The 134,373-nt window shown below is 46.2% G+C and overlaps 4 protein-coding genes and 1 long non-coding RNA gene across 7 annotated transcripts in view; 3 read left to right on the forward strand and 2 right to left on the reverse strand.

Annotated features, from left to right (window-relative positions):
- Positions 1-1,554: 1,554 nt before the first annotated feature.
- TCF15 (transcription factor 15) lies at positions 1,555-17,392 on the forward strand (the record flags this gene model as incomplete). Its single annotated transcript, XM_081323851.1, has 2 exons — positions 1,555-2,073; positions 16,448-17,392. The coding sequence occupies 2 exons, from the start codon at positions 1,555-1,557 to the stop codon at positions 16,523-16,525; spliced, it is 597 nt and encodes a 198-aa protein (XP_081179977.1). The 3' UTR covers positions 16,526-17,392.
- A 34,328-nt stretch (positions 17,393-51,720) lies between these two features.
- On the forward strand, positions 51,721-97,072 carry CSNK2A1 (casein kinase 2 alpha 1). 3 transcript variants are annotated; one of them, XM_081323805.1, is made up of 13 exons: positions 51,721-51,825; positions 68,556-68,783; positions 72,277-72,388; positions 75,358-75,459; positions 76,876-76,926; positions 79,231-79,290; positions 80,746-80,829; positions 82,169-82,279; positions 84,939-85,040; positions 88,533-88,633; positions 90,330-90,478; positions 92,928-93,014; positions 93,946-97,072. In XM_081323805.1, the coding sequence occupies exons 2-13, from the start codon at positions 68,683-68,685 to the stop codon at positions 94,059-94,061; spliced, it is 1,176 nt and encodes a 391-aa protein (XP_081179931.1). In that variant the 5' UTR covers positions 51,721-51,825; positions 68,556-68,682; the 3' UTR covers positions 94,062-97,072. The 3 variants fall into 3 exon arrangements, with proteins under 3 accessions (XP_081179931.1, XP_081179933.1, XP_081179932.1); XM_081323807.1 differs by having other exon boundaries at positions 92,928-92,975; XM_081323806.1 differs by having other exon boundaries at positions 51,781-51,825; positions 68,531-68,783.
- Positions 97,073-99,235: 2,163 nt separating this feature from the next.
- On the forward strand, positions 99,236-108,929 carry LOC308665723. Its single transcript, XR_014025935.1, has 4 exons — positions 99,236-99,977; positions 100,988-101,088; positions 103,290-103,362; positions 106,743-108,929. It is a non-coding gene; the product is annotated as an uncharacterized lncRNA (long non-coding RNA).
- On the reverse strand, positions 106,890-120,858 carry LOC308665688 (immunoglobulin kappa light chain-like). Its single transcript, XM_081323828.1, has 5 exons — positions 120,294-120,858; positions 118,378-118,725; positions 116,117-116,434; positions 109,098-109,169; positions 106,890-106,937 (listed from the first exon to the last, which is right to left on the reverse strand). Exons 1-5 carry the CDS (start codon positions 120,391-120,393, stop codon positions 106,924-106,926), a joined length of 852 nt encoding a protein of 283 aa, XP_081179954.1. The 5' UTR covers positions 120,394-120,858; the 3' UTR covers positions 106,890-106,923.
- Positions 120,859-129,158: 8,300 nt separating this feature from the next.
- LOC308665494 (signal-regulatory protein beta-1-like) overlaps positions 129,159-134,373 on the reverse strand; it is a gene marked incomplete at its 3' end in the record, with an annotated part of 20,189 nt that continues 14,974 nt past the window's right edge. Inside the window, exons 6-7 of the mRNA XM_081323555.1 lie at positions 130,399-130,657; positions 129,159-129,202 (exon numbers count right to left, since the gene is read on the reverse strand). Of these exons, the coding sequence (XP_081179681.1) occupies positions 129,159-129,202; positions 130,399-130,657 (303 nt within the window). The remainder of the gene's footprint in view (positions 129,203-130,398; positions 130,658-134,373) is intronic.

The raw sequence follows: 134,373 nt of genomic DNA on the forward strand, positions 1-134,373 counted from the left end.
ATGGAATGAAATAGAATAGAATAGAATAGAATAGAATAGAATAGAATAGAATAGAATAGAATAGAATAGAATAGAATAGAATAGAATAGAATAGAATAGAATAGAAAATATGGAATGAAATAGAATAGAATAGAATAGAATAGAATAGAATAGAATAGAATAGAATAGAATAGAATAGAATAGAATAGAATAGAATAGAATAGAATAGAATAGAATAGAATAGAATAGAATTAAGAATAGAACAGAATAGAACAGAAAGAGTTGGAAGGAATCTTGGGGGTCTTCTGGTCCAGTCCCCCACTCAAGCAGGAGAACCTATTCTATTCTGTAGTCTATTCTATTCTGTTCGATTCTCTATTATATTCTGCATTTTATAATCTTGTATTCTGTATTCTATTCTGTATTTTGTATTCCATTCCATTCTATCTACAATCTGTTAATTCTATTCTGTTCCATTCCACTCTACTCCACTGCACTGCACTCAATTCCATTCCATTCTATCCCATATTTTCTATTCTATTCTATTATGTTCTGTTCCGTTCTGTTCTACAATCTGTCTATTCCATTCCATTCTATTCCGTCTTCTGTATTCTGTTCTGTTCTGTCCTGTCCCGTCCCGTCCCGTCCCTCCCTACGAGGGCGTCTCGCCCGGGCCGCCTGTCAAAAGCGGCCCCGCCACGTGCGCCGCCCGAGCCACCCGGCGGCGCTTCGGCTGCCCCCCCCCCTCCCCACCGCAGCCAAGCTTTTCAATTTCGGAGACCCGAGCAGCCTGGCCGCTTGATTGGCCATCCGGGAGGATGCCGGAGCTGCCCATTGGCGGGCGAAGATGCCCGGCCCGTGGGCTCGGCTCCGCCCAGCGCCTTAAATAGCCGGCGGGCTCGGCGGGCTCCCGCACAGCTGGCTCCCCGCGCGAGCCGGCGGGGCTGCGGGTGGGTGCGTGGGGGAAGCAGCGGCAGCAACAGCAGCAGCAGCAGCAGCAGCAGCTGCAGCTGCAGCAGCGGCTGGCGGCGCTCCGTCCACCCACCCACCCACCCCCTTTTTTTTGGCGTGGTAGGGGGGGTTCAGCAGCAGCAGCAGCGGCTAGCGACGCTCCGTCAACTCACCCACCCACCCTTTTTTGGCGTGGGGGGTCAGCACCAGCAGTAGCAGCAGCAGCAGCAGCGGCCGGCGGCGCTCCGTCCACCCACCCACCTCCTTTTTTTTGGCGTGGTGGGGGGGGGGGTCAGCAGCAGCAGCAGCGGCTGGCGGCGCTCCGTCCACCCACCCACCCACCCCCTTTTTTTGGCGTGGTGGGGGGGGGGGTCAGCAGCAGCAGCAGCGGCCGGCGGCGCTCCGTCCACCCACCCACCCACCCCCTTTTTTTGGCGTGGTGGGGGGGTCAGCAGCAGCAGCAGCGGCTGGCGGCGCTCCGTCCACGCACCCACCCCCGTGTTTTTTTTTGGCGTGGGGGGGGTCAGCAGCAGCAGCAGCAGCAGCAGCGGCTGGCGGCGCTCCGTCCACCCACCCACCCCCTTTTTTCTTTTTTTTTGGCGTGGTGGGGGGGGGTCGTCAGCCATGGCCTTCACCGTCCTGGGCCCCGTGGCCGCCCAGGTGCTGTACCCGGAGCTGAGCCTGCTGTCGGAGGAAGAGGAGGAGGAGGAGGAGGAGGAGGAGGAAGGCCGGAGCGAGAGCGACGCCTCGGAGCGCTCCTACGGCTGCTGCCAGGGCGGGAGCAGCCGCCGCCGCCGCCGCCGCTGCCTCCGAGGCGGTCCGGGCCCGGTGGTGGTGGTGAAGCAGCAGCGGCAAGCGGCCAACGCCCGCGAGCGGGACCGGACGCAGAGCGTCAACACGGCCTTCAGCGCCCTGCGCACCCTGATCCCCACCGAGCCGGTGGATCGCAAGCTCTCCAAGATCGAGACGCTCCGCCTGGCTTCCAGCTACATCTCCCACCTGGCTAACGTCCTGCTCCTGGGCGAGGGATGCCCGGACGGCCAACCCTGCTTCCGCGCCCTCTGCGGGGCCAAGGGCGAAGGAGGGACGGCCGGACCGCCTCGCACCATCTGCACCTTCTGCCTCAGCAACCAGCGCAAAGGGGTGAGTTTTTTCGGGGGGGTGGGGAAGGGGGCCCGCTCTGCCCCGGGCCCGACGGGGCAGGTTCGCCTGGTCGCCCTGGCAGCTGGAAAAAGGCGGGAGGGGGATCCGAAGGGTTCCTAAAAACGACAGCCCTGCGAGGGAGGGAGGGGGGAAAGTGGCTGGAAGAGGAATTTGGCTCCGAGCTCCCCCTCCCCTAGCGCAAGGAGCTTTGGGTGGCTTGGTAGGATTTGCACCTGGAGCTGCGGAATTCGAGTCCTGCACCTGGTCCTTAGAATAAGTCCACCCCCCACCCCCACCCCCACACAGGAGTTGCCTATAGGCTGGGCATTTGGTCCTTCCTTCCTCCCTTCCTCCCTTCTTTCTTTCTTTCTTTCTTTCCCCTTCCTTCCTTCCTTTCTTCCTTCCTTCCTTCTTGCCTTCCTTCCTTCCTTCCTTCCTTCCATCTTTCTTTCTTTCTTTCTTTCTTTCTTTCTTTCTTTCTTTCTTTCTTTCTTTCTTTCTTTCTTTCTTTCTTTCTTTCTTTCTTTTTCTTTCCTCCCTCCCTCCCTCCTGCCTGTCTGCATTTCTCTTTCTTTCTTTCTTTCTTTCTTTCTTTCTTTCTTTCTTTCTTTCTTTCTTTCTTTCTTTCTTTCTTTCTTTCTTTCTTCCTTCTTTCCTTCCTTCCTTCCTTCCTTCCTTCCTTTCCTTTCTTTCCTTCCTTCCTTGCTTCCTTCTTTCTTTCCTTCCTTCCTTCCCTCTTTCCTTCCTTCTTTCCTTCCTTCTTTCCTTCTTTCTTTCTTTCTTTCTTTCTTTCTTTCTTTCTTTCTTTCTTTCTTTCTTTCTTTCTTCCTTCTTTCTTTCTCTTTCTTTCTTTCTTTCTTTTTCTTTTTTTCTTTCTCTCTCCCTCCCTCCCTCCTCTTTTCTCTCTCCACCTTTACTTTGTTTGTATTTCCCCTTCCCTCTTTTTCCCTGCCTCTCATTCTCTTTCTCTCGTTTATCTTTCTTTTCTCTGTTTTCTCTGTCTCTATTTCCCCTCCACTCATTCCCATTCTCTCTCTCTCTCTCTCTCTCTCTCTCTCTCTCTCTCTCTCTCTCTTAGATTTCTCCTCTTTCTCTTTTTTGTCTCACTTTTTCTTTCTTTTTTTCCTCTCCCTTTTTTCTCTGTCACTATTTCACCTCCCTCCCCTTCTTTCCTTCCTTCCTTCCTTCCTTCCTTCCTTCCTTCCTTCCTTCCTTCCTTCCTTCCTTCCTTCCTTCCTTCCTAACAAGCTATAGGGTGCTGGGACTAAAAGGAATATAAATAAATTTGCAAGGTGGAGAGAAGCAAAAATTAATAACATCTGACTGACTGTGCAACTAACCACAATAATAAGCAAGCTAAGTCCTTATTTTGCCTCTGCTTCTTTGGCCTTCTGACCCTCTCTTTACTGGCTTGGAGTCATCCTAAAATGGACTAGTAGAAATGAAAATTAATAGACAGGGAAGGAGGATTCTGGACCACGTACCGAAGGTCTGTCTCCTGTTATTCAGCCATGGCTACAAAAACACATTTATTTATCTATTTGACTTTACTGGCCACCTAACTCCAATTGACATTGGGCAGCCTGCGAAACTGCAGAATCCATAAAAGCAGATAAAAGATCAAACCAAATGGACAGCTCTGATTAAAATAACCTTATTCCCTGCCGCCACCGAGATCACACAAAACGGGCCCCAAACAACAAACCCAGACCTTCATCTATTACGCTGAGATTCGGAGTGGCTAGCAGCGTTCACACAGCCTGCTTAGCTAGGTTGCAGATCTAGCATGCACAACATCCTGATTGGCATCATCCTTGGTGTTAGAATTCAATATTTAAATCACGCTCGTGTGTGCCATGTTCAAAGGCGGGGTTCTTTTGCCAATGAGAAATCAAACCTTGTTTGTTCAGGGCAATCCTGGCCTTCCTGTAAAAGCCGGGTTTCTCAATCTTGGCTACTTTTAAGATGGGTGGACTTCAACTCCCAGAATTCCCCGAGCCAGACACTAGTCTTCAACTCAGCCCCTCTGACTGATGTTGACAAAACAGGGAATTAAAAAGGGGACGAAACTCAATTTTCTGTTAACGAGCAAATAGTGAACAAACAATATTGATGGTCTTTAAGGAGTCCTATAACTTGGCATACAGCCTAGAGTGGCATGGGACGACTTCTAGACACACAATCTTGAATTATGGGTTATGTCCCAAATCTCTGAAAGATAAGTTAGAAGTGGCTGCTGAAATAATTCACGCTCGATTTTCTTTTTGGTAGATAGATGCGCATGGAGCTGGACCTTTGATTAACTCCCCGTTAATTATCTGTTTTGGGTTTTTTTTGATGCAACCTCGCCTGCCAAATATTTTAGTCTATACAGCCCTGACCGAAATTTTGATGAAAATTCCATTCCCACATGCCAAACATAGGAAGGGTTGGGTGGATCTGATGTGGGTGTAAAAAGAGGAAGATTGGATATGCCAGAAAGAACAAAAAAATAAATAATAAAAAAATCTTGTTCTGATGTTTGGGAAGAAAGAAAAAGGCGTGAAGGAAATTTTCGTTTAGGTTTTGCAATTTACCACGGCTGGTGGGCATCTTGGTGTGCCCGCAACTCCACTTTTGCCAAAAAAGGAGGAAAAAAACAGGATAAACATTTGGGCTTACGCATAGCAGTTAACGAAAAAACAGGCATTCCCCCCCAAAGGCTTGAGGACAACTGAAAAAAGTGTGATTTCACTTTAATTACTTCAGCCATCAATTGAAACTAGTTTAACACCCCCAAAAAAGGCAGGCTAGAATTTGCGGAGAAGGTCCGATAGTGGAAAATAATGACATTCTTGATAGTTTCTATCTGGAACACAGGTGAGTGCCTAGACTGGTTTATTTATTTGTATCCTGTATCAAGATGGTGAATATATCCAACTCTCCTTCCTCCTCTTCTTCTGCCCACAACAATCCTGTGAGGTAGGTTGGGCTGAGAGAAAGGAACTGGCTGAAAGTCACCCAGTCCGCTTTCATGGCTAAGGCAGGACTAGAACTCACCATCTCCTGGCGATTGGCCCAAAGTCAACCAGCCCGTTTTCATGGCTTTTTTTGTTAGCTGCAAAGTTGTGTCCAACCCATCACGACCCCACGGACAACGTTCCTCCAGGCCTTCCTGTCCTCTACCATCTTCTGGAGTCCATTTAAGCTCACGCCTACTGCTTCAGTGACTCCATCCAGCCACCTCATTCTCTGTCGTCCCCTTCTTCTCTTGCCCTCCACCTTTCCCAGCATTTGGCTCTTCTCCAGCGAGTCCTTCCTTCTCATTAGGTGGCCAAAGTATTTGAGCTTCAACTTCAGGATCTGGCCTTCTAAAGAGCAGTCAGGGTTGATCTCCTCTAGGACTGACCGGTTTGATCGCCTTGCAGTCCAAGGGACTCGCAGGAATCTTCTCCAGCATTTCATGGCCAAGGCAGGACTAGAACTCACCGTCTCCTGGCGATTGGCCCAAAGTCACCCAGTCTGCTTTCATGGCTAAGGCAGGACTAGAACTCATCGTCTCCTGGCGATTGGCCCAAAGTCAACCAGCCCGTTTTCATGGCTAAAGCAGGACTAGAACTTACCGTCTCCTGGTGACTAGCCCAAAGTCACCCAGTCTGCTTTCATGTCTAAGGCAGGACTAGAACTCACCGTCTCCTGCCTTCTAGCTTGGTGCCTTAACCATTAGATCAAACTGGCCTAGGTTACTAGCATAAACCGTGGTTTGCTGTCCTAGTTGAACCAGGATTAAAAATAGCAGAAGGGAAATCTTCACTCACAGTTTGAGGGGGTCTCCTCTTAATCAAGGGACTAATATCATGCAACTTGCAAAGGATAATTTTTGAAAATGCCAGAGCTTGGATGAGCGGGAATGTCAGATATATATATATATATATATGATCTGCAATTTTATTGCCAAGAACTCCTCCATCACTGAGGATGTTCAAAGTAAGTTAGAAGTAAAAGGATTGGATTTTAGCTTCTCAGTAACCCGTGTGAAGCTCATGAGGAAGGACGATTACTAAGCTGTTGTCTTAATGTGTTCTTTTTCCCTGGGAGAGTGGAAAGAATATAGAAGCTGGAAGGGACCCTGGAGGTCTTCTAGTCCAGCCCCCTGCTCAAGCAGGAGAACCTAGACCATCTTAGACAAGTGATTGTCTAGTCTCTTCTTAAAAACCTCCAGTGATGGAGCGCCCATGATTTCTGGTGTCCAGCTGTTCCACTGGTTGATTGTCCTCACTGTCAGGAAGTTTCTCCTTAATTCCAGGTTGCTTCTCTCTTTGGTCGGTTTCCAACTGTTGTTTCTCGTCCTTCCCTCTGGTGCTTTGGTGAACAACCTGCCCCCCTCTGCCTTGTGGCAGCCCCCCAAATACCGGACACTGCTATCCTGTCTCCCCTATTTCTTCTTTTCTTTAGACTAGCCAAACCCAAGTCCCGCAGCCGTTCTTCGTATGTTTTAGCCTCCGGGCCTTGGATCACCTTAGTTGCTCTTCTCTGAATTTTTTCCCCCAAACTCTCAACATCTTTTTTGCGATAGGGTGACCAAAATTGGCTGCAGCGTTCCAGGGAAAACTTGCTAAAAACAATCCTTGGCAAAAAAAGAAAAAAAAAAAGGAACGGGTCACCCTCTATAATGACCTTTCTGTGCAAATGAACCGTCGGGTTATTCGCCCGTATTTAGGGCAAGCGAGGAAATATCAGTCAAATCGATGGGGAAAAATAAAAATTAAAAATCAAGAGATCTCTGCCCCTTTTCAAGAGGGCAATGCTAGAATCCAGAATCACGAAGAATCACTGTCCGAAACCAAATTTCTCAAGTTGGTTTGGGACAGACCAAAGAGGATGTTTCTTTGCACGGCGGGTAAACACTTTTTACAGGGCTCCTTCCCACTAGATACGAGCTGGCAGTGACCAATGACTGCCCAAACTAACCATGGTTTAAGGTAGCGCCCGAGGCTACTGTCACAACCTGGGCTCGCCTTGATATTCTTCCTTCATAGTGGCCACCAACTAATTTAAGGAAAAATACACCGTACAAAATACCCATTGCTCACGGATAACACAGGTCAAAGTGAAAAATCGCCCATGCGGGTTGAAATAACCACCGATAGGGGAGAATATTTGTCGCTCAGGGTTGAAGTCTGAGGTCCTTGAAACACAAAAGTCACACATTTTTTACAAACCGGGATGAACTGAGCGTTCTCTGCCAGACACCGGAGCACGATAAAGCTTGGTTCACATCGACTGGCTTTTTAAGGATTCAAGGCCTGAACGGTTAAGGAAACTGGGTGTGTCTTGTCTGATGAAGAGAAGGTTTAGCGCAGGGGTAGGCAACCTCGGCTCTTTTATGACTCGTGGACTTCAACTCCCAGAATTCCTGAGCCAGCATGGGGGAACTATGGCCCCCTCATGACTCGTGGACTTCAACTCCCAGAATTCCTGAGCCAGCATGGGGGAACTATTGCCCCTTCATGACTCGTGGACTTCAACTCCCAGAATTCCTGAGCCAGCATGGGGGAACTATGGCCCCTTCATGACTCGTGGACTTCAACTCCCAGAATTCCTCAGCCAGCATGGGGGAACTATGGCCCCTTCATGACTCGTGGACTTCAACTCCCAGAATTCCTCAGCCAGCATGGGGGAACTATGGCCCCCTCATGACTCGTGGACTTCAACTCCCAGAATTCCTCAGCCAGCATGGGGGATCTATGGCCCCCTCATGACTCATGGACTTCAACTCCCAGAATTCCTCAGCCAGCATGGGGGAACTATGGCCACTTCATGACTCGTGGACTTCAACTCCCAGAATTCCTGAGCCACCATGGGGGAACTATGGCCCCTTCATAACTCGTGGACTTCAACTTCCAGAATTCCTGAGCCAGCATGGGGGAACTATGGCCCCCTCCTGACTCGTGGACTTCAACTCCCAGAATTCCTGAGCCAGCATGGGGGAACTATGGCCCCCTCCTGACTCGTGGACTTCAACTCCCAGAATTCCTGAGCCAGCATGGGGGAACTACCGCCCCCTCATGACTCGTGGACTTCAACTCCCAGAATTCCTGAGCCAGCATGGGGGAACTATGCCCCCCTCATGGCTTGTGGACTTCAACTCCCAGAATTCCTCAGCCAGCATGGCTCAGTTTGGAAACCTCCCTTTCCCCTCAGCTTGGCTGTCTCAGGAATTCTGGGAGTTGAAGTCCATGAGCCATAAAAGAGCCGAGGTTGCCTACCCCTGGTTTAGCGTGACATGAGTACTTGAGGGGATGTCCCAGAGAAGAAGAGGTCAACTTATTCTCCAAAGCACCCCAGGTCAAGACAAGAAGCAATGGGTGGAAGCTGGTCAGAAGGAAATCCAGCCTGGAAATAGGGGAGACGCAAAGGTGCTTTTTTTCAAGAGTCAGCTGGACTTTCTTGTTTTTAACAGAAGAACAGAGATGGGAGGGACCTCGGAGGCCTTCTAGTCCAACCCCCTGCCCAGGCAGGAGAACCATTTCAGACAAACGGTTGTCCAGTCTCTTCCAGTGACGGAGCACCCACAGCTTCTGGAGGCAAGCTGTTATACCGGTTAATTGTTTTCACCCGTAGGAAATTCCTCCTTAGTTCTAGGTTGCTTCTCTCCTTGATTATTTTCCATCCTTTGCTTCTTGTCTTGTCTTCCGGTGGAGGATGGCGACAGTCCCCATTCACCAGATTAGATTGAAGACGTTTCGCTTCTCGTCCCAGAAGCTTCTTCTGGTTCTGACTGGATGGTGGGGAATGGAAGGACTTATACTCCTTGCAGAGAGCTGGTCCTTTGCCTTCTTTGAGAGGGTCGTTGAGGCCACCTGGACTTTTACCTGTGTCCTCAGGGTCACCTGAATGGTGCAAATGAGTGTGGAGCTTTCTTGGTTGTGGGTGCTCCAACACTGGAAGTTTTTAAGAAGAGACTGGACAGCCATTTGTCTGAAATGGTATAGGACAGGGTTGTCAAACTGCCAGCCCAAAACCGCGCCCACCGCATTGCCGATACATTGCGCGACGTCACGAGATGTCACGAGTTTGACATGTCTGGTATAGGGTTTCCTGCCTGATCAGGGGGTTGGACTAGAAGACCTCCAAGGTCCCTTCCAACTTTTTACTACTACTACTACTACTACTACTACTACTACTACTATTATTATTATTATTATTATTATTATTATTATTATTATTATTATTATTATTATTATTATTATTATTATTATTATTATTCCAAGCCCATATATCTGAATGAACTCATATAGGTTCAGCTTTTTGTTGTTAAGTCGTGTCTGACTCTTGCAACTGCATGGACCATGGAAAGCCAGGCCCGTAGTCCTCCACCATCTCCTGGAGTTTGCCCAGGTTCAGGTTCATTGCATCGGTTATCTAACCATCTCTTCCTCTGCCGTCCCTTTCGCCTTTCATCTTCCCCAACATCAGGGCCTTTTCCAAGGAGTCCTGCCTTCTCATTTGATGGCCCAAGTGTTTGAACTTCAGCTTCGGCGTCTGTTCTTCCAAAGAACGGTCAGGGCGGACCTCTTTTAAGGATTGACTGCTTAGATCTCCTTCAGGTCCAAGGGACTCTGAAGAGTCTGTTCTGTTCCAGCCTACGACCGGCCCTGTTTGCGTGTCAGGGACAACCCCTTTTTCCTTTTAACGATCCATAGGCTGGAAAAAAAAACCCAACCCAAATTTATTTACAGTTCCAAATAATAAAGTCTTTCAAACAAAAAAGCAGCAGCATATTTTCTTCAACCAAAAATACATGATTGAAAACATCCAACAAGAGCCAAACAAGAGTCAAACAGATTAGCAAGAACAGACCAGGATTCTCTTTGCATGTCTCCGAACGGTTGCCTTCAGCAACCAGCCCTGCCCACACCTTCCCCTTTTATTATCAGTCCCAAGGCGTGGCTTCTCACTGCCTTCTCCTCCTCTCACTGAGTTGCCTCATTGATTTGCTCTGCTCGGCTCTGCTGGATTGCCTTCTGCTTCTAGCGTCTCTGAACAGATTCAGCTGTGACTCCTCTGAGTCCGACACCACCTCCTCACACAGCTGAGCCTCATGAGGAACATGACTGGAGGGGCCAGGCTGAGAGTCCTGCAGTGCATCAGAGCCTCCCTCCGACACCAAAGGCTCTCCAAACCCCTCCTCCTCCTCCTCCTCCTCCTCAGATTCCTCCGACTCAGCTGCTGGGAGCACAGGCTGACACTGAATCACAACAGAGTCTTCTCCAGCCCCCCAATTCAAAAGCATGAATTCTTCGTGCTCAGCCACCCTTATGGTCCAATTCTTGCAGCCGCACAGGGCTGTTGTTCAGTTACTAAGCCATGTCCGACTCGAGGCAACCCCATGGACCTTAGTTGGAGATGCAGACGACACAGACTCATCCCCATCATCCTGCGCCCGTCTTCAACCATGAAGGGACCCAGGGCAGAAAAACATCCTGCAGCCAAGAAGGCTCCCCACCCATTTGCACCACTCAGGTGACTCTGAGGACGCAGGTCAGCCTCCAGGTGGCCTCAGCGACCTTCTATTCTATTCTATTCTATTCTATTCTATTCTATTCTATTCTATTCTATTCTATTCTATTCTATTCTATTCTATTCTATTCTATTCTATTCTATTCCATATTTCCTATCCTATCCTATCCTATCCTATCCTATCCTATCCTATCCTATCCTATCCTATCCTATCCTATACTATATTATACTATACTATACTATACTATACTATCCCATACTATCCCATACTATCCCATACTATCCCATACTATCCCTATTGTACCTAAAAGTAAATTAAATAGGGAAGTGATGAACCAGTCCAAATATTCTTTTAAATTGTTCAAGAACTCCTTAACTCTCAAGAGCACAGATATGCTGGCTGGGGAATTCTGGGAGTTGAGGGTCCACACCTCCTAAAGTGGCCAAAGTTGAGAAACATTGTGTTAGAGAGTTTTTTCTAAGTTAGAGCAATCACAATCTCACTGCTTTGTTTTGCTCTCTTTACTGTCTTGCCTAATATTCCAAGGTAAACTGCCCCTGCAAACGGAGGATCTGGTAAAGCTTGCAGTCACTTATTTTTTTCCTTTTCCAGCTCTGAGATTCTGACAAACAAATACTTGGGGGCAGTTTAAAAATAGTCCTTTCTAGAAATGGAACGGGATTTCATACAACTTGGGCTTAGATAACAGGATAACCCTGGAGGTCTTCTAGTCCGACCCCCTGCTCAAACAAGAGGCTGTCCAGACTCTTCTTAAAAGCCTCCAGTGATGGAGCACCTACAACTTCTGGAGGCAAGCAGTTCCACTGATTAACCGTTCTCACTGTCAGGAAATTTCAACTTAGTTCTAGGTTGCTTCTCTCCTTGATTAGGAAGATGAGAAGAGGGAGGTGGGAAGGATAGATAGGAAGGAAGGAAGGAAGGAAGGAAGGAAGGAAGGAAGGAAGGAAGGAAGGAAGGAAGGAAGGAAGGAAGGAAGGATAATTAGGGAGGGAGGAAGTTTGATGGGAAGGAAGGATAGTTAGGGAGGGAGGAAGTTTAATAGGAAGGAAGGAAGGAAGGAAGGAAGGAAGGAAGGAAGGAAAGAAAGGAAAGGAAGGAAGGAAGGAAGGATAATTAGGGAGGGAGGAAGTTTGATGGGAAGGAAGGAAGGATAGTTAGGGAGGGAGGAAGTTTAATAGGAAGGAAGGAAGGAAGGATAATTAGGGAGGGAGGAAGTTTGATGGGAAGGAAGGAAGGATAATTAGGGAGGGAGGAAGTTTGATAGGAAGGAAGGAAGGATAGTTAGGGAGGGAGGAAGTTTAATAGGAAGGAAGGAAGGAAGGATAATTAGGGAGGGAGGAAGTTTGATTGGAAGGAAGGAAGGAAAGATAATTAGGGAGGGAGGAAGTTTGGGAAGGAAGGAGAGGGAGGGAGGGAGGAAGTTAGGAAGGAGGGAAGGAAGGAAGGATAATTAGGGAGGAAATTTGATGGGAGGGAAGGAAGGAAGGAAAGATAATTAGGGAGAGAGGGAGGAAGTTTAATGGGAAGGAAGGAAGTTCCAACCTTGTTTTCAACAGGTATAAACAAGCTCATTATCCCTACTTCCTTTTTGGTATTACAGAAATCCCTTCAGCCCTTTATTTCATCCCATTTCATCAAATCCATGCTGGCTGGGGAATTCTGGGAGTTGAAGTCCACCCGTCTTTCTTAAAAGTCGCCAAGGTTGGGAAGTAACTGCTCTAAAGGCTATTTTTGTACAGGCCTGGAACCCCCGGGCCAAAGGCAGAATTCCACATGACCCCAGGGGTATTTGCGGTGCTGTTTTTCCAGCTGTGCTTGGTCGAAAACCTTGTGGGACAAGGGGCGTGGCTTTGCAAATAAGCTCCCTCTCTTCCCTTCACACACACACACACACACACACACACCCCGTGGAAAGCCATTGGACCTTAGCATGGGAAGCAGCTGGGATTCCAGGCTGTTCTGGATTCCGATGACATCTCAACCTCTGCTAGGGCAACTTTCGCTGAGATCATCGGCTGGATTCCAGGAAAGGCCGAACACCGATTTTCCAGGTCCCCTTTAGCCTCAAGCCCTTCTCAAGAGCTCAGAGCCAGGAAGAGGCAAGAATGTGCATTCACACGTAGGTGTCGATGGAGATTCTCAGGCATCCAGGTCATGGCTGTCCCAAAGGTGCTTTCCCCCCCCCCCCCGCTTTTCTTCGAAAAGGCAACTAAGCTTATTCTCCAAAGTGCCTGAAGGTAGAACAAAAAGCAACGGATGGAAACTAACCAAGGAGAGAAGAAGCAACCTAGAACTAAGGAGAAATTTCCTGACAGTGAGAACAATTAACCAGTGGAACAACCTGCCTCCAGAAGCAGTGAATGCTCCAGCACTGGAGGTTTTTAAGAGACTGGACAACCATTTGTCTGAAGTGGTATATAGGGTTTCCTGTCTGAGCAGGGGGTTCGACTAGATGACCTCCAAGGCCCCTTCTAACTCTGTTATTATATGTTCTGTTCTGTTCTGTCCTACTACCCTATCTGTAGTTCTGTACTATCCTATCGTATCCTAGCCTATCCTACAATCTGTTCTATTCTATTCTATTCTATTCTATTCTATTCTATTCTATTCTATTCTATTCTATTCTATTTTATATTGTATTTTATTAATTTTATTAATTAATTAATTAATTTAATTTCTATACCACCCTTCCATCCCATCCCATCCCATCCCATCCCATCCCATCCCATCCCATCCCATCCCATCCCATCCCATCCCATTCTATTCTATTCTATTCTATTCTATTCTATTCTATTCTATTCTATTCTATTCTATTCTATTCTATTCTATTCTATTCTATTCTATTCTATTCTATTCTATTCTATTCCATGATTCTATTCTATTCCATGATTCTATTCTATTCCATGATTCTATTCTATTCTATTCTATTCTATTCTATTCTATTCTATTCTATTCTATTCTATTCTATTCTATTCTATTCTATTCTATTCTATTCTATTCTATTCTATTCTATTCTATTCTATTCCATTCCATTCCATTCCATTCCATTCCATTCCATTCCATTCCATATTTTCTATTCTTCTATTCTATTCTATTCTATTCTATTCTATTCTATTCTATTCTATTCTATTCTATTCTATTCTATTCTATTCTATTCTATTCTATTCTATTCTATTCCATTCCATTCCATTCCATTCCATTCCATTCCATTCCATATTTTCTATTCTATTCTATTCCATTCCATTCCATTCCATTCCATTCCATTCCATTCCATTCCATATATTCTATTCCATTCCATTCCATTCCATTCCATTCTATTCTATTCTATTCTATTCTAATTTCATTCCATATTTTCTATTCTATTCTATTCTATTCTATTCTATTCTATTCTATTCTATTCTATTCTATTCTATTCTATTCTATTCTATTCTATTCTATTCCATTCCATTCCATTCCATTCCATTCCATTCCATTCCATTCCATTCCATTCTAATTCTAATTCTAATTCTAATTCTAATTCTAATTCTATATTGTATTTCTATTCCATTCCATTCCATTCTAATCCTTTCTTTGTTTTTCCTTGAAGGCGTTTCACTTCTCGTCACTTCTGAAGAAGCTTCTTGGATGAGAAGCGAAATGTCTTCAAGGCAAAAGCAAAGAAAGTCCAGTTGCCCTTTGGGGGGAAAAAAAGCACCTTTGGGACATTCACACATTCTACTCTGCACCGTTGCTGAAGCCAGAGGTGCAATTGCTTGTGGGGATCCAGCCTCTCCTTGGCAGGAAGACTTTCAGTCTCCTCTCTAGTGTTGGCTAATTGGGAAAGAGCCCTGAGTAACACAGTCGGAAGGGACCTTGGAGGTCATCTAGTCCAACCCCCTGCTCAGGCAGGAATCCCTATACCATTTCGGACAAATGGCTTTTCCAGTCTCTTCTTAAAAACTTCCAGTGTTGGAGCATTCACAGCTTCTGGAGGCAGGTTGTTAATAATAAAGCCGGAAGGGACCTTGGAGGTCCTCTAGTCCAACCCCCTGCTCCAGCAGAAGACCCTAGGCCAGAGGTAGGCAACCTTGGCTCTTTTATGACTTGTGGACTTCAACTCCCAGAATTCCTGAGTCAGGTGTGCTGGCTCAGGAATTCTGGGAGTTGACGTCCACGAGTCATAAAAGAGCCAAGGTTGCCTATCCCTGCCCTAGGCCATCCCGGAAAAATGGCTGCCCAGTCTCTTCTTGAAAACCTCCAGTGCTGATCATTGGATCCAGCGATGATTCAGTGGAAGCTGGTCAGAGGGCGATCCAACCTGGAAATCTGGAGGAATTTCCTGACAGGGAGCATAATTAAACAATGGAAGAGCTTGTGGGTGCTACAGTACTGGACGTTTTCAGGTCGGGGTGCAACTTAACAACTGCTTTGCTTAACAGCGGAAATTGTGGTCCCAACTGCCATCATAAATTGAGGAGTAGCTGTAATTGCTGCATTCTCTTAACAACCACTGCAAAAACAACAAAAACAAAAAAATGTGGTCCAATCGGATGGTGACAGTTTACCACCATCACGACTTACAGCAGCAGTCTTCAAACTTGGCCATTTTGTAACTGGTGGTCTTCAACTGCTGGCTGAGGAATTCTGGGAGTTGAAGTCCACAGGTCACCAAAGGGCCATGTTTGAAGACCCCCCCCCCGACTTACAGGCTTTGCTTCTAAGCACTGGGGAATTCTGGGAGTTGAAGTCCACACCGCTTAAGGTTGCTAGGCTTGGCAAACCCTGCCATCATTGTTGGTTAGTTGTAGGACAATAGGATGAGCAGATTGAAGATAGAAAGAGGGAATAATTGATAAGCTGCAATGCCTAGACAGAACTGGAAAGCTGGATGCTTTCTTTAGATTCAGACATGTTGTGCTTGAACTGTGATTTTTTGTAAGCCACTGTGACTTGGATTCACACGTTACATTATTCAGCATGAAACACACTGGTATAAATGGGCAAAGCACACTTGGATTTAGGACGATGTAGGAACTCAATACCTCTGCACTTCGGATTTGTGAAATTTTCCTTCTCCAAGAGGCACCTGGATAATCACATATTCTGTCTGTCTGTCTGTCTGTCTGTCTGTCTGTCTGTCTGTCTGTCTATCTATCTATCTATCTATCTATCTATCTATCTATCTATCTATCTATCTATCTATCTATCTATCTATCTATCTGCCTACATCTATCTGTCTGTCTAATCACATATTCTATCTTGTCTGTCTGTCTGTCTGTCTGTCTGTCTGTCTGTCTGTCTGTCTGTCTGTCTATCTATCTATCTATCTATCTATCTATCTATCTATCTATCTATCTATCTATCTATCTATCTATCTATCTATCTCTGCTCTCTCTCTCTCCCTTTGGCTCTATCTCAGAGGTCCCCAACCTTTTGGGCCCCAGGGACCGGTTCCGTGGAGAGAGGTTTTTCCACGGACTGGAGAGTGCGTGGCTTTGTGTGCTGCCTGCATCCCGTGGATGGAGCTTTGCTTGTTTGCGAGGACCAGATGCTGGCATGCTGCAGCCCGGCACTGGTCCACAAACCGGGGGTTGGGGACCCCTGTTCTATCTATCTGCGTCTCTATTTCTGTCTGTCTATTCTACCCCACTTATAGAGAAGTTTATTTTATTCTTTTATTTATTGGAAAAAAAAACCACACGTTTAAAATGAACCAAACTACTGTTGAGATTCATAGAAAGTTGGATTCTCTCCCTTGCGCCCCATCCCCACCCCACCCTCCCGAGCTGGAGCCCAGAGGACAGTGTAGGAAGGCCTGGCGGGCTGACTCTATGGAAGAGGCAACTCAACCGTTTCTCCTCTTCCGTCTAGGGCAGCCGGAGGGAACTCGCTGGCGGCAGCTGTCTAAAAGCCAGAGGCGGGAATCAGGTGAAGATGCTGCGGCGGTGAGCCCTGGACACTCGTCTGTCGGAGAAGGCCAGCCAAAGGGAGATCCGTGCCTTGGACGACCGGATTTTGTCTTCCTGACTGGGACAGTTGGGGGCCACGGAACCTGATGGTGCTGACGGGTACCAAGAGGGGCTTCGTGGTCGGGACTCGGAGGAGACCGTGCAGGAGGAAAGATCCTGTCGATTGCAGCCAGGGATCGGGTCTGCAATGGAGGGACCACGCAGCCCAGCCACGGACTCCGGTCGGACCTCAGGGTGACTCTCACCTATTTCAGGGACCACGGCTGGAGCTGGGAGAGCAAGGACGGGAAGAGGGCCAGCCCTGCTGGATTGGGGGCGGGGGTCTCTTTGAAAGGACAGTCTCGAAACTCGGCTCCAGATGTTACTTCCGCAACGTTCTCCGACCTCGTTTCCCGACTCTTCCAGCTGCTGGCCCTGCTGCTTACTGACTGAGGGATTTTTGGAAGTGGGATGTTTTTGGGGGTTTTTTTTGCTTTTTTTGCAGGGCGAGTTGAGTGGATCCGGGATGGCGGGTAGCCAGGAGTTTGGTTGCAGTCGATCCGAGATGAACAACGCGTCTTTGCTCAAAAGCAGAAGCTTTTCTTTGTTTGTGTGTGTGTGTGTGTGTGTGTGTTTCTCACGAAAGCTCCTGCTTTGGAAAGAAGACGTGTTTGTCGTCGGGGAAAAAACCACGCGGACAGATTCCCTCTGGATCTGGCGTTGGAAGAGCTGGGGGGGAAGAAAAAAAAATAAGACGAGAGGGAACGGTTGGAAGACGACTTGACCTCGCTTGCTGAAATATGAGGTCACCGTTGTAAAGTTGTTTCCTTATTCCGACCGGCTTAAAAATAAAGAAAATATGTGGTTTTCCCCCCCTCCCCACCCTCTTATCCCTGTGCAATTCTTCATCACTTCCCCTTGTTTGTTCCTGGTGTTTCCCCCGCGAAATAACACAAGCCCACATCCTTACATGGAGAAACAGCCCAGAGAGATAAGAGACTGGGTCAGCTTTGGTTATTTCTAGAGAAAAGGGACAAACAGATGGGTCATTTTTTTTATGTCCTTGACTTAAACCACAACTGAGGGTAACATTTCTGTGGCTAAATGAGACTTTTACGTCAGGTTTCCGACATGTATGGCCATAGTTCCCCCATGCTGGCTCAGGAATTCTGGGAGTTGAAGTCCACCAGCCATGAAGGGGCCATAGTTCCCCCATGCTGGCTGAGGAATTCTGGGAGTTGAAGTCCACCAGCCATGAAGGGGCCATAGTTCCCCCATGCTGGCTGAGGAATTCTGGGAGTTGAAGTCCACCAGCCATGAAGGGGCCATAGTTCCCCCACGCTGGCTGAGGAATTCTGGGAGTTGAAGTCCCCAAATCATGAGGGGGCCATAGTTCCCCCATGCTGGCTCAGGAATTCTGGGAGTTGAAGTCCACCAGCCATGAAGGGGCCATAGTTCCCCCATGCTGGCTGAGGAATTCTGGGAGTTGAAGTCCACCAGCCATGAAGGGGCCATAGTTCCCCCATGCTGGCTGAGGAATTCTGGGAGTTGAAGTCCACCAGCCATGAAGGGGCCATAGTTCCCCCACGCTGGCTGAGGAATTCTGGGAGTTGAAGTCCACCAGCCATGAAGGGGCCATAGTTCCCCCATGCTGGCTGAGGAATTCTGGGAGTTGAAGTCCACCAGCCATGAAGGGGCCATAGTTCCCCCATGCTGGCTGAGGAATTCTGGGAGTTGAAGTCCACCAGCCATGAAGGGGCCATAGTTCCCCCATGCTGGCTCAGGAATTCTGGGAGTTGAAGTCCACCAGCCATGAAGGGGCCATAGTTCCCCCACGCTGGCTGAGGAATTCTGGGAGTTGAAGTCCACCAGCCATGAAGGGGCCATAGTTCCCCCATGCTGGCTGAGGAATTCTGGGAGTTGAAGTCCACCAGCCATGAAGGGGCCATAGTTCCCCCATGCTGGCTGAGGAATTCTGGGAGTTGAAGTCCACCAGCCATGAAGGGGCCATAGTTCCCCCATGCTGGCTGAGGAATCCTGGGAGTTGAAGTCCACCAGTCATGAAGTGGCCATAGTTCCCCCATGCTGGCTCAGGAATTCTGGGAGTTGAAGTCCACCAGTCATGAAGGGGCCATGGTTCCCCCATGCTGGCTCAGGAATGCTGGGAGTTGAAGTCAACCAGTCATGAAGGGGCCATGGTTCCCCCATGCTGGCTCAGGAATTCTGGGAGTTGAAGTCCACCAGTCATGAGGGGGCCATAGTTCCCCCATGCTGGCTGAGGAATTCTGGGAATTGAAGTCCACGAGTCATGAGGGGGCCACAGTTCCCCCATGCTGGCTCAGGAATTCTGGGAGTTGAAGTCCACGAGTCATGAGGGGGCCATAGTTCCCCCATGCTGGATGAAGAATTCTGGGAGTTTAAGTCCACCAGCCATGAAGGGGCCATAGTTCCCCCATGCTGGCTGAGGAATTCTGGGAGTTGAAGTCCACCAGCCATGAAGGGGCCATAGTTCCCCCATGCTGGCTGAGGAATTCTGGGAGTTGAAGTCCACCAGCCATGAAGGGGCCATAGTTCCCTCACGCTGGCTGAGGAATTCTGGGAGTTGAAGTCCACCAGTCATAAAAGGGCCACGTTTGGAGATCCCTGCCCTAGAAGGAACAGGTGTCACGTTTCCGACATGTATGGGCTTTTCAAGCGACTCTGAGGCACTGTTTACCTTAAAAGTCCTTTGTTTAGCCTAATACACCGGCAAATGCTTGCTCGAAAGCATTCACATCTTGGTTTATGGAGGAATAGCTCTGAACACCAGCTAAAGCATATCACCCCCTTTTGTCTAGGCCAGGGTTTTTCAAATTGGCTGACTTTAAGAGAGGGGGGAGGGTGGACTTCAACTCCCAGAATTCCCCATTGAGAAATTATTGGAGTTGGAGTCCACCCCTCTTAAATCATGCCAGCTGGAGGATTCTGGGAGTCAAAGTTCTCTCCTCTTAAAGCATGCTGGCTGGGGAATTCTGGGAGTCGAATCCTCCCCTCTTAAAGCATGCTGGCTGGGGAATTCTGGGAGTCGAAGTCCACCCCTCTTAAAGCATGCTGGCTGGGGAATTCTGGGAGTCGAAGTCCACCCCTCTTAAAGCATGCTGGCTGGGGAATTCTGGGAGTCGAAGTCCACCCCTCTTAAAGCATGCTGGCTGGGGAATTCTGGGAGTCGAAGTCCACCCCTCTTAAAGCATCCTGGCTGGGGAATTCTGGGAGTCGAAGTCCTCCCCTCTTAAAGCATCCTGGCTGGGGAATTCTGGGAGTCGAAGTCCACCCCTCTTAAAGCATCCTGGCTGGGGAATTCTGGGAGTCGAAGTCCACCCCTCTTAAAGCATCCTGGCTGGGGAATTCTGGGAGTCGAAGTCCACCCCTCTTGAAGCATCCTGGCTGGGGAATTCTGGGAGTCGAAGTCCACCCCTCTTAAAACATCCTGGCTGGGGAATTCTGGGAGTCGAAGTCCACCCCTCTTAAAGCATCCTGGCTGGGGAATTCTGGGAGTTGAAGTCCACCCCTCTTAAAGCATCCTGGCTGGGGAATTCAGGGAGTCGAAGTCCACCCCACTTAAAACATCCTGGCTGGGGAATTCCGGGAGTCGAAGTCCACCCCTCTTGAAGCATCCTGGCTGGGGAATGCTGGGAGTCGAAGTCCACCCCTCTTAAAGCATCCTGGCTGGGGAATTCTGGGAGTCGAAGTCCACCCCTCTTAAAGCATCCTGGCTGGGGAATTCTGGGAGTCGAAGTCCACCCCTCTTGAAGCATCCTGGCTGGGGAATTCTGGGAGTCGAAGTCCACCCCTCTTAAAACATCCTGGCTGGGGAATTCTGGGAGTCGAAGTCCACCCCTCTTAAAGCATCCTGGCTGGGGAATTCTGGGAGTTGAAGTCCACCCCTCTTGAAGCATCCTGGCTGGGGAATTCAGGGAGTCGAAGTCCACCCCACTTAAAACATCCTGGCTGGGGAATTCCGGGAGTCGAAGTCCACCCCTCTTGAAGCATCCTGGCTGGGGAATGCTGGGAGTCGAAGTCCACCCCTCTTAAAGTTCCCAAGTCTGAAACACACTGGTCTAGGGAATGGCTCTTGCAAATATCCATTGAGGTCATCTCTCTCTACAGATGGGATAATTGCTGATAACAAGGTGCAAACCCCGACTGATTACTGCAGTGAAGTCTTGTCATCTAAATGCAGTCATAACGTTCATAACATTCATAACAAGTCATAACATTCGACTTATGGATGGCCAATCAGGAATGATGCTTGCTCGTGCTGGCAACGGTAAAAGTGGCCTTGGAAAAATGATGGGGCACTTTGATCGTGCGTCGGGTGGCCAAAATGTGGTACCTTCTTGTTCCAGGGAAGGCCCCCAACCTTCGCTCCTTCCGACGTGATCTAAAGACCTATTTATTTGAACAAGACGGCCTGGTCTGATGGGTTTTGGGATTTTTATTATGTTTTTATGTATTTATCTGTTTTATTGGGCATTATGGTTTAATCTCTTCTTAATTTCTGTACTTTGTATTTTAGTATTTATGGCCCTGTTCACCGCCCTGAGTCCTTCGGGAGAAGGGCGGTATACAAATTAAATTAATAAATAAAAAAATAAATAAATTTGGACCAGCAAAACCCACATTTTGGGTGTAATCTTAAGAACAAAGGACCTCTCTTCTCTCCTCCTGGGTTTCCCAGCAATGTTTTTCTGGCCTCGGTTTTAACCTCTTTGCCTTTGTAATTACTGCTTTGAACTGGTTCAAAAACACAAATTGGAGCTCTTGGCTTTTTCTTGCAAGAGGAGAAGATGTAGACCAGGGGTGTCCAACCTTGGCTACTTTAAGACGTGTTGGCTGGGGAATTCTGGGAGTTGAACTCCAGGGGTCTTAAAATGGCCACGTACACCTTCCATGCTGTAACCCTGATTTTATCGTCATCATCATCATCATCACAAGGTTGGAAGGGACCTTGGAGGTCATCTAGTCCAACCCCCTGCTCAGGCAGGAAACCCTATACCATTTCAGACAAATGGCTGTCCAGTCTCTTCTTGAAAACTTCCAGTGTTCACAGCTTCTGGAGGCAGGTTGTTCCACTGGTTAATTGTTCTAACTGTCAGGAAGTTTCTCCTTAGTTCTAGGTTGCTTCTCTCCTTGACTAGTTTCCATCCGTTGCTTCTTGTCCTGCCTTTGGGCGCTTTGTAGAATAGCTTGACTCCCTCTTCTTTGGGGCAGCCCCTGAGATATTGGAAGACAGCTACCATGTCTCCCCTCGTCCTTCTCTTCCTTAAACGAGACATACCCAATTCCAGACACCGTTCCTTATATGTTTTAGCCTCCAGTCCCCTGATCATCTTCGTTGCTCTTCTCTGTACTCTTTCCAGAGTGTCAACATCTTTTTTACATCGTGGTGACCAAAACTGGATGCCGTATTCCAAGTGTGGCCTTACCAAGGCCTTGTAAAGTGGTATTAACACTTCGCGTGATCTCAGTTCTATCCCTCTGTTAAGGCAACCAAGGACTGCGTTGGCTTTTTTGGCAGCTGCCGCACACGGCTGGCTGAAGAGGTTGCTTTCTGCTGGCCTGGATCCCTCATTTCAAGCATGTTTCCTTGTTTGTTACAACTCATTCAACCGTTTTATTTTCAGCGTCCGAGGGGAAAAAAACCATATATATATATATACATACCCGCTAGGGAGATTTGACTGCACAGCAGGAAATCCTCACGGTGATGGGCTGCTCTGGATCATTTGCTTTCTTCCTCCGATGAGCGTGCAACCGCCGGTTGTAATGTGAGAAGAAGGGAGTCCATCTCGAAAGGGTCAAGGAGTGGAGATTAAAATGAGTAGCCCTGGATGACTCAGAGTTTGTCCAGTCCAGCTGGGGAGCCAGGAAACCCGAATTCCTGTTTTAATCAACAAGACACCATCTCTTTAGAGACCGGAGGCCAAGGGAAGATAATATTTGTAGTTCAGAGTTGAATTGTTTTGTCCTTGCTGCTTTCTGAGCTTGGCTGGGTTTTTTCTTTTTTTTGCAGATGTTTCATAACCCAACTAGGTAACATCAGCAGTGCTCGAAGGGAGGGGGTTTGCAGGGAGGAGGAGGAGGAGGAGGACGGTGGGGTCTTCAAAGCTGTTTTGTCTTCTTGTGGATGTTTCATTACCCAACTAGGCAACATCATCAGTGTTACAAAGGAGTGAGGATTGCTCTCTGTGTACGTACAAGGCTTGCCCTGTCCGTGTCGGTGGGACTGTTCTTGGTGGCTCTTTCATAAACAGAGAGTGAGCCTCACTCCTTTCTGGCACTGATGATGTTACGTAGTTGGGTAATGAAACATCTGCAAGGAAAAGCAAGTCAGAAAGCACCAAGGACCCCACAGTCATGGTCCTCCTTCCTTCCTTCCTTCCTTCCTTCCTTCCTTCCTTCCTTCCTTCCTTCCTTCCTTCCTTTGTTCTCCTCCTCCTCTTCCTTCTTCCTTCCTTCTTTCCTCCTCCACCTTTCCTTTCTTTCTTCCTTCCTCCTCCTCCATTTCTCCTTCCTTCCTTTCTCCTCCCCTTCCTTCCTTCCTTCCTTCCTTCCTTCCTCCTCCTCCTTCTTCCTTCCTTCCTTCCTCCTCCTCTTCCTTCCTTCCTCCTCCTCTTCCTTCCTTCCTCCTCCTCCCCTTCCTTCCTTCCCTCCTTCCTTCCTTTCTTTGTTCTCCTCCTCTTCCTTCCTCCTCTTCCTTCTTCATTCCTTCTTTCCTCCTCCACATTTCCTTTCTTCCTTCCTTCCTCCTCCTCCTTTTCTCCTTCCTTCCTTTGTCCTTATCCTCTTCCTTCCTTCCTTCCTTCCTTCCTTCCTTCCTTCCTTCCTTCCTTCCTTCCTTCCTTCCTTCCTTCCTTCCTTCTTCCTTCCTTCCTTCCTTCCTTCCTTCCTCCTCTTCCTTCCGCCTCCTCCTCTTCTCCTTCCTTCCTTTCTCCTCCCCTTCCTTCCTTCCTTCCTTCCTTCCTTCCTTCCTTCCTTCCTTCCTTCCTTCCTTCCTTCCTTCCTTCCTTCCTCCTCCTCCTCTTCTCCTTCCTTCCTTCCTCCTCCTCTTCCTTCTCCTTCCTTCCTTCCTTCCTTCCTTCCTTCCTTCCTTCCTTCCTTCCTTCCTCCTTTCCTTCCTTCTCCTCCTCCTCCCCCTCCTCCTCCTTCCCACAAACTTCTTCCCTTTCTAGCACTGATGAAGTTACCAAGTTTTCAGCCATGACAGAATATTTATTTTTTTAGCATCCACTCCAGCAAAAAAATGTTTTCCTCTCTTTTTTACAAATCTGGTCCAGGATCAGAGTTTTACGGGCGGATTGTGCACAGCCTAGCCCTCCCCGACTGAAACATTTAGACATTTCTATATCGAGATATACCGACATTTCCAAATCCCATAAAGGAGACTTCACCTGTCCTTTTTGAGTACTCCCTCTGGTATTGATCTCCTTCTAATTTTAATTAATTATTATTAATCAGACACGTTCAACCATTGTAGAGAAGACAGCTGTCTCCTAGTGATGATTTTTTTTTTTACTTTTGTCAAACATCGCTAGCCACGTATACATTCTTGACGTAGATTAGTGTAGTAAACAGCCTAAAAATGAGGACATTCTGGGCATTTTGTTTTTAAGATTTTCATTTTCTCGATACCTGGCACAGGACTGATGGGTTCACACATGCCAAAATCCAGGTCGGGTCATCCAGCAAAGGCGTTCACACAGACTGCTCAGGTTGGTTAGTGATCAAAGGTGGCCAGCTTTTCCACATCTTAGCCTATTGTGCAAACTGGGCTTGGTTCGTGGTGAAACACATCAAGACATTACCGGCTCTCCTCGATTTACAACGATTTGTTTAGTGACCGTTCAAAGTTACAATGGCATTGATGAGAAGCGTCACTATCTGGAATCTAGTACAGTCAGTCCTTGACTTACGAGCCCAACATTTATGTTGCTGAGAAATTTGCTGTGAATTTTTGCCCCATGTTATTGTGGGAATAACGCGGTGGCTCAGTGGGTTAGGACGCTGAGCTTGTCGATCAGAAGGTCGGCAGTTTGGCGGATCGAATCCTGAGTGCCGCGTAGCAGAGTGAGCGCCTGTTACTCGTCCCAGCTTCTGCCAACCTAGCAGTTCAAAAGCACGTAAAAACGCAAGTAGAAAAATAGGGACCACCACGGTGGGAAGGTAACAGCGTTCCGTGCGCCTTTGGCGTCTAGTCATGCCGGCCACGTGACCACGGAGACGTCCTCGGACAAGCGCTGGCTCTTCGGCTTTGAAACGGAGATGAGCACCGGCCCCTAGAGTCGGAAACGACTAGCATGCATGTGCGGGGGAACCTTTACCTTTTTATTGTGGGAATAATAATAATAATAATAATAATAATAATAATAATAATAATAATAATAATAATAATAATAATAATAATGATGATGATGATGATGTTGGAAGGGACCTTGGAGGTCATCTAGTCCAACCCCCTGCTCAGGCAGGAACCCCTATACCATTTTAGACAAATGGCTGTCCAGTCTCTTCTTAAAAACCTCCAGTGTTGGAGCATTCACTGCTTCTGGAGGCAGGTTGTTCCACTGATTAATTGTTCTCACTGTCAGGAAGTTTCTCCTTAGTTCCAGGTTGCTTCTCTCCTTGGTGAGTTTCCATCCGTTGCTTCTTGTCCTGCTTTCAGGTGCTTTGGAGAATAGCTTGACTCCCTCTTCTTTGTGGCAGCCCCTGAGATACTGGAAGACTGCTATCATGTCACCCCTCATCCCTCTCTTCATTAAATTAGACATCCCCAATTCCAGCAACCGTTCCTTATATGTTTTAGCCTCCTGTCCCCTAATCATCTTTGTTGCCCTTCTTTGCACCCTTTCCAGAGTCTCAACATCCAGAGAAAGAAATATTTTGGGGAATATTAAAAAGGCAGAATATGTTTCCCCAAAGGAATAATGCAGAAGATCTTAAAAAAAGACAGAAACCCACCCCAGCAAACAGCCCCAGCCCCTCTCCCCCCACCCCACAAGCAGAAGCTAGGCAGAGGGCAGCTTTTAGAAATGCAGATGTGATAATCCATTCAGGAAGGTTGGAGCCAGGAAGCTAGAAGCTGATGAGATTAGGAAGACAAAGACCCCTAAAATCTACATCCCCCACCTAAACTGTAAAAGACATGACCTTTGGGGACCTAATAGGATTAACCCACCATCAAAATACCAAAAGGACACACTGAGACTCGGGTCAAAGTACATGACACAGGAAATACAAAGCCTCAAACAGAAACAGGAAACAACCTCAAGAGCCCAAGGAGGTATAAACGCCCACCACTCCCAGCTGCATGTGGTCACTTTTCCCCAGAGCCATGCTTCTGTCTCTTCAATAAGCTACAACCTTCTTCCTAAAGCAGTCGCCATTTTGTTTATTCCCAGCTTGGACTGGACCCTGATGAAGATTTTTCTTTCAACATTATGAACCTTTCTTGCCATGGTAGTTTAAGTGAATCACAGCAGTTATTAACTTAGTAACCCCTTCGGTTGTTAAGTGAATTTAGCTTTGCTTGTCAGAAGGCCACAAATTGTGACTACACGGCCTCGGGACAGTGAAACCGTCATAAATGTGAGTCGCCAAGCGTCTGAATTTTGGTCACGTGACCTTGGCGATGCCGCAACAGTCATAAGTATGAAAAATGGGTATAGTAATAGCAATAGCACTTAGACTTATATACCGCTTCAAACTGCTTTTACAGCCCTCTCTAAGCGGTTTACAGAGTCAGCATATTGCCCCTCCAACAATCTGGGTCCTTATTTTACCGACCTCAGAAGGATGGAAGGCTGAGTCAGCCTTGAGCTGGTCAGGATCGAACTCCCGACTATGGGCAGAGTCAGCCTGCAATTCTGCATTCTAACCACTCTGCACCATGGAAGGAAGGAAGGAAGGAAGGAAGGAAGGAAGGAAGGAAGGAAGGAAGGAAGGAAGGAAGGAAGGAAGGAAGGAAGGAAGGAAGGAAGGAAGGAATGGAAAATATTGCAATAGCCCTTAGACATATATACCACTTCACAGTGCTTTACAGCCCTCTCTAAGCAGTTTACAAAGTCGGCCTCTTGCCCCCAACAATCTGGGTCCTCATTTTACCGACCTAGGAAGGATGGAAGGCCAAGTCAACCTTGAGCCGGCCAGGATCAAACTGATGACAGTCAAAAGAATTAGCCTGCAATGCTGCATTCTCACCACTGCACCACCACGGCTCTTAGGTCCTAAGTCACTTTTTTCAGTGCCATTGTAATTTTGAACTGTGGTAAGGCGAAGACTACCTGTAGTGGGAGAACGGTCTAACACGGAGAGGATAGGAATGGTGGCTTTGCAGCAGGGAAGCTCCCCCACAAGTTGCCACTCTGCCTTTTCTTTCTTCCCCTCCTCTCCTTGCTGCAAAGTTTGAGTTGCACAATTCTAGATGGAGAAGTAATCCAGTCGAGTAATCAAGTTAAGCACATAGGCATTTGCTAGGCACTGGACCGATCTCTAAGCCAGGGCTTCTCAACTTTGGCCACTTTAAGAGGTGTGGAATTCCTCAGCCTCTTTGGAAACCAGGACTTCTCAACCTCAGCCATTTTAAGAGATGTGGAGTTCAACTCCCAGAATCCCCCAGTCTCTTTGTAAACCAGAGCTTCTCAACCTCGGCCACTTTAAGAGGTAAGGACTTCAACTCCCAGAATTCCTCAGCCTCTTTGGAAACCAGGACTTCTCAACCTTGGCCATTTTAAGAGATGTGGACTTCAACTCCCAGAATTCCCCAGTCTCTTTGTAAACCAGAGCTTCTCAACCTCGGCCACTTTAAGAGGTGTGGACTTCAACTCTCAGAATCCCTCAGCCTTTCTGTAAATGAGTGCTTCTCAACCTCGGCCATTTTAAGAGATGTGGACTTCAACTCCCAGAATCCCCCAGTCTCTTTGTAAACCAGAGCTTCTCAACCTGGGCCACTTTAAGAGGTGTGGACTTCAACTCTCAGAATCCCTCAGCCTTTCTGTAAATGAGTGCTTCTCAACCTCGGCCATTTTAAGAGATGTGGACTTCAACTCCCAGAATTCCCTAAGCCTTTTTTTGTAAACCAGGGTTTCTGAACCTCGGCCACGTTAATTCCCAGGGAATTCTGGGAGTCGAAGTCCATACACCTGAAGCTTGCTGAGGTTGAGAAGCGCTGCTCTAACCGTTCTGCCTGGCTGATGTGCAATCCGAGCTGCGCTGTGCGAATTTTAAGCCAGATACCACGCCTCTTCCAAACCAGCCTTTCTGCCAACAAACTCCGGTTTGTGCGCCAAACCTCCCACAGCCCACACGGCCTCAGAGGCTGCAACTGGGAGTTTGCAAAAAAAAATAAAAAGGCCTCCCCCCCCACCCCGAAAGAGCAGAAAATATGTAAGTTTTGCCCCCAGCTCTAGAGCTGAGCACCCTGGGGCTTGTGGGATGTTTTTCCCAGTTCCTTGCCTCCAGTTGGGCTGGTCTCTCTGTCCCCCCCCCCACACACATACACATTTGGGTTGGGTGGGGGGGCTTTGATTTATGGCCCTGACTGCAGCGGTACAGCTGTGAGCGAAAGTCCCAGGTGGTTTTCGGTGGGTGGGGTGCAGCACAGTTCTCACTGTGTCTAATCCATCCCAGACCCCGATAAACAACCGTGAGAGATTTAAAACACACACACACACACACACACACACACACACCAGATTGCAGCCACTGGGCTTTACCGGAGTGGGGTGAGGGGGCAAATGGGTTCTCGTGTTCTGTAAATAAATACCCCAGGACGTGTTTTTTTTTTAAAGCAGCATTTTGTTTTCTTTGAAGGCACCAAACTTCGGCTTTGGAAATGTCAAGAGGTCTGGTCGAGCCCACCAGTGACTGCCGGTGGCCTTTGAGCCCCCCCACCCCACCCCCCGGACTTCCCCAATAGGCAGGAGAATTTGAGGGGTGAGATATATATATATATATATATATATATATATATATATATATATATATATATATATATATATATATATATATATATATATATATATATATATATATATATATATATATATATATATATATATATATATATATATATATATATATTTGCTAATAACATTTTATTAATTTCCCAGTTTTACATTTGAAGATTTAAAAAGCAACGTGGCGACTGGGTTAATCCATAGTACAATCGCAAAGTCTTAGCGCAAAGCTCAGGTTACGACATCAGATATTTATTTCTTCTCTTTTTCCCTTAACATTGACTGTCTCGTGTTCACGTTAGCGCATTTCTAATTATATCGACTCAATAAAAAGCTGTTCTCCAAAGCGCCTGAAGGCAGGAGAAGAAGCAACGGATGGAAACTGATCAAGGAGAGGAGCAACTTGGAATTAAGGAGAAACTTCCTGACAGTGAGGACAATTAACCAGTGGAACCACCTGCCTCCAGAAGCTGTGAATGCTCCAACACTGGAGGTTTTTAAGAAGAGACTGGACAGCCATTTGTCTGAAATGGTATAGGGTTTCCTGCCTGAGCTGGACTAGATGACCTCCAAGGTCCCTTCCAACATTATTATTATTATTATTATTATTATTATTATTATTATTATTATTATTATTATTATTCATCACACAGTCAGCCAGATGTTCAGACTGGATTTGGCCTTTTTGTCTATCTATCGAGTCCTTCCCAAGGACCTGGGATAGGCAGATGTGGATGTTGGATGGTATTACAGATCACGTCGCAGGATGGAAGCAGCAAGGGGTTGGACTAGATGACCTCTAAGGTCCCTTCCAACATCATCATCATCATCATCATCATCATCATCATTATTATTATTATTATTATTATTATTATTATTGATCATCGCACAGTCAGCCAGATGTTCCGACTGGATCTGGCATTTTTGTCTACCTGTCGAGTCCTTCCCAAGGACCTGGGATAGGCAGATGTGGATGTTTGATGGTATTACACATCTCATCGCAGGATGGAAGCAGTTCCTAGTAAGGCCACCTTTTGCAATTGACTAATGGCGAATTATTATTATTATTATTATTATTATTATTATTATTATTATTATTATTATTATTATTATTATTATATCATTATTACATTTATCAATAAATTTTTAGCTTATACATATCTTAATTACATATCCTGTTATTCATTTTTACTCAATTTTTAGTTTATCATCAAGATGATTTTTGAATAGATATTTTTTTGGGGGGGTGGTGGTCTTTAAGTGGCCTGATCTGACGCCAAGCAAGTAGAGGCAGTTCCTCAAGCGTTCGTTTAAGGACCATGGAGAGGCACAGTCCTGAAGAGCCGAGGAAGCTCCTTGGGGGAGAAGGGAAACGTCTTCCAGGAAAGACAAAGGAAGGCCAGGAGCTTTTTGACAAAAAGCCCCTGGGGGACCCCCGTTCATTCAATGGTCGTTCGAAGTTACAAGGCCGCTGAAAAAAAGGGACTTATGACCGTTTTTCATGCTTACGACCTTTGCAGCGTCCCGTGATCAACATTACCTTTCAACCCTGAGCTACAAATGTTTTCCTTCGTTGGGATCCAAATTCAGAGGCTTGGCAACTGACTGGTATTTGTGACAGTTGCAGTGTCCTGGGTTACGTGATCCCCTTTGGCGATCTTCTGATAAACAAAGCCAGGTTCACTTAACAACCGTTTTACTAACTTAACAGCTGCAGTGGTTCCAACTGTGGGCAGAAGGTTGTAAAATGGGGCAAAATTCCCTTAACGACTGCTTCGCTGAGCAACGGAAATTTGTCGCTCAGTTGAGGTCGGAACCCGATTTTGTCTGTTTTTAAGCCCGGGCTGGCTGCACTTGCCATTCAGTGCCCCACTCTCAAGGGTTGATCAAAGATTCAGTTGGACTTAGCCAAACAAACACGGTTTGTGGAGCTGTTTAAGGGGGGAGGGAGGAGTCAGCCAGATGTAGAGTAATAGGGGGCATGAATGTGGCAAATATCTTTTTACCTGATCTGGTTGGGGGGCGGATGTGGGCAGACTGATGGGGCAGAGAGGGGAAGGGGCATTTTTTAAGTGACAGCCAGATAGCCAGATGGAGGGAGGGAAGGAGGGAGGAAGGAAGGAAGGAAGGGGAGAGAGAAATAATGGGAGAATTAGGGAGGGAGGGAGGGAGGGAGGGAGAGAGGAAGGAAGGAAGGAAGGAAGGAAGGAAGGAAGGAAGGAAGGAAGGAAGGAAGGAAGGAAGGAAGGAAGGAAGGGGAGAGAGAAACAATGGGAGAAATAGGGAGGGAGGGAGGGAGAGAGGGAGGGAGGGAGGGAGGAAGGAAGGAAGGAAGGAAGGAAGGAAGGAAGGAAGGAAGGAGAGAGAGAAATAATGGGAGAAATAGGGAGGGAGGGAAGGAGGGAGGGAGGAAGGGAGGAAGGAAAGAAAGGAAGGAAGGAAGGAAAGAAGGAAGGAAGGAAAGGGAGAGAGAAATAATGGGAGAAATAGGGAGGGAGGGAGGGAGGGAGGGAGGGAGGAAGGAAGGAAGGAAGGAAGGGGAGAGAGAAATAATGGGAGAAAGGGAGGGAGGGGAGGAGGGAGGAAGGAAAGGAAGGAAGGAGATAGAGAAATAACAGGAGAAAGGGAAGGAGGGAGGGAGGGAGAGAGAAATAATGGGAGAAATAGGGAGGGAGGGAGGGAGGAAGGAAGCAAGGTTTTAATGTAGGAGGAATGAAGAAAACTGATTCTGATGAGGAAGGAAGGAAAGAAGGTTTTAACGTGGAAGGAAGGAAGAGCTGATTTTGAGGAAGGAAGGAAGGAAGGAAAGAGAGAGAGAGAATGTTAACGTAGAAGGAAAGAAGAAAAATGCTTTTGAGAAGGAAGGAAGGAAGGAAAAAGAGACGGAGGAAAAGAAAGGAGGGAGGGAGGCAGGGAGGAAAGAAGGAAGGAAGGAGAAGAAGAGTCAGAAAAGGAGAGAGGAAGAGAGGAGAGGGAGAGGAAGGAGAGAGGAAGAATAGACAAGAAGAAAATCTCAGACGCTTCCTTCTCTTTCGGGCGGCCTCTGCAAGGTGCCAAGACGGTTCATCTCTGCATGCTTTCCTCTCCCCGGGTTGGTTCTCCCTCCCTCCCTCCCTCCCTCCCTTTCCCTTCTCTCCAGAAAATCTTGGAGAGGGCTTGGCCGCCTTCTCTGAGAGAGGAAGGTGTCCCCGAGTCTCAGGAAGGAAAAACACGCCGTGCTGAACCCAGAAAGAGAGTCTCGGTGGGGCCTGGAGTTGGCCCGGCTCCACTCCTGACATCACTTGGGAACTGGACTCCCGAAACGCAGCTGTCCTCTTTGTCTTCTCTCTTCGGCCTTTTTTGGGTCTTTCCTTTTTTTTTGAAACGTTCCAGGGATGTTTTCATCCTTCTTTTTATAGCCCTTTTCCCCCTCCCAAATATTTTAGGCGCTTAAAAATGTTTTAAAACCACCCCCTTCCCCCCCCCACCCCGAGATCTGCAATTTTGAGGGAGAGAGGAAAAGGACTGGATCTCTTGCAAGGCCAAAAAAAAAAGGCTTCCCTCCAGTTTTCCAGCCTTTGGCAAATATCGGGGGTGGATGGGTGGGGGTCCCAGGTGATCGGAAGGTGAATCCCGACGCTGATGTCCCAAATCAACCCCCTAGGCCCCCCTCTCCCCCCCTTTCAATTTGATTCCCTGATTTTAGAATTAAGTTAAGCCTAGAATTAAATCATCTTCTCCTCCGGGGGCGCCTCTCAGAGCTTGGTGGCTTTCCTGCAGATGTTTCGTGACCAAACTAGGGAACATCATCAGGGCTGGAAGGGAGTGGGGTGTGTGGAGAAGAGGAGGAGGAGGAGGAGGAGGAGGAGGAAGAGGAGGAGGAGCAAGGAGGAGGAGGAAGGAAGGAAAAAAAGGACTGTGGGGTCCTTGGGGCTCTCTGAGCTGGGTGGTTTTCCTGCAGATGTTTCATGACCCAACTAGGGAACATCATCAGGGCTGGAAGGGAGTGGGGTGTGTGGAGAAGAGGAGGAGGAGGAGGATTGTGGGGTTGGGCTCCTTTGTGCTCTCTGGGTTAGGGACCCCTTGCTTTAGACCACCCAGAGTTCCTCCTTGAGTTAAGTGGGTAGTCATCTAGACATTGATGGATGGATGGGTGGATGGATGGATGGATGGAAAACAGATGGATGGACAGATGGACAGATAGGTGTGTGTGTGTTTGTTTGTTTGGCTGATTAATAAATATCTGGAAGAGGATATTTGTAGCTCAGGGTTCAACCTTGGGGCTCTCTGAGCTGGGTGGCTTTCTTGCCGACTTTTCATGACCCAACTAGGGAACATCCTCAGTGCTAGAAGGTGGTGGGATTTGTAGCGAGGAGGAGGAGGAGGAGGAGGAGGAGGAAGAGGAGGAGGAGCAAGGAGGAGGAGGAAGGAAGGAAAAAAAGGACTGTGGGATCCTTGCTGCTCTCTGAGCTGGGTGGTTTTCCTGCAGATGTTTCATGACCCAACTAGGGAACATCATCAGGGCTGGAAGGGAGTGGGTTTTGCAGAAAGGAGGAGGAGGAGGAGGATTGTGGGGTTGGGCTCCTTTGTGCTCTCTGGGTTAGGGACCCCTTGCTTTAGACCACCCAGAGTTCCTCCTTGAGTTAAGTGGGTAGTCATCTAGACATTGATGGATGGATGGGTGGATGGATGGATGGATGGAAAACAGATGGATGGACAGATGGACAGATAGGTGTGTGTGTGTGTGTGTGTGTGTGTGAGAGAGAGAGAGAGAGAGAGAGAGAGAGAGAGATGGGATAGGACAGGGGAGGGGAGGGTACAGTAGAATAGAAAATAGAATAGAAAATAGAATAGAAAATAGAATAGAAAATAGAATAGAATAGAATAGAATAGAATAGAATAGAATAGAATAGAATAGAATAGAATAGAATAACAGAGTTGGAAGGGACCTTGGAGGTCTTCTAGTCCAGCCCCCTGTTCAGGAAGGAAATTCTATACCATTTCAGACAAATGGTTCTCCTAAAAACGTCCACTGTTGGAGCATTCAGAACTTCTGGAGGCAAGTTGTTTCACTGATTAATTATTCTGTTAGAAAATTTCTCCCTATTTTTAGGTTAGTTCCCTCCTTGATTAGTTTCCATCCGTTGCTTCTTGTCCTGCTTTCAGGCGCTTTGGAGAATAGTTGATCCCCACTCTGTCTATCTATCTATCTATCTATCTATCTATCTAATCTATCTATCTATCTATCTATCTATCTATCTATCTATCTATCTATCTATCTATCTATCTATCTATCTATCTATCTATCTATCTTTTTCTATATCTATCTATCTATCTATCTATCTATCTATCTATCTATCTATCTATCTATCTATCTATCTATCTATCTATCTATCTATCTATCTATCTATCTATCTATCTATCTATCTATCTATCTATCTATCTTTTTCTATATCTATCTATCTTATCTATCTATTCAGCTTATATATATATATGTAGGTAAAGGTAAAGGTTCCCCCGCACATGCGTGCTAGTCGTTTCTGACTCTAGGGGCCGGTGCTCATCTCCGTTTCAAAGCCGAAGAGCCAGCGCTTGTCCGAGGACGTCTCTGTGGTCATGTGGCCAGCATGACTAGACGCCAAAGGCGCATGGAACGCTGTTCCCTTCCCACCGGAGTGGTCCCTATTTTTCTCCTTGCATTTTTACGTGCTTTCGAACTGCTAGGTTGGCAGAAGCTGGGACGAGTAACAGGCGCTCACTCTGTTACGTGGCACTCGGGATTCGACCCGCCAAACTGCCGACCTTCTGATCGACAAGCTCAGCGCTAGATAGATAGATAGATAGATATATAGATAGATAGATAGATAGATATAGATATAGATATATAGATATAGATAGATAGATAGATAGATAGATAGATAGATAGATAGATAGATAGATGATAGATAGATAGATGATAGATAGATAGATATATGGAGAGAGAGAGAGAGAGAGAGAGAGAGAGAGAGAGAGAGAGAGAGAGAGAGAGAGAGAGAGAGAGAGAGAGAGAGATGAGGAAGAAAGGTTTAAAAGACTCGCAGTCCCCAAGGAAATGTAGTTTTACAGCAGCCAAAGGGCCTGAAGCTTTTCAGACTGTTTGGTCTGCCTGCTCCTAGAACAGTCCAGAAAAAAGTATTGTTTTTATTTATCCTTTTCTTGACTTTCCCCAAGGACGGATACACAACAGGTTGACAGTAAGACCCTCCCCCAAAATCGAACATTTGCAAGATGTGTTTGGATTTTATTTAAAAATAGCTAGTACTTGATGGACCCCCTGGAGGTTATGTTCACACAACATGTTTAGTCAGGTGAGGGGGGGGGAAACCCTGGCAGTTGTTTTTGGACAATATGGTGTTTACATTGCTCGGGGTTTTCTCAGGGCTTCGAATGTAATATGTTCCCAGCCCGTTTCCTTGTAGCGCGCAAATTTACTCACAAACGTACGGCCACAATTAAACCCAAAACGTCCATTGCTAACCAAGTCACTGGTTAAGTGAGTTTTGCCCCATTTTACGACCTTTGTTGCCACGGTCGTTAAGTGAATCACTGTACTTGTTAAGTCAGTACCCCGGTTGTTAAGAGAACCTGGGCTTCCCCCATTGACCTTTGCTTGTCAGGAGGTCGCAAAAGGGGATCACGTGACCCCGGGACGCTGCGACTGTCATAAATATGAGTCGGTTGCCAAGCGTCTGAATTTTAATCAGGTGACCCTGGGGATGCTGCAATGGTCGTAAGTGTGAAAAACGGTCAAAACCAGTTTTTCCAGTGCCGTTGTAACTTTGAACGGTCGCTAAGCAATCTGTTGTAAGCTAAGGACTAGTAGTCATTTACCTATTTATCCATTTATCCATTTATTTATCTATCTATCTACTTATCTATCTATCTAGCTCATGGTTCTGGCGACAAAACAAAAAAAAAACAAATATTCAACAACTGTAAATATAAGAACCAATTAAAATGACAAAAAATGAAGACAGTAAAAAACAAAGGTTTGGAGGGGAGAGGGATCCCAGAAAATGGAATTAATTCAATAAACCCCGCTACACAGGGGGTGTAAACAGCCTTAGGAGGGGCTGATAAAAATTACTGCCCTTCAAAATCAACACTTGTCCGTGACTTGGGTAAATAAGTTGAATATTTTTGGAGGGGAATTGTCTCAGGGAAGTGTAGCGTATGGAGGAACATGGAAGGCCTACAATGGTTGTGGTGTGGGACTTTGAGAGCCTCAATTTTGCCATAGAATAGAATAGAACCAGATCCAGAACCAGAATCAGAACTGAATAGAACCAGGACACGACAGAACCAGAACCAGAATAGAATAGAACCAGGACAGAAGAGAAGAGAACAGAATGAGAACAGAACAGAACCAGAACCAGGACAGGATAGAATCAAAACAGAACAGAACCAGGACAGGACAGAACCAGAACCAGAACAGAATAGAATAGAACCAGGACAGAAGAGAACAGAATGAGGACAGAACAGAACAGAACCAGAACCAGGACAGGATAGAATCAAAACAGAACAGAACCAGAACCAGAACCAGAACCAGAACCAGAACCAGAACCAGAACCAGAACAGAATACATAGAAGCAGGACAGAAGAGAAGAGAACAGAATGAGAACAGAACAGAATAGAACCAGAACCAGGACATGATAGAACAGTGGTGGCGAACCTATGGCATGCATGCTAGAGGGGGCACTCGGAGCCCTCTCTGTGGGCACGCGCGCCTCTCTCTTTGGCTATGTTTTTGCAGGGAAGAGCCATTTCTCCAGCCCCTTCCTAGCCAAAACAAGCCTCGGGAGCGAGCGCGCTGTTTTCACCTTTGAATTATATCAAATCTGACAGCAGAAACAGACTAACAGATGACCCGAGTGCTGCATGTGTTGCTCTCAAACTTTCAAAGTATGAGCCAAGGTTAGACAAAATATTAGCATGCATACAACAGCAAACATCACATTAATTGTTCAAAAGCATGCCAAATGCAAACTTTTACCTTTCAGTAAAAAGTTATTTTGTATCGTTGAAAGCTTTGTTATTGTGTTTTTCTTTTAAGACAAAAGATGTTAATGTACGAGTTGTTTTTTCTAAATTAAAACCTCAGTATTCGGCTTAAATTGCCGTGTTGGCACTTTGCGATAAATAAGTGGGTTTTGGGTTGCAGTTTGGGCACTCGGTCTCTAAAAGGTTCACCGTCACTGGGATAGAACCAAAACAGAACAGAACCAGAACCAGAACCAGAACCAGGACAGGACAAGACAGAACCAGAACCAGAACCAGAACCAGAACCAGAACCAGAACCCGAACTGAATAGAACCAGGACATGACAGAACCAGAACCAGGACCAGAACCAGAACAGAATAGAATAGAACCAGGACAGAACAGAAGAGAACAGAACCAGAACAGAACCAGAACCAGGACAGAACCAGAACAGAACTGAATAGAACCAGGACACAACAGAACCAGAACCAGAACCAGAACAGAATAGAATAGAACCTGGATCAGAACCAGAACCAGAACCAGGACAGGATAGAACCAAACAGAACAGAAAGAACCAAAATCAGAACCAGGACAGGACCAGGACCAGAACCAGAACCAAAACAGAATAGAACCAGGACAGAACGGAACAGAACCAGAATCAGAATAGGACAGGACAGGATAGAACCAAACAGAATAGAATCAGGACCAGGACCAGAACCAGGACCAGAACCAGAACTGAATAGAACCAGGACATGACAGAACCAGAACCAGAACAGAACACTTTGCCAAGATTCTGGGCAGGTGGTTTTCCCCAAATAAATGCTCTGCTTTTTTTATTCTGATGGGTTGAACTGGCTGCTAGTTAGTGCCAATCGGTGTTCTTGGCAGAAGATTGAACTGAGGCTTGCCAAAATTTGAGAGAGGCTTGCCCTCTTGGAGAACTCAGAGAGCAGCCAGGACCCTCACAGTCCTCCTCCTCCTCCTCCTCCTCCTCCTCCTCCTCCTCCTCCTCCTCCTCCTCCTCCTCCTCCTCCTCGCTACAAATCCCACCACCTTCTAGCACTGAGGATGTTCCCTAGTTGGGTCATGAAAAGTCGGCAAGAAAGCCACCCAGCTCAGAGAGCCCCAAGGTTGAACCCTGAGCTACAAATATCCTCTTCCAGATATTTATTAATCAGCCAAACAAACAAACCAGAATAGCACAAGGTGGTGGTGGTACGGGATAAAAATGACTAGATAGAAACTGAGATTTATTTATTTTTTCCACCCTCCCTATAGCAAAACGCATCCGGAAAGCTAGAAACGAAAGCCCAAATATAAACATAGGGCATTTTGAGAAGCAGCTTCTCCTTGATCTCTCTGCAAGTTCCTTTGCTATTCTCCTTCCTCCCTCCTCCTCCTCCTCCTCCTCCTCCTCCTCCTCCTCCTCCTCCTCCTCCTCCTCGGTTCTTCTTCCAAAGCCCAGAAGGGACAAGGGTGTGAAAGCTTTGGCGAGGGGTGAACAGCAGGTTAATTTCCAACTGCAGCTTCCCTTCGCAAAACAATAGGACAATGCGCTGCCTACGTAAACCAGAGCAAAGGAGGGGAAGTGGTAATATTTGCATTCAGGCCTCATTAACTTGGACCCGGAGAAAGGCAGAGACAATTAGCGGAGGGCTTGGCCAAGGTCCGGCTGGAGCTGTCCAGGCACGTCCCTGGGGTCCACTCCGGCTGGGCTGGAAGGTCACCTGGCCGGCCTCTCTTCCAAACAGCTTCTACCTTTGGGCCGAAGGAGACGAAAACAAGGGGAAACTCATCTGTGCAGACAACCCCCCCGCCCCAACAGCCCTTAAGTTCTTCGCAGGATCACCCTCCCTTCCGGGATGAAGAGGCCCTTTCGCACTGTGCCGCCTGCCTGCGCACTGTGCCGCCTGCCTGCGGAGAAAGCCGGGAAGAGTTTAGGAAAGGGGCTGCAGAGCGCAGAGCCAGGATGGACCCTTGAATTAATTCAGTCCATTAGTCATTGAATTAATTCCATTTCTGGGATTTGTGCATTCTTTCTTTCTTTTTTTTTTCTTTCTTTCTTTCTTTCTTTCTTTCTTTCTTTCTTTCTTTCTTTCTTTCTTTCTTTCTTTCTTTCTTTCTTTCTTTCTTTCTTTCTTCTTCCTGCCTTACCTCCCTCCCTCCCTTCCTCCCTCCCTCTTTCTTTCTTTCTTTCTTTCTTTCTTTCTTTCTTTCTTTCTTTCTTTCTTTCTTTCTTTCCTTCCTTCTTTCTTTCTTTCTTTCTTTCTTTCTTTCTCTTTCTTTCTTTCTTTCTTTCTTTCTCTTTCTTTCTTTCTTTCTTTCTTTCTTTCTTTCTTTCTTTCTTTCTTTCTTTCTTTCTTTCTTTCTTTCTTCTCTCTCTCTCTCTCTCTCTTTTTCCTTCCTTACCTCCCTCCATCTTTCTCTCTCTCTCTCTTTCTTTCTTTCCTTCCTTCCTTCCTTCCTTCCTTCCTTCCTTCCTTCCTTCCTTCCTTCCTTCCTTCCTTCCTTCCTTCCTGTCAGAGTAGAGATGGAAGGGACCTTGGAGATCTTCTAGTCCAACCCCCTGCTCAGGCAGGAAACTCTATACCATTTCAGACAAAAGGTTGTCCAGTCTCTTCTTAAAAACCTCCAGTGTTGGAGCATTCACCACCTCTGGAGGCAGGTTGTTCCACTGGTTAATTGTCCTCACTGTTAGGAAGTTTCTCCTTAATTCCAGGTTGCTTCTCGCCTTGATTAGTTTCCATCCGTTGCTTCTTGTCTTGCCTTACGGTGCCTTGGAGAATAGATGGACCCTCTCCTCTTTGTGGCAGCCCCTCAAATACTGGAATATTGTTATGATGTCACCCCTGGTCTTTCTTTTCTCTAGAATGGCCATACCCAAATCCTGCAACAGTTCTTCGTATGTTTTAGTCTCCGGTCTTTAGCCATCTTAATCATCTTCTTCTTCTCCACTTTCTCCTCCTCCTCCTCTCCCTCCCTCCCTCCCTCCCTTCCTCCCTCCCTCCCTCCCTCCCTCTCTTTCCTTCCTTCCTTCCTTCCACCAATCCATCCATCAACCTTTCTTCTTCATCAAGATCTTCCTTCCTTCCTTCCTTCCTTCCTTCCTTCCTTCCTTCCTTCCTTCCTTCCTTCCTTCCTTCTCCCTCTGTCTTTCCTTCTTTCCTTTTTCCTTCTTTTCTTCTTTCCTTTCCTTCTTTCCTTCTTTCCTTCCTTCCTTCCTCCCTCCTTCCCTCTCTTTCCTTCCTTCCTTCCTTCCTCCCTCCCTCTCTTTCCTTCCTTCCTTCCTTCCTTCCTTCCTTCCTTCCTTCCTTCCACCCATCCATCCATCAAGACCAACCTTTCTTCCTCATCAAGATCTTCCTCCCTCCCTTCCTTCCTTCCTTCCTTCCTTCCTTCCTTCCTTCCTTCCTTCCTTCCTTCCTTCTCCCTCTGTCTTTCCTTCTTTCCTTTTTCCTTTCCTTCTTTCCTTCTTTCTTTCTTTCCTCCCTCCCTGCCTCCCTCCCTCCCTTCCCATTGAACCCAACAGAGTCACAACAGCTATTTATCCAAGGAAACATCAGTGGCGGCTACATGTATGAGCCAAGCACAATCAGCCATCAGGATGAAAATAACAACTGGTAGAAGAATTCCGAGTGGTCTTAAGGTGTCTACTTAGCAGGGAAGTCTGATCACAAGACGGGCCGTTTCACTGATGCTCTGGTATATTCTGCTGGGAATTTAAAACGGAGGCAAGGAAGGGCCAGTAGGAAATCACCACCCAAGGGATAGAAGGCATAGATCAAATTTGCTGGGGGGGGGGGAATGGATTTTCTAAAACCTCAGAAGACAGGCTCAAGACCCCGAAGGATCTTGGCAGCCTTAAACACTCTACCTAACTATCTAAAATGAAATTCAGTGTAGAGAACAGTACGGTTCTACATTTAGGCAAAAACCCCCCAAATGCACAGGCAGAGCATACAGTAGGTGGTAACCTTGCTCAGTAGTAGTACCTGTGAGAGGGATCTCAGAGTCCTAGTGGACAATCACTTAAATACAAAGAACGGCTGCGGGACTTGGGTTTGGCTAGTAGCCTAAAGAAAAGAAGAAAAAGGGGCGACATGATAGCCATGTTCCAGTATTTGAGGGGCTGCCACAAGGCAGGGGGGGGCAGGCTGTTCACCAAAGCACCAGAGGGCAGGACGAGAAACAACGGTTGGACACCGATCAAAGAGAGAAGCAACCCGGAATTAAGGAGAAACTTCCTAACGGGCAGGACAATTAACCAGTGGAACAGCTTGCCTCCAGAAATCGTGGGTGCTCCATCATTGGAGATTTTTTTAAAAAAAGACACTAGACATTCACCTGTCTGTGATGGTATAGGTCTGTGGTGGCGAACCTATGGCACGCGCAGTGCTTTTTTTGTAAAAGAAAAAGGTGCCGGAACTCACACATGTCATACAACCCGCCTTGCCTACCCTACAAGGTTTGATCCAAAAAAGGTGCCGGAACTCCGTTCTGAGCGTTCTATGAGGAAAAAAAGCCCTAGGCACGCGTGTCACAGGTGGCACGCAGAGCCCTCTGTCTGGGCACGTGCGCCATCACCCCAGTCCTAGGCCTTCAGCTAGGTTTTATAAAAAAAATTTCGCTTTAGGCCTCCGCCGACGTGTGCAAAAAAAAAAAGGTTCAATCAATCAATCAATTTCAATTTCTCACGGGGGAAAAAAAGATCTCACAAAGTTGAAATTGATTGATTGATTGAACTTTTTAGTCCCACCCAGTGTGCTGTTACCACCGCAGCCACGCCCACCGAATGGGCCACACCCACCCGCCACCCGACGATACATTAGTGGGTTTTGGGTTGCAGTTTGGGCACTCCGTCTCTAAAAGCTTCGCCATCACTGATATAGGGTCTCCTGCTTGAGCAGGGGGTTGGACTAGAAGACCTCCAAGGTCCCTTCCAGCTCTATACTACTACTACTACTACTATTATTATTATTAAATAGGAGCCAGCCGTGTGCTGCAGCTGCCAAAAAAGCCAACACAGTGCTAGGCTGCATTAGCAGAGGGACAGAATCAAGATTACATGAAGTGTTACCATTGTTTTACCCTGCACAATTCTGGTCCCCAGGATATATAAAAAAAATGTTGAGACCCCGGAAAGTGTGCAGAGAAGAGCAAAAAAGGTGACCAGGAGTCTGGAGGTTAAACAAATGATCAGTGATTGAGGGAACTGGGTATGTCTAGCCCAGTGACGGCGAACCTTTTAGAGACCAAGTGCCCAAACTGCAACCCAAAACCCACTGATTTATCGCAAAGGGCCAACACGGCAATTTAAGCCGAATACTGAGGTTTTAGTTTAGAAAAAAAAGCACAACTCGTACATTAACATCTTTTGTCTTACAAGAAAAACACAGTAACAAAGCTTTCAACGATACAAACAACTTTTTACTGAAAGGTAAAAGTTTGCATTTGGCATGCTTTTGAACAATTAATGTGATGTTTGCTGTTGTATGCCTGCTGGTATTTTGTCTAAGCTTGGCTCATACTTTGTAAGTTTGAGAGCAACACATGCAGCACTCGGCTCATCTGTTAGTCTGTTTCTGGTGTCAGATTTGATATGATTCAAAGCTGAAAACAGCGCGCTCACTCCGGAGGCTTGTTTTGGCTAGGAAGGGGCTGGAGAAATGGCCTTTTGCTGCAAAAATGTAGCCAAAGAGTGAGGTCCGCGTGCCCACAGAGAGGGCTCCGAGTGCCCCCCTCTGGCACGCGTGCCATAGGTTTGCCACCACTGATCTAGCCTAATGAAGAGAAGGACTAGACAGGAGATGATAGCCATCTTCCAATACTTGAGGAGCTCCACAGAGAAGAGGGAACTGACTTTGTCTCCAAAGGACCTGGGGGGAGGACAAGAGGTAATGGGTGGAAACTTGTCAAATACAGATTCAACCTAGAAATAAGGAGAAATTTCCCGAGAGCAAGATAGTTTCAGGCAAACAAGGAAATACGGTTCCAGGCTGCTCACCAAAGGTACAATCCAGGATCCAAGATGGGGACTGTGATTCAGGCTGGCTGAGAAACCTCTGAGCTACCATCCCAGGGAGTAATAGAATAACAGAATATCGGAGCTGGAAGGGACCTTGGAGGTCTTCTAGTCCAACCCCCTGCTCAAGCAGGAGACCCTATACTATTCCAGACAAATGGTGGTCCAGTCTCTTTTTGAAAGCCTCCAGGGGTGGAGCACCCACAACTTCTGGAGGCAAGCTGTTCCACTGGTTAATTGTTCTAATTGTCAGGAAATTTCTCCTTAGTTCAAGGTTGCTTCTCTCCTTGATTAGTTTCCATCCATCTTGTCCTGCCTTCAGGTGCTTTGGAGAACAGCTTGACTCCCTCTTCTTTGGGGCAGCCCCAGAGATATTGGAAGACTGCTATCCTATCCCCCCTCATCCTTCTTTTCATGAAACTAGACATGCCCAATACCACCAACCGTTCCTTATATGTTTTAGCCTCCAGTTCCCTGATCATCTTTGTTGCTCTTCACTGTACTCTTTCTAGAGTCTCAACATCTTTTTTACATCGTGGTGACCAAAACTGGATGCAGTATTCCAAGTGTGGCCTTATCAAGGCATTATAAAGTGGTATTAGTACTTCATGTGATCTTGATTCTGTCCAGGTCAGGATGGTCCCAAAGACGAACTTCTTGGATGAGAAGTGAAACGTCTTCAAGGAAAAAGAAAGAGCCAGTTGCCTCTTGAAAAATCCCCTTTGCAACTCCAGTGTTGGCACACCCACAACTTCTGGAGGCAAGCAGTTCCACTGGTTAATTGTTCTCACTTTCAGGAAATTTCTCCTTAGTTGTTGGTTGCTTCTCTCCTTGATTAGTTTCCATCCGATGGCATCAGTCTGGAAGGGGATTTGTTATTAAGAATTCCCTCGAAGAATTCTCCCAGGCTCCCAGGACCCTCCTGTTTCTCCGTGCCAAACCTCTTTGCTGGAGGTGTCCAAACAATGGCTTGATAAGGCGGTCTATTTTTGGAGCAAGGATATAGCCAGGATTTTGACAATGGGGGGAAGGGGGCTGGGCTTCCCTCTGGGGGCTACTCGGTAGCTGAAAGGCCCACAAAGTTTCCTCAATGACTTGGAACCATACAATGCAAGGAAGATGGAGCCGAGAAAATCACGGACCATGCTCGCCTGAGATTATCTGCTCCTTTACCCAGAGCGTTGACCCCTGACCGGGCCAAGGAAACAGGCGCTGCCGTCAGAGGTTGGGCGAGGCCGACGGTGAGCCTGGAAAACAAGGTGAAAGCAACTCAGCTTTTCCATCAGACTTCTCCAAGGTGGCTGGTTGGGGCCAAGAGCCTTGCAGTTTGATTTCCTTTTTATTGTCTAAGGCAGGGGTAGGCCACCTTGGCTCTTTTATGACTCGTGGTCTTCAACTCCCCAGAATTCCTGAGCAAGCATGGGGGAACTATGGCCCCTTCATGACTCGTAGGCTTCAACTCCCAGAATTCCTGAGGGGAACTGTGGCCCCTTCATGACTCGTGGACTTCAACTCCCAGAATTCCTGAGCCAGCATGGGGGAACTATGGTCCCCTCATGACTCGTGGACTTCAACTCCCAGAATTCCTGAGGGGAACTGTGGCCCCTTCATGACTCGTGGACTTCAACTCCCAGAATTCCTGAGCCAGCATGGGAGAACTGTGGCCCCTTCATGACTTGTGGACTTCAACTCCCAGAATTCCTGAGCCAGCATGGGGGAACTATGGCCCCCTCATGACTCGTGGACTTCAACTCCCAGAATTCCTGAGGGGAACTGTGGCCCCTTCATGACTCGTGGACTTCAACTCCCAGAATTCCTGAGCCAGCATGGGGGAACTGTGGCCCCTTCATGACTCATGGACTTCAACTTCCAGAATTCCTCAGCCAGCATGGGGGAACTATGGTCCCCTCATGAGTCGTGGACTTCAACTCCCAGAATTCCTGAGGGGAACTGTGGCCCCTTCATGACTCGTGGACTTCAACTCCCAGAATTCCTGAGCCAGCATGGGGGAACTATGGCCCCTTCATGACTCGTGGACTTCAACTCCCAGAATTCCTGAGCCAGCATGGGAGAACTGTGGCCCCTTCATGACTTGTGGACTTCAACTCCCAGAATTCCTGAGCCAGCATGGGGGAACTATGGCCCCCTCATGACTCGTGGACTTCAACTCCCAGAATTCCTGAGGGGAACTGTGGCCCCTTCATGACTCGTGGACTTCAACTCCCAGAATTCCTGAGCCAGCATGGGGGAACTGTGGCCCCTTCATGACTCATGGACTTCAACTTCCAGAATTCCTCAACCAGCATGGGGGAACTATGGTCCCCTCATGAGTCGTGGACTTCAACTCCCAGAATTCCTCAGCCAGCATGGGGGAACTATGGCCCCCTCATGACTTGTGGACTTCAACTCCCAGAATTCCTGAGGGGAACTGTGGCCCCTTCATGACTCGTGGACTTCAACTCCCAGAATTCCTCAGCCAGCATGGGGGAACTGTGGCCCCTTCATGACTCGTGGGCTTCAACTCCCAGAATTCCTGAGCCAGCATGGGGGAACTGTGGCCCCTTCATGACTGGTGGACTTCAACTCCCAGAATTCCTGAGCCAGCATGGCTCAGCTTGGAAACTCCCTTTCCCCTCAGCACGGCTGGCTCAGGAATTCTGGGAGTTGAAGTCCGCGAGTCACAAAAGAGCCAAGGTTGCCTACCCTTGGTCTAAGGTTACCTTCGATTCTGCCAGGTAGAACATCGGAGTCATGAGTGCTACCTTTGGAATAACAGAATCACAGAGATGGAAGGGACCTGCGAGGTCCTCTAGCCCAACCCCCCTGCTCAAGCAGGAGACTCTGTTACAGGTAGTCCTCAATTCATGACAGTTCATTTAGCGACCTTTGTAAGTTAGAGCGGGACTGAAAAAAATGACTTAGGACCAGTTTTTCCACACTTAACGACCGTTGCAGGGTCCCCATGCTCGTGGGATCAAAATTGAGATTCTTGGCAACTGATTCATATTTATGACGGTCACAGCGTCCCAGGGTCACGTGGTCCCCCTTTCGAGACCTTCTGATGAGCAAAATCAGTGGGGAAGTGAGGTTTGCTCAATCACCCTGGGGCTAATTTAACAACTGCACCGATTTACTTAACAGCGGTGGTAAGAAAGTGGGTCAAAATTCATTGGACAAACGTTTCACTTAATAGCAGAAACTTTGGGGTCAATTGTGGTCGTAGGTCGAGGACTACCTGTACCTGAGGGGTCCTTGGTGCTCTCTGAGTTTGGTTGTCAGCCTGTTCTCCAAAAGCACCAGAAGACAAGGACAAGAAGCAACGGATGGAAACTCATCAAGGAAAGAAGCAACCTGGAACTAAGGAGAAATTTCCTGACTGTTAGAACAATTAACCAGTGGAACAACCTGCCTCCAGAAGTTGTGAGTGCTTCATCACTGGAGGCTTGTAAGAAGAGACTGGATGGCCATTTGTCCGGAATGGTATTGGGTTTCCTGCCTGAGCAGGGGGCTGGACTAGATGACCTCTAAGGTCCTTTCCAACTCTCTTATTCTGTAAGTGGAGAACTTGTTCTTAACTAGCTTTCAACCTTAGCCAACATGGTTCAGTGCTGCCATCTAGCGGAGACGGAGTTAAAGCTATCCATGCTAAATTTACAGTAAGTCCGGAATTATCGTACTGAGTTGTGACTGTCGCTAAGCTGGTTAACCGTCTAACCCAGGGATCAGCAACCTGAAACAGTGAAAGAGCCACTCGGAACCGATTCCCTCACGAAAGGAAAAACTGGGAGCCGCAAAAAATGTGTGTGCATGGGTGTACATGCGTGCATGCGCAGAACAGGGTTTGACTGAAGAGTTGAGCCAAGGCGAGATATGCACCTACCCTGCATATTTGAATTGATTGGTTGAACTTTTTTAGTCCCTTTTTTTTTGGACTGCACATGGCAGAGGACTGGGAGCCACAGGAGACGGCTGAAAGAGCCGCATGCGGCTCCGGAGCCGCGGGTTGCAGACCTGTGGTCTAACCCTATCCTATTTTAAGACCTTTTTTTGCAGTGGTCATTGAGATAGTATGGTGGTTGTTAAGTGAGCCCAGCGGTGGTAAAGCGAAGGCTGCAGCTGTCAAGTGAAAACCACAGTTGTTAAGCAAACTCATTGCTTGCTATAGGGCAGGGGTCTTCAAACTTGGCCCTTTTATGACTTGTGGACTTCAACTCCCAAAATTCCTCAGCCAGCGTGCCTGCCTGAGGAATTCTGGGAGTTGAAGTCCACAAGTCATAAGAGGGCCAAGTTTGAAGACCCCTGCTATAGGGTGTTTTTTTTTGGGGGGGTGGTGGAAATTGGATGTTTCTGGCCCAAGTATCATAAGTTGCCTTGATGTGACTGGAGGACGCTGCCAACGGCCGTAAGTGCAGGTCAGTTGCCAAGAAGTGAACTTGCTTTCCCGTCACAACTTCGAAACTGGGTGGTATTATGTAGCTTTTAAAACTAACAGTTGCTAAATGTTTTGCTTGCCTTCGTCTTAAGTGCGTTGTTCCTCAGTCTTCGCAATCTTGTGTTTCTTGTTTGTTTTTCTTTTCTTTTTAATTTATGTATTCTTTTATTGTTTGCGATTATTATTTTTTACTGATATGTTTATTTTATTTATTTATGCATTTATTTATTTATTAAAATAATGAACCATAGGATATTCACAACCAATCCTGGCACTGTATATTAATCTCTCTCTCTCTCTCTCTCTCTCTATATATATATATATATATATATATATATATATATATACACATATACATATACATATACTACTACTACTAATAATAATAATAATAATTTGGAAGGGACCTTAGAGGTCATCTAGTCCAACCCCCTGCTCAGGCAGGAAACCCTATACCATTTTAGACAAATGGCTGTCCAGTCTCTTCTTAAAAACTTCCAGTGTTGGAGCATTCACCACTTCTGGAGGCAGGTTGTTCCACTGGTTAATTGTTCTCACTGTCAGGAAGTTTCTCCTTAGTTCTAGGTTGCTTCTCTCCTTGATGAGTTTCCATCCGTGGCTTCTTGTCCTGCCTTCAGGTGCTTTGGAGAAGAGCTTGACTCCCTCTTCTTTGGGGCAGCCCCTGAGATATTGGAAGACTGCTATCATGTCACCCCTCACCCTTCTCTTCGTTAAACTAGACATCCCCAATTCCAGCAACCGTTCCCTGTATGTTTTAGCCTCCAGTCCCCTAATCATCTTTGTTGCTCTTCTCTGTACCCTTTCTAGAGTCTCGACATCTTTTTTACATCGTGGTGACCAAAACTGGATGCCGTATTCCAGGTGTGGCCTTACCAAAGCATTGTAAAGTGGTATTAGTACTTCACTTGATCTTGATTCTATCCCTCTGTTAATGCAACCCAGCACTGTGTTGGCTTTTTTGGCAGCTGCAGCACACTGCTGGCTCATATTGAAGTGATTGTCTATTAGGACTCCGAGATCCCTCTCACAGTTACCACTATTGAGCAAGGTACCACACACACACACACACACACACACACACACACACACAATCTTCTTCATTATTGTTGGCTGAGAATGCAATGTGGCTAAGGTAAGGAGCATGGGTAGAGTTAAAATGCCCCCTAGTGGTGATTGATTTGCTGACTGGATCTGCAAATGTTACTCCACATGGCGAGATTTGTGACTTTAAGGTAGGCTTACTCAGCCCCAGGAGGCAGGCAATGCAAACCACCAAGATCAACAGATGGAAACTAATTAACCAGTGGAACAACCTGCCTCCAGAAGTTGTGGGTGCTCCATCACTGGAGGTTTTTAAGAAGAGACTGGACAGCCATTTGTCTGAAATGGTATAGGGTTGCTTGCCTGAGCAGGGGGTTGGAATAGATGACCTCCGAGGTCCCTTCCAACTTATTATTATTATTGTTGTTCTTGTTTAGAAAAGTTCAGAGGTTTGTCCAGGCAGAGTGTGTTTTTTCTCTCTCTGATTGTGTGTGTGTGCTGTCCTTCATTTCCACCCACGCCACTTTTTAAAAACTTGTTGTTGTTTATTCAGGTAGTCCTCAATTTACGACCATAACGGAGCCCAAAATTTCTGCCGTTCAGTGGGTTTTGCCCCATTTTTACGACCTTCCTTGCCACAGTTGTTAAGTGAAATGCTGCAGTTGTTAAGTTAGTAACACGGTTGTTAAATGAATCTAGCTTCCCCATTTGACTTTGCTTGACAGGACGGAAAAGGGGATCACGTGATCCCGGGACACTGCGACCATCATAAAGACAAGTCAGTTGCCAAGCGTCCGAATTTTGATCATGTGACCCTGGCAATGCTGTTAATGGTCGTAAGTGTGAAAAACAGTCATAAATCACTTTTTCCAGTGCTGTTATAACGATCACTAAACAAATGGTTGTAAATCAAGGACTACCTTTGTATAAATTTGTTAATGAGTAATTAAAACAAATAATAAATTTCCCATAAGTGTTGGGAATAAGGAGGCATATGTCTTTTAATACAGCAACAACAAAATTGCCGAATCTGAGTTCTAACATTTAACTTACTAAATAATAATAATAATAATAATAATAATAATAATAATAATAATAATAATAATAATAATAATAATAATAATAATAATCTGAAAAAAATTACGAAATACCGTGACCTGGCCATCGAAACTGCGCAGTTATAGATGAAACGTGTAACAGTGATACCCATTGTCATCGGGGCACTTGGAACTATGTCCCAAAATTTTCCAAAATACATCAAGAAACTGCAGCTTCCTGCAATAACTCCAGCAAAGCTACAAAAAACCATGCTACTCGGAACATCTTTCATTTTAAGGATATACCTGGTTGATACCTACGATGCTGGCAGCAACCCGTGTCAACCATTAGTGCCAGTCAATTTGAGTGTTCAGTTGACTGAGTTTCATGTTTTATGAATAAAAGTTTTATATAATAGTAATAATAATAAAGATGGAAGGGACCTTGGAGGTCATCTAGTCCAACCCCCTGCTCAGGCAGGAAACTCTGTATCATCTCAGACAAATTCCTGTCCAGTCTCTTCTTAAAGACTTCCAGTGCTGGAGCATTCACCACTTCTGGAGGTTGTTAATTGTTCTCACTGTCAGGAAGTTTCTCCTTAGTTCCAGATTGCTTCTGTCCTTGATTAGTTTCCATCCGTTGCTTCTTGTCCTGCCTTCAGGACAATTAATACATTATTAATACATTAATACATGTTAAATTCCTTTCTCTCTACCTCGTTTTTCTAGCCATTGAAAAAAAGTGTCTCATGTTCTAAAACAGGGGTCTTCAAACTTGGCCCTTTTATGACTTGTGGACTTCAACTTCCAGAATTCCTCAGCCAGGCACATGTCTGGCTAAGGAATTCTGGGACTTGAAGTCCGCAAGTCATAAAAGGGCCAAGTCTGAAGACCCCTGTTCTAAAATAAGCTGAATCTTCTTTCTTTTTCCTTTTCCATGCATTAGTAAGTTAAATGTTAGAACCCAGACAATATGTTGCTGATAAAATATTAAGCACTTTTGTGATGATAAAAAAACTTATATATATTATGCCAAATCCAGTCAGAGCAACCACCGCAAAACTGAAGAAGCGAAGAAGCTTCTTGGATGAAAAGCAAAACATCTTCAAGGAAGTCTAGTGGCAAAAGGGCGAAAGATTTATACGATCTGAAGAGAAACCAGAGTATTATAAATTGTACAATGGTACATTTTTAAATGGCTATGGAAGTAGCTGAGGAGGGCGCGAAGGCCTTGATCCATGCCTGGGTGAGAGATTTAGGTTGCTCAATAGATATTGAGAGGTGGAGCGAAATTTGGGTTAAGAACAGGGCTTTTTTTGTCATAGAACGCTCAGAACGGAGTTCCGGCACCTTTTTTGGATGGAACCTTGTAGGGTAGGCAAGGCGGGTTGTATGACATGTGTGAGTTCCGGCACTTTTTTCTTTTACAAAAAAAGCAGTGGTTAAGAACATTAAGTTAACACGGTCAATAGCATACAAAGAAAATATATATAAAATGGCATGTCGTTGGCATTTACCGCCGGCTAGGCTCGCCAAAATGTTTCCGGGAACATCCCCAACTTGTTGGAAATGTGGTGTCAAAGAAGGCACATATTTCCACCAATGGTGGACCTGTCGAGAGGCTATGAACTTCTGGAAGAATATCCAGAAATGGCTAAGTGAGATGTTGGGATACCATATACAACTGTGTCCTGAGGTATTTTTATTGGGGATAAGACCACGAAATATAAACAGAACTGCGTGGTACCTGTTGTTACATATAACCACTGCTGCAAGATTGGCGTGGGCGCTATATTGGAAGATGGGTGTTAGCCCACCCGACCAAATAGTAATTCAGAAAATAATGAACTGTGCGGAATCAGATCGGCTCACTATGATGTTAAGGGGACGAGGGGACACAGATTATTATTTGTCTTGGAGTCAATGGTACAATTGGATGTCAAAAAGAGCTGGTAATTGAACTTTTATTACTTGTTATATGCAATATTTTTCCCTCCTGGTGGCTGCTTTCTTATATGTAACGGGACAACCTTATTTCCTCCTCGCAATGTGATGTAAACCACTATTGACTTAATGCAGGGGTCTTCAAACTTGGCCCTTTTATGACTTGTGGACTTCAACTCCCAGAATTCCTCAGCCAGCGTATGCTGGCTGAGGAATTCTGGGAGTTGAAGTCCACAAGTCATAAAAGGGCCGAGTTTGAAGACCCCTGACTTAATGTTTGCTTGATACACAAATAAACATTTAATTTTTATTTTATTTTTTTAAAAAAGGAAGTCTAGTGGCCTTTTGGTAAAAAAAAAAAAAGCCCCTTTGGGTCAACCACCAGAAAAAATTTGGTTTGAGGGAAAAACAAGCCGAGCAGGCCCTCCGGTTCACAACCCCGAGGCCTCTCTTTCGAGCTGGGAGCACAGCTCCCATCATCCCCGGCCAGGCTTTTCCCCGATGCCGCGGGATGCGCGGATAGGCCTGAGAAAAAGAGAGGAGGGGGAATAAAACGGCCTCGACGTTTTCCCCTCAACAAACTCCACCTCCCAGAATCCAGTGCGGAAAGGCGAGAGGCACAGAGCCCGCGAGGAGGGCTAGAGCGACCAGGCGGGGGAAAGGCGGAGGAGAAAAGCGGAGGAAAGCGAGCAGCTTCCGCTTCCGGCTAGCCTCGCTTTGGGCCCTGCGGTGGCGGCCCAGCCTTGTGGCGCCGCCATATTGTCTGTGTGAGGCCGGCGAGGCGGGCGGACGGTCGGGCGGCCGGGGGCTGCTCAGGTAACGGCGAGGCGGGGACGGTCCGAGGGGGGACAGCCGGGCGGGGGAGCCCCTCCTGCAAGCCCAAAGAGCCCCCTTGGGGCGGAGGGGCGACGATGAAGGGGGGTGGTGGGCGCTTTCCCCCCCCCCTCCTCCGGGAAAGGAGGAGGAGCGCTGGGAGGGGGGAGAGAGACCTGGAGGGAAAAGGGGAAGGGTCCTTAAATGGGGGCCCTGCTCCTGCCGCCGCCCCTTTGCCCCCCCCACTGAGGCGAGGCTCCTTTGGGGAGGGGGCTTTCCTCGCTCCCCTCCCCCATTTCGGCGCTCCTTCCCCAACCTGGCGCCCTCTAGCTGCGCTGCATTCACCCCTCCCCCACCAAAGTGTGTGGGGGGGGGGCGGTGGGACCCTGACAAGGGGGGGCTGGGGAGGGAGGGAGGATTTCTCCTCTCCCCCCAAAGAAGGGGGAGAGGGACAGAAGCCTGTCTGGTTGGGGGGGCATTGTGGGGAGGGAGGGACCCAGCACCCCTCCAAGCCTCCCCCATATATCTAAACTAATGGGGGAGCAGCCAGGGGGATTTCCACCCCCACCCCCATAGGGAGGACCCTCAGATTCTGCAGTAAGACTCTCCAGCCAAAGGAAACCCCCCCCCGAGCCAAGAGCCCCCCATATTTAAAGTAATGGGGCAACAGGCAGAGGGACCCCCACCCACAAAGGGAGGACCCTCAGATTCTGCATTAAGACTCTCCACCCAAAGGAAGCCCCCCCAGCCAAGATCCCCCCATATTTAAAGTAATGGGGGAACAGGCAGAGGGACCCCCACCCACAAAGGGAGGACCCTCAGATTCTGCATTAAGACTCTCCACCCAAAGGAACCCCCCCAGCCAAGATCCCCCCATATTTAAAGTAATGGGGGAACAGGCAGAGGGACCCCCACCCACAAAGGGAGGACCCTCAGATTCTGCATTAAGACTCTCCACCCAAAGGAACCCCCCCAGCCAAGATCCCCCCATATTTAAAGTAATGGGGGAACAGGCAGAGGGACCCCCACCCACAAAGGGAGGACCCTCAGATTCTGCATTAAGACTCTCCACCCAAAGGAACCCCCCCAGCCAAGATCCCCCCATATTTAAAGTAATGGGGGAACAGGCAGAGGGACCCCCACCCACAAAGGGAGGACCCTCAGATTCTGCATTAAGACTCTCCACCCAAAGGAACCCCCCCAGCCAAGATCCCCCCATATTTAAAGTAATGGGGGAACAGGCAGAGGGACCCCCACCCACAAAGGGAGGACCCTCAGATTCTGCATTAAGACTCTCCACCCAAAGGAACCCCCCCAGCCAAGATCCCCCCATATTTAAAGTAATGGGGGAACAGGCAGAGGGACCCCCACCCACAAAGGGAGGACCCTCAGATTCTGCATTAAGACTCTCCACCCAAAGGAACCCCCCCAGCCAAGATCCCCCCATATTTAAAGTAATGGGGGAACAGGCAGAGGGACCCCCACCCACAAAGGGAGGACCCTCAGATTCTGCATTAAGACTCTCCACCCAAAGGAACCCCCCCAGCCAAGATCCCCCCATATTTAAAGTAATGGGGGAACAGGCAGAGGGACCCCCACCCACAAAGGGAGGACCCTCAGATTCTGCATTAAGACTCTCCAGCCAAAGGAACCCCCCCAGCCAAGATCCCCCCATATTTAAAGTAATGGGGGAACAGGCAGAGGGACCCCCACCCACAAAGGGAGGACCCTCAGATTCTGCATTAAGACTCTCCACCCAAAGGAACCCCCCCAGCCAAGATCCCCCCATATTTAAAGTAATGGGGGAACAGGCAGAGGGACCCCCACCCACAAAGGGAGGACCCTCAGATTCTGCATTAAGACTCTCCAGCCAAAGGAACCCCCCTCCCCCGCCAAGAGCCCCCCATGTTTAAAGTAATGGGGCAACAGGCAGAGGGACCCCCACCCACAAAGGGAGGACCCTCAGATTCTGCATTAAGACTCTCCACCCAAAGGAACCCCCCCAGCCAAGATCCCCCCATATTTAAAGTAATGGGGCAACAGGCAGAGGGACCCCCACCCACAAAGGGAGGACCCTCAGATTCTGCATTAAGACTCTCCACCCAAAGGAACCCCCCCAGCCAAGATCCCCCCATATTTAAAGTAATGGGGCAACAGGCAGAGGGACCCCCACCCACAAAGGGAGGACCCTCGTATTCTGCATTAACTCCACCACCAAGGACTGTCCCCCCAAACCAAGAACACCCCATATCTAAAGTAATAGAAGAGGCAGGGGGAAACACCCCCCCACAAAGGGAGGACCCTCAGATTCTGCATTAACTCCACAACCACCAAGGACCCCCCCACCCCCCCAAACCAAGAACCCTTCCCTCCCAATATATCTAAACATTGGTGGGAACATTAGATTCCCCCATGCTATGTAGCATATGGGGCAGGATCTGATGCTAATGCTACCACCTATATTTGGATATATGTGGGGGGAGTCTTGGTTGGGGGGGGGTTCCTTAGTGGTGGAAAGTCATAGTCCAGAATCTGAGCGTCCTCCCTATGTGGGTGGTGGGGGTCCCTCTGCCTGCAAAACCCACCCCCCATTCATTCATTCCTGTAGGGCTGATCTGGAGTCTTTGCCCTCCTGCAGCATCCGTTGGAATCCTGGCATCTGGATGGAGACGGGGTGGGGGAAAGAAGCTGCAACTCGTTGGCAGTCAGTGTGATAGTCGTTGTGCGAATGGGGAGGGTGAAGGAAGGCTGCCTGGGAGGTCTGCAATGCGTCCTCCAAGCCATCTTTTCCAGGGTGTGGGGTGTGTGTGTGTTATAATTGGGTTTCATCGGAGGGCCTCTTAGCCCTACTTTGGATCTTGGTTTATGAGGGGGCTGGCAGGGCGTCCTCGCACGTGGTGTTGTTCGCTGGGGTTCGGGATCTCTCTGCCCTTTGCGCCGCGGTGTTTTGAGGCATCTTTTTCCTCCTGTGGTTTCCTGGCAATGGAGCTGAGCGACTTCGTAAAAAGAGCGGTGGGGCTGCCAGGGTCTGGCACCTAGGCATAATTATGTGTAGTTTTAATCATGGATGTTGGTCTCTTTGAGTCTTCGCTGAAGACTCAGTACAATAGTTCATTTAGCGAACCTTCAAAGTTAACAACAGCAGTGGAAAAAGTGAACTTAAGACCGTTTTTCACACTTAACAACCGCCAGGGGTCATGTGCTTAAAAACCAGCTCGGCAACTGCGGTGTGCCGGTGTCACGTGATCCCCTTTTGGTGACCTCCTGATCAGCAAAATCAGTGGGGAAGTCAGATTCGCTTAACAACCGAGGTAGGAACTTAACGGCCGTGATTCATTGAAGAATGAAAGGTGGTAAAATGGGGCGAAATTTACTTAAAACTGTTTCACTTAACAACAAAAATTGGGGGGGGCTCGGTTGTGGTCGTAGGCCGAGGACCTCCTGTACTGTTTCCTGAAGTTGGTTGCTGCTTTTAAGTTTTGCTTTGCTTTTCCAGGTTGCCAGGTGAAAAAAGAGAATATTTGTAGCTGAGGTTTGAACTGAGCTTGGTGTGGTTTTCTTGCCGACATTTCATTACCAAGCTAGGCAACGTCATCAGGATTGGAAGGGAGTGAGTGGGGTTTGCAGAGAGGAGGAGGAGGAGGAGGAGGAGGAGGAGGAAGACGATGGCAACTGTGGGATCATTGGGGTTTTCTTGCAGACGTTTCATTACCCAAGTAGGTAATGTTATCAATGCTCAAGGGAGTGGGGAGAAAAAGGCGGATTATAGGATGCTTGTGTGCTCTCTTGAGTTTAGTTGTTTTCTTGCAGATGTTTCGTGACCAAACTAGGTAATGTCATCAGTGGTAATCTAGCACTTATGATGTTACCCATTTGGGTAATAAAACATCTGTAAGAAAACCAAGCACAGAGAACACTAAGGACCCCACGGTTCTCCTCCTCCTCCTCCTCTTCACCCCTTTAACACTGTTGAAGTTACCTAGTTTGGTAATGAAACGTTTGGGGGAAAAACAAAACAACAACCAAGCTCAGAGAGCAGCAAGGACCCCTGTAGGCCAGTTAAGTAAATAAGTAAAGTAAAGACAAAGTAAATAAACTAAATAAAAACAGAAGATGATCCAAGGCCTGGAGACCAAAATATACAACGAACGGCTGAGGGACTTGGGTTTGGCTAGTCTAGAGAAAAGAAGAAATAGGGGTGACGTGATAGCAGCCTTCCAGTATTTGAGGGGCTGCCACAAGGAAGAGGGGGTCACTAAGAGAAGAGAAGGGTGAGGGGTGACATGATAGCAGTGTTCCAATATCTCAGGGACTACCACAAAGAAGAGGGAGTCAAGCTATTCTCCAAAGCGCCTGAAGGCAGGACGAAGCAACGGATGGAAACTAGTCAAGGAGAGAAGCAGCCTAGAACTAAGGAGAAACTTCCTGACAGTGAGAACAACTAACCAGTGGAACAACCTGCCTCCAGAACTTGTGAATGCTCCAACACTGGAGGTTTTTAAGAAGAGACTGGACAGCCATTTGCCTGAAATGATATAGGGTTTCCTGCCTGAGCAGGGGGTTGGACTAGATGACCTCCAAGGTCCCTTCCAACTTTATATATATTATTATTATATTATTATAATTCTCCAAAGCACCTGAAGGCAGGACGAGAAACGACAGTTGGAAACCGATCAAAGAGAGAAGCAACCTGGAATTAAGGAGAAACTTCCTGGCAGTGAGGACAATCAACCAGTGGAACAGCTTGCCACCAGAAGTCGTGGGTGCTCCATCACTGGAGATTTTAAGAAGAGTCTGGACAGCCACGGTATAGGTTCTACTGCTTAAGTGGGGGGCTGGACTAGAAGACCTCCACGGTCCCTTCCAGCTCTATTTCTGTTTCACTCTATACTACTCTACTCTACTCTGTAATGGGTGGTGAAGAGAAATAACTGATTGTTATTCCCCTGTCTGTAGCAAGGATATTAAAAAAAAAATCTTGTCATGCCACACCAACGTCTTTTCTCAAATAGCCAACAGCTGGAAGCTTCTGGGAATCATATTTAAAGCCCATCTCTTCATGCTTGTGTAGTAGTGGCTGACATAGAGTAGCACCATCACTCTTACCAGCTTCGGAATCATTTTGATGGCTGTCTACCTTGTCATGGCAGTAGAAAATTCTTGACCATCTTCTAGGTGGAAAGATATTTCTTTGCGCCATCCAAATGTTTGGGCACTTGAGAAGCTTTATCTCCAACTGCTGCTGGCTGAATGTATCTTTACACCATCTCTCAGCCAGCAGTCTTCAAGAGCCAGCTAGCTGGTCACTACTAAGCAGTTCCTGTGGGTTTAAGACAATTAATAGTTTGGAAACACTTTCTTACATTTGAAACTTGTTGAAGCTTTTCAAACGGGATTGTACCTGTTACGTTATATTATATCCAACTCTATTATTACGTAGCAGCGGTCTTCAGACTTGGCAACTTTAAGACACGTGGACTCCCAACTCCCAGAATTCTGGGAGTTAAAGTCCACAAGTCTTAAAGTTGCCAAGTTTGAAGACCACTGCTACGTAATAATAAGAGTTGGAAGGGACCTTGGAGATCTTCTAGTCCAGCCCCCTCCTGCTTGAGACCTAAAAGGTGCCTTCCAACATTATTATTATTATCATTATCATTATCATTATTATTAATCATTGCGCAGTCAGCCAGATGTTCAAACTGGATTTGGCATTTTTGTCTACTTGTCGAGTCCTTACCAAGGACCTGGGATAGGCAGATGTGGATGTTTGATGGTATCACAGATCTCGTCGCAGGATGGAAGCAGTTCCTAGTAAGGCCGCCTTTTGCAGTTGACTGATGGCGAATTTGTCAATGCTGATGATGGTGTTCCAGTGGTGCTCCAGTTGTTTGGGGATTGCACCCAAGGGGCCTATTACTATTGGTACTACTACCCTTGCTTGCCTTTGCCACAATCTTTCTATTTCTATTTGTAGGTCTTTGTATTTTGTTATCTTCTCCAGTTCTTTCTCGTCTATTCTGCTGTCTCCAGGCACTGCCACGTCCACTATACAGTGGTTGCAGTTGTTTTGGGATTGCACCCAAGGCTCCTCCTCCTCCTCCTCCTCCTCCTCCTCCTCCTCTTCTTCTTCCTCTTCCTCCTCCTTATTATTATTATTATTATTATTATTATTATTATTATTATTATTATTATTAATCATCGCACAGTCAGCCAGATGTTCAGACTGGATTTGGCAATTTTTGTCTACCTATCGAGTCCTTAGCAAGGACCCGGGATAGGCAGATGTGGATGTTTGATGGTATTACAGATCCCGTCGCAGGATGGAAGCAGTTCCTAGTAAGGCCGCCTATTGCAATTGACTGATGGCGAATTTGTTAATTTAATTTAATTTTAATTTTAATTCCATTTATATCCCGCCCTTCTCCGAAGACTCAGGGCGGCTTAGAAGCTTAGCTGATGATGGTGTTCAAGTGGTGCTCCAGTTGTTTTGGGATTGCACCCAAGGCGCCTATTACCATTGGTACTACCGTTGCTTGCCTTTGCCACAGTCGTCGTCTTCTTCTTCTTCTTCTTCTTCTTCTTCTTCTTCTTCTTCTTCTTCTTCTTCTTCTTATTATTATTATTATTATTATTATTATTATTATTATTATTATTATTATTATATACAGATAGTCCTTGACTTATGACTACAATGGAGCTGAAACTTTCTATTATTAAGCAAGACAGTTGTAAATTTTGCTCCGTTTTACGACCTTTCTTGCTGCAGTTGTTAAGTGAGTCACTGCAGCTGTTAACAGGGCTTGCTAAGTGAAACGGGCCTCCCGATTGGCTGTGCTTGCCAGAAGGTCACAAAAGGGGATCACATGACCCCAGGACGCTGCGACCATCATAAATATGAGTCAGCTGCCCAGTTTAGATCACGCGACCACGGGCGGGAATGCTGCAATGGTGGTAAGAGTGAAAAACGGTCGTAAGTCACTTCTGCCAGTGCCTTTGTAACACTGAATGGTCACAAAATGAACTGTCGTAAGTTGAGGACCTCGCCTGTAATGAAGCTGGGGTTTTCCTTCCCCTTGCAGTGAGAACATCACATCTGCCTCTTATCCTCAATTTATGTCTGTGGGTGCATTTTTTTCTGCATTTCCTGTGGTGCTGCGTCGTCCTCAATCATGATGGAAAAACAATCCTGGTGGCCAAGAACGTGTCTATGTATTTATTGGGTATATTAAGCTGTGCAGTAGAGAAGTAACTGGTAAATATTGGTGGTCCTCGACTTACGACCGTTCAGCCCAAAATTTCTGTTGCTCATGAGACATTTGTGAGGTGAATTTTGCTCTGTTTTGTGACCTTTTTTTGGCCACGGTTGTTAAGGGGATCCCTGAAATTGTTCGTAAGACAGATGTTAAGCGAATCGGACTTCCCATCTGATTTTCGATCGCGTGACCGTGAGATTTCTGAAGTGGGAGATTATAGAGTCACAGAATCCTGAGGCTGGAAGGGACCTTGGAGGTCTTCTAGTCCAACCGCCTACCCAAGGCAGGAGTCCTCATGCCCAGGGGTCCTCAACCTTGGCAACTTTAAGATTTGTGGACTTCAACTCCCAGAATTCCCCAGCCAGGCATGCTGGCTGAGGAATTCTGAAAGTCGCAAATCCAAAAGTCATAAAAGGGCCAAGTTTGAAGACCCCTGGTTTAAACCCTCTCCTCCTTAAAATGAAAGGCATCTGTTTATAGGTCCCACATGTACCTGAATGTACAAGATAAGAGATAAAACAACCTTTCTTGTCATTTTTTTTACTGTGGGTACAACGGCACACATCGAAAATGAAATTTAGTTGCCCACTCTCAAAGTGAAACACATACATGACACACACCTAAACATACTACATGCAACGTATGTATAGACCTACACCCTTACATATAAGTAACATGTAAATATTAATTACTGCCCATACATAACGGAAGGAGGAAGCTTGAGAGTTCACAAGGTTGATGCTGTATGGAATGAAACTATGGCTGAATCTGGATGTTCTGCTTTGGATGCCACAGAGCCCCCCCCCCTCCCAGAAGGTAACAAGGAAAACAGGTTGTGAAGAGGGTGTGTCGTGTCCCAGACAATCTTGCGGACCCTGCTCAAGCAGCGCTTCTGTGCCACGTCCTGGATGGGAGGGAGGAAACTGCCAATGATCTTTTCAGCTGTCCTCACCACTCTCTGCACCGCCTTCCTGTCCGAAGCAGGGATGCTTCCAAACCAGACTGGCTCGATGCTCTCGATCGTCCCTCTGCAGAAAGTGGTGAGGACAGGGGAAGGAAGATGAGCTTGCGACGCAGGAAATGCAGGCGCTGCTGTGCCTGCTTCATCAGGGTCTCGTTTAGCGACCAAGCCAGCCTACTCGTTAGCTGCACACCAGGAATTTGATGCTGGTAACCGTCTCCGCAGGTGAATCATTAATGCACAGAGAAGTGGGGCTGTGGCCTGCCTTTTCTGAAATCGACAATGATCTCTCTGGTTTTTCCGGTATTTAAAACTAGGCTGTTTTCCTTACACCAGTTCACCAAACCCCTCGACCTCCTTGTGGTAAGCTTCCGCCTTGTGGTCATGAATAAGGCCCACTACTGTGGTATCATCTGCGAACTTCAGAATGTGTGTCGGTGGCAAACCTAGCACAGCAGTCATGGGTCAACAGGGTGAACAGCGGCGGACTTAGGACAAATGCCTTTTTCAGTGGCGTAAGGGATCTCCTGATTTTTACGACTGTGCTTTGACTCTCGTCTGTTTGATCGTGGACTTTATACTGTGGTAAAGTTGAATCGTGAATCAGCTAGAAAGAAACCTGTTTTACTGCGCAAGACGTGTTTGATTGGCGATTCCAAGTTTGGTTGAAGAATTCACGAATAGGTTTGTCCGTGGAATTCTTTGGTTCTTTGGGATATGTTTATTGTTGTAGTCCAGGGGGGTCTTCAAACATGGCCCTTTTATGACTTGTGGACTTCAGCTCCCAGAATTCCTCAGCCAGGCGTGCCTGGCTGAGGAATTCTGGGAGTTGAAGTCCACAAGCAGGAGTCTTCAAACTTGGCCCTTTTATGACTTGTGGACTTCAACTCGCCTGACTGAGGAATTCTGGGAGTTGAAGTCCACAAGCAGGGGTCTTCAAACTTGGCTCTTTTATGACTTGTGGACTTCAACTCGCCTGACTGAGGAATTCTGGGAATTGAAGTCCACAAGCAGGGGTCTTCAAACTTGGCCCTTTTATGACTTGTGGACTTCAACTTGCCTGACTGAGGAATTCTGGGAGTTGAAGTCCACAAGCAGGGGTCTTCAAACTTGGCCCTTTTATGACTTGTGGACTTCAACTCGCCTGACTGAGGAATTCTGGGAGTTGAAGTCCACAAGCAGGGGTCTTCAAACTTGGCCCTTTTATGGCTTGTGGACTTCAACTCCCAGAATCCCTCAGCCAGGCCACCCCTGTTGTAGTAAGAAAAGCAAAATCACTGGCCTTTCTTATTAAGCAGGTACCGATAGTCCTCGACTTCCGACCACACTCGAGCCCAACATTTCTGTTGCTGAGTGAGACAGTTAAATGACTTTTGCCCCATTTTATGATCTTTCTTACGACCGTCGTTAAATGAATCCCTGCAGTTAAGTTAGTAACACGGTGATTAAGCAAAGCTGGCTTCCCCCATCGTCTTTGCAAAAGGTGATCACGTGACCCTAGGACACCACAACCGTCATAAGTACATGTCAGTGGCCAAGCATCTGAATTTTGATCACATGACCACGGGGATGCCGCGATGGTCGTAAGTGTGAAAAAGCGGTCATCCGTCACTTTTTCCCCTCCTGCCATTGTAACTTAGAATGGTCACTAAATGAACCGTTGTAAATTGAGGACCTCCTGCAATGGAAAAAGGGGGCCTTCCTACTTTTTACACAGTTTTGTCCTCTCAAATTCTCGGAAGGGAAAGAGAGTTTTTTTTTTCCCTCCCTCTTCCTCCGGGATTAAATGGAACGTAGAAAATTCTTCATTGACTTTTCTTTACCCTTAATATTACCGTAATGTGATTTTTATTTTATTCCCCCTCCCCCCCCCCGATTTACTCCTGCCTGTATCTAGCATTGATGTAAACTAGACAATTGCGATTTGCTCGGTAAAACAATTGTTTGGCAATCTCGGTTAACATATGTATGAATACAGTCACTGCTTTTGTCTGCATCTGTCTTTCCTGTTTTTGTCTGCATCTGGTTCTGTTCCGGAATATTTTAGAGTAGAAGCATATCTAACATTCCTCCCCATCCCTTCTGGAAGAGATGGCAATATTAAGTCTTGCCGGCATCGTGACCTCTGCTTTTAAAGGGGGAAAGAAAAAACTAATATCGAGTCACATATGAGCTGTCCGTATATTAATACAGGTGCAAATTAGAATCCGGGGTCCTATTAATATCCTGAGTGAATATTCGCTAAGTAGAAAAATACACTGTTTGCCTCACGCTGTTAAGAATCACAAGCATTTTAAGGCCTTGCAAGTTTACAGGTGAGTTCAGATCAGGTATGATTACACCGATGAAGGTTTACACCTTTGTAAAATTTTACATCATTTGTGATTTTAAAAACTAGACCCAGGGGTAGGTCACCTTGGCTCTTTTATGACTCGTGGACTTCAACTCCCAGAATTCCTGAGCCAGCCATGCTGAGGGGAAAGGGAGAGGTTTCCTTGCTGAGCCTTGCTGGCTCAGGAATTCTGGGAGTTGAAGTCCATGAGTCATAAAAGAGCCAAGATTGCGTACTCCTGGTCTAGGCCTAGGCCGCTTTATGACTCGTGGACTTCAACTCCCAGAATTCCTGAGCCAGCCATGCTGAGGGGAAAGGGAGAGGTTTCCATGATGAGCCGTGCTGGCTCAAGAATTCTGGGAGTTGAAGTCCACGAGTCACGAGGGGGCCAAAGTTCCCCCATGCTGTCTCAGGAATCCTGGGAGTTGAAGTCCACGAGCCGTGAAGGGGCCATAGTTCCCCCATGCTGGCTGAGGAATTCTGGGAGTTGAAGTCCACAAGCCATAAAAGAGCCAAGGTTGCCTATCCCTGAACTAGACCAAGGGTCTCCCAACGTGGCAACTTTAAGACTTGTGGACTTCAACTCCCAGAATTCCCCAGCCAGGCATGCGTGACTGGCCGAGGAATTCTGGGAGTTGAAGTCCACAAGTCTTAAACAGGCCAAGTTTGAGGACCTCCGCTCATACCATCTCAGACAAATGTTTGTCCGATTTTTCCAAATGATTAATCAATCGTTCTATCACTTTTTACACCACAATTTAGGATAGGTCTTGATGCATTTCTTCCCCTGTTTATAGGTGTGGGCTTCACTAAGTGAACCGCCGTAAGTCGAGGACGGACTTTGGCCCTGGCCTCGCTATAGGCGTGCCTGAATTATTTTGTCGTCGCTGATCATAAAAGCACCGGGGGGGGGGGGGAAACGGGGAGTGTGAAAATCCCACGGAGAGGAGTCAAGGTGTTTGCATGTTTTTGCGAGATTTTTTTTTTTGCAGTTCACACCAGGCAAGAGAGAGGATTCTTTGCAACCCCCTTATTATAGTGCAGATTCAGAAAAGTGCTCAGGGAGGCAGAAGGAGAGTTTCTCATTTATTTTATTTATATATATGTGTGTGTGTGTAAAATATATAATATATGTAATGTTATATATGTGTGTGTGTGTGTGTGTGTATGTATGTATATATGTATGTATGTATGTATGTATATATATATATATATATATATATATATATATATATATATATATATATATATATATATATATATATATATATATATATATATATATATATATATATATATATATATATATATATAATACACACACACACACAAAGCTAGGTTCCCCCCTCTCTCCCCCCCCATGGGTATGTATGTTTATTTATTTATTTGGAACCTGGCTTTTATATTTAGCTGCTTTTCTCGCGTCTTCCGTTCGGAAGGTAGGAGGTGATATATCAAGTGTCAGATAAATTGGATACAGAAAATATGGCTCTACTTTTATTGAGCGTCTGCGCGGAAGGAGAGAAGGCAAGTTAACGTTTTTCAACAGTCCACCTTTCCCCCTTTTTTTAAGGAAAACCTAGATGAGGCTTTCCGGGTCTTCAGCTGACTCCACCTTATGGGAGTGGTAGTCCCAACCAATTGAGGGAATTTGGACTGTTGACCTTACGGGTTGCTTAAGAACTTGACGGCCCATACCCTGATCTGAATAAACGTACAGGTAGTTTTTGACTTACTGTAATTGAGCTCAAAATTTATGCTGTTAAGTGACACGTTCGTTAGGTGAGTTTTGCCCCGTGTTACCTACCACCTTTCTTGCCTTGGCTGTTAAAGTGAATCACTGCAGTTGATAAGTGAGTAACCCGGTTGTTAAGGGAATCTGGCTTCCCCCCGCCCACCCACCCCGCAACTTTACTTCTGAACTTTGATCACATGATCATGGGGACCTGTCATTGGACAAGAAGAAGCAGCCCTTAAGGACAATCTGTTTTGATTTGAAGGGCGTCTTTTTTATCAGTCGTGCTGGAAACCCGAACGGGTTGGCCCTGAAATTTAAAAGTAATAGAAAAAAAAAGCTTTTTTGAGGCTTGGACCTGGGTAGACTATAGTGATCAATAAAGATGATAGACGAGATGATAGATAGATAGATAGATAGATAGATGATAGATAGATAGATAGATAGATAGATAGATAGATAGATAGATAGATAGATAGAAAGATAGAAAGATAGAAAGATAGAAAGATAGATGTAGATAGATGTATAGATAGATAGATAATGTATAGATATAGATAGATAGATAGATAGATAGATGATAGAGAGACAGATAGATAGGCAGACATAGAGATAGAGAGAGACAGAGACTGACAGATAGAGATAGATAGATACATACATACATAGATACATAGATGATGGATGATGAATGATTGATAGAGATGATAGCTCAATAGAGATGGATGGACGATAGAGATGATCGATAGAGAAGAGATGATAGCTTTTAAAAGTTAAGAGATTTTTTATTTATTTATTTATTTATTTATTTATTTATTTATTTATTTATTTATTTATTTATTTATTTATTTATTTATTTAGATTTATATACCGCCCTTTCCCGAAGGACTCAGGGCGGTTTACAGGATATTTAAAAGAAAATCAGTACAAAAGTTAAAACAAATTAAAAAAGATTAAATGAAACCCTGAGAAAAAAATAAAAACCCAGTTAAAATTAAAAATTAAAAAATTCTCAGCCTGGGCTGAGAAAAGATTAAACTAAATCCCTGAAAAAATATAAAACATAGAAAACCCCAGTTAAAACCCCAATTAAAACTCAGCCTGGGCCGGAAAGCTCGAAGAGCCAGGTCTTCAGGTCCCGGCGGAACGAACGGAGGTCGGGGGCTGTCCTAAGCTCCGCGGGCAGCTGGTTCCAAAGGGCAGGCGCACCCACTGAGAAGGCCCTATCCCTGGGTGTTACCCGCCGGCAATCTTTAACCGGCGGCACCCTGAGAAGACCCTCCCTGTGGGAGCGCACTGGACGAAGGGAGCTTAAGATGACAGTATCTTAAAAATTAGAGAGAAAGATGGTACCTTTTTAAAATTAGACTAACTAGAATAGAATAGGATAGGATAGAATAGAATAGACTAGAAAATATGGAATGGAATAGAAAATAGAATCGAATACAAAATAGAACAGAACAACTTTATTGTCACTTTAAGTGTACATTAATCAGCATTAAAATGAGATTTCGTTGCATACAGCTCCCAAAGGGTAACCACCTGCAATACACACTGCATAAATAAAATAACAACAGCAACAGCCTTTTGTACAAATCTAGGAATTTGTGTTGGGGTGAGAGAGATACTTTATGCCCTTCATTAGAACTGTTTTTAAATGTTAAAAACTATTCTGCAGTGGTGTGGGATATTCCCCGTTTCTCAGAGGTCTATTATTTGCAAGGAAAATAGGAAAAGCCCATGATTGCAAAAAAAAGGGGGGGGGAAACCAAAGAATGACAGCCAAACCCAGGCTCCATCGTTTCTGAGATTCTGGATTGTTTTGTCCCGCGACGGCAGAAACACGCACCCAGTGTTGGTTCCCATGTTACATTTCTCATAAAAAGCCTCGAAGCCAATGCAGCTTTCAGCTTTTCATTTCTCTAAATATTTATAAGAATTGCCTGCTAGGTCCAGACCCAGAACTGGGAAGGTGGGATATATACAAGGTAGTCCTCAACTTACGACCGCAATTGAGTGTGCAGTTGTGGTCGTTGATTGGGACATCATGTGTCCCTGCCTGATTTTATGGCCTTTTTAATCCTAAATGTTAAGCGATTGCTGCAGTCGTTAAGCAAAGCCGTTTTGCCTGTTGTCTGCCGTGTTTTTTTGTTGTTGTGGTTGTTGAAAATCAGAAATACGTTTCAGTTCCTGGGGGGAAAAAACCCATTATAATAATGGCCAATATCTGTAGCTCGGGTGTAGGATGAGGGTGAAGTTTCGTTCTCCGAGCTTGGAGCCCGGAGAACAAAGCTTCACCCTGAAAAGGTTATAAATTATGGTCATGTGACTTTGGAATACTGCAAATGGCCATCAATGGTGGCTTGTCCGTCAGAACTTTGAATCTGGGTCTTTCTTGGGATCTGTCGTAACTTCAAATGGTCAGTAAGCAACCAGTTGTAAGTTAAGGACTTAATAAAAGAATATTTTCAGGTCTTGGGTGTGATTTATAGGTGTGGCGTTCAAATCCTTGTGTAGATTTTAGTCTCCCACAAATATCTGTTTCTAGGGAATGATCTTTTGCGTGAGACCGACCAACTTCTTGCCTTCTCAATAGGTTTGCCTGAAATGGGATAAGTGGAATTTTCCTCCAGTGCGATTTCCCCCTGTATTTTACCAGGAAATATAGATAGGGCCGGCTACAAAAGTCAGTGCCCTCCTAACCATACCCAAGCACTCTGAATTTGTGGGCGATGTCCATTTTGCTCTCCGAGTTCATGCTGACCTAACCCTAAGTGGAATTTTCCTCCAATGGGATTTTCCCATGTGTTTTACCAATTACGCCTGCAATTTCATTCGCAAGTCGTAAATCAAGTCCTTATGAGATATCATGAAGGTTGCAAATGGCGGTTGCAGCCGTCACAAATTCACGTCGCTTGCCAAGTCGTCGAAATTTTGATCAAGTGACTCTGAGGCTGCTCCATCAGTTGGCAACGCGAGGACTAGTTGTAAGTCCCTTTTTTCACTGGGCTTGTAATGTTGAACCGTCATTAAACGAACGGCTTAAGTCTTGTTGCCTGTGCTAAAATACAGGTATCCTGAGTAAGCATATCTCCGACCTAGCTGACATGATGCAGGGAATGGTTTATTGGCTTGCTCTTTAGTTTACAGAACTTAGCGTGGCGTAGAAAAGTGTGTGAAATTTTGTACAGGTAGTCCTCGGCTGACAACCATTCGTTTAGTGGCTGTTCAAACGTTACAGCTGAAAAAAAATGTGACTTATGTCCGTTTTCCCCACTTACGACCATGGCAGCATCCCTCTGGTCACGTCACGTCTGAGGACCCCTGCTTTAGGGGACTGAAATTGGGTAATTTGTCCTCAGAAGCGGCCAGAACTGTGCGCTGCACAAGGAGAACAGAACATTTTGCACATCACCGCTTTAAGCTTCTGCACGGTTTGCAACGTCCCAACTGCTTGCCGGGTGTGACGTGCTGCCAAGATTAACTTACGACTACCACCCTTTGGCAGAGCCCTGGGTTATTGCAAAAGGGGACCGGAGGCGTCCCAGGCTGGCTAGAGGAAGGGATGAGTAAAACTGCAAGGCTCAGGTGCGTGTCCGTGTGTGTGTGTGTGTGTGAAAAACCTTCGAACGTCTCCATCTCTCTGTGCCAGTGGTCCATGAGTTATTGCTGCTGCTGCCATTGCTGGGAGATTGAACAAAAAAAATATCTCTGCAAACATCCATTTATGTAGCTCAACGCGAATCTTTATTCGGTCTTACATCAGTCTGCAGAATACAGAAATGGTAAAATACAGAAGCGGTTAATTAGAATAAAGCACAAAAGAAAGGAGATTGTGTATGTGTCAACGCGGCTAACATCGGATGTTTTTTGCGTTGACAACAGTTGGGAGACTAGCCATTTTCTTCTTGTTTGCTTTTAGAGTGTGATGATGACCTAGCGTGAGAATCAAGGTTGTTGAAATAAGAGATGATAAAGAATTGGGCGGGCTGGAGAACTGGAGGGGAAGCCTGCAATTCAAACTAATTGGGGAATGTGATTTATGGCTGTTAATTGAAGGAGGGAATTGTGCTTTGATACTATGTGCCCCAGGGGAGGGGAATTCAGTTTTTTGGCTTCGAATATGTAAGTGCCGATATTACGCTACCTCGAATAAAAGATCTTTTAAGGTAAAGAACGCCTCGAGGTTCTTTTGAAGAGCTCCATTTGTCTATTATTATATAACAGGGGTCTTCAAACTAGGCAACTTTTAAGACTTGTGGACTTCAGCTCCCTGCCCTAAGGGTAGAAACGGTTCGCTTCCTTCCGCAGAATAAAACCCTAACCCTTGTCAATAAATAGTAAGCTCCTGGAGATTTAAAACTTCCAAAGTTTTCATCCCGTATAGAACTGTTTCGTTGCCTGATTTGGACCGTCTCTTCTCTTCTCTTCAGGACCCTTGCGTTTTTGTCTTCGCAGTGGGGAAAAAAAAACACAAAAGTATTCGATCAAGTCCAATCCGAGGCAATCCTGGGATTGATCCGGGAGTGGGAAGACGCGCCCAGGCCAGATCCGTAGCCCAGCTCCACCTGCCAGCCTGTCCGACATGTCGGGGCCTGTGCCAAGCAGGGCCAGAGTTTACACAGACGTAAATACGCACAGACCACGAGAGTACTGGGATTATGAGTCGCATGTGGTAGAGTGGGGGTAAGTGTCCTGGCCTAGATGTGGCCTGTTTTGCTTTTGGGTTCCAAAGCTCTTGTAACAATGGTAGATTCTGTTCTATTCTGCAGTCTGTTATCTCTGTTCTGTTCTGTTCCTATTTCTGTTTTGTTCCATTCTATTTGTATTTCATTCTCCTTTCCTTTCCTTCTTTCCTTTCCTTTCCTTTCCTTTCCTTTCCTTTCCTTTCCTTTCCTTTCCTTTCCTTTCCTTTCCTTCTCTTCATTTCCTCCTATTTCTCTTCCTTTCCTTTCCTTTCCTTTCCTTTCCTTTCCTTTCCTTTCCTTTCCTTTCCTTTCCTTTCCTTTCCTTTCCTTTCCTTTCCTTTCCTTTCCTTTCCTTACCTTACCTTACCTTACCTTACCTTACCTTACCTTTACCTTACCTCACCTTACCTTCTGTCTATTCCATTCCATTCCCATCTTCATTACTTTCTAAGTAACTCAAGGTGACAAACATAAATAACACTCCTTCCTCCTCCTATTTTACTCACAACAACCACCCTATGAGGCGGGCTGGGCTGAGAGAGAGGGACTGGCCCAAAGTTAGCCAGTAGGTTTTCATGCCTAAGGCAGGACTTCCAGGCATTTATGTCAGAAGCGCTGAGACACTTCCCGGTTTGAAAGGATTAGCCAGCGATCTCACCACGCTCGGCTGGGAGCCCCCTTCAGAATGTCCCCATTAATGTGCCAACAGAATTGGTACCTTTAAAAGCATGCGATTGTGTGCTTTTAAACTGCTACCGTGTTTTTCCCGAAAATAAAATTGGGTCTTTCTTCTTTCTTTCTTTCTTTCTTTCTTTCTTTCTTTCTTTCTTTCTTTCTTTCTTTCTTTCTTTCTTTCTTTCTTTCTTTCTTTCTTTCTTTCTTTCTTTCTTTCCTTCCTTCCTTCCTTCCTTCCTTCCTTCTCTTTCTTTCTTTCTTTCTTTCTTTCTTTCTTTCTTTCTTTCTTTCTTTCTTTCTTTCTTTCTTTCTTTCTTTCTTTCTTTCTTTCTTTCTTTCTTTCTTTCTTTCTTTCTTTCTTTCTTTCTTTCTTTCTTTCTTTCTTTCTTTCTTTCCCACCAAGAGAGGCATCAGGTCTTATTTTTGGCGGGTGTCTTTTTTACTCACCTGCACTGACAGCCCCATCCAGCTGGTCCACTTCTTCAGGGGCCGAAGGAGTAGCTGCAGTCAGGCCTGCATTTTGCAGTTGGGCCTTTCCAGAAGGCCTCTGCAGCTGAGAACTGAGCTATGGATTCAATCCGTAGCTCGGTTCTCGGCTGCAGTGGCCTTTCCAGAAATGCAGGCCTGACTGAGAAATGCAGGCCTGGCTGCAGAAGACGCCGCAGAAGAAGAAGCGGGCCGGCGAGGAGAGGCCTGGCTGCAAGGAAAAAGTGGGTGCCTGGGTCAGCTCCACACCCCCGCCCTAGCTTGATTTTTAAGTACGGGCCTCACCCCAAAACTAGGGCTTATATTAGGCGCACTCTCAAAAATCAAGCTAGGGCTTATTTTCAGGGTAGGCCTTACTTTCAGGGAAACAGGGTATGTTGGCAAGAGCTGGAGACTGAAGCTCATGCAGCAGCACTCTGGTCTCAAAGGTCAGCATGCTGATCGTCAACCCAGTGTCCAAACCACTGTGAGCCACCACACTCAGCCACCAGGTGAGGCTAGAACTCACCATCTCCTGGTGATTGGCCCAAAGTCACCCAGCTGGCATCCATGCCTAAGGCAGGATTAGAACTCACCATCTCCTGGTGATTGGCCCAGAGTCCACCAACTGGCTTCTGTGCCTAAGGTGGGACTAGCACTCACTGTCTCCTGGTGATTGGCCCAAAGTCACCCAGCTGGCATCCATGCCTAAGGCGGGACTAGCACTCACTGTCTCCTGGTGATTGGCCCAAAGTCACCCAGCTGGCATCCATGCCTAAGGCGGGACTAGCACTCACTGTCTCCTGGTGATTGGCCCAAAGTCACCCAGCTGGCATCCATGCCTAAGGCGGGACTAGAACTCGCCGTCTCCTGGTGATTGGCCCAGAGTCAACCAACTGGCTTCCATGCCTAAGGCGGGACTAGCACTCGCCGTCTCCTGGTGATTGGCCCAGAGTCACCCATCTGGTGTCATTTCCCACAAATGTTGAAAGGCCCCATGGCATAGTTAAAAGCTTTTTATCCCTCTGTGGCTAAAGCCATGGGTGTAGTAGAGAAGCTAAGACCTTTCAAAGCCAATAAGAAGAAAATAAGAAAAACAAAAATGACTTAATGCCTGCTGCAAAAGGAAAAAAGCATTGATTCATTGCCTCTCTACTCCATTAAAAGGAAGCCCTTGTTGACATATTATCTGTTAAGTATATCTTCGCTTCCTAGCAGGTGTTCAAGGCAACCTACATAGCGCTCTCTCTCTCTCTCTCTTTCTCTCTCTCTCTCTCTCTCTCTCTCTCACACACACACACACACACACACACACACACACACACACACACACACACCCCGCCCCCTGCTGCCCTGTGGAAGTAGGTCAGGCAGAGAGAGTGTGAGAGTCTGCAAGTCAGTTTCATCAGCTTCCATTGCTGACGGTGGCCTTGTTCTTGCACTCTTGGGTCTTAATCCTGTGCTTTCTGAAAATTATTTAGGTGATTGGAGGACTAGAGGCAGGAAGAGTACATAGGAAAGTCTAGTATTTAAGGGACCAGGCTAAACATCAGATCGTGAGTTCTAATCCCACTTTAGGCATAAAAGCGGGCTGGGTGACTACTCCAATCACCGGGAGGTACTGAGTTCTAATCCCATTTTAGGAAAAAATAAAGCCAGCTGGGTGACTTTGGGCCAATCACCAGGAGCCTGTGAGTTCTAGTCCTGCCTTAGGAATAAAAGTCAGCTGGGTGACTCAGGGCCAGTCACTAGGAGATGGTGAGTTCTAGTCCCACCTCAGGCACGAAAGCTGGTTGGATGACTTTGGGCCAATCACCAGGAGACGGTGAGTTCTAGTCCCGCCTCAGGCATGCAAGCTGGCTGGGTGACTTTGAGCCAATCACCAGGAGACTGTGAGTTCTAATCCTGCCTTAGGAATAAAAGTCAGCTGGGTGACTCAGGGCCAGTCACTAGGAGATGGTGAGTTCTAGTCCCACCTTAGCTATGAAAGCTGGTTGAGTGACTTTGGGCCAATCGCCAGGAGACGGTGAGTTCTAGTGCCGCTTCAGGCATGCAAGCTGGCTGGGTAACTCTGAGCCAATCACCAGGAGAACTGAAGAAAACTGATTTCTTTAAACTGATTTTCAAGAAAAATCAGAAAGTCCAGTTTCCTTCAAAATAAAAACACCTTTGAGACAAGATGTATTAGTCAGAAACATGCTAGCAGACTCTTGATTTTTCACTACTACAGACTTACAGTGCCCCTTCTACAATGAGCTTTTTCTTTTAACACGAGAATGCTTTTGGTTGGTGAAGAATTGAGTTGTTTCCCCTTGCGTAATGCTCTTTTTTTTTTGTCTTTGTCATTACAGGAATCAAGACGACTATCAGCTAGTTCGGAAGCTGGGCCGGGGCAAATATAGTGAAGTCTTTGAAGCCATCAACATCACAAATAATGAGAAAGTAGTTGTTAAAATTCTGAAGGTGAGACTGCTGTGCAGTGGGGAAGATTTTACCCGATGCTCCTTAAGTTAATTTCAGCCATTTTTTTTCTTCCTCATCATTAGTATTGCTCAATGCTAGCAACTGTGAGAGGGATCTCGGAGTCCTAGTGGACAATCCCTTAAATAGGAGCCAGCCATGCGCTACAGCTGCCAAAAAAGCCAACACAGTGCTAGGCTGCATCAACAGAGGGATAGAATCAAGATCACGTGAAGTGTTAATACCACTTTACAATGCCTTGGTAAGGCCACACTTGGAATACGGCATCCAGTTTTGGTCACCGCGATGTAAAGAAGATGTCGAGACTCTAGAAAGAGTGCAGAGAAGAGCAACAAAGATGATCAGGGGACTGGAGGCTGAAACATACAAGGAACGACTGCTGGAATTGGGCATGTCTAGTTTAATGAAGAGAAGGTCTCTAGGGGGCACATGATAGCCATCTTCCAATCTCTCAGGGGCTGACCCAAAGAAGAGGGAGTCAAGCTATTCTCCAAAGCACCTGAAGGCAGGACAAGAAGCAACGGATAGAAACTAACCAAGGAGAAACTTCCTGACAGTGAGGACAATTAACCAGTGGAACAGCCTGCCTCCAGAAGTTACGGGAGCTTCATTACTGGAGGTTTCTTAAGAAGAGACTGGACAGCCATTTGTCTGAAATGGTGTATAGGGTTTCCTGCCTGAGCAGGGGGTTGGACTAGATGACCTCCAAGGTCCCTTCCAACAACAATAACAACATCATCATCATCATTAGAATCACACAGGAGACCGTCTGCAAACTAATAGCTTAGTTAATTGCTCTGTCCCTGTGGCATTCTTGGATAAATGTCTACAAAAGAGTAAGAGAACGCTTACTCTTTTGCAGAGTAAAAAAGTTTTGCCAATAGAAGGGAATATTTGTAGCTGAGGGTTGAACTGTGAGTGTTGGGTGCTGTCTCTGCTTGGTTTCTTGCAGACATTTTAGTACCAAACTAGGTAACGTCATCAGTGCTGTTGCGTCCAAGAAAACCGCCAAGCTCGGAGAGCACCAAGGACACCCCAAAAAGGATTTATTTATTTATTATGCCACCCATGTTCCTTGCAAGGGGCCCCTGGGCGGCTGTTTTTACTGTTAATTGTGTCAACGTGCGAAGAGTGGGACTTTTAAAAGATGTAAGCTAAATGTCATGGTGGCTAACAGCGGCGGCCTAGAGATATGCGTCCCATTCCTTTGGAAAGTTAAGGTGGAGCTTAAGCAGACTAAATCAGATTTTAAACCTATTTCACAGCGCATGGCTCGGAAGAAGCCTCAAGGAATGATTGTAAGAGGGATGTGAATGCGCACAAATGTGCAGCTGGATGTGGCAACACAAAATATTAGCAGAGTTACCCTGGTGTATCTTTTTTAAAAAAGAATACAGATTAGCAGAGTTAGAAGAGACTTGGAGGTCATCTAGTCCAACCCCCTGCTCAGGCAGGAAACCCTATACCCGTGGGGGCAAACCTATGGCACTGGTGCCACAGGTGGCACACAAAGCCCTCTATGGGCACGCGCACCGTCGCCCCAGTCCTGGGCCTTCAGCTGGGTTTTATAAAACCTTTTCGCTTTAGGCCTCCGTCGCCGTGTACAAAAATAAAGGTTCAATCAATCAATTTCAACTTCTCGCGGGGGGGAAAAAAAAGTTCTCGCAAAGTTGGAATTGATTGATTGAACTTTTTAGTCCCACCCAGTCTGCCGTTACCACTGCAGCCACGCCCACCTGGCACCAGATGATACAAAAGTTGGTTTTGGGATGCTGTTTAGGCACTCAGTCTCTAAAAGGTTCACCATCCCTGCCCTATACCATTTCGGACAAATGGCTGTCCGGTCTCTTCTTAAAAACCTCCAGTGTTGGAGCATTCACAGCTTCTGGAGGCAGGTTGTTCCACTGGTTAATTGTCTTCACTGGCAGGAAATTTCTCCTTAGTTCCAGGTTGCTTCTCTCCTTTGATGAGTTTCCATCTGTTGCTTCTTGTCCTTCCTTCCTTCCTTCCTTCCTTCCTTCCTTCCTTCCTTCCTTCCTTCCTCCCTCCCTCCCTCCCTCCCTCCCTCCCTCCCTCCCTTCCTTCCTTCCTTCCTTCCTTGATGTTACCTAGTTGTATCATGAAACGCCTGCAAGAAAACAACCAAGTTCAGAGAACACCAAGGACCCTACAGTCCTCTTCCTCCTCCTCCTCCTCCTGCTGCTCCTCCTCCTCCTCTCCCTACACCCTATTCCCTCCTAGCACTGATGATGTTCTCTAGTTGGGTCGTGAAACGTCTGCAAGAAAACAACCAAGTTCAGAGAACACCAAGGACCCTACAGTCCTCTTCCTCCTCCTCCTCCTCCTCCTCCTGCTGCTGCTGCTGCTCCTCCTCCTCCTCTCCCTACACCCTATTCCCTCCTAGCACTGATGATGTTCTCTAGTTGGGTCGTGAAACGTCTGCAAGAAAACAACCAAGCTCAGAGAGCACCAAGGACCCCACAGTCGTCGTCCTCTTCCTCTTCTTCTTCCTCCTCTTCCTCCCTGCAAACCCCACTCCCTCCTAGCACTGATGATGTTCCCTAGTTGGGTCGTGAAACGTCTGCAAGAACACAACCAAGGACCCTCAACAGATTTAATCCTAAGCTAGGAATAATAGTCTCTTCTGTTGATGCTTTAGTATCCTTTGTCTAACAGCCTCACTACAGACTCCTGTTCACCTCCCCTCAGAATTTATATACCCCTTCTATTTTCAAAAGGCACACTATTTGCTTCCACAAACTCCCGCAGTTCAGTCCCTTACTTTTCTGGTGCGAAATTAAACGCAACCTTGTTTTGTTTTTTGTTTAACCCAAATATATTCAATAAGCAGAACCAGTGAGAAAGGCTGGTTGCAGCTGCAGTGTTATTTTCACCCCCCTCTGCTGGGGCTCTGCCTGTCCTGACTTGAACTGGTGTCTTCCTTTGGTCAGCCGGTGAAAAAGAAGAAAATCAAACGAGAAATCAAAATCCTGGAGAACTTGCGAGGGGGCCCCAACATCATCGCCCTGGCCGATATCGTGAAGGATCCAGTGGTGAGTTGCATGGAGGGGGTGGGGTGGGGGTGGGCAGGTGGAGGGAAGGCAGGGGCCAATGGGGCTGCGGTTTTTTTAATTTCATTTTATTTATAAAAAGAGAGAGGATAATGTTAGGATTATCCCTCCCCTCACATCTACGTATATCTGTCTGCCACCTAAATCAATCTGCCTATATATAATCAGTCTGTCATCTATATATGTCTTTGTGTCTGTCCCATCTATCATCTTTATATGTCTGTCTGTCTGTGTACCTCTATTATCTGTCTGTCCATCCATCCATCTATCCATCTATCTATTATCTCCTATCTATGTATCTGTCTATCACCTCTTATCTATCTAATCTATCACCTATTTATATATCTGTCTATTATCTTTCTGTCTGTCTGTCTGTCTGTCTGTCTGTCTGTCTGTCTGTCTGTCTATCACCTCTAATCTATCACCTATCTATATATCTGTCTGTTGTCTGTATTTATCACCTCTCTCGTTCTCTAATTTATCACCTCTCTCTCTCTCTCTCTCTCTCCTTTCTATCTATATATCTGTCTCTCTGTATCTATTATCTTTGTCTTTCTCCTATCTGTGTATCTATCTCATTATATATATATATATATATATATATATATATATATATATATATATATATATATATATATATATATATATATATATATATATATATATATATATATATATATATATATATATATATATATATATATATATACACACATACATATATACATGTACATACACACACACATATATGTCTGTCTGTCTGTCATCTTTATATCTTTTTCTCTGTCACATTTTAAAACTGACCATCTCCCTCGCAGAGGGATTCTGGGCACTGTATATTGTGTCTTAGCTGCCCGGACTCTTTAAATTTAATAAGCCCACGGTCCAGTCCATCAGAGGCACTGAGTCTAGCACGCAAGTTGGCAGGCAGTCAGATCTCCTGTGACCTGTCTAGGTAAATAGCACATTTTAAGCTGTGCATGGGGAGGACGGGCGAAATCGCTTATAAACACCTGCTGGCCTTTGTCATTTCAAACACTGGCCCAATTAGGGAACCTCCAGGACTCAGCATTTTGGGTGTTTTTGGTCACAGGATCCTAAAATGGTAAAAGTGACATTTTATTTCCTGTTTCGCCTCTGTGTTTTTCCCCCCGCCCCCCAAGCCTGTCCTGAGTGGTTTGATCAAATCAGGCCTTAGAATTAATTCAGCTTTCTACAAAAAGCAGCCTCCCGTGGAAGCTTTTCCTGGACTTGAGAAAGGCCGGCCGGCAGTCAGTCTCTTGAGCAGCCTTTAATATGAGCCTAATAAATAAATAATAATAAATAAATAAATAACCCTAATAAATCATGCATTGAAAGAACCGCGGGTGTCTAACCTTCCTTCCTTCTTTCTCCTAGTCACGGACCCCCGCCTTGGTATTTGAGCATGTGAACAACACAGATTTTAAGGTACGGTTTTCCACCCGGGCGTTTTCTTAATTTCTTGGCTTAAGGAGGGAGGGGGGAGGGAAGGAGAGGAAGCTTCATCGGGGACGCGGAGGCAAAGTAAGGTCAGGTGTCCGTGATGTGCTTTCGGGAGGACTCCCGCGTTCTGGTGTTGACTTGTTGCAAATAGATCTGAGTGGAAATGTAAATTCAACGGTGAGGACATCAAGGCTTAAAAAGTTAAAAGGCTTCCTGGCCGGCCATCCGCACTCAGAGAAGCAGAGATCAGCACCACGATTAGTGCTACGTAAACAAGCAATGAACAATAGCCTGATCCAGGAAGCGCCAAAAACATTCCCACCAACACTGGCAAGGCAAGCCACTTGTATAGAGAGAGCAAACCTCACACCTTTGTAGCGCTGATGGTGTTACCTAGTTTGGTAATGAAATGTCTGCAGGAAAACGGCCTAGCTCAAGAGAGACCCAAGCACCCACTGTCCTCCTCCTCCTCCTCCTCCTCTCCACAAACCCCACTTCCTTCTAGCACTGATGATGTTACCTAGTTGGGTCATGAAATGTCTGCATGAAAACAAGCTCAGAGAGCACCAAGGACCCCAGAACTCAGCCCTGAGCTACAAATAGTCTTATTCCATTCCATTCCATTCCATTCCACTATTCCTATTCCTATCCCTATTCTATTCTATTCTATTCTATTCTATTCTATTCTATTCTATTCTATTCTATTCTATTCTATTCTATTCTATTCTATTCTATTCTATTCTATTCTATTCTATTCTATTCTGTATTTCTGTTCTATACTATACTATACTATACTATACTATACTATACTATACTATACTATACTATACTATACTATACTATACTATACTATACTATACTATACTATACTACAGTATACTATACTATACTATTTTTTCTATTCTATTCTGTATTTCTATTCTATTCTATTCTGTATTTCCTATTCTATTCTATTCTATTCTATTCTATTCTATTCTATTCTATTCTATTCTATTCTATTCTATTCTATTCTATTCTATTCTATTCTATTCTATTCTATTCTATTCTATTCTATTCTATTCTATTCTATTCTATTCTATTCTATTCTATTCTATTCTATTCTATTCTTATTTTCTTTCTATCCCTGTCCCTCACCCATCCCTTCCCTATCCCCCTACCCTCCCTATCCCTATCCTTATTTCTATCCTATTTCTATTCCTATCCTAATCTATTTCTATTCTTTCTCTCATTGGTTTTCCACCTCTCGCCCGAAGTGAGAACATTTGCCGGTTTACAAATTAACAATTCACAAAGTCATTCTTGAGCTATGTTCCCAACTTCTTCCTATTTAGCATTTTTGCTCCAAATCCCTTGCAATGTAGGTTGAGAACACCGAAGTCTCACCGGGCAAGACAGTCCCAAGTGTTGGGTTTATTTTGGGGTCCCGGCGTAGCATAGACCCCATCAATCCTTTTCCCCTTTGCAGGCACTGCACTCAGCCACTAGGTGGCGGCTTAGTGAAAAAGATTGACAGGCCCCTGACTTGTGCGGCTCTTTCTTAATTGGGGGCTTACAGACCTGATTTTTTATTCTAGTTTCCCCCCTTTTTTTTTTACTTCCTACCCCACAATCCCTAGTTGCAAACTGACAGATTTCGGAGAGAATCAGCCAACAAGCCCAGAAACACCCTGCGTGTGTTTGTGTGTGTGCGCGCACACGTGTGTGGTGGTGGTGGGATGACCGGCATAAAAGTGTAATAAATAAGTAATAAAAATAAATAAATAACCTGGGCAGTTAAGTCACACACTGTATAAAAAAAAAATCAACAAGGGTGGGCCTCAGATTCTTTAGAACAGAGGTCCCCAACCATGGCAACTTTTAAGACTTGTGGATTTCGAGTCCCAGAATTCCTCAGCCAGCCATGTACCGCTTAATAACGGTGGCAAAAAAAATAATAACAAAAAACAGAACGTAAAGTCAGGCAGAAGTCAGTAACTTTTATCAAGCCAGAAGACCTTGCTGTGGACACCCAGTTCCCACTCTGTAAGAAAGTGGGTGTGGGTGTGGGGTCAATTAATGTGTAATGCAGTCCCCCCCTCTCTGAAAACAGTCCTGCTACAGGGATCTGGCCCAGGAAAACGTTAAATTAGGACACTAACCAGTTCAGGAAATGTTTTTAGTTCTGTGTATTTTAAGCCACCTAGAACTGCATCCACACACTTGAGATGGTGCATCATTTCCTTGCTGGGTGAGAAATGGGAAGATGGCTGCTGGATTCGCCTTTGACCGTGTTGTGTTAATTCCCCACAGCAATTATATCAGACGTTAACAGACTACGACATTCGGTTCTACATGTATGAAATCTTGAAGGTGAGTTCACTTTTCTTCAGTGCGTTTGAGGTGGTCCGGAAATAGCATTTGAGAAATAGGGGTCAGCCATTTTGGGGCTTGAGAATGTCTTTCGTCTTTCGCTGAGGAGTTAAAAGAGACCAGGATAGATGAATCAGATCTCTCTGGATTTAGAAGTGTCCCTTTCTCTTTTCTCTCCTCTCCTTTCCTTCTCCATTTTCCCTCCTTTCTTTCCTCTTTCCTTTCTTTCTTTCTTTCTTTCTTTCTTTCTTTCTTTCTTTCTTTCTTTCTTTCTTTCTTTCTTTCTTTCTTTCTTTCTTCCTTTCTTCCTTTCTTCCTTTCTTCCTTTCTTCCTTTCTTCCTTTCTTCCTTTCCTCTCTCCCTCCATCTTCCTTTCTTTCCCTTCCCTTCCCTTCCCTTCCCTTCCCTTTTTGACTATTGCTTTGCCATGTCTGTTTCTTCCTTTCCTTTCCTCCTTTCCTTTCCTTTCCTTTCCTTTCCTTTTCCTTCCCTTTCCTTTCCTTTCCTTTCCTTTTCCTTCCCTTTCCTTTCCTTTTCCTTCCCTTTCCTTTTCCTTCCCTTCCCTTCACTTCACTTCCCTTCACTTCACTTCCCCCTTTTTCCCCCCTTGACAGTGTTGTAACAAATAGATAGAACCTCAGAGTAGTAAGATTGGTTTCTCTTAAAGAGTGGCCACTACTTTATAATCTCACCTTTCTACCTTGAATAAATTCCTTAAGGAAATGTTTCTCAGCCTGGGCAACTTTAAGAGACGTGGACTTCAAACTCCCAGAATTCCCCATGCTGGCTGAGGAATTCTGGGAGTTGAAGACCACATGATTAAGGTTGAGAAACACCGGCTTAAGGTTTTGCTTCCTTGTCCTGTTCTTCCAGGCCCTGCCCCAGGCCTCACAAGGCCTCCCCCTCTCCCCAAGCCCCCTTGTGCTTTGCTTCCCATCCATTGGGGTCCCCACAGGCTTTGGGCTGTATCCCACCCCCAACTGTCCCCCCACGTCAGCCATTTCACGCTTTCAAAGGTGTCCAGAGCTCCACTTAAGGGAAAGAAGTTAAGCCAGCCTCTTGCTGGGTGCCATGTCGTGATCTCAGAAGCGGCCGCCATTTTCTAAGCAGCTACACTGAATTGTGGCCCTTCAGGAAATGGGCTACGGATCGTTCGTTCTGCTTTGGAACGTGAAATGATTTGTATATATCGGGGTTCTTCAAAGTTGGCCCTTTGATGACTTGTGGACTTCAGCTCCCAGAATTCATGCTGAGGAATTCTGGAAGTTGGAATTCCACAAGTCATCAAAGGGCCAACTTTGAAGACCCCAGCTTGTGGACTTCAACTCCCAGAATTCCTCAGCCAGGCTGAGGAATTCTGGGAGTTGAAGTCCACAAGTCATCAAAGGGCCAGCTTTGAAGATCCCTGGTATATATATGATCTTTCTGATCTTGGGGTGTCTTTCACTTCTCCAGGCCCTGGATTATTGCCACAGTATGGGGATCATGCACAGAGACGTCAAACCTCACAACGTCATGATTGACCACGAGCATCGAAAGGTGAGGAATGGTGGACGGTGAGGATTCCCACTCTTTCTCCTCTCTGTTCTTCAGCGGGCTGCCAAGGCTTGCCCCCTTACCTTGTGGCCTAGGTCTTGCTGAAAAAACCGATGAGGAAAAGAGAAATTTGCTATACAGGTAGTCATCGTCTCACTTAGCGACCGTTCAAAGTTACAGCGGCACTGAAAAACAGCGACTGATGACCGTTTTTCACACAACGGTTGCAGCATCTCCTTGGATCATGTGGTCAGTAGTCAGCCGCTTGGCAACTGACTCATATTTATGACGGTCGCAGCGTCCCGGGGTGTGTGTGTGTGTCACGTGATCCCCTTTTGCGACCTGAGAAGCAAAAAGTCAGTGGGGAAAGTCAGATTCACTTAACAACCGTGGTACTAACTTAATAAACGCAACGATTCGCTTAACAACCGGGGCAAGAAAAGTCATAAAATAGGGCAGACTCACTTGGATTTCGGCCTCAATTGTGGCCGTCACTTGAGGACTACTTGTATTCAGTCAGCACAAAAATGGTTTCGGCCTCTGGACTTCGGCCTATTGTGAGAATCCTCTAGGTTGGACAGGTAATGTAAAACAAAATAATTTATCCTCTCTTTAATTTCTTTAGTACGGGCGGTCCTCAAGTTATGTGACTACTCAACTGACAGCAGCACTGGAAAAAGTGACTTAGGACCGGTTTTTTCACCCTTAACGACCGCTGGGGCATCCCCATGCTCACGTGATCAAAATTCGGACTCTTGGCAAGCGGTTCCTATTTACGACGGTTGCCACGTCCCAGGGGTCACGTGATCCCCGTTTGCGACCTTCCGGACGAGCAGAGTCAATGGGGGAAGCCTGATTTGCTTAACGGCCACGTGACTCGCTTAACAACTGGGGTGGTCCACTTAGCAGCTGTGGCAGGAAAGGTGGTCAAAAGGGGGGTAAAATTCATTTTAGCAACTGGTTCTCGCTTAGCAACGGAAATCTGGGACCTCGGTTGCGATCGTAAGTTGAGGACTGCCTGTAATTCAGTGGTACTTTTAAACCAGGGGGTCTTCAAACGTGACCCTTTTATGACTTGTGGACTTCAACTCCCAGGTATGCCTGGCTGAGGAATTCTGGGAGTTGAAGTCCACAAGTCATAAAAGGGCCACGTTTGAAGACCCCTGGTTTAAACTATGACTGTTTAATTTCTGAGCTGTCTCTAATAATTGTGGATTTCTACAGCTCCCCCCTCCCCTTTGTTTCTGATTTTGTTACCCATTCCGTCAGGGGAATCTGCAAAGTGTTGCCAACCAAGGTAAAATAATTCACCTCCCACCTTAAATCTCTCTTCTTTTTTTAGCTAAGGCTAATAGATTGGGGTTTGGCTGAATTCTACCATCCGGGTCAGGAATATAACGTCCGAGTGGCTTCCAGATACTTCAAAGGCCCGGAACTCCTCGTAGACTATCAGGTAATTAATTGCGCTCTTGATGTGGAAATGACCACAAACCCGGGAAAAAAGGATGGTCGGAACCAGCCATTGGACTGCCCCAGTAGAGCTTAGGAGCCAAAAAAAAGAAAGCAAAATGAAATGAAAAAAATAAAAATGATATTTAGAAGCCAGTTTGGTCTAGTGATTAAGGCACCCAGCTGGAAAGCAGGAGACGGTGAATTCTAGTCCCACCTTAGGCAGGAAAGCCAGTTGGGTGTCTTTGGGCCAGTCACCAGGAGACGGTGAGTTCTAGTCCTGCTGCAGGCAGGAAGAAATGGGCGATTTGGGGCCAATCGCCAGGAGGCTGGGAGTTCTAGTTCCGCCTTAGCCATGAAAGCTGGCTGAGTGACTTTGGGCCAGTCACCAGGAGATGGGGAGTTCTAGTCTCACCTTAGGCATAAAAGCAACTGGGTGACTTTGGGCCCATCACCAGGAGACGGTGAGTTCTAGTCCCACCTTGGGCAAGAAAGCCAGTTGAGTGACTTTGGGCCAATCACCAAGAGACTGTGAGTTCTGGTCCTGCCATAGGTAGCAAAGCAACTGGGTGACTTTGGGCCCATCACCAGGAGACGGTGAGTTTTAGTCCCGCCTTAGCCATGAAAGCCGGCTGGGTGACCTTGAGTTAGTCCCTCCCTGTCAGGTGGTTGTAGGGAAAATAGGAGAAGGAGACGGTGGATATGTTCGCTGCCTTGAGGTATTTGTAAAAATAAGGCAAGAATACAAAAATGAAAATCCTCAGTGGGAAGCCTGCTATTGTTGGCCCAGGGGGTGATTGGATACCTTTAGTTGGCCTCTGCCTCCCCTCTCTTGGCTAATATAAGTTCTAGGACAGGGGTAGGCCACCTTGGCTCTTTTATGACTGGTGGACTTCAACTCCCAGAATTCCTGAGCCAGCCATGCTGAGGAGAAAGGCAGAGGTTTCTAAGCTGAGCCACGCTGGCTCAGGAATTCTGGGAGTTGAAGTCCGCAAGTCATGAAGGGGCCATAGTTCCCCCATGCTGGCTCAGGAATTCTGGGAGTTGAAGTCCACAAGTCATGAGGGGGCCATAGTTTCGCTGTGCTGGCTGAGGAATTCTGGGAGTTGAAGTCCACCAAACATGAAGGGGCCATAGTTTCCCCACGCTGGCTGAGGAATTCTGGGAATTGAAGTCCACAAGCCATGAGGGAGGCCATAGTTTCCACACGCTGGCTTAGTAATTCTGGGAGTTGAAGCCCCCAAGTCATGAAAGGGCCATAGTTCCCCCAGGCTGGCTCAGGAATTCTGGGAGTTAAACTCCCGAAGTCATGAAGGGGCCATAGTTCCCCCATGCTGGCTCAGGAATTCTGGGAGGTGAAGTCTGCAAGTTATGAAGGGGCCATAGTTTCCCCGTGCTGGCTTAGTAATTCTGGGAGTTGAAGCCCCCAAGTCATGAAAGGGCCATAGTTCCCCCAGGCTGGCTCAGGAATTCTGGGAGTTAAACTCCCGAAGTCATGAAGGGGCCATAGTTCCCCCATGCTGGCTCAGGAATTCTGGGAGGTGAAGTCTGCAAGTCATGAAGGGGCCATAGTTTCCCCGTGCTGGCTGAGGAATTCTGGGAGTTGAAGTCCCCGAGTCATGAAGGGGCCATAGTTCCCCCACGCTGGCTGAGGAATTCTGGGAATTGAAGTCCACAAGCCACGAGGGAGGCCATAGTTTCCACACGCTGGCTCAGGAATTCTGGGAGTTGAAGTCCGCAAGTCATGAAGGGGCCATAGTTCCCCCACGCTGGCTGAGGAATTCTGGGAATTGAAGTCCACAAGCCACGAGGGAGGCCATAGTTCCCCCATGCTGGCTCAGGAATTCTGGGAGGTTGCCTACCCCTGTTCTAGGCAGATGGCCCCTAACTGAGCCTGGAATTACGATTGTATGTTATGTGGGTCATTAAAGCAGGCCGCCATATCTACACAGGCAGCCCTTGCAACCGTTCGAAGTGACAGTGGCGCTGGGAAAAGCGACTTATGACCGTTTTTCACACTTAACAACCTTTGCAGCCTCCCCATGGATCATGTGATCAAAATGCACACGCTGGGCAGCTGGTTCATAGTTACATCCCGAGCTCATATTTTTGACGTTTGCCACGTCCAGGGGTCACGCGATCCCCTTTTGCGACCTTTCGACAAGCCAAGTCGATGGAGAAGCCAGTTTCACTTCACAACCGGGTTGCTAAGCTTACCAGCCGCCGTGATTCACTTAACAACTGTGTCAGGAAAGGCCCTAAAACGGTGTGTGTGTGTGTGTGTGTGTGTGTGTGTGTGTAAAACTCAATGAGCAAACTCTTCACTTAACCACAGAAATTTTGGGCTCCGTTGTGGCCGTCAGTCAGGGACTTAGGACCGTTGCAGCCTCCCCAGCGATCAAAATTTGGAAATGTCCCCCTTAGCCACCGAAATTTGGGGCTCAATCACGGCCGTAAGTTGAGGACTTACCTGTGGATCGGTAGGACGGAAATTATGGAGGTTTTCTTCCTGCTTGCTGCACGCAGACTGTACAAATTCCCCGTGAGAGAAGGTAGTCTATCCTTGTTGGGTCTTTCCCTTGTGGATCTGCAAGCGAGCCAGGCTAATGGGTTTCTTCTTTTTCTTTCCCCCCTCCTCTTTTTTTATTTTTTTTAACTTACAGATGTATGACTACAGCCTGGACATGTGGAGTTTGGGGTGTATGCTCGCCAGCATGATCTTCCGAAAGGAGCCTTTTTTTCACGGTCACGACAATTACGATCAGGTGAGTAAAACCTCTGGGCCTGCGCCATGGGCATGAGGTCAGCCTCGGCCAGGGGTAGGCAGACAGGTAGATTTGCAATAGCGGCGAATGTCCGTCGCTCGGGTGCAGGGTGAGGATGAAGGTTCGTCCTCGGAGTTTGTGGGTTGGTTTCCAAACGTTTTGTCACCAGGCTGGGTAACATCTTCAGCGGAGTCTGGGGGGGCTGTTAGCATCCGTGTTCTTCTGTTTATGAGGACTGGGTGTGTCAAGTGAGGGTCTTGTGGTGGGCCAGGGGTGAGTCATCTGTGAGAGGCTGGTGGTGGGTCTTCTGATGGGGACCTACACCGACCCCCAAGCAGCACCAGTTTGATTGGAGCGACCCAAAATCCCATTGGCCACGCCCCCACCCTCGACGGCTGTGAGTTCATTGAAGCCTGGCACAGCACAAGCCCTTCCATTAACAAGACACATTGTCAGAGCACGCACCGTCTTGTTGCGCTGAGGTAACCGAGGAGTAAATACAGTAAAGAGTGGTTTGTATTAAATGGTGGTTTATATGACCCTATCTACAATATACTCTAGGAGCAAAATACATACCCGTGGTAATACAGCAAACTCCAACACACAGCAGTTAACAGCAGGAAACGGACGAGAGAGAACCCAACAGCAGCAAAAGCCTTCCCTTTTATACTCAGGCTCTTAAAGGGACGCAGACCCTGCTGTCTCATTCTTATGGCATCGTCCACCTTATATTGCCTCATTACATAAGCTGTTTAGCTATTGAATGATTATCCTGACACACATCGACCTAAAGCCAGCCTACGAACCCCTCAGAATCCAAATCAACACACAGCCAACCAGTGACAGCAGCGACCCATAACCGTCCCGCGCAATCCCCCCTCTGCCAGCAGTTCACTTCCCAAGGACCCTGATCTAATGTAACTTTCCCATGGCAAGACCCATCACCAGCCTCCCACTGGTGACTCACACCTGAGCCATCACAAGACCCTCACTCGAGGCACCCACCCCTGAAGCCCTCAACAGAAGAGCAGTCACACACACACACACACACACACACCCCTTAAAACTACTCTGAAGATGTTACCTAGCCTGGTAACTAAACATCCGGAAACCAACCCACAAGCTGAGAGAACGAACCTTCAAACTCAAGACAGGTAGATCTGCAGATAGACACCTGGGACATCCTCCCATTGGGGCTGCATCGCACCCTTATCTGCGCAGCATTTGAACGGGTGTCTACAAAGTCACTTGTGGCCAAAAATGCTCATTTGAGTCCCGTTGTTTTGTCGTCCCTTCAAATTCCCAACTCAGCTCCTGGCCGTTGGAAGCGATGAGAATTGGCACCTTGGCCTGGCTCACGTAGGGGAAGTGTGTTGCAGGGTCCGATCTTGGTGGGTCAACAGGACTAGGGTTTTTTGTCTTCCAAGCTTTCGGACGCATGTTGCAGCTTGTCCTCAGGGAACCTCTGTCTAGTAGAGTGCGTGTGCAATTCTGTGTGTGGCATTTATAGTGTCTGCGGTAAGCGACTTTTTTGATGTTGATTGGGCTGCGTTGATGGCTGGCGTTGGCTGTCGCTTGGTTGCGACTTCTCACCCCTTGCTACCTCGCAGGGCTGTGGTTGTGGAGAGCGCGGGTCTTTAGGAAGACCATCCAGCTTCAACTCTTTCCTCAAGTTGAGTGGAGGTTTTAAAAAGTGGAGGTTTTTGAAAAGAGACGGGTCATTCGTCCGGAATGGTATAGAGCAGGGGGTCTTCAAACTTGGCAACTGTAAGACTTGTGGACTTCGACTCCCAGAATTCCTCAGCCTGGCTGGCTGAGGAATTCCGGGAGTCGAAGTCCACAAGTCATAAAAGGGCCACGTTTGAAGACCCCTTGGTTTAAAAGTACCACTGAATTACAGGCAGTCCTCAACTTACGATCGCAGCTGAGGTCCCAGATTTCCGTTGCTAAGTGAGAACAAGTTGCTATAGTGCAGGGGTCTTCAAACTTGGCAACTTTTAAGACTTGTGGACTTCGACTCCCAGAATTCTGGGAGTCGAAGTCCACAAGTCTTAAAAGTTGCCAAGTTTGAAGACCCCTGATACACAGTGTCCCGCTCAAGCAAAGGGTTGGACTAATGCATCAGAATCAGAACAGAGTTGGTAGGGACCTTGGAGATCATCTAGTCCAACTCCTTGCACAAGCAGGGAGACCTTATACCATTCCAGACAGGTGGCTGTCTCTGAGTATGGGTTTCAGCACGAATCCGAAAGCTCGGAAGACAAAAGACCGGAACACACTGGTGACCCAGATTAGATCCTGCAGCATTATCCTGGGACACGTAGATTCGTCTTCATTCGTGAGGTACGTTGCAGTTTGTTTACCTGTGGCTTATTGAGTAAATCTCAGTTGGCTGCACAAGAAAGCTTCTCATTAGGAATTTTAAGATGTGGGGACTTTACCTCCCAAAATTTCGAAGCCAGCGTAGCATCTTTACACTTGGGCAAATCTGGCCCGGGGAGTAACAGCCGAGGTTTCAACGCAAGATTTCTGATTATAAGTAGACCTCGATGCGTGACTACAATTGAGCCAAAAATTTCCATCGCTAAGCGAGGCAGTTGTTAAGTTAGTAACACGGTTGTTAAGTGAATCATTGCAGTTAAGATAACATGGTTGTTAAGTGAATCACTGCAGTTAAGATAGTAACATGGTTGTTAAATGAATCATTGCAGTTAAGGTAATAACACGGTTGTTAAGTGAATCATTGCAGTTAAGGTAACGGTTGTTGAATCACTGCAGTTGTTAAGGTAACATGGTTAAGTGAATCACTGCAGTTGTTAGTAACAGTTGTTAAGTGAATCACTGCAGTTAAGTTAGTAACACGGTTGTTAAGTGAATCATTGCAGTTAAGGTAGTAACACGGCTGTTAAGTGAATCACTGCAGTTGTTAAGTTATCATGGTTAAGTGTATCACTGCAGTTAAGGTAACAGTTGTTAAGTGAATCACTGCAGTTGCTAAGGTAACATGGTTAAGTGAATCACTGCAGTTAAGTTAGTAACATGGTTGTTAAGTGAATCACTGCAGTTGTTAGTAACACGGTTGTTAAGTGAATCACTGCAGTTGTTAAGTTAGTAACGGTTGTTAATTAAATCACTGTAGCTGTTAACACGGTTGTTCAGTGAATCACTGCAGTTGTTAAGGTAGTAACACTGTTTTTAAGTGAATCTGGCTTCCCTGTTGGCTTGTCAGAAGATCGCAAAAGTGGATCACATGACCACCACCCCCGAGACACTGCGACCGTCGTAAATATGAGTCAGTTGCCAAGCGTCTGAATTTTGATCACGTGACTGTGGGGATGCCGCAGTGGTCATAAGTGGGGAAATGGTCATAAGTCATTTTTCCCAATGCCGCTGGAGCCTCAAACGGTTAGGAAACAAATGGTTGTTAAGTCGAGGACTTTTTTAAAAAAATCATTACACCCCACCCTCTTGTCTCCCGTTGTCTGTTTGCAGTTGGTGAGAATAGCCAAAGTGTTGGGAACAGAAGACCTTTACGACTATATTGACAAATACAATATTGAGCTCGATCCCCGTTTCAACGACATCCTGGGCAGGTAGGATGGAAGGGATCAAGAGCCCAACCTGGAGGGCAGCCCACATTCCGCAAATGGTGTCCATCTCTCTCTCTCTCTCTCTTTCTCTTTCTCTCTCTCTCTCTCTCTCTCTCTCTCTCTCTCTCTCTCTCTCTCTCTCTCTCTCTCTCTCTCTCTCTCTCTCTCTCTCTCTCTCTCTCTCTGTGTGTGTGTGTGTGTGTGTGTGTGTGTGTGTTTGAGGAAGGGAGAGGAATGGAAAATCCAAGGAAGTCCAGTTGCTGTAGGTCCACAGGGGTAGGCAACCTTGGCTCTTTTATGACTCGTGGACTTCAACTCCCAGAATTCCTGAGCCAGCATGGGAGAACTATGGCCCCCTCATGACTCGTGGACTTCAACTCCCAGAATTCCTGAGCCAGCATGGGAGAACTATGGCCCCCTCATGACTTGCGGACTTCAACTCCCAGAATTCCCGAGCCAGCATGGCTCAGCTTGGAAACCTCTCACTTTCCCCTCAGCATGGCTGGCTCAGGAATTCTGGGAGTTGAAGTCCACGAGTCACAAAAGAGCCAAGGTTGCCTACCCCTGCTGTAGGAGATGAGCCGGCTGTTCCTAGGGAAGGGGGTGTCAAATGCGTCATCAGCCATGAGTCCCTGTGCCCCCACAAGAGATCTCAAAGGCCTCCTTAATTCCCGCTCATTTCCCTTGTCTGTTAGTAGCTCAGATTCTTGTAGGAAACATAAGCTTGCAATAAATCATTAGGCTTGTTTCAACTGCCCGAATATCCTGATTTTGCTGGCACGTGAGAGTTGCCTTTTGGGAAATTATCTTTGGTAAACTGAAGAGCAGGTTTTGCCAACAGGCCTGGGGGGCGCTAGGGGGATGCATAGGTCATCAGGTGGCCGATTTGATTGATTGTGTGTGTGTGTGTGTGTGTCGATTTCTATGGGGGAGGGTATTTTGTCAAGCTTCCCCAGAATGACCTTGAGTGATACCAATAAAGGAGAATATTTGCACCTGAGGATTGAAGTGAGGAGGGGTCCTCAGCTTCCTTGTATTCTTGCAGACGTTTCATGACCCAACTAGGGAACATCATCAGTGTTCGAAGGGAGTCGGGTTTGTAGAGAAGAAAGGAGGGGGAGGAGGAGGAGGAGGATTCTGTGCTCTCTGAGCTTGGTGATTTTCTTGCAGACGTTTCATGACCAAACTCGATAACAGTCATCAGTGGCAGAAGGAAATGGGGTTTACTCTCAACTGCCTTCTAGCACTGATGATGTTACCTAGTTGGGTCATGAAATGTCTGCAAGAAAACAAGCAATTTCAAAGAGCACCAAGGACCCCAGAGTCATTCCTCCTCCTCCTCTCCACACACCCCGTTCCCTTGCAGCACTGATGATGTTACCTAGTTGGGTCACGAAACATCTGCAAGAAAACAAGCCAGCTCAGAGAGCCCCAAGGGACCCCCTAGCCTTGAATTGGGGGAGCCCTATACGTTTTCTTAAATAAGACAGTTTACCAGGGGTAGGCAACCTTGGCTCTTTTACGACTCGTGGACTTCAACTCCCAGAATTCCTGAGTCATACAAGAGCCAAGGTTGCCTTACCCCCTGGTTTAGACGAACAAACTCTGACGCAGCTCCCAGAGACGGGTCAAACGCTGCCGCGTGCCCCCTCCTATCCCCCACCCCCCCCTCTGATTGCGCTTCTTCCCCGTCTCGCAGGCACTCACGGAAGCGATGGGAACGTTTCGTCCACAGTGAGAATCAGCACTTGGTCAGCCCCGAAGCCTTAGATTTCCTGGACAAATTGCTGCGGTACGATCACCAGTCCCGACTGACGGCAAGAGAAGCCATGGAGCATCCTTACTTCTGTGAGTTTGGCCCTCGAGAAGCCCGGTCAAGCGTCCCTTTGCAGGGAATAATGCCTCGATCTGCTTTCAGAGTAACCCTTGAGAACAGTATCCTAGATCAGGGGTTAGGGTTAGGGTTAGGGTTAGATGCTGCACTAGCCGACTTAATTAGTTCTTCAGAGGGACGGGGTTGCGTCTTTTTCTTAACGACACGTTGAGGTTGGCCAAATGCTGCTAAATACGGAATCAGACCTGGAGTTGATAGCTGAGATAAGAAAAAAAGGAAAGAAAAGAAAGAACGTTTTGTGTAAGAACAGCGTTTCTCCAGCTGGGCCCCTTTAAGATGGGTGGACCTCAACTCCCAGAATTCCCCAGCCAGCTAATGCTGGCTGGGGAATTCTGGGAATTGAAGTCCGGCCACCTTAATATTTCCGAGCTAGCTGGGGAATTCTGGGAGATGAAGTCCAGCCATCTTAAGAGTTGTGAGCTGGCCAAGGAATTCTGGGAGTTAAAATCCAGCCGCCTTAATATTGCCGAGCTGGCTGAGGAATTCTGGGAATTGAAGTCCACATCTCTTAAATTGCCAAGGTTAGTAAACGTAAGAATTTAGGGCCTTCTAAATGTGCTAGACTGCAGGATCAGATTTAATGTCGGTGGGCTGGATCAGGATGTTGGCATTTGTAGTCCCACGTGTGTGGAGGATTCTGGAAAGCTGCACTAAACACAGGTAGTCCTTGACGTAGGACCGTTTTTCACACTTACGACCCTTGAGCCTCCCCAGGGTCACGTGATCAAAATTCAGATGCTGGGCATCTGGTTCCTCTTTATGACGGTTGCTGTGTCCCACGCTCATGTGTTCCCCTTTTGCGACTTTCTGACAGGCGGGGTCGATGGGGAAGCCAGATTCAGTAACCTGGGATACTAAACTTGCCAGCTACCGTGATTCACTTAACAACTGGGGCAAAACTCACTGAGCGAATGTTTCATTTAACAACAGAAATTTGGGGCTCCGTTGTGGCCGTACGCCGAGGACTACCTGTAGATCTTTAACTGGTGTGCCTGCTGTTGCTGACTAAGCAGGTGGAATGTCTTTCCCGTTAGGTTTACCCAGGCCACACACGCGCACACCCAATTTTAGGGCTTTTGCAACCAAGGGAAGGCGAGATGCGGAACTCCAAAAGCTGCCTTTCCTTTGAAGACGTTTCGCTTCTCCTCCCAGTAGCTTCTTCAGGTTCTGACTGGATGGTGGAGGATGGAAGGATTTGTACTCCTTGCAGACAGCTGGTCATTTGCATCCTTTTTAGAGGGTCGTTGAGGCCACTTGGTGGTTAATCTGTGTTTATCTGTGTCCTCAGGGTCGCTCGAGTAGTGCAAATGGGTGTGGAACCCTCTTGGCTGCAGGCATGCCTGGCTGAGGAATTCTGGGAGTTGAACTCCACAAGTCATAAAAGGGCCAGGTTTGAAGACCCCCTGCTCCACACCCATTTGTACTATTCAGGTGACCCTGAGCACAAAGGGAAAACCTCCAAGTGGCCTCAATGACTCTCTAAAAGAAGGCAAATGACCCGCTGTCTGCAAGGAGTATAAATCCTTCCGTTCCACCACCATCCAGTCAGAGAGAAGCAAAAGGTCTTCAAAGAAAAAAAACACGAGAAAGTTGCCTCCTGAAAAAGCATCTTTTAAACAACCATGACCTGGATGACTGAGAATCTCCACAAACAGTGAGACGTGGAAGCTACTCGCTCCAATGGGGATGTTTTGTTTGTGCGTACAGATTGTCACAGCGTGCACAGTCTCATTGTGCGAGACAACCCAGGAGCAAACACAGTAAACAGCGGTCTATATTAAATGGTGGTTTATCTTACACTATCTACAATATCATGCACCAGGAACAATGTACATACACACACGTGCTAATACCGCAGGATCCAATACACCACAGTTACAGCAGGAAACGGGAGAGAGAAAAACACATCTGCAGAGCCTTCCCTTTATACAAAGGCTCTTAAAGAGACACAGACCTTGCTGAGTCATTCCCATAACTACATCATACATCTCACATTAGATAAGCTGGTTAGCTGTTAAATTATTTTCTCGACGCAGATCATTCTTGATTTAACGGCCGGTTACCTAGCAAGTGCTCGAAGTTGCAACGGACCTATCTTGGGCTTCCAAAGTTCTGACGGTCAGGCTCCCTCCCCTTCTGGTCACGTGACCAAATTTGGGGCATTTATCAACTCTTGACACCTTGACCTCCGTTTGCAGCATCCTCCCAGCCAGGGAACCATGGATTTGCTTAATGACCACGGCGTTTGCTTATTGACCGCCAGAACAGCAGCAACAAAAAAGATCACAGCTGACAAGTGTAACGAGCAGACTCCGTGATGGTCATCGTAATTTTTTTTCCCCCCTTCCCTCGGCTCCGAGTAGTTCATGCGAGGGATCGTCCTCTCCTTTCTTGTCTTTCCAGACCCAATTGTGAAGGACCAGGCTCGGATGAACTCAGCCAACCTGCCAGGTAGCAGCACACCTGTGAGCAGTGCTGGGATGCTGTCAGGTGGGTCGGTCCGGGGTGCTGGAATGGGAAATGGGCTGCTTCTCCCGTAAGGCATCCTATTCCGCTGCTTGGATGCCCTGACGGGGCAAGTCACTGCCCCATATAAACAAACCCCACTCCCTTGTAGCACTGATGATGTTCCTTATTTGGGTCATGAAATGTCTGCAAGGAAACAACCAAGCTCAGAGAGCACCAAGGACCCCACATTCCTCCTCCTCCTCCTCCTCCTCCTCCCCCCGCAAACCCCACTCCTTTCTAGCACTGATGATGTTCCCTAGTTGGGTCATGAAACTTCTGCAAGAAAATCACCAAGCTCAGAGAGCACCCAGGACCCTACGGTTGTCTCCTCCTCCTCCACTCTGCAAACCCCACTCCCTTCTGGCACTGATGAAGTTGCCTAGTTGGGTCATGAAACATCTGCAAGAAAACAACCCAGCTCAGGCAGCACCAAGGACCCCACAGTCCTCCTCCTCCTCCTCCTCCTCCTCCTCCCCCCGCAAACCCCACTCCTTTCTAGCACTGATGATGTTCCCTAGTTGGGTCATGAAACTTCTGCAAGAAAATCACCAAGCTCAGAGAGCACCCAGGACCCTACGGTTGTCTCCTCCTCCTCCACTCTGCAAACCCCACTCCCTTCTAGTACTGATGAAGTTGCCTAGTTGGCTCATGAAACGTCTGCAAGAAGACAAGCTCAGAGAGTCCAAGGACCCCACAGTCTTCCCCTGCCTCCTCTTCCTCCTCCTCTTCCTCCCCCCTTGCAAACCCCACTCCCTTCCAGCACTGATGATGTTCCCTAGTTGGGTCTTGAAATGTTTGCAAACACCAAATACACCAGAAGCCGTTCTTTTTTTTTGGGGGGGGGGGAGAGGGGGCAAATTACTCTCTCAGGGTCCCTAATTTTCTCCTTTTCTTCCCCCCCTCCCTCCCCCAGGCATTTCTTCAGTGGCGACGTCTCCCCCCCTCGGACCTCTAGCCGGTTCCCCAGTGATTGCCGCAGCCAACCCATTGGGAATGCCAGTACCTGCTGCCGCAGGGGCTCAGCAATAAAAGGACCCCCGTCTCCCAGATGTCGGACTGGAGCCACCTTAGGGCTGAGGGTCCTCCTCCACCCACCCGCCCCCCCGCCACCACCACCGCAGCCACTTTGTAGCCAACGTTTGGGGGGGGGGCGGCAAGAGAGAGACAGGAAGAGCCGCATCTGAAGCGTTGCTTGTGGATTGATTGGTAGTCCTTCAGTCACGTCATCCATATGTATATCTCTCTTTCTCTCTTTCCCTGGATATATATAGATATGGATGGATCTTCTCACGCCGAATTTCCCTCCCAGCCCGCCCGCCTGCCTTTTTTTCTTTTTTTACTTGAACTTTTTGTAACTCAGAGGAACCCCTTGGCCAAAATCCGCCCGCCGAGCGTTCCACGGACCGCTTCTCGTCTGTCCTGACCGCCGCCAAGCGAGGACGCCGGTTCTTCCTGACCTTGGTTTCTCTCGCCCTTCCGACTCACCGGTGCCCCCAAGACTCTCCCCCCCCCCAACCTCCCCAATGCAGGGGAAACGTCGTGTCACCATCACAACCCTCCCATCCCTGTTGAATTCCGGCCTTGGGAAGCTGGCAAGAGGAGGGGGGGGGGACACACCGGGCTTCTGGAAGGCCACCTCGCCGTCTTCTGCAGCGGCGCGGAACGAACTCGGTTGCGGAAAAGAGGTCACAACGGTCAAGATTCCTATTGGATTGTCGCCTTCTCGTCTTTAAAAGCCTCCAGGCCTTGCCATCCCGATCTTTTATCTTCCTCAAAAGAGATCCAGCCGCACCGCACAAAGCTCTCCCCGTAACGTCTTCTGGGATTCTGGAAAATAATTTTTCACCTGTTGTTCCTTTTTTCTTTTTCTTTTTTTAAAAAAAAACACATCTCAAACTTCGAACAGGTTAGATCTTGGGAAACAAAAGGAGCTGATGTGGGGGCGCCCGCCTGTCCCCCCCTTTTTTTTTTCCTCCCTCCATGTGCCATGTGAGAGAGGCCGGTGCGTGCGTGCCTGCGTGTTACTTAAAAGGGAGCCAGCGGAGAGCGCGAGCGGGCTGTGAACTTTCCCAAAAAAAAGGGTGTGAAAAACAACAACACCACAAAAACAGGCCAACAGCGTGCTGCTGGAGGACCGTGTGTCCTCCCTTTTTGGGCCGTGTGTCTTGTCGACGCACGCCCCGCAGAAGACTCCGTATGTAAAATGGGTCTCACTCTGCCTAGCTTGAAATACCCGACGTCGGAATTCCTGGCTGTAAATAAACTTTTTTTTTTTTAATTTATCAAAGGTTAGGTATAAAGCTGGCCTGTGCGCAGAGACGCTCTCTCTGGGCCAGCATCCAATGTTCTGCATTACGCGCAGCCTCTTAGCCCCGGAATTGGGGCTTCGGACCCGGGGGTGGGGTGTGGGGTTTTGCGACCCCGATACTTCTCCCCGTTCCTCTTTTGGCACCTCGCCAGGATTCGGCGGCCATCGTGAGCCCAGCTCAGAAGCCTTACGAGGAGCATGTTCCCAAGCCAAAATGTTGCTGGATTTAGGGGGGTTTTTTGGGGTGGGGGGCTTTCCTGCGTTTTCCTTCTGCACTGGGATGTCGAAAGGGGTGTGTGTGGCTGCAGCGAAGGGCAGGATGGAAGACCTTCACCCCCCTTCCAGATTTCCGGGGTCCATAGCTGGAACAGCCCTTCCCATCCTGTAGGATGCCTCCATTGGGACACTGCTACGAGAGGCCTGTTAATTGCCTTGGGGAGGCCTCAAAAGCCCTGGAATTTCATTTTTTATATATATGTATGTACGTATGTATGTATGTACGTATGTATACACATGCATACACATACATACACACACACACACAGAGACACTGGAATTCCTGTGGGGCCATTTTTGTGTTCATTGGGGGGCAGGATGAGACCCCGGGTGCCGGAGCAGGAAGCAATAGCACAGGACCCTCGCTTTCCTCTCCTCGGCCAATGAAAAAGGACTTCCAAATGCCCGCCAGCTGGATTTTTCCCGCAGTGGGTACTTTGGCGCCTGCGAGAAATTGGGAAAGGCAGCACAGGCATGTCTAGATTTGCACTAGGGACAGCTCCTCCGGGGACTCGGCCCTTTTGCTTTCTTGTTTTGGATCCTTGAATTTGGCAAGTAGGGTGAATGAAGGGACGAACGAGGGCTACCCAGGAGTCGAGGGTGCCGGGTGCGAGGTGACGTGGGTTAGGGGGATCACCAGGGGGAGCAGTATCCCATCAAAAAAAGCTAACCCAAGACCGGAAATAATTTGGTTGAGGGATTGATGTAAACCAGTGTTTCTCGATTCCTTCCTTTTTAAAGATGGGTTAGACTTCCAACTCCCATAATGCCTCAGCTAGCCATGCTGGCTGGGGCATTCTGGGAGTTGAAGTCCACTCATCTTAAAAGGGGAAGGCATGGAGAAACACGTCCGGTGCTTATCCTGGCCTTGCTGCCCAAAACTTGCAGATTGTGTCAACGTCTGTGTTGTAAATTACCTCATCTGTATACGTTGTATCAGAACACTTTTTTAAAAATTTCTCAGCACTTCCTGGGGATATTTTTTTTTCCCTTGGGAGAGGGGTGGGTGGGCTGGCATTGTGTGAGATGGCAGGAAAAGGAGAGAAAAAAAGGAAAAGTAAGGGCAGTATAAATAGTCCTAATGGCAAATTTGATTTTTTTTTTAAAAAAAGATCTTGCTTGAAGTGATCTTTTTTATTATTATTATTATTATTTTGTTGAAATTTAGATTGGGCTTTTTTTTTACCCCTTCTCTTTCTCTTTGGATTTACCTGAATGGAATTGTAGTGTCATTGTTGAAACTAACCCTTAATTGTGCTGAGAAGTTGTGCCATGGAGGTCTTTAATTTTTTTAAAAATAAAATAATTGAAACAAAAGCCTGGTGGGGTCCTACTCTTAAATAAAAGGAGCAATGGGGGATAGATTTTAACTTCTGGACCAGGGGTCTTCAAACTCGGCCCTTTTATGAGTCACGGACTTCAACTCCCAGAATTCCTCAGCCAGGCATGCTTCAATTCTGGAAGTTGAGGTCCATGAGTCATAAAAGGGCCGAGTTTGAAGACCCCTGTTCTAGGCCTTTAAAGCTGGTTTTTGATGTCTTTCCTTGCTGGTTGCTGAGTCTGGTACTTAACTACTACACATTTGGGAAAAGATAATATTTATTTATTTATTTATTTATTTATTTATTTATTTATTATATTTTTATACCGCCCTTCTCCCGAAGGACTCAGGGCGGTGTACAGGGCAATAAATATAAAAAAGCGGAATACAAAAGTTAAAAAATACAGGAAGTCCTCAAGTTAGGGTTAGTTCATGTAATGAAATGAAAGCGAAAGCCCTAATAAGCAGACATATACATAGAATGAAGGCTATTGCTAAGCACATTGATTTGTGCTTAGATTGTAAGCCACCCTGAGTCTTCGGAGAAGGGCGGGATATAAATGGGATTAAAATAAAATAAATAAATAAAAATAATGATCGTTCAAAGTTATAACGGCACTGTGGGAAAAAAAAGTACTTATTACTGGTTTTCCTCACGACCATTGCAGCATCCCCTGTGGTCACGTGGTCAACATTCAGACGCTTGGCAACTGACTTACGACAGTTGCAATGTCCCAGGATTGTGTGATTCCCTTTTGCGACTGTTAAGCAAAGTCACTGGCGATTCACTTAACAACCATGTAACTAATTTAAAAACTGCAATGGTTCACTTAACAGCTGTGACAAGAAAGGGTGTAAAATCGAGTAAAACTCAAGTACTTAAGAATTCCCAAAGGTACTTTTTTCAGGAGGCAACTGGACTTTCTTTTTGTTTCTTTGAAGACATTTCGCTTCTCATCCAGGAAGCTTCTTCAGCTCTTGAGTGGATGGTGGAGGATGGAAGGATTTATACTCCTTGCAGACAGCTGGTCATTTGCATCCTTTTCAAGAGCCGTTGAGGCCACCTGGAGGTTTATCTAGGTCCTCAGGGTCACCTGAGTGGTGCAAATGGATGTGGAGCCTTCTTGGAACTGCTGAAAGAACTGTTATAGAAAGATGACACAGATAAAACCTCCAGGTGGCCTCAGTGACTCTCAAAAGAATGCAGATGACCAGCCCTGGGTCCCTTCTGAGTCTGTGTTGTCTACATCTCAAACTGGAGTGCAAACGATTCCTGTAGTCTGCAGTGTTTTCTGGAAATCCGTTTCAGAACGGTGCGGGAGCACGAACGGACTTCCAGAAAACATTGCAGACTACAGGAACCATTTGCGCTTCAGTTTGTGATGCACACAACACAGACTCATCGCCATCATCCTGCGCCCGTCTTCAACTATGAAGGCATCCAGGGCAGAAAAACATCCTGCAGTCAAGAAGGCTCCCCACCCATTTGCACCACTCAGGTGACCCTGAGGACACAGATGAACCTCCAGGTGGCCTCAATGAGACTCTACAACAGGGGTCTTCAAACTCGGCTCTTTTATGACTTGTGGACTTCAACTCCCAGAATTCCTCAGCCAGGCATGCTGGCTGAGGAATTCTGGGAGTTGAAGTCCACAAGTCATAAAAGGCCAGAGTTTGAAGACCCCTGCTCTACAAGAAGGCAAATGACCAGCTGTCTGCAAAGAAGGTTAATCCTTCCATTCCTCACCATCCAGTCAGAGCTGAAGAAGCTTCTCGGATGAGAAGCGAAACGTCTTCAAAGGAAAAACAGTTGCTTCCTGAAAAAGCACCTTTAGTGTAACTATCATTCATTCAGCACCATCATGCTGTACTTAACCACCATTTGCTTAGTGACCGTTTCATCACCAGAAAATGTGACCCGTGTCCAGTTTTCACAGGACTGTTGCAGCATCCCCGTGATCAAAATTTGGGTGCTCGGCAACTGGCATGTATTTATGACCATTGCACTGTCCCTGGGGTCACAACTTTCATAACCTTCCCAGCCAGCTTCGGACAAGCAAATTCAACTGGGGGTGAGGGGTGGGAAGCGAGATTCATTTAACAACCGCTTGATTCAGTATTTTTCTCCTTGTCTGTAGTTGCAGTGATTTGCTTCACAACTTTGGCCAAAAAAGAAAAAGCAAACAGGCACAACTCACTTAATGATTATTGTGGTCATACGTCGAGGACCAGACGTATTTTACCCTAACTTTCCTAAATAAATTCATTGTGTTTTCTGCATTTTGAAATGCACTTTTCTACCCATTTGGAGGCAAGAAATGCGTCCAAGTATGTTGTGCTTGGCGGTGAAACTGGAAACGCCGTTTTCCTTTCACTGATAGAAATTCAAATTATGCTGCTCCTCTATGGAAAAGACCATAGAGATACGAAAATAGAAGAGCCACAAGTACCTTCCCCATTTTGATTCCTGAGGTAACTTGCCAGCTCAGCAGAGCAGAACCTCTTTCAGGTAAGAGAAGAGAGGAAAGGAAAGGAGAGTCCCGTTCTTACGACCCCCTCGTGGCTTTTTTTTTCCCGGCAAACAAGCATAAGCCGTCGTAAACCGAAGGCTATCTTGTGCCTTTAACAAAGATGGCGTCCAAGGCTTCCCCTTTCATCGGCCCGGTGTGAAACCGAAGCGATTGGCGGAGACGGAAATGACGTCACGAGAGCTTCGGGCTCTTGACCACGAGAGACAGAGCGTGGACGGCGGAGCAACATACCTTTCCTCGGGTAACACTGAAACTGAAGGCTACCTGGTGCCTTTAACAAAGATGGCGTCCGAGGCATTTCCGGCCGCTTCCCTCTTTCATCGGCCAAGCGATTTCCGCCGATGGCGGAGGAGGAAGTGACGTCACGAGCGCTTCCGGCTCTTTGAACACGAGGAGAGCGTGGCCGGCAGAGCAGCATGGCGGACGAGGGAGGTGAAGCGCCCGGCGGAGGAGCGAAAGATCAGGCTTTAAAGATATTTTGGTCGCCGGAACAGGCAGAGGAAGGCCCGGTAAGGGCAGGGCTGCCGGTTGGGTCAGGGTCGCCCCCGCGGCAGGGTTTCCGGGTCCCTCACGCGGGGTGGTTGGGGGGGTGGACTTCAGCTCCCAGAATTCTTTGCCGTTGGCCCTGATGGAGGGCAAGGATGGGGGATGAAGTCTGCGGGCCCTGGGGCTCCCAATTCGGCCTAGGTCAGGGGTCCTCAACCTTGGCCACTTGAAAACTTGCGGACTTCAACTCCCAGAATTCCTCAGCCAGCTTTGCTGGCTGAGGAATTCTGGGAGTTGAAGTCCGCAAGTCATAAAAGGGCCAAGTTTGAAGACCCCTGGTTCAAAGCATCGATGCTATGATTTGAATTCAGAGATTTGCAGACAGCTGTCCTGTCCCTCTCAACCTTCTGTGTGTGTGTGAGAGAGAGAGGAAACAGAAAAATAATAGATTTTTTTATAAATTATAATTAAATTTAAATTTAATTTATAAATATAAACTATATAGATATTTATAATAGATTAACGCAGAGATAGAGATAGAAACATAGATACAGACTGAGGGGGAGAGAGAAATAGGGTTAGAAATAATAATAATAATTTTAAAAAATGGAGGTCTTTGGGACTTTGGAGGTCATCTAATTGAGCAGAACAGAGCAGAAGAGAATAACAGGAGTTGGAAGGGACCTTGGAGGTCTTCTAGTCCAACTCCCTGCTCATGCAGGAAAGCCTATACCATTTCAGACAAATGGCTGTCCAGTCTCTCCATAAAAACTTCCAGTATTGGAGCATTCACCGGTTCTGGAGGCAGGTTGTTCCCTTAGTTAATTGTTCTAACTGTCAGGAAGTTTCTCCTTAGTTCTATAAATAAGAGACGTAGAGATAGGCAGACAGATAGAGGCATACATATATAGAGACATAGATTCAGGATAATGCTAATCCTGCCCACAGCGTTGCTGCCACAGAATTGTTGAAAAGTACGTTTTCTTCACGTGGGATACTAATTTTAAAATGCTTACCTTCTAACGTTTTAAAGTGAGACCAGAGCAAGTTCCTAAGCAGACATTGTCTCCAGAGCTGCATGGGGCAGAGACTGAAGATGAAGAGAACACAGTGATATGGGACCAACGCAGCGAGGTAAAGCAATTATAACGGGATTTTTCTCACTGCTTCTCTAGCTGTGAGTAAATTTGTTCCAGGGGAAGTCTCTGCAGTTGTGTCAAATTCATTGCCCATCTTTTTGTGGTGGGCATTGGTCCTAACAGCTGCCAAAGTAATAATCTGTAGTACATGGGCCTTGGAATTCCTTGTGGGTTCTGGGGATAGTTTTTCTGCAGACACTTTTATCCCCCCCCCACTTTTCTGTTCCTTTCCATGTCTGGCACCATACAGACAAGAAGTACTGATAAAGAATATTTATAGTTCGGGGTTGAAATAATGTGGCAAGGTAATGATTTAGAGCAGGCATGTCAAACCCGTGATGTCGTGTGACATATTGTGCCTTTCCCCCATTACCGGCAATGGGGTGGGCGCGGTTTCATCATGATGCATCCGGCCTGCCGTCCGGCAGTTTAACATACCTGATTTAGAAGCTAACCAGCTTTTATAATGTGAGATGAATGATGCAATGTTAGGAATGACTCAGCAGGGTCTGTGTCTCTTTAACAGCAAGCAGGGTCTGTATCCCTTTAAGAGCCTGAGTATAAAACCGAAGACCTTGCTGGAGTCTTTCTCTGTCGTCCGTTTCCTGCTGTAAGTGCTTTGTGTTGGAGTTTGCTGTATTGCCACGTGTATGTATTTTGCTCCTAGTGTGTATTTTTACATGGTGTAATATAAACCAAGGGACGCGGTGGCTCAGTGGGTTAGGACGCTGAGCTTGTCGATCGGAACGTCGGCAGTTTGGCGGGTCGAATCCCGAGTGCCGTGTAGCAGAGTGAGCGCCTGTTACTCGTCCCAGCTTCTGCCAACCTAGCAGTTCGAAAGCACGTAAAAATACAAGTAGAAAAATAGGGACCACTCCAGTGGGAAGGTAACAGCGTTCCATGCGCCTTTGGCGTCTAGTTATGCCGGCCACATGACCACGGAGACGTCCTCGGACAAGCGCTGGCTCTTCGGCTTTGAAACGGAGATGAGCACCGGCCCCTAGAGTCGGAAACGACTAGCATGTATGTGCGGGGGAACCTTTACCTTTAATATAAACCACCATTTAATACAAACCATTGTTTACTGTATTTACTCCTGGGTTACCTCAGGGCAGTAAGACTGCGCGCTCTGACATAAGCAGTCCTTGATGCTCTGAGCTTTTTTTACAGACGTTTCATAACCCAAGTCGGCAACGTCATCAGTTCAAACCCCACTCCCTTCTAGCACTGAGGACTTTAGTTAGCTTGGATGATGAAATGTCTGCATGAACATCATCCCAAACGTGTGTTTTCAAAAGGCAACTGAACTACTTTGGTTCTTCCTTTGTTTTTTCCTTTCAGCAATCCCAAAAAGATTATCGGCAATCACAAAAAGATTACACACCCATTTGCGTTTTGATTCAGGTAACCCTGAATCAGATATAATTCCCAAAGGGCCTCCGTGATTCTCGGAGAGAGTACTAATGACCAGATGACTGCAAATAATACAGGTCTTCAGTCAGAACTGAAGGAGCTTCTTGGATGAGAAGTGAAATGTTTTCAAAAGAGAGAAAGGAAAAAAAAAGTCCAGTTAACTTTTCAAAAGCACCTTTGGGATAACCATGACCTGGATCATTGAACAATCTCCATAGATAATCTGTATGAAAACAAACAAGCTTAGAGAGCACCGAGGTCCCATTCTGGAGAAAAGCTTCCAACAGGATTCTGTGCTAAACAGAATTAAGGTCCACCCTGAATCCTTGCTGCTTCCTTGCTTGCTTGAATGGATTTTTAGAGGATACACTTGTCGTTGATAGGAGAGAAGGGCGTGGTCTGATTTAAAATGGTATAAGGTTTCCTGCCTGAGCAGGGGGTTGGACTAGATGACCGCCAAGGTCCCTTCCAACTTTATTATTATTATTATTATTATTAAAATGGCTTGACAGAAAAAGGTGTGGAATTTCTCAAGCCAGGCCAAGGCAGCTGGGCGGCATCTAGCCAGGCGAGACTGCCAAGACCAGCGGTAAGAACGATAAGGTAGGCAGATAATGTGAACAGCCCAGTCACCATGAAGACTCGCAGATAATCCTGGCTTAGGAAACTGAATTGACCAAAGAAGGGACGAGCATCAGTTAAGGAAAGAAGGCTGCCTTACCTTTTCCTCCGCTGTCTTTTTCTCTAAAGGGAACTGAATTTTGCCTTTTTTTTTTTTGGCAGAAGGTTTTGGATTGAGATCGTTGACCTCATGCTCACCCCGTGGCTGGATGGCTCCCTTTTAATCTTTGCACAGGTGAGTCGCAAGGAAACGAGGAAAGCTTTGCTCTGGAACAATCTCCTGCGTGATTATAACATTCAGGGGTCAATTTTGATGTTTGACCCAATGGAATTGGGTGTGTCTAGTCCAGGGGTAGGCAACTTCGGCTCTTTTATGACTCACGGACTTCAACACCCAGAATTCCTGAGCCTGGCTCAGGAATTCTGGGAGTTGAAGTCCGTGAGTCATAAAAGAGCCGAGGTTGCCTACCCCTGGTCTAGTCTTAACGAAGAGAAGGACGAAGGGTGACATGATAGCAGCCTTCCAATATCTCTGGGGCTGCCCCAAAGAAGAGGAAGTCAAGCTGTTCTCCAAAGCGCCCGAAGGCAGGACAAGAAGCAACGGATGGAAACTAGTCAAGGAGAGAAGCAACCTAGAACTAAGAAGAAACGTCCTGACAGAACAATTAAACCAGTGGAACAACCTCCCTCCAGAAGCGGTGAATGCTCCAACACTGGATGTTTTAAAGAAGAGACTGGACAGCCATTTGTCTGAAATGGTAAGGTTTCCTGCCTGAGCAGGGGGTTGGACTAGATGACCTCCCAGGTCCCTTCCAAATTTTTTATTCTCATCATCATTGTTATAATATTAATAATAAGTTGGAAGGGACCTTAGAGGTCATCTAGTCCAACCCCCTGCTCAGGCAGGAAACCCTATACCAGACATGTCAAATTGGCGACGTCATGTGACGTTGCGCGACGTCTCAGAACTTTCCCATTGCCGGCAATGGGATTGGCGCGGTTTCTCCCTGATGCTCCAGCCCACGGGCTGGCAGTTTGACACCCCTGCCCTATACCATTTCAGGCAAATGGCTGTCCAGTCTCTTCTTAAAAACCTCCAGTGTTGGAACATTCACCGCTTCTAGAGGCAGGTTCTTCCACTGGTTAATTGTTCTGTCAGGAAGTTTCTCCTTAGTTCCAGGTTGCTTCTCTCCTTGACTAGTTTCCATCTGTTGCTTCTTGTCCTACTTTCAGGTGCTTTGGAGAATAGCTTGACTCCCTCTTCTTTGGGGCAGCCCCTGAGACACTGGAAGGCTGCTATCCTGTCCCCCCTCGTCCTTCTCATAATTAAACTAGACATACCCAATTCCAGCAACCGTCCCTTGCATGTTTTAGCCTCCAGTCCCCTGATCATCTTTGCTGCCCTTCTCGGCACTTTCTAGAGTCTCAACATCTTTTTGACATCGTGGTGACGAAAACTGAATGCAGTATTCTAGGTGTGGCCTTACCAAGGCATTGTAAAGTGGTATTAGTACTTCATGTGATCCTGAACTTCACAGTTATTATGGACTTCACGGTTATTATGGAACCGTTGAAACATCTCATTCACCATAATTCAGAAATTGTTCCCGAGAATGCTTTTTCTAATGCCTGAAACAAGGGAAGTAATATGCTGCTAGAAAATCAGAACTAGGCGACTGTAAATTCTAGTTCTAACGTGGGCAGAAAGCTGGATGGATAGTTTTGGCCAGTCCCTCTGGGTCCCAGGAAGAAGGCAGTGCAAACTACTTCTTCAAATGGTCATTGAATGAACTGTTGTAAGTTAATGAGTCCATTTCCCACGTATTTCAGAATCCTGAAGTCTACTCTCTTGAGGTCTACTCTCTTACGCTCCAGCTTCTAGGTTAAAGTCAGCTCCGCAGCCAGGAGCTGCTCTCTTCTCTGTTGGGGGTGGTGCCTCTCCCGGTGCAGCCACGTCAAATTCGGTCCCTGCCTGCTCTGTGGCGGGAACCGGCCCTGCGACTGCCACATTAAAGCTGTAGTTCATGGGCCCCTGGTTAATGTCGTTGGACCCGGGGATAAAAATAGGCTACAGACATTTGTTATAAAGCGCCAGGCATTCTTAGGGAGCCAGTGATATATGAGCAGAATGTAAAATAGAAGAATAGAATAGACACACCATAGAATAGAATAGAATAGAATAGAATAGAATAGAATAGAATTGAATAGAATAGAATAGAATAGAATAGAATAGAATAGAATAGAATAGAATAGAATAGAATAGAATAGAATAGAGAATAGAATAGAATGAATAGAATAGAATAGAATAGAATAATAGAATAGAATAGAGAATAGAATAGAATACACAGATTGTAGAAGAATAGAATAGACAGATTGTAAAGTAGAACAGAATAATAGAATAAAGTAGACAGATTGTAGAATAGAATAATTAGAATAGAATAGAATATAGAAGAATAGAATAGACAGATTGTAGAATAGAATAATAGAAGAGACAGATTGTAGAGGAGAATAGAATAATAGAATAACGAGAAGAGTTGGCAGGAACCTTGGAACATCTGGCTGATTGTGATTGATGAGGTCAATCTAGTCCAACCCACTGCTCAGGCAGGAAACCCTGTACCATTTCAGACAAATGGCTGTCCAGCCTCTTCTTAAAAACTTCCAGTGTTGGAGCATCCACCGCTTCTGGAGGCAGGTTGTTCCACTGGTTATCTAGTCCAACCTACCCCCCCCCCCCAAAAAAAGCAGGAGACCCTACACCATTTCTGACAGATGTACAGTGTCTGGAGTGATACGGTTAGCAATGCCTCCCACTTCCAACCCCCCCCCCCTCAAAGCCGGGCCAGAAGGATACCCCTACTCAAAAGCCACTGAGAAGTTCAGGACAGCCAGAACACTCCTGGTAGATTCTGTAACTTCATTTTTAAAAAAAATAAAAATTATGGGTTAGACTAGCCCAAGATTAATAGCACAGGTAGTCCTCCACTTACGACAACAACTGAGCCCAAAGATGTTGCTAAGCAAAACATTTCTTAAGTGAGCTTTGCCCCATGTCGAGACTTTTCTCGCCACTTTGGTCAAGTGAATCGCTGCAGTTGTTAAATCAGTAACACGGCTGTAGGGTGAAATCTGGCTTCCCCCATTGGCTTGTCTTGTCAGAAGGCCATAAAAGGGGATCCCGGGACACTGCCGGCGTCATAAATGTGAGTCAGTTGCCAATTGTCTGAATTTTGATCAGACAATTTTGATGGAGGATGCTTCATCAGTCCTAAGTGTGGGAAAACAATCATCAGTCACTTTTTTTCAGTGATGTAACTTTGAATGGTCACTAAATGAAATGGTTATAAATTGAGGACTGCCTGTAATTCATCTCTTTTTTTAAAAAAAAAGTACTTAAACATTTTAAGATGGATTCATTTAATTTTGGAATCCCAGGAGTGACAGAAGGATGCGATGTTTCTCTCTCTCTCTCTCTCTCTCTCTCTCTCTCTCTCTCTCTCTCTCTCTCTCTCTCTCTCTCTCTGATTTTATTCATTTGTAAATGATATGCAGAGTTGTAGAAAGAAGCATTGTACATTTTTTTTAAAAAAACAATTGTTATTGATTCCCTGGCAGATCTTCTCTCATCCAGAATGTTGTCGGGAACAGTTGTTAAGTCGAACGTTCAGCCTTGGGAAGACGGGGCAAAAGGTCTCGCAACGCAGCATCCACACACCTTTATTTTGAAAAGACCCATGAAGAGAAAAAAAAGTGCTATTTTGTTCAGGAAAAGGCCCAAATAAAGGCCAAACGAGGATTATTGCCCTGAGCCTGTTGGGAAAAGACAGTGGATTGTTTTGATTTATTTGGTAATGAAGCTGGAATATTCTCTTTTAATTGCTTCCTCTCCTGTTGAAATATATATATAAATATATATATGAAATATATATAAAATTTATGTATTTATTTATTTTATTAAACTTATATACCGCCCTTCTCCCGTAGGACTCAGGGCGGTTCACAAGGTTTTTTAAAAACAATACAGCAAATTACGAAAATTTAAAAACAATTAAAATGATCATATTAACCTTGAAATAAAAACCCCAATTAAAATACAATTGAGACCCCAGTTAATACTCTCAGTCCAGGCCAGAAAGCTCAAAGAGCCAGGTCTTTACTGAACTCCGGGATAATATTATATTTATCCCGGAGTTCAGTGACTGTCGTACTTTTGATATGAATCTACCTGGGATTCGAGTTTTTAAAATAGCTATAGGTGAGCAGCATTGCTACAAGCCAGGAGGCAGGAGAATCTTGCAGAACAGAAAACGATCAACTATGAGAAGCTAGCCTTTCTACACAAATGCATCCGAGACAACGTACCACTGAAATCACAATGGAAAAAAAACACTGGTGGATGCAGTGGAGGGTCAGGCGATGGTCTGACAGTTCCAACGTCGGACAATGTATGCCCTAATCAGTGACCATCATAGAGGCGTTGGGGCCTTGACGGCAGGAATCCAGAGACATCAGGAATACTGCCGGACTATGCTGGCGCACGAGCTCTATAATACGCTCAACCTCCACATATACCATGCCACACGAAGGGCACGCCAACACAAGGCCGAGGTACTCGGACAAAAATTGGAAATTCTAAAAGGAGCTGACAGTTGTGGCAACACTAACAAGCTGGTCCACAACCTATCATCAAAAATCCTGACTTAACAGACAAACTATACTGTTGCAGCGCGACGCCGGTCTCAACCTGACGGACGCGCAGTGCATCGACTTTGCCGCAGCCCTCAAGTAGGTGTTCAGCGCATTGAGGCTAGTCACGAAATCAAAAACTCCCATCAGGCAACACGTCAAAGGGCTACTCATGAATCGTAGGCAATGTCATCTGTCAGCGGCGGAGAAGGAGGCCTTGGAGGAACTATGGAGAGACTGTTCCATCATTATCTTACCAGCAGACAAGGGCAGGGCAACTGTTGTAATGGACAAGCCCGAGTATAACCAAAAAGCCCAGACATTTCTCGATGACACAAATGCACATCAAACTGTTGCAAAGGGCCCGATGACAACACTTAAAAAGCAACTCAATAAGACAGCAGAAAAACTTAAAAGACAAGGCAAAATTAGCGAGGATGATCTGAAGGCAATACCACCCAAAGTCTCAGCCATGGCAAGGTTCTACGGATTGCCAAAAATTCACAAAGAGGGGGATCCACTGCGACCCATTGTGTGGTTTAGGGGCACCAACCTTTGGTCTGGCCAAATGGCTAAGTGGATGGATACAACATCTGGTGGAGGGCAGTGTGACCACAGTAAGATCATCAGAGAAATTCCTAAAAAGATTAAAACCGCTAAGGATAGAGGACGACGAGATCATGATGTCATTTGATGGGACATTACTATTTACCTCCATCCCACAAGATCTGGCCATCTTGGTGATAAAGAGCCGACTACGACAGGAGGAACCACGACACCCTAACTCGCTTAATACGGAAGACATCATCCAACTGATGACCCTGTGCCTTAAGACATACTTCACATACGAACAGCTAAAGGGCACGCCAGTGCGGTCCCCTATCTCGGGAATCATTGCGGAGGCTGTCCTACAGGAACTGGAATTAAAAGTAATGTCCAACTACCGCCGCAAGTTCTGGTCCAGGTATGTCGATGACACTTTCGCCATCATTAAATGACAGGACAGCGCCAGGTTCATGGAAGAGCTAAATTCAGTCTACTCAGACATTCAATTTACAGCAGAGGAAGAGGCCAACAGCACCTTGGCATTCCTAGATGTACTGGTCAGCTGCCAAACCAACGGCACCCTTCACATGACCGTCCATCGCAAAACGACACACACAGGATGCTACACTACGATAGCAACCATCTGCTGTCACAAGATCAGCTGCATCCGAACGCTGTTTTAGGAGATTGGACACCCACTGCAGCACGATGAAAGCAAAAATCAAGGAACGAATGTACCTCTTGTCTCACGTGCAGGCGCAACGGCTGTCCGATGGACTTCACCCAACAGTGCAGCAGGCGTCAGAGACCCTGTAGAACACAAAATAGATTAACAACTACAGTTTGGACAACGCTCCCATACATCAACGGCGTATCAGAGGCAACAGCACGGATACTGGCACCTTACAACGTCAGTGTGGCACACAAGCTGAATCAGACGCTGTGTGCCAAAATAATGCGCCCTAAGGAACCGTTGCCCAAAGATGAAAGATCCATCGATGGTCTACAGGGTCGGAAGTAATAACTGCCACTGCAGTTACACCAGATAAAACCGCAAAGCGGTTTTACGACCAGGATCCACGAGCACGAGTTGGCCGTCAGATGGCGCGAACAACACTCGCAGGTGTGGACACATGTAGCTGACAGCAATCACTGCTTTGACTTTGCAGGAGCAGAGGCCATTGCCCAGGACCCCTCGGTTGTTCAAAGAGGTTGTTCAAAGAGGCCGGTTGTTCAAAGAGGCCTGGCTATCAAATGAATATTCAATCAACTGACATATAGATCTATTACCAGCCTACCAGCAACAGCAACACAAAAACTCACAGCGAATAACAAAGAATACCGCCCATACACAGGAAGGAGAGGGACCTAGTTTGTCTGCCCATAGAACAGCATGAAACCACAATGGGAAAAAAGAGAGAGACGCCAAACACGACCCGTTCGGGAATTAGGAGGGAGACGACAGACCAACAAGAAAAGGATAGCAGGAGGAATGCTACCAGATGTGACCATGCAACAACTTACGGGCCCACAGGGCGGGACAACTCACAGGACGATCTGGCAATGACGTTGAGCAGCCACACACGAAAGCGGGAGGAGGAAAAGCACCAAGACTCAAACAAGCAGATGCGATAGGATTAGGAGCAATAAAACTGGCTGAGGGCGGGGTGGTTACGCGCTCATTGAGCAGAGCGTTGTAACAGCTAGCTACATAAGCAAATCTTCCAGCCACTGGCTGTTACTCTGACTACATCGGTAGAGGACCAATGAAAGCTTAGTATTAGACAGTGGTTGTTTTTTTTTATATTTATCCTGGAGTTCAGTGATTTTGTCATACTATATATAGGCAGGGCAAAAGGAGAGGAGCATTGCGCTGAAATTCAAACAGCTGTCAACAAGCGCGACGGAAGCAGCAATTGAGCAGTTGATTATAGGAGGGCGTGAGCCAGATAGACTGGTAACAAGCTTGTTAGCCAAACAATTGGCGTTACAGAGACTATAAAAACATGATTCTCAATCCTGGCTAGAACTCTGACGGATGTCAGCAGCTGCTGACGAAAGCTAAGTCTTTAAATAATTTTTTTTAATCTTGGTGATCTGTGTTTTAGTTTTTTATATATGTGTGTGTGTATGTGTGTGTATATATATACACAAATATATATATACACAAAGAAGGAACCCCACTCAGACCCATAGTCAGCTCCATAGGCTCACCTCTACAAAATCTAGCCAAATTTCTTGCCAAACAACTACAGCCTTACGCAAATTCCATCACCTCACACGTACAAGATTCATTCCAATTCATAGAGATCATAAGTAAACTAAACTTACAGCCCTGTGACCTACTTGTGAGCTTCGATGTCGTATCCCTCTTCACCCAAGTGCCAATCAAAGAAGCCTTGACAGCTATCCTAAATAAATACAACCCCCCAAAACACATCCTAGATCTGACCAACCACTGCCTATCTAACACATACTTCATCTACAATGGACAAATACAAACAAATGGAAGGAGCACCCATGGGATCACCCCTTTCACCTGTCATCGCAAACCTTCTACATGGAACACTTTGAAACCCTCGCTCTAGAAAAATCCAACCACAAACCCAAACTCTGGCTCAGATACGTAGATGACACCTTCGTAATCTGGCCACACGGCAAAGAAAAACTGGATGACTTCCTCACACACCTCAATAGCCTACACCCCAAAATACAATTCACCATGGAAACAGAAGCTAACAATCAACTTCCCTTCCTTGATGTCTTAGTCTACAAGAAATCCAACGGCTCCCTAGGACACACTACCATAAAAAAAACACACAAACTGCTATCTGAACGCACTCTTACACCACCACCCAGCACAGATCAACTCCGTAGCCAAGACACTCATCTCCAGAACAAAACACCTAGCTGACGAACAACACCAAAAAACCGAACTACACACTCACTAATGTACTAACAGCCAGTGGATTCCAAAGAAACACGATTACCAACTTAATCCGAAGAGAGACACCCACAAAAACCCAAGACAGAGAACAAGAAAATGGCAAAGCCCTCCTCCCATACTTAAAAGGGACCACAGACAGAATCAGCAAGGTCCTCCAAAAACACAACATCAAAACAGCATTCTACACAGACAGAAAAATATCCACCATCCTAAGAAACCCCAAGGACATAATTGGCTTAGAAAACCAAGGAGTATACGAAATCCCATGCACCACCTGCCCCACCACATACATCGGACAGACCAACAGAAGAATAAGTGCACGCATTGAAGAGCACAAAAACTCACTCAGAAAAGGAGAACAAACTTCATCCCTGGTCCAACACTTTGAAGCCACGGGACATGAAATTGATTTTAAAAAAACCAAAACTATTGCCAAAATTGAACATTTTAATAACAGAATAATCAGAGAAGCCATTGAGATAGAAAAACGCCCCCACAGCATGAACAAACGAGATGATACCTCTCGCCTACCAACCATTTGGAAACCCGCCTTGATTGACAGACGAGTCCCAACCACCAAGAATGATAGACCCAAACTCATGATAACACCACATGACATCACCACCACACAACCATTCAAAAAGCAAATGCGAACCCACAATGATAACGAGGCACAACCACAAAACAGAAACCTAACTACAGCTGCAACATCAGCCACTTTAAACCCCTCCAAACCACACAATAAGCAAACTGACACCCACTATAAAAACATGGCACCACCACAAACACGAAGCTGAACAAAAGCAGCACAACTCACCAGCTCAGGTCTAAGGCTGGCAGCTGAGACCAGCCCATCCACTCAAAACACACCCCCACCCAATCAGAACACACCCACCATTCAAAACACACTCCCACCCAATCAGAGCACACTTAATCCCCCACCCAATCAGAGCACACCTCCACCCACAGAACACACCCCCTCTGGCAGTTTAAAAAAGAGGAACAAACAGCCACATGCTTCTCCCAGAAGAAGGAAGCAGAAGCCACCAGCCTGATGATGACGGATGGGATTCCGTCGAAACGTCGCCCCTACACCTTTAGTTCTACGCCGGAAAAAACCCAAATAACCAAAGATCCACATACGAACACCCGCGAAAACCTCAGAAAACATATATATATATTATATATATATATATATATATATATATATATATATATATATATATATATATTGGGGTGGGGAGATTCCGTTTATACTGTTGGTGTCTGCACTCTGCTCATGGAGCACGCTCAGATCTGTTTGTTGAGGTCTGCTGTATTTCTTTGAGTTGTCGCGCATCTGTTTTTGGGATGTATTTGTCTCTGGGTATCTGTTGTTAAAAGTGAATTGTTTATAGCTCCATGTGTTGTAGCCATAACCAACAGTATAAACGGATCATGTCCACCAGTGTATTTTGATTTTGAGGAATCACTGCAGGATCCGAGGTGTACTTTTTTTTTAAAAAAAAAGCTCAACAAAATTTAGTAAATAAAATAACAAAATTCCCACTCTATCTGGTCTGAATAAACTGATAGCAGAAGTTATTTTAAGTCATTGACTTCAACCAACACCCCCGGAAAGAATGTTTCTAAACAATTTTTGAGGAATTGAAACTGCTTGTTTTGAAAAATTAACTATTACTGAGGCAAGGGTGGGAAAAAACATGACTATTTAGAGAACAAACCATGTAATTAAAAGTTGTCTTCCATTTTCCTTAGTGAAATAAATGGCGCTTGAAAAGGCTTTATGCTATCGTGCCCACAGGATACTTGCTGAGTGCACCTCTGCCATTTTATTTTATTTATCGACCACATTTTTAAACTGCTCATCTCCCTCCCACAAAGTTGGGCTTGGTCGTGTGTGTGTGTGTGTGTGTGTGTGTGTAAAAGAAAATGCAATTTAATGTTAGAGCCAAGAATTTCAGTAATGGGAGAATTGTTAGGCCAGGGGTAGGCCACCTTGCCTCTTTTATGACTCAAGGACTTCAACTCCCAGAATTCCCGAGCCAGCCTGGCTCAGCTTGGAAACCTCTCCCCTCAGCATGGCTGGCTCAGGAATTCTGGGAGTTGAAGTCCACGAGTCATAAAAGAGCCAAGGTGGCCTACCCCTGGGTTAGGCTGTCCGTCAAAGATCAAACTGACTCACGCAGGATCCCTCGTGGTTTTCAAGACGAGTCACGCCTCATATGCTGACAGGAATCCAAAATGGCTTTTGATCAGTGCTCCTCAACCTCAGCAGCTATAAAATATGTGGACTTCATTTCCCAGAATTCCCCAGCCAGCTAAGGCAGGATGACTGGGGAATTCTGGAGTCAACAAGTCTTAAAGTTGTCAAAGTTGGACACCCTTGCCTTACAGCAGACATGTCAAACACAAGGCCCGCGAAGTGGTTTCATGCGGCCCGCGAAGCCATCCTGGAAACAGTGAGGGAACGACCCCCACTGCCTTGGCCTTGGCCCAGAGACCCTCCTTCTGCCAGAGACCCCCAGATCTGTCCCACTCCTGCTCAGGCCCCCATAGGCACCCTTGATGCGAATGATGTAGAGCTGGCCACGCCCACCCAGTAGGCCATACGCACTCTAGCCACGCCCATCCAGTAGGCCACGCCTACCCTGGCCACACCCACCCGGCCCCCTGAGGGCAACCGCAATGCTGATGCGGCCCTCAATGAAATTGAGTTTGACACCCCTGCCTTACAGCAATGTAACTTAAGCCGCCTATTACAGCTAGTCCTCTACTTAACAACCATTCACTTAGTGACTGTTCAAAGTTGCAACAGCAACTGAAAAAAGTGACCTACGACTGTTTTTCACACTTAAGAAAGACCATTGCAGCCTCCCCAGGGCCACATGATCGAAATTCAGACTCTTGGCAACCTGACTCGTCTTTATGACGGTTGAAGTCTTGCGTGGCTCATCTGATCTCTTTTTGAGACCTGACAAGCCAAGTCAACGGGGAAGCTAAATTCACTTAACTGGGTTATTAACTTGAGAAATGCAGCCAACTGGTGGTAGGGAAGGTCCTTAAACGGCAGAATTCACTTAGCAACTGACTCATTTAGCAACAAATATTTTGGGCTCAAATGTGGTTGCAAGTTGAGGACTACCTGTATTAGCTGTGCAGACAAGTCAAGCCCAATTGAGAATTTTTTAATTTTAATTTTGATTGGGTTTTTACTGTTCTCAGGGTTTTATTTAATCTTTTTTTAATTTGTTTTAACGTTTGTATTGACTCTTTTTTAAATGCCCTGTAAACTGCCCCGAGTCCTTCGGGAAAGGGCGGTATATAAATCTAAATAAAATAAATAAATAAATAAATAAATTGGACTCAACCTGGACTGGGACGGGGAAGCTGAAAATAAAACACTTTGGAGGTTCTCACTTATCCAGGACATAGTTATCCCGAAGGTGCTTTTTTTCACAAGGTAACTGGACCTTCTTGTTTTCCTTTGAAGACATTTCGCTTCTCAACCAAGAAGCTTCTTCAACTCTGACTGGCAGGTGGGGAAGGGAAGGATTTATACTCCTTGCAGGCAGCTGGTCATTTGCCTTCTTTTACAGAGTCATTGAGGCCACCTGGAGGTTTACCTGTGTCCTCAGGGTCACCTGAGTGGTGCAAATAGGCGCGGAGCCTTCTTGGAATTGCCGAAGGGACTGTTATAGAAAGATGACACAGATAAAACCTCCAGGTGGCCTCAGTGACTCTCAAAAGAATGCAGATGACCAGCCCTGGGGTGTCTTCACTGTGTTGTCTACATCTCAAACTGGAGCGCAAATGGTTCCTGTAGTCTGCAATGTTTTCTGGAAATCCATTTCAGAATGGTGCGGGAGCATGAACGGATTTCCAGAAAACATTGCAGACTACAGAAACCATTTGCGCTTCAGTTTGTGGTGCACACAACACAGACTCATCCCCATCATCCTGCGCCCGTCTTCAACTATTTATTTTATTTATTTATTTTTGGGACTTATATGCCGCCCTATCTCCCAAAGGACTCAGGGCGGCTTACAACAATAAAAAACAACAATACAAAAATTAAAAAATGAATTAAATAACAGCCCCAAAATAAATTAACTACAGTTAAAAATTAAAACATATTTAAAAACCCATCATCAATCCAGGTCAGCCTGATGAAAGAGAAAAGTTTTGAGGTTGCGGCGAAAGGACCGGAGGCCATCCGGAGCTCAAGGGGAAGCTGGTTCCACAGGGCTGGTGCTGGTGCTGGTTCCACAGGGCTGGTGCTGGTGCTGGTTCCACAGGGCTGGTGCTACCACAGAGAAGGCCCTCCCCCTGGGGGTCGCCAGCTGACATTGTCTGGCCGACGGCACCCTGAGGAGGCCCTCTCTGTGTGAGCGCACTGGGTGATGGGAAGTCGTCCCCGGTAGCAGACGGTCCTGCAAGTATCCCGGGCCTAAGCCATGTAGGGCTTTAAAGGTAAGTACCAGCACCTTAAACTGTGAAGGGACCCAGGGCAGAAAAACATCTTGCAGCCAAGAAGGCTCCACCCCCATTTGCACCACTCAGGTGACCCTGAGGACACAGCGAAACCTCCAGGTGGCCTCAGCGACTCTCTAGAGATGAAAGCAAACAACCAGCTGTCTGCAAGGAGTATAAATCCTTCCATTCCTCACCAGTCAGAACCTGAAGAAGCTTCTTGGATGAGAAGCGAAACGTCTTCAAAGGAAAAACAAGAAAGCCCAGTTGCCTCCTGAAAAAGCACCTTTGGGACAGAAAATGGAAGGAAAAACTCAGGAAGACCGTCCTCACTTACTTTCTCCCAGTTCTGTCCTAATAAACAATCTTGCCGTCGCCTTGGTTGCTGCTTGCGAGTTATGTTTGACCAGACAAGTGAAGAGTGATGAGTTCCACTTTTCGGTGGCCGTGAGCTTCATGGAACTGTTGCAGGAGTAGGTCCCATCGGAATTCAAAGTTGTCGCAGTAGTTTTTCCTTTACAGCCAGTACTCTTGCAAAACAAGTACACTTTGGCACCATCTGGATAGAAACTTTCTGCGTGGCAAGTGACCGTCACAGTGGTGTTCAGCTGGACGGGGGAAGGCGGGCTGTACTCCAGACGGACTTTGGGAGGAGCTGAGCAAAGAAAGCCAAAGAGATCAGTCAGAAGAGCTTCAGATTCACGGGTCTTGCCTGCAGGACCCCTAGAACAGAGGTCCCCAACCCCTGATCTGTGGACTGGTACTGGGCCGCGATATGCCAGCAACTGGTCCGCACAAACAAGCAAAGCCGCATCCACAAGATCATGGGTGTCAAACTCAATTTCATTGAGGGCCACATCAGCATTGCAGTTGCCCTCAGGGGGGGCGGGTGGGTGTGGCCTGGGTGGGCGTGGCCTACTGGGTGGGTGTGGCTAGAGTGCGTATGGACTACTGGGTGGGCGTGGCCAGCTCTACATCATTTGCATCAAGGGTGCCTATGGGGGCCTGGGCAGGAGTGGGACAGATCTGAGGGTCTCTGGCAGAAGGAGGGTCTCTGGGCCAGGGCCAAGGCAGCGGGGGCCGTTCCCTCACTGTTTCCAGGATGGCTTCATGGGCCGCAGGAAACCACTTCGCGGGCCGGATCTGGCCCCCGGGCCTTGTGTTTGACATGTCTGCACAAGATGCAGGCAGCACACAAAACCACGCACCCTCTGGTCCGTGGAAAAACCTTTCTCCACGGAACCGGTCCCTGGTGCCCCAAAGGTTTGCGGATCTCTGCCCTAGAAGATCAACTCATTCTGCTCTCCCAATTGTGGCATCGGGAAAGCAAGAAGGTTGTCTGAACGCAACCCTGGCGTGAAAAATCCAGAACTTTTGTTTTGCAGGAAGCCCCAGATCAGAACTTGACACTATGAGCAAAGAATGAAATAAGAAATCCCAACCAATTCTTGGAAAGTCTCTGTTCTCATTAGTTTATTTTGGGTGTGTTTCGACCCTGCAACCTTCATCAATATAAGTCAGTTGCCAAACGCCTGAATTTTGATCATGTGGCCACGGAGATGCTGCAACGGTCGCAAGTGAAAATCGGTCGTAAGTCGCTTTTCCAGTGCCGTTGTAACTTCAAACAGTAAATGAACTGTTATAAGTTGAGGACTACCTATGCGTAGATTATAAACCTAATGATGACAGCACAGGTAGGATAGTCTGAAAATCTACCACTCGTCATTTAGAACAGTCACTAAAGCAATGGTTGTAAGTCGGGGACTTACATATGGCAACACGTTTGCAAATACTGATCACCTCAGCCTGGACGCTGCAACCACTGTAAATATGTGCCAGTTGACAAACAATGAGATAAATGTCCGGGGCAAACAATTGGAGCCACGCATGAATAATCAAAAGTTACCAGTTTTATTATCCACCACCTATATCAAAGTTCCCCAACTTTTGGGGGTTGGTGAACTGGAGAGGGGGGAGGGAGGGAAAAGACAAGAAAAGATGGTTTGGGTGAACGCATACGCGAGCACATGTGTGCACACAAACGCCCATTGCTCCCACAAGTGGGGCCATGAGGGTCCCTGATGCTCATGGTGACGCTCATGTGAATGGGGCCAGAAACACCCATGATACTCACACGAGTGGGGCCACAAAACGGCCACAATACTCACACAAGGGGGGCCTCAAATGCCCGCAACTCATGAATGGTGTCACAAATGCTTGCTATGCTTGTGGGAATGGACCGTGAACGTTTGCAACGTTCGCGTGAATAGGGCTGCATGCACACGTGTGCTCCGGCCAGCCACTTTACGTGGCCCGTGAGCCAATAGGCTGCTACTGCTAGTGGGCCATGGGCCACAGTTCAGGGACCCCTCACTATATTACAAGAATCTTCCAAGACTGCTTGTCTTCCCCTGGGAATGAATCGATAAGGCTTCATAGATCCTGGGCTTCATTCAAACGTACGCTGCTTGCAACTGTGTAAGGATGCCAAGCTATTTCCCAGCTTAACCCCTCCTCCCATCCTGGCAGTTTTCCAATATATTCACTGCCACATGTCTCAGTTGATTAGAGTGGATGTCCTTTCCGAATGGCACCTACCTATAACAGAGACCTGCACCTGTTCCTTTACAGTAGATTCTCTCCTTTGATGACCTTTCTTGACCACTGAGCAGTAGTAGATCCCATTATCATCAAGGCCAATGCTGCTCAGGCTGATGCTGAAGTCAGTTCTCGATCCTGGAACGAGCCTCACCCCACGAGAAAAATTGTAATACTCCCTGTAGATTAATTTCTGTCTGTTGCCCAAGTATTTGTCCCATTTTGCGCTTGCTGGCAGGTCCAGCTGAGTGAGGGTGCAGTTGAGAACGAGGGTCTTGCCGGCTGTGATCTGCGTGAAGGTGGACTTGGGTGTCTGAGGTTCCGTGCTCAGACCAAGCCCTCCAACAGCTGAAATGGAAAATAGCTTCTGTTTATTCTGGAGATCCAAAATGGCCATAGTTGGGAGTCAGGCAATGCACGGCAGGGTTATTTGAACCCTACTTCTTGGCCTGCTTCCATGTTCCTTTAAACCTAGACCTTCTCTTCTGCACACACAGCCCAAGTAGGACATCTGTGGTGGTGCATAAGAGCCAGGCTGATGCAGTGGCTAGAAGGCAGTACTGCAGGCTAACACGCTGCCCACTGCCAGGAGTTTGATTCTGACCAGCTCAAAGTTGACTCAGCCTTCCATCCTTCTGAGGTCGGTAAAAGGAGGACCCAGATTGTTGGAGGGACAATATGCTGACTCTGTAAACCGCTTAGAGAGGGCTGTAAAGCCTTATGAAGTGGTATATAAGTCTAAAGGCTATTGCAATATTTTTCCTTCCTTCCTTCCTTCCTTCCTTCCTTCCTTCCTTCCTTCCTTCCTTCCTTCCTTCCTTCCTTCCTTCCTTCCTTCCTTCCTCCCTCCCTCCCTCCCTCCCTCCCTCCCTCCCTCCCTCCTTTTTCCTTTTCCTCTCTTTTTCCTTCCTCTGAGCCCTGGTGGCGCAGTGCTTAGAATGCAGAACTGCAGGCTAATTCTTTTGACTGCCATCAGTTCGATCCTGACTGGCTCATGGTTGACTCAGCCTTCCATCCTTCTGAGGTCGGTAAAAGGAGGACCCAGATTGTTGGAGGGGCAATATGCTGACTCTGTAAACCACTTAGAGAGGGCTGTAAAAGCAGTTTGAAGCGGTAGATAAGTCTAAAGGTTAGTGCCATCCTGACATAGCGATTATTCCTGGAATGGAATTGTTTACGCTGTGTTAATGGGTCAATCTATTCTCCGAAGTGCCTGAAGGCAGGACAAAAAGCAACGGATGGAAACTCACCAAGGAGAGAAGCAACCTGGAACTAAGGAGAAACTTCCTGACAGTCAGAACAATTAACCAGTGGAACTACTTGCCTCCAGAAGCTGTGAATGCTCCAACACTGGACGTTTTCAAGAAGAGACTAGACAGCCATTTGTCTGAAATGGAATAGGGTTTCCTGCCTGAGCAGGGGGTTGGACTAGATGACCTCCAAAGTCCCTTCCAACTTTGTAATTCTGTTATTCTATTCTGAGGGCAGGACAAGAAGCAAAGGGGTTAAAGGGCGATCCAACCTAGAACTAAGGAGAAATTTCCTGACGGTGAGAACAACTAACCAGTGGAACGGCTTGCCTCCAGATGTGGTGGATGCTCCATGGCTGGATGTTTCCCAAACTAGACTGGACAACCACTTGACTGGGATGGGATGGCGTTGGAACAAGAGAGGAAAATGCTCCGTGAAAACCAAGACAGCCAAGGTGGAGGTTGGCTCAACTCCTGAATTGGAGACGAGATGAAGGCAATCACCAAGGGAGATGGTGAAGAAGATGATCATGCGAGGACATGTCCTGCGGGGGTGGGGGGGAGGTAAAAGCGTGGGCAGCCTTTCAACAACCTCTGAAGAACCTTTAAACCACAGTCTACTAATCTCCCTGGCTTCCCGCTGGAAATCGGAGCAATAATACTAACCTGTTTTCTGAAATGAACACATCCTGAGGTTTTGCAGAAGCAGGAAGAATGGAAGCTGAAACGGGCCCGGGATTGTCGAAGAGGAGCTCAAGGAAGCCATGCCGATACCAGCAGGAGAAACATCTGGAGCTGCTTCGTCTCTTGCTCCACCCAAAACATTTCCTTGTCAAGACGGAGCAAAAGGGGAACCCGCGTTTCCTGCTGCTAATTTTGAACCATTTGCCTCGTTTGCAGTGGTTAGTGACTGAAGAGTTTCCGGAATTCTAAATTTATTAATATCCCAAAGCAAAAGACGGAGACAATGCAAGAAGACCCTAGAATAAACCAGGATGGAGACTTCAGCGGTGATTTCTGTTCTGCTTCACTAGTTGGGTAGTGAAATGTCTGCACGAAAACTCGGAGCTCCCTAAGGTCCCCACGGTTATCCTCCTCCTCCTCCTCCTCCTCTCGCAATCCCGCCCCTTTCTAGCACTGATGATGTCACCTAGTTGGGTCATGAAAAGTCGGCAAGAAATCAACCAAGCTCAGAGAACCCCAAGGAACCCATGGTCCTCCTCTTCCTCCTCCCTCCTCTTCTTCCCCCTCCCATGGAAACAAAGTAACAAAGCACAATTCCCCCCTTCAATTAACAGTCAAGTTTATGTTTATGTTTATTGGACTTATATACCGCCCTTCTCCCGTAGGACTCAGGGCGGTTCACAAGGTATTTAAAATAACAATACAAATTAGAAAAGTTAAGAACAATTAAAATAATTAAATTTAGTCCTTGAATAAAGTATAAAACCCCTGTTAAACTCCAATTAAAACCCAATACAATTAAAATTAAAATTAAAATTCTCAGTCCTGGCCGGAAAGCTCAAAGAGCCAGGTCTTCAGGTCTCGGCGAAATGAACGAAGGTCGGGGACAGTCCTAAGCTCCATGGGCAGCTGGTTCCAGAGGGCAGGCGCAACCACTGAGAAGGCCCTCCCCCTGGGTGTTACCCGCCAGCAATCTTTTGCTGGCGGCACCCTGAGAAGACCCTCCCTGTGGGAGCGCACAGGACGAAGGGAGCTTGATGCCGGCAGCAGGTGTTCCCTCAGATATCCCGGACCCTCGCCATTTAGGGCTTTATAGGTCATCACCAGCACCTTTTACTGATGATGTTACCTAGTCTGGTCGTGAAACATCTGCAGGAAAGCTACCAAGCTCAGAAAGCACCAAGGACCCCAACATGGTTTCTCTGTTGACTTCACCTCTGTCACTTTAAATGTCTCCTTCTGCAGCAGGACTGAAAGAGGAATCCTCACTTCATCTTCCAAGCTGGCATCGAGAATCTTCTTCGTACTGGTAGTTCTCGACTTAGGATGAGAATTGAGATCACAGTTGTCATTGCTTTTGTGATGCTTTCGTTAAGCCAGATGTGCGTGATTCTATGGTGTGTGTGTGTGTGTGTGTTTTTCACCATGGTCGTTAAGGGAATAACTGTGGTCATTAAACAAATCACAAAGTTGTTAAGCCAATACAGCTTCTCCCACTGACTTGGCTTGTCAGAAGCTTGCAAATGACAATCATAAATGCATGGCGGCCGCCAAGCAAATCTTGGTCACATGACTACGTCATTTTGAGGATGCTGTGATGGTCCTAACGGCAAAGACTGGTTGAAGGTCACCTTGTTCAGTGTTGTTGACACTTTGAAGGAATGATAAATGAATGGTTGTAAGTTCAGGACTGCCTACACCCGAGGTTCCCAACCCTTTGGGTTGCCTCGCTTGTCTTCTTCTCCACCACACTGGCTAGTGCCTTGAGCCAAGATTTAGCCCCTAGATCAGAGGCCCCCAACCTTTTGGGCACCAGGGACCGGTTCCGTGGAGAGAGGTTTTTCCACGGACTGGAGAGTGTGTGGTTTTGTGTGCCACCTGCATCCCACGGATGGAGCTTTGCTTGTTTGTGCGGACCGGTTGCTGGCATGCCACGGCCCGGTACTGATCCACGGACTAGGGGGTTGGGGACCCCTGGCTTGTGGGTGGTTTTTTAACTGTTTTGTTACCAGGTTGGCTAACATCTTCTGTGGTGTTTAGATGTTATCGGATGATGTTACCTAGACCGGTAATGAAACATTTGGAAAACAACCCACCTCAGAGAACAAACCTTCACCCTCAACATTCTGATAGTCTAGGGGTGTCCAATCTTGGCCACTTTAAGACCTGTGGACTTCAACTCCCAGAATTCCCCAGCCTCCTCTTGTACCTTTAGATCAGGGGTGTCCAACCTTGGCCACTTTAACACTTGTGGACTTCAACTCCCAGAATTCCCCAGCCTCCTCTTGTACCTTTAGATCAGGGGTGTCCAACCTTGGCCACTTTAACTCTTGTGGACTTCCAACTCCCAGAATTCTTCAGCCTGCCCAGAATTCTGGGAATTGGAAGTCCACACATGCTAGACAGCAACTGCTCCTTCCTGTGACTTCACCGCAGCTCTGCAGATTGAATGATAGAATCATAGAATCCTAGGGCTAGAAGGGACCTTGGAGGTCTTCTTGCCCGACCCTTCGCCCAAGGCAGGAGACCTTATACCACCTTGGCCAAATGGAAGCCCAATCTTTTCTTGAAGCTAACCTAACATTTCCTGACTGGGGAATTCTGGGAGTTGAAATCCACCCATCTTAAGACTTGCCAAGGTTAAGAAACCTTGGGCTGCAGAATTCTGGGAGTTGAAGTCCACAGGTCCTCCTTCCACTGTAATATAAAGGGTCCCTGCAGGAGGCGCTGTTGTTTGGTGGTGGAGGGCCGCCTGGCCTTGCCGGAACAGCTGACAGGTGGGAGACAACATTCCCTCTGGAGTCCCAAAGGAGGGAACTGGATTTCCTTGTTTTTCTTTGAAGACTTTTCGCTTCTCATCTAAGAAGCTTCTTCAGCTCTGACTGGATGGTGGAGGATGGAAGGATTTATATTCTGTCCCTTCACAGGGCAGAAAACATCCTGCAGCCAAGAAGGCTTACACTCATTGCACTACTCAGGTGACCCTGAGGACACAGGTAAACCTCCAAGTGGCCTCAAGGACCCTCCAAAAGAATGCAAATGACCAGCCGTCTGCAAGGAGTATAAATCTTTCCATTCCCCACCATCTAGTCAGAACCTGAGGAAGCTTCCTAGATGAGAAGCAAAACGTCTTCAAAGAAAAACAAGGAAGTCCAGTTGCCTCCTGAAAAAGCATCTTTGGGGAAAAACCAGGACCTGGATGACTGAAAATCTCCACGGACATTTTTTCTGGAAGTTCCAGCTGGGCAGCCTGGCAAATTCTCCACCCTCCCAGTTCGCTTAATGAAGGTGGTGGAGATTTAACCAAGCGAAGCCAACAGTAAGGCCGATTGTTGTTCATTGGACAACCTGGTTGATTCGCTTAACGAGCGTGGTAAAAAAAAAGTGTCGTAAAAATGGATCCGATTCATCTCACAAAATTTTGACTGATGACCCTAATAGGCAGTCTCCATTAAAGTTGTACCTGTATAGACACAAGTATTGAACATGTAGATGCAGCCAATTTTGGTCACCGTATCACAAAAAAGATGTTGAGAGTTTGGAAAAAATCCAGAGAAGAGCAACTAAGATGATCCAAGGCCTGGAGACTAAAACATACGAAGAACGGCTGCGGGACTTGGGTTTGGCTAGTCTAAAGAAAAGAAGAAATAGGGGAGACATGATAGCAGAGTTCCAGTATCTGAGGGGCTGCTAGAAGGAGGAGGGGGTCACGTTATTCTCCAAAGCACCAGAGGGAAGGACGAGAAACAATGGATGGAAACTGATCAAAGAAAGAAGCAACCTGGAATTAAGGAGAAACTTCCTGACTGTGAGGACAATTAACCAGTGGAACAGCCTGCCACCAGGAATCGTGGGCACTCCATCACTGGATATTTTCAAGAAGAGACTAGACATTCACCTGTCTGTGACAGTATAGGTTCTCCTGTTTGAGCAGTGGGCTGGACTAGAAGACCTCCACAGTCCCTTCCAGCTCTATTCTATTCATTAGATTTAACATTTTGTCCCATCTTCATATTTAAAAACCATATCTACGCCCCCAAATTGCACTTTCCTATTTGCTCCTTTATAACTTCGATAAGCAAATTCTTTTTTATTTTTATCTCTTGCCTAATCATTTAAATGCATGTCAAAAAAACCCAAAACCCAGTTACTTCAATTTTCTTGGCTTATTTTTTCCTCTAAAACAAAAACATAGAATCAGCATTTACATTTAAAGATAGGTGTCAAGGATGGAACTGTGGCAGCCACGTGCCACTTTTGGAGTAAGTGGGGGAAAAGTGTTACTTTTAAGTGGGTTAGATGGAGAAACGAAACTTCTACGATTCCTCTGAAGAATGTAGGAGCCTGAAACCTTTTCAAGGACACCAGAACAGGTGCGGATTTGAAGCAGACGCTTCCCATAACAAAGTGAACTTGTTGATAGGAATTACGTAAGACATTGCGGGTTTGGCTGGAAAAATTATTGTTTAAGTCTACGAATCGGTGTTGGAACCTCAAAGTTAGTTTTGCTTCGACATCACCATGCCGTGTATTCAATAAACAGCCAGATTTTCGAAGATGGAGCGAACCTGGAGTTTTATTTGTGATACTCTAGCTCAGGGGTGTCAAACTCACGATGTCATGTGACGTCGCGCGACGTCTCGGAGCTTTTTCCCCATTGTCGGCAATGGGGTGGGCGCGGTTTTGTTGTGACACGTCCGGCCCACGGGTCGGCAGTTTGACACCCCTGCTCTAGCTGAATGTGGACCTTAGGTTCATTTACCTCATAGACATGGCAAAACAGAGTGAGCTTGTTTTTATATCTCCATTTCGGTTTTATAGGCTTATAAGGTCACATGGCTGCAGCGATGAAGCATTCTGCAAGCATTTCAATAATATGGTCATTGATTCCCGAAGCAAATCCTTCCTCATCCCGAAAGTCTGTTGGGAATAGGAGCCCTTAACTCGGAGTCTCAGGCTGTCTCTCTTCCCGGAATGTTCTGGAATGCTGTCTGGCCCTCTTGCATCTGCAGACCTTCATTAGGCAAAGGAAAGAGACAAGATGAAGGACACCTACTTCGTTCAGGAAAAGTGCAATCCAGAGATAGGTGGGGGGGATTTGTGGTGAGCCTGTGGAGAAAAAGACTGGAATATATTGATTTAATCATAATAAAGTCTGATCCAGGACTGGGGGAAGACTTGGGGGGGGGGGCAGTGTAGATGGATAGGCCTCCCAGGCCTCCCCCACTCTGAGGCACCTCAACTAAGATGATTAAGGACCAGGAGAAACAAACCTATGAAGAACGGTTGCAGGAACTGTGTTTGGCCAATCTACAGAAAGGAAGGATTAGGGGTGACCTGATAGCGGTGTTTCAGTATTTGAGGGGCTGCCACAAAGAACGGGGGGGGGGGTGGTGTTCAACATATTTTCCATCAGAAGGCAGGACGTGAAACAACGGATGTAAACTAATCAAGGAGAGAAGAAACCTAGAATTAAGGAGAAACTTCCTGAGATCAATTAATCAGTGGAATGGCTTGATTCCAGAAGTTATGGATGCTCCAACACTGGAAGTTTTTAAGAAGAGACTGGACAGCTACTTGTCTGAAATGGTACAGGATCTCCTGCCTGAGCATGGGGCTGGACTAGAAGACCTCCAAGGTCCCAGATTCTATTCTATTCTATTCTATTCTATTCTATTCTATTCTATTCTATTCTATTCTATTCTATTCTATTCTATTCTATTCTATTCTATTCTATTCTATTCTATTCTATTCTATTCTATTCTACAATCTTTCTATTCTATTCTATTCTATTCTACAATCTTTCTATTCTATTCTATTCTATTCTATTCTATTCTATTCTATTCTATTCTATTCTATTCTATTCTATTCTATTCTATTCTACAATCTTTCTATTCTATTCTATTCTATTCTATTCTATTCTATTCTATTCTATTCTATTCTATTCTATTCTATTCTATTCTATTCTATTCTATTCTACAATTATTCTATTCTATTCTATTCTATTCTATTCTATTCTATTCTATTCTATTCTATTCTATTCTATTCTATTCTATTCTATTCTATCCTATTCTATTCTATTCTATTCTATTCTATTCTATTCTATTCTATTCTATTCTATTCTATTCTATTCTATTCTATTTATTGGGTTCCAGGACAGGAAATGGAGACAAATGAGGTAGGATAGAGGCTGGACATATACTGTAGATAACACATTTTATGCCAAGTTTTTCTGTTGGCTCAGGAATGGGAAGTGCTAAGCACATTGATTTGTGCTTTAGATTGTAAGCCGCCCTGAGTCTTCGGAGAAGGGCGGGATATAAATGAGATTTTTAAAAAAATGAATTGTGGGAAAAACCCTCAGAATGACTCTGAGGTTCTTCTTCAAAGCTAGATTACTTGTTTCCCTCTGATAAGCCATGTTTGCTGCAATAATGAGGGCAGCGAGTGGTTAACTCTCTTGCTTCACACCTTGGTGATCACTATCTGAGGTCAGCCCGATTGCGCAATTGTCAACACCAAAACACTGTAACTCATCTTCATAGTAACACTGAAAGCCTGACTCTGTTTTCACATCCTCTCCTCTTTTTACCAAAGAGAGTCAAAGCAGAGGATCTTGAGTTCCTTTCTCACCTGTTCTGTTTTCCAGGACTGACTTTATTTTACCTAGTGGTCTCTTTAGGTCATTTCTGTGTTATAAAAAAAACAACAACTCTTAAAGTGGTTTTCAGTTCAGACTCATGCAGCACAGAAATCCAAAATCTAATGCGGAAATACAGAATAACAGAGTTGGAAGGGACCTTGGAGGTCTTCTAGTCCAACCCCCTGGCGTAGCAGTAAATGTAAAGAAGAGACTAGACACCAAAGGCGCACGGAACGCTGTTACCTTCCCACCGGAGTGGTCCCTATTTTCCTACTTGCATTTTTTACGTGCTTTCGAACTGCTAGGTTGGCAGAAGCTGGGACGAGTAACAGGCGCTCGCTCTGCTACGCGGCACTCGGGATTCGACCCACCAAACTGCCGACCTTCTGATCGACAAGCTCAGCGTCCTAACCCAGTGAGACACTATAGGGTTTCCTGCCTAAGCAGGGGGTTGGACTAGAAGACCTCCAAGGTCCCTTCCAGATTCTATTCTATTCTATTCTATTCTATTCTATTCTATTCTATTCTATTCTATTCTATTCTATTCTATTCTATTCTATTCTATTCTATTCTATTCTATTCTATTCTATTCTATTCTATTCTATTCTATTCTATTCTATTCCATTCCCTGTTCTATTCTACAATTTGTTTATTCTCTTCTCTTCTACAATTTGTTTATTCTCTTTTCTTCAATTTGTTTATTCTATTCTATTCTATTCTATTCTATTCTATTCTATTCTATTCTATTCTATTCTATTCTATTCTATAACATAACATAACATAACATAACATAACATAACATAACATAACATAACATAACATAACATAACAACATAACATAACTCTATAATATTCTCGGATAATCAGGATTAAATTATATCTCACCAATTGGGAACTCTACTCATCCTGACTTCCCCAAGTCCTTGGGGAAAGAGCCAGGGGTGGAACGTTTTTCTAAAGACTTGCTCTACCTAACCCAGCCCTGGAGGCGGCTTGGGCTGAGAAAGAGTGGCTGGTCTCAGTGGGCTTCCATGGGACGAGAACCTGGCTCTGCCTGGTGTCTTCCCTCTGCCACGGGGAGCCCTCTGCCACGTCAAGACTCCGTGGCCTTGTTCCTCTCTGGAACCCAGAGCTCACTTACCTCTGGGGACATCAACCAGGAGAAGGTCCTGTTGTAGGAAGTTGTCCAAGGAGCTGTGTTGCACCTGGCATGACAGCACTGACTTCATATCTTCTTGTGTAAGCAAGATTTCCACTCTACTCTCCACTCGGCACCGGGTGCCCTCCTTCGTGGTATAATTCAGGATGTCCATCCGGGCAGCTTGTATTTCATTCCTGTCCTTCCACTAGATGACTGTGATCTCGCAGGAAGGGAATTCTTTGGCAGAACAGTTGAAAGAAACCCGAGACCCCACCGCAATTCCATCCGGGGGGGGGGCCACAAAGCAAAGACTGGGATGGGTGAGCTGAGAAAGGAAGTATGCGTACATCAGCTGATGTTCCCTCTTACCACAAATCAGGAGTCCCAAATCCCCTGCAGAATTCTTCTTATCCAACGAATCTCCCAGAGGCCAAAGGGGGTGGTTATTGTTTCCCAAATTCCCGAATCTTATGTATTTCAAAAAGCTTAATTTAAAATACATAAGGTATCAGCACTCCTGCTATGAGCAGGGGGTTGGACTAGAAGACCTCAAAGGTTCCTTCTAGGCCTAGGATTCTGCATTCTATGTCCTCTAGAAGGGGTGGACTAACAGTCCCATCCTGTGGAGAAGGGCCAGCAATGAGACTTGAATGGGAGTGTCTACATTCAGCTCGTGAATCCAAATATTCTGTTTCCGAAATTCTTACTGTTTATTGAATACACGGCACGGTGACGTCAAAGCAAAACTAACTCTGAGGTTCCCGGACACCAGTTCATAGAATTAAACATATAATTTCTCCAGCCAAACTGGCCCCCTTTTCATGCAGCCCATGTAAACAATTTCACTTTGTTATGGGAACTGTCCGCTTCCTCTCAGCACCTGCTAGGGTGTCCTTGGAAAGGTTTCAGGCTCTCACAATCTTCAGTGGAATCATAGACGTTTTGCTTCTCCATCTAACCCATTCTAAAGCAACACTTCCCCTCCCCCCTCTTTACTCTAATGGCAAGTTGAAACAAAGAGGCACGTAGCTGCCCTAGTTTCAATTCTTGACAGGGACCCACGTCAGAGAAGGTTGATCTTGCCTGTTAATATGCCACCTCTGCACCCTGGGGGAGCAAAGAGATTTTGAGGGGAAACACATTGGCAGATCATAGCTCACCCCCCTCTTCTTCTCAGCCACTCTTTGACTGTGTTGGTGGCATTGATTTGGCTACTTTGGATCAGAGCCATTGAGGTTCCTCAATTGGAGTAGCACGGGATGCGTTATTCTACCAGCCAGCCTGGAAGGAGGGTATAAGTGAGGTCCTAGCTTGGAATCCTTGCATAGCCACAAGAGACATAAGACTAACTTCCCCCAAGATCCTCATCTGCTTGTTTATGTCAAGTGCAAGTTTATGTCAAGATTTATGTCAAGTGCAAACAACCAGAACCGCAAGTGAATAATCAAAGTTAGTAACTTTTTTGTCTACCTCCTCTATTACAAGAATCACCCCAGATTATGCTTCCTTTCCCCTGCCAATGACCAGATAGAATTGGAAGGGACCTTGGAGGACATCTAGTCCAGCCCCCTATTCAGGCAGGGAACCCTATACCATTTCAGACAAATGGTTGTCCAATTTCTTCTTAAAAACTTCCAGTGTTGGAGCATTCACAACTTCTGGAGGCAGGTTGTTCCACTGGTTAATTGTCAGGAAGTTTCTCCTTAGTTCCAGATTGCTTCTCTCCTTGATTAGTTTCCATCCGTTGCTTCTTGTCCTGCCTTCAGGGGCTTTGGAGAATAGCTTGACTCCCTCTTCTTTGGGACAGCCCCTGAGATACTGGAAGACTGCTATCATGTCACCCCTCGTCCTTCTCTTCATTAAACGAGACATACCCAATTCCAGCAACTGTTCCTTCTATGTTTTATCCTCCAGTCCCTTAAATCATCTTTGTTGCTCTTCTCTGCCCTCTTTCTAGAGTTTCAACATCTTTTTTACATTGTGGTGACCAAAACTGGATGCAGTATTCTAAGTGTGGCCTTACTAAGGCCTTGTAAAGTGGTATTAACACCTCACATGATCTTGATTCTATCCCTTTGTAAATGCAGCCTAGCACTGTGTTGGCTTTTTTGACAGCTGCAGCACACTGCAGATAAGGCTCCGTGGATCTTGGGGAGGTGAAGCTTATGCCTCTTGTGGCTGCACAAGTATTCCAAGCTAGTTCCCTGCTTGACCCCTTCCTCCAGCCAAGCAGCAGTTTTCCCACAGGTCCATTTCCAAATCTCTCAGCTGATTCCTTCCCTCCCTTCCTGATAGGGACTTACCGACGACCGAGACCACGGTTAGTTTCCTTAGAGTATGTTCTCCCCCTTGGGGACCTTCATTAATCATTGAGCAGCAGTACGTCCCACTATCTGCAGGGCAGATTTTGCTGAGGCTGACGCTGAAGTCGATGGGTGATCCTAGGATGAGCCTCACCCCGCGAGAAAATTTGTCGCTTTCCCTGTAAATTAACTGCTGCTCGTTTCCCAAGTCTTTGTACCATTCGGCTTTTGCCGGCAGATCCGTCTGGTTTAGGGTACACTGGAGCAAGAGGGTCCCACCTGCTATGATTGACACAAAAGACAATCGCCCTCAGTGGGGTCAGCTACCAGTAAGTCATGGACATTAGAGCCTTGGTGGAGCAGTGGGCTTATGCCTCCTTAAGTAACACCAGCTGCCTGCAATTAGTGCAGGTTCACATCCCACCAGGCTCAAGGTTGACTCAGCCTTCCATCCTTCCGAGGTAGGTAAAATGAGGACCCAGATTGTTGGGGGCAATAAGCTGACTTTGTAATAATGCCGCTTGGGGTGTGTGTGAAAGCCCTAATAAGCAGGCATATACGTAGAATGAAGGCTACTGCTAAGCTTGTAAGCCGCCCTGAGTCTTCCGAGAAGGGCGGGATATAAATGGAATTAAAATAAATAAAATAAAAATAAAAAAATATTGTAATACCACAACAGTTGTGTTCAACACAGGTCGCCCTGTGGCTAAAGCAGTTGACAGGGTCCACACAACAGGGAACAGAGGCAAATGAGGCACGACAGAGGGTGGATATTTAGATAACACATAGTTTTCTAAGATTTTATTAGTTTTTCCCATACATACTGTAATAGTTTTTCAACCAACGTGCTGTCTGGGTTTAAATACGCTAATGCACATTTCTTCTGCCAACCTAGCAGTTCGAAAGCACGTAAAAATGCAAGTAGAAAAATAGGGACCACTACAGTGGAAAGTAACAGCGTTCTGTGCGCCTTTGGCGTCTAGTCCTGCCGGCCACATGACCACGGAGACATCCTCGGACAAGCGCTGGCTCTTCGGCTTTGAAACGGAGATGAGCACCGGCCCCTAGAGTCGGAAACGACTAGCACGCATGTGCGGGGGAACCTTTACCTTTACCTTTTAATGCACATTTAATTCCTAATCCTTTACTCTTTCCTCTAAAGTAAAGTAAGTCCCAAGTTTGATAGTATTCTGTTTCTTCTTTTCTTTCCAGTCTCATAGTTAATTTGTCCATCTCTGCGCATTCCAGTATTTTTTTAATTATTTCTTCATCTGGTGGTACTCCTTCATGTTTCCAATATTGCGCAAATATTATTTTTGCCGCTCTCGCAACGTGTAGAATTAAATGTAGGTTTTGTTTGTTAATCCTTTCTGGGATTATACCTAATTTTAAAAAAAGTTCAGCTTTGAAACCTACGTATTCTCCCGACATCTTTTCTAACCAAGTGTGCATCTTTTTCCAATACTTCTCAGCTTTATCACAAGTCCACCAAACACGATAATACATGCCCGAGTTATGTTTACATTTCCAACATCTATCTGACATATTTTTAAACATATTTTTTTTTGCTAATCTTGCCGGTGGCAAGGGCCATCTATAAAACACTTTATATACATTTTCTTTATAAGAAGCTGCACATTGTCAATTTATGATTTCTTTCCCATAAATTTTGCCATTTTTCTAATTCTATATTACATCCAAAAGGATAGCAAATGTCATGCTTGGGGGCCACCGTGGTGCAGATGCAGTGGGCCACCTGGCCTTGCCAGAGTGGCTAATGGGCAGGTGGCCCCTTCTTCTCCAGCCCAGGGGTCCCCAGTCCCTCAGCTGTGGCCTGGTGCTGGGCCATTTGCAGGAGGAGCGGGGACTCACACGCCTGTGTGAAGCTGCACTGGAGCTGTGCGTGTGAGCCCGCCCCTCGCCGGGAACCGTCTTCTCTCCTCTCCCCCTCCCCCCTCCCCCTCCTCGCAAAGCCGGGGAGTTTGGGGGCCACAGCCTCTTGGTTCACAGAAGAGACTGGCCAGCCACTTGTCTGAAATGGTATAGGGTTTCCTGCCTGAGCAGGGGGTTGGACTAGATGACCTCCAAGGTACCTTCCAACTACTTCTTCTTCTTCTTCTTCTTCTTCTTCTTCTTCTTCTTCTTCTTCTTCTTCTTCTTCTTCTTCTTCTTCTTCTTCTTCTTCTTCTTCTTCTTCTTCTTCTTCTTCTTCTTGTTCTTGTTCTTCTTCTTCTTCTTCTTCTTCATTATTATTATTATTATTATTATTATTATTATTATTATTATTATTATTATTATTATTATTATTATTATTATTATTATTATTATTATTATTATTATTATTATTATGACAAGGATGGAGACCATTTAAGCCAGCGGTCCCCAACCTTCTGGGCACCAGGTACCGTGGAGAGAGGTTTTTCTGTGGACTGGAAGGGGTGTTTCTTTCACGGGCTGCCTCCATCCCACAGATGGGCCTTTGTTGGTTTCTGTGCACTGGTTTCTGGCATGCCGCGGATTGGTGCCGTTCCATGGACCGGGGTTGGGGAACCCTGATTTAACCAACCGAAGCAAAGAGCAAACTCGATCATTCCTCATATAATAACAATAAAAAACCACAATTAACCAGTGGAACAACCTGCCTCCAGAAGTGGTGAATGCTCCAACACTGGAAGTTTTTAAGAAGATACTGGACAGCCATTTGTCTGAAATGGTATAGGGTTTCCTGCCTGAGTAGGGGGCTGGACTAGATGACCTCCAAGGTCCCTTCCAACTGTGCTATTCTATTCTATTCTATTCTATTCTATTCTATTCTATTCTATTCTATTCTATTCTATTCTATTCTATTCTATTCTATTCTATTCTATTCTATTCTATTCTATTCTATTCTATATTGTATTTCTATTCCATTCCATTCCTTTCTGTTCCATTCCATTCCATTCTATATTTTCTATTCTATTCTGTTCTGTTCCGTTCCGATTCTATTCTATTCTATTCTATTCTATTCTATTCTGTTCTGTTCTGTTCTGTTCTGTTCTATTCTATTCTATTCTATTCTATTCTATTCTATTCTATTCTATTCTATTCTATTCTATTCTATTCTATTCTATTCTATTCTATTCTATTCTATTCTATTCTATTCTATTCTATTCCATTCCATTCCATTCCATTCCATTCTATATTTTCTATTCTGTTCTGTTCTGTTCCGTTCCGTTCCGTTCCGTTCTCTTGCTTGACCTGCATAACGAACATGGTAAAAATGTAACAGTGAGTCCAATTCATTTTACATATTTTTGACTCATGACCCTCAATGGAGAAGCTCCATTAGAGTCGTACCTCAAGGGCTACCTGTGTAGACACAAGCATTGATCACGGGCATTGTCTCCTCCTCCTCTTTCCAAAGCATAACTGCTCCCCCAAATTATATGATCCTTATCTTTGCTCCTTTGTACTTCTGTAAACAAACACTTTTCATTTTTATTTATTTCTTAATCATTTCAATGCGCGCGCACACACACACATACACACACACACACATATATATATATAATTTAATTATTTTAATTGTTCTTTTTTTTTATTGAAAAGTTTTAAGATACAACAATATTTTAATTGTTCTTAACTTTTGTAATTTGTATTGTTATTTTAAATACCTTGTGAACCGCCCTGAGTCCTACAGGAGAAGGGCGGTATATAAGTCCAATAAACATATACATATACATATACATATACATATACATATACTTATACATATACATATACATATACATATACATATACATATACATATACATATACATATACATATACATATACATATACATATACATATACATATACATATACATATACATATATATATATATATATATATATATATATATATATATATATATATATATATATATATTTCAGCTTTCTCACATTTTTTTTCTTTCTCAGACTGAAAAGCTGTCAGGAATAGGGGTCCCCAAT

Source organism: Vipera berus, assembly GCF_964194415.1.
Source record: "Vipera berus genome assembly, chromosome: 3".
NCBI classification, from domain to species: Eukaryota; Metazoa; Chordata; class Lepidosauria; order Squamata; family Viperidae; genus Vipera; species Vipera berus.

Coding starts and splice junctions, on each gene's coding strand:
- CSNK2A1 (XM_081323805.1), top strand. CDS start 68,683: ATGTCGGGGCCTGTGCCAAGCAGGGCCAGAGTTTACACAGACGTAAAT. Junction 79,291..80,745: donor ACATGTATGAAATCTTGAAG/GTGAGTTCACTT, acceptor TCACTTCTCCAG/GCCCTGGATTATTGCCACAG. Junction 80,830..82,168: donor TTGACCACGAGCATCGAAAG/GTGAGGAATGGT, acceptor TTCTTTTTTTAG/CTAAGGCTAATAGATTGGGG.
- LOC308665688 (XM_081323828.1), bottom strand. CDS start 120,393: ATGGCTTCCTTGAGCTCCTCTTCGACAATCCCGGGCCCGTTTCAGCTT. Junction 118,726..120,293: donor GTGTTCATTTCAGAAAACAG/GTTAGTATTATT, acceptor TTTCCATTTCAG/CTGTTGGAGGGCTTGGTCTG. Junction 109,170..116,116: donor TAGGACAGAACTGGGAGAAA/GTAAGTGAGGAC, acceptor TGTGTTCTACAG/GGTCTCTGACGCCTGCTGCA.